General features: G+C 42.0%; 5 protein-coding genes across 6 annotated transcripts in view; 1 reads left to right on the forward strand and 4 right to left on the reverse strand.

Annotated features, from left to right (window-relative positions):
- The window catches only part of cacna1ia (calcium voltage-gated channel subunit alpha1 Ia), a 218,964-nt gene extending 204,991 nt beyond the window's left edge, over window positions 1-13,973 (reverse strand). The window contains exon 1 of the mRNA XM_037791658.1: window positions 13,796-13,973. The gene's annotated coding sequence lies outside the window, so the exon portion shown is untranslated. The remainder of the gene's footprint in view (window positions 1-13,795) is intronic.
- Window positions 13,974-19,614: 5,641 nt separating this feature from the next.
- Window positions 19,615-24,602, reverse strand: LOC119501080 (beta-galactoside-binding lectin-like). Its single transcript, XM_037791167.1, has 4 exons — window positions 24,522-24,602; window positions 22,780-22,859; window positions 21,253-21,424; window positions 19,615-20,106 (listed from the first exon to the last, which is right to left on the reverse strand). Exons 1-4 carry the CDS (start codon window positions 24,528-24,530, stop codon window positions 19,960-19,962), a joined length of 408 nt encoding a protein of 135 aa, XP_037647095.1. The 5' UTR covers window positions 24,531-24,602; the 3' UTR covers window positions 19,615-19,959.
- Window positions 24,603-37,686: 13,084 nt separating this feature from the next.
- LOC119502431 (beta-galactoside-binding lectin-like) lies at window positions 37,687-44,368 on the reverse strand. The gene is made up of 4 exons (XM_037793412.1): window positions 44,235-44,368; window positions 41,346-41,425; window positions 39,831-40,002; window positions 37,687-38,306 (listed from the first exon to the last, which is right to left on the reverse strand). The coding sequence occupies exons 1-4, from the start codon at window positions 44,241-44,243 to the stop codon at window positions 38,160-38,162; spliced, it is 408 nt and encodes a 135-aa protein (XP_037649340.1). The 5' UTR covers window positions 44,244-44,368; the 3' UTR covers window positions 37,687-38,159.
- Window positions 44,369-49,138: 4,770 nt separating this feature from the next.
- Window positions 49,139-62,263, forward strand: gtpbp1 (GTP binding protein 1). 2 transcript variants are annotated; one of them, XM_037792077.1, is made up of 14 exons: window positions 49,141-49,615; window positions 53,801-53,912; window positions 54,051-54,231; window positions 54,399-54,582; window positions 55,396-55,560; window positions 55,662-55,785; window positions 56,023-56,137; window positions 56,604-56,748; window positions 56,863-57,045; window positions 57,212-57,347; window positions 57,513-57,691; window positions 59,965-60,126; window positions 60,413-60,463; window positions 61,160-62,263. In XM_037792077.1, the coding sequence occupies exons 1-14, from the start codon at window positions 49,373-49,375 to the stop codon at window positions 61,277-61,279; spliced, it is 2,100 nt and encodes a 699-aa protein (XP_037648005.1). In that variant the 5' UTR covers window positions 49,141-49,372; the 3' UTR covers window positions 61,280-62,263. The 2 variants fall into 2 exon arrangements, with proteins under 2 accessions (XP_037648006.1, XP_037648005.1); XM_037792078.1 differs by lacking the exon at window positions 60,413-60,463 and having other exon boundaries at window positions 49,139-49,615.
- Window positions 62,264-63,459: 1,196 nt separating this feature from the next.
- On the reverse strand, window positions 63,460-80,264 carry sgsm3 (small G protein signaling modulator 3). The gene is made up of 21 exons (XM_037792076.1): window positions 80,081-80,264; window positions 73,845-73,934; window positions 72,514-72,599; window positions 72,157-72,220; window positions 70,738-70,949; window positions 70,428-70,535; window positions 69,402-69,545; window positions 69,046-69,241; window positions 68,739-68,884; window positions 68,005-68,238; window positions 67,726-67,908; window positions 67,469-67,624; window positions 67,153-67,207; window positions 66,990-67,039; window positions 66,741-66,893; window positions 66,583-66,653; window positions 66,282-66,330; window positions 65,991-66,076; window positions 65,787-65,909; window positions 65,428-65,488; window positions 63,460-64,382 (listed from the first exon to the last, which is right to left on the reverse strand). Exons 2-21 carry the CDS (start codon window positions 73,849-73,851, stop codon window positions 64,299-64,301), a joined length of 2,268 nt encoding a protein of 755 aa, XP_037648004.1. The 5' UTR covers window positions 73,852-73,934; window positions 80,081-80,264; the 3' UTR covers window positions 63,460-64,298.
- Between the last annotated feature and the right edge of the window lie 33,566 nt (window positions 80,265-113,830).

The raw sequence follows: 113,830 nt of genomic DNA on the forward strand, positions 1-113,830 counted from the left end.
TCCAGGCTTTATAGCTCTACAGGGCTGTACCGAGTACCGTCGTTTGGGCTTCGAAGCCTCGGTGAGAAATATTCTAAGCTTCAGGATAGGGATGTTATTAATTAACCGTTTCACCGACATTCAGCATTTTAACCGATTAACGCTATCGTTTAAAAGGTTAAAAGAAATGTTAATAACTAATTAAAAAGCTGAGAAAGACTCGTCACTTTAAGGAGAAAAGCTGGTCCACTTTACGAGAGTCTGAGTCGAAGTCAGCTCGGGTCTTGAGGAGTTGTAGCCTTGTAGCATTTATTCACCGACAAATAAAGTGCACACACACCGTCTGCTACACCTTCAGTACGTTCACAGCTAGAACGCCACACACACACACACGGTCTGTTGGAAACCCGCTGAAGGAACGCCGCTCTGACTGACCGGATGTGTGTGACTACAGGGAGCACGAAGCCACCAGCAGAGCTACAGATGCTAACGTATGTGGTGTATGCAATGGAGACTTTTACTGGGAGAGTGTCTGCATGTCCGCGACACTACACGCAGAATATAAGTTATCTATCTGTTAACGCTCCCGGACGGTGAACTGGAGACAGTGAACGCAGCATCATTTATCCCTGATTCCCTTACAAGAAAATGGTCAATTACCATGGCAACGGCTTCAAAGCATCGAAGCATTCGGGTCAGCCCTATTTAGCACCATCTTTAACTTTAACCTTTTAGGGCTGGTCGATATGGAGAAAATCAAATATCATAATATTTCTGACATATACCTCGATATCGATATTGCGGTGGTATTGTAAGGTTGACTATTGGTGCTTTCAAAAAATATTTACACAATGAGATTTTGAATAATAATCATCAGTAATGTGGATATAATGACTAAAGCAAATATATAGAAGAGCTAGAACAGTCTGGTAAGATCAGAAAGTGACATTTTACTGTAACAGCCTTTAAAACCAGGAAAAAACAGCACCAACATCTAACATGATATCAGTCTAAAATCACAATATCGATATAATATAGATATATTGCCCTACTTTGAGAACTTTTTCCCAAATAGTGCGATTAATCCTCCTTAGTGAACATCAGAAGACCAATGTCTTCCTCCTCACGTACCATCACAGGAGGGACAAATCTCACTTCTATTTTATGTCACCCATCAAATCAGGCTTAAAATGATATGTACAATAATTAAAAAAAAGAAGCAGTTGAAGCAGCTTATTTGATGGTTATTAATTTTTCTAACTGTAGTTCATAGCAGACGGAGGTGCAACGCCGTGTTTCCACCGTGTTCACAGAATGCTTTAAGTGCTCTAAGAGCTAAAAAATCGGTCATTAGGAATAACGCTGAACCACGCAACATGAAGAGTGAGGCTGCAGAGATTTCAGATCAATTAAACATGAACTACATTCCTTCACATGCCAGGTCAGTCACACGGAGAGTAGCCTATAAGCATACGGTGGGTTCCTTTTAGACGCTCTCTGCATGTATTGACGGCAAAATACTTATTATGGCACTTTTTTTTATTACCCAGTTCAAGAGAAAAGGGGCTGCAGGCATGAAAATTGTATGTTTTTGCCATTGTGTGGTTATGACTAATTCAAGGCGCCATGTGCAAAAATACCCCCACTTGCCAGCTTGAGGTAAAGTGCGTTATTCATAAGTTGTGAATAATTGAGGTTTAGGGAGCACAGTTGGAACCGAGGGGGGATATTTGCTGACTGTGTGCTTTGTCTGGGTTGGCACTTATGAGGAAACACAATGCTTGGGTCAGGCAATTAGCAGGCAGAACAAAGAAACACAGCTAGGTACCCTTTGTGTTCTAACGGCCAAGAAGCTTCCAGACTAGTCGTTTTTTTTTTTATCTAGTTTGGAGGTTATCAACAATGGATCTGTGATACTGCTGCTAAAATGCTTGGGTGGTACTGCAGCACTCATTCGGTACCAAACAGTGTGGGAATGTCTGGAAAAAGATGTGCGAATGAAAAGTTTAACATCATGTTGTATTGCATGACATCATGGCACACCATGTCACCGAGTGTCACACCGCATCTCGTCACATCGAGTAACTCGTGTCACAACAAAGCAAAGCAATAAGACAGTAACAAGAAAGAGGGAAGTAACACGACATGTGGGAGGATCTTTAGTAAGGACTATAACATTAGTGCATGATGTTTACTGCAACCTGCCAAAGTGAACATCAGATGCTTTCAGCAGTATTGCAGATCATCATTTTCCCACAGTCTATATGTGATGTTTATTCTCACCCAGGACAAAATACTCCCAACAGTTAACACATAGCAAACTGTCAATAAACTAAGATTCAACAAATGTCCCAAAAGGAGTAGGAAGACGTACAGTTATACACATATATGGTCCTACCCCTTCTCCAGAACTCCAACAACTAACTCAATATTTATCATATAGTCCCCTTTTATTTCAGTTCCAACCTTGGTAATGAAGTGATATTTGTCTTTATTATATGTTGATGTAAAGTGTTCCAGCGGCAGAAGGAGCGGTGGTATCTCTCTTTAACACAACGCAGCAGGGGAAGCAGTCTGTCACTGAAAGAGCTATGTATAAACATACAGGGTGGAAGCAGCGCCTTTTGTAGTCCGTCTTCAGAACATTGTAGTTTCACCGCGGTTAAACCAGAGTCACTAACACCCGCCGCCGTCGCATCATAATGACGGAGCCTAGTGTAAGTACAGTCGGCTTCTCTGAAACACCACGGTTGTCTTTCTGAATTCTCCTTCACATCTTTCCTTGACCTCATGACGTTTTCCATCGAGGTCCATCGCAGCCCAGGTCAGTCCTCTCCCACTCAACCTGTCGCTTACCTGTGTCCATCTCAACAAATGCCCAAACAGGCAGCCTGCGCTTTGGTTCGCTTGGAAACACCAGAGTACGATTACGGCGTCACAACATGCTCGAATGAACCGCACCAGAGTTCCATTAAAACGGACCGAATGTTGGCTTATAAAAAAAAACTCCGCAGCTTCTTCCGGCTCATTGGCATCGGATCCAAAAGGCCTCCAGTAGAGTACATATACAGAGCAGGTGGTTTGCTTTGTGGTAAAATGTGTTTTTAGAGTCTGGTGGGAGAAATCAAACATGCCTGAAAAAGTAAAAAGTTTAAATCAGTTCTGTGAGTCTGGATGACCACGTCGATGGAGGACGCTTTCCACAGAGATGCCAGTTTTACTCAGCCTCCAGGGCTGCTGGGATGAGATAGGCTACATCCCAAGGTGTGCATGTGTGTGTGTGTGTGTGTGTGTGTGTGTGTGTGTGTGTGTGTGTGTGTGTGTGAAACTATGTGTCCTCCCTCTCTGGGCAGAGATAAGGGGGGAGTCCTGGAGGTCCCTGACGCATGGAGGGATGTGGAGGAAAGTGATTAGTGCCACAGGCTCAAACCACTGAACTCACTAAACTCTGTTAAAGACAAACACCGTCACCGTGCAGGGACAGCACACTTACACAACAACACACACACTGAGTGTCAAACAGACAGATGCATATACAAAGGTTGAAATTGTGAAAAGTGAAAAAGGAATAACCTACAAGCTACCACAAAAGTTGATATGATAAATATTGAGTTGGAGCAGAACCATTAAATGTAGATTTCTTCCTACTCCTTTCTGGACGTATTATTTATTTATGTAGATTATTAGTTTGCTATATGTTTATGTTTATGTTTTGTCACTGTCCACTCATATTTATCAATATTAATCCCAGTTATTATATCGTTTGTTTTCATGAGCAGCAGAATGGTGCCTCGCTTTAGAAGTTGCAGCCACAAGGAATTATGGGACGGCATTATCTCCTTCTAGGCATTTCTCCTTCGATGTAAAGCACTCGCCAGTCGTTGCCTCTCTGCATACACACAAACCTTCTCTCTCTTTTACACACACACACATCTGAAACCTAAACCTGTGTTCTTATGAAACATTCAGAGTCCCAGTTGACTGGACATGTGTTCACCTTTGAGTGGAGAAGCCCTTGAATGTGTGTGTGTGTGTATGTGTATGTGTGTGCGTGTTTCACATCAGTCATGTCGAGGCCACGCCGGGGCTTCCTCACAAAAGGGTCAAGTTACTCGTTCAAGGCCACCGGAGAGAGTGACTGGCAGAGAGGAGAGGAGGTTAAAGGAGAGAAGAAGAAGAAGAAGGAGGAGGAGGAGGAGGAGGAGGAGGAGAAGAAGAAGAAGAAGAAGAAGAAGAAGAAGAAGAAGAAGAAGAAGAAGAAGAAGAAGAAGAAGAAGAAGAAGAAGAAGAAGAAGAAGAAGAAGAAGAAGAAGAAGAAGAAGAAGAAGAAGAAGAAGAAGAAGAAGAAGAAGAAGAAGTTTAGAAAAGGAAAAGGTAACAATAAAGTCAAAGAAAACTAATTTCAAAAAGTCATGAAGTCATTTCATTATCTGGAAAAGTTCATATTTAACGGCCTCGCGTTGTCAAATCCAAACAACCGCCACAACAAAAGCAATTCACTCAACAACGCCGCTTCCATTAAACCCCGACTGTGACGTTTTGCCCAGCGGACTGATGGATTGTTTGTTTAGCTGTGTGTGTGTGTGTGTGTGTGTGTGTGTGTGTGTGTGTGTGTGTGTGAGCTTTGGCAGCGAGCGCTTTTGTTGTTTCAAACAAAAAAAAAAAAATCATACAAAGTAAACAGTATTTCTAAATGCATCATTTTAATTGTTTCCTCTCAGGTTCCAGCTGAATATAACGTCATAATAAACTCTGAGTGTTAAAGTGGTTTGTAAAAAATGTGTTTCGTTAATATTTCATTGCAATATTAAACCAACATTATGTAGTTTTATATCTTTATTTAAACACACTGTTGATCTGTTAATGCAGATAATTTATTTTAGTACACATCAGCTTGTTGCTTCCAGAGTGTTTTTTTACTAGAAAGTCCCTGATGTCTTTATAGTTATATGAATATATGAATATTTCCTCACATATTTGAGGTGTTTGCTCACAAAAACAGATAGAAAAGCACAAACAGAGAACTCTCTCTCTCCTGCTGTCCTCAGCCACACTCATCACTGGTGGAAAAATCCATGAACCTGACGTTGAGACAGCAGCTGAACAACTTAAAGCAATTTAACTTGATTTTCAGTCTATTTACAGTATCTCCCTTCCCCGCACAGACAAACACGACCACGACCGCGACCGCGACCGCACACACACAACCATTACGCACGAAAAGCCGTGCACATACGTCTTCGACTGCAGTCTCATTTCACAGTCTGCTCTTTACCTACCCAGAAGCCCCCCTGGAGGGATTTAGTAAATAGAAAGCTAGTTTGTACTTTCCATTAGAGCCTAATTCTATTACGCAGCCGGCTCTTATCGATCCCAAACGTTCAGAGAGAGACATGCAAGAAAAGTAGCAAGTGGAGCACAGCGGAGGCCGCTGTGGTTTGAGGGTGGAGGCGGGAAAAGGTGGGAGAGTGAGGGGGATGAAAAACAAGAAAAAAGAAATGAAGGGATGAGGACAGGGGGAGATAGAAAGAAGGATGGAGAGAGCTCGATCTGCACCCTCCTGTAAAACACGAACCAGTGTCAATGGATTCACCTACTGTATGTATTGCAATGTTTTTTATTACGATTTTAAAATAGATGTTTTAATGTCAGAATCAATATATCTGCTTCATCTGAGTCTATGTGGAGGAAGAAGGAAGTTACCGCTTTTATTGTGGTAGTCTGAGTAAGGTGACGTCATATCCGTTCCGTATCCGTCAACCAAAACAAACCGCGGAAAGCAGAAAACATTGGAGGGTCAGCGTGGATACGACCTGCACCCTCACATGTTAAATCCAGCGTGGTAAGCACTACACATCCAGTAAAGGATGGAAACACTCGGCGTATGGTGATAGTATCTAATCAGGAGACAGGTGTATCGTCCCAGCCTTAATACACAATATCATTTTGTTTCCATGTAATACTGTGCACGTGACAAGATGTGTGCACGTGTGTGTCCTGATGCCCCGACATAATGCATACACACACACTCACTGTGTGGGCGTGTGGAGCTCCACGACACGCTGATCCAAACTGACAGCACGCATATCATTTCAACAGTGCAGCAGAGACATGAAAATGCCACACACACACACACACACGCACACAGAGGACTGTGATAGTGAGGTGACCACAGTGCGGCTGGTGTGGGAGCAAGAGCCAGGCGAGATATGAAAACCCCTATCTGAATGGTAAACCTGGGGAATGTGTGCTGCACGCAGCAGAGATTGGATTTGTTGTTGTGTGCGTGTGATGTTTAACCCATACAGGCTCCTCTTGACCAGAGACGGTCACACCTGACTCGCCCTGCTCGAGGGGAGGGGACGAGTGTGCGTAAAAACCTGAAGGAAAAAAGAAGGAGATTATGGGGCACATTTCTTCAGGGACGCCGGTAGATGGAGGGTGAGAGAGAGAGAAAGGTGGTGGCAGGAGGCAGCAGAGCGGATAAAGGAAGAGATGAGTTCAGAGGAGAGGTGTGAAGGAGCTGGAGAGACGGGGAGGGGAGGGAGGGAGGAGAGGGAGGGGAGGGGAGGGAGCAGGTAAGGCAACGCAGGAGGGACACATACAGAAAACACGACACATTCATCACCGCTACCTGGACTTAAAAAAATATGATCACTTAGCCGTGTATGTGGATTCTGTCAGAGATAACACACAAAGACCAAATATAGGCTCAGTGACGACACACTATTGAAAGAGGAGGATATAACGAAGCACATGGGGACGAGGTTGCACGATTTTGACTGATATTATGATATGATTTGCAATATAAGCGATATTTTTAACATCATAATTCTCATTTTCATGACATATTAAAATGATGATTTTTGCGAGGATCTGTACAAAACAAGGATGTTTTCTTAAAGGGACCGTATGTCAGTTTTCTGCTGCAGAGAAATGCTCTACTGCTTGTTTATGGGTTTGTTCTTTTTAATAATATGTGAATTTGTGATATACATTATGCCTCTTTTGAATGATTACTGTGCACATTGCGTAGTTTTTGGATTTAGTAGGTGGATGTAATTGCTCTGTTTTAGCTTTTAGCTCATGTGTGTCACCGCTCTGTTTTGACCGATGTTCGTTCACGTCAGGACGCTGACTTTCGTTGACTTAACTGCCATAGGTGTCACTGTTAACAAGCTATTTCTGATTCTTACATACAGCCCCTTTAAGCATGTAGAATATGATATATCTCTTGAGCACCACGATATGTAATTTAACATTTCACCTTTAACAAATATTGCGATTTGAAAATTGCAGTAGGCCATATTGTGATTTCAATCCCCTAAAGGGGGCCCAGAGAGAGGACTATACATGTGATCAGAGTATGAAGAACACACTGATTAATTTAGAGGATCATTCTTTGATAAAGTAGTCAGAGTAAAACCTCAATTTCACAAATCTTTTCACAGCATGTTTCACAGGAGGCGCATGCACTTAAATACACACAGGACTGCAGCTCGCTGTAATACAAGAGGACGAAAGTGACTTGAACGACTGAAAGCAACTGGGAGACAATAAGGACGACGTGTTTGTGCAAGCTGCTAGACAAAGCGAGCCAACGTCGGACTAAACAGACAGATGGGGGAGAGGATGTCAGAGAACATTTCAGTTTGAAACTCCGTTTACAGGCGACAGCTAACGAGGGTGCTATCTGGATTAGCACCAGCGCCGAGCTTATGACTCCTTATGCTTATTTTATCACTGACGCACACCCACAGTCACAACGCGGTTCTCTTGTCAGCTCCGTCAGCGTAGTTTTGTCACTTAGAACAATGTTTGGTTTGACAGCTCGGCTCTCGCAGCGTCTGAAGACAACAAAAAACAGAGTTTATGGAGGCATCTTCTTCTTTTATTCCTGAACTGGTAGAATGAGGAGAACCTGTTTTATATTGTTTCTTCTTACAGATGCTTTTCAAATATGAATCATCGAACTCCCACAATTTAGCCCTCAATTTACTTGTGGGCTAAACTCCCAGAATGTTTGGTGACTGTGAGTACGAGCAGGAAAGTAATAATCTCTAAATTTCTCAAGTCTGTTAAATCAGAGTGCAGTATCGCAGTCTTTCCCGATGTGTTTATCATGCAAGCTGACATCACAATGACACTATGTATATAATAAGTAAGGGATAATGTACAGCAAGCCGGTCATTGTTGTGAAATAAACCCTGACAGGGTCTTGCATCGCCCTGTCGAGGTTTATTTCACAACAATGACCCGCTAGCTGTACATTATCCCGTACTTATTACACGGCTACTTACTGAAGAAATCAATAATTTGATGCAAAAAAACGGTCCACCAGTATACAACATCAGAGCTGCGGCCATAGCAACGGTCTGTTATACATGGCAACGGTCTGTTATACGTAGCAACGGTCTGTTATACATAGCAACGGTCTGTTATACATAGTAACGGTCTGTTATACATAGCAACGGCCTGTTATACATAGCAACGGCCTGTTAATCATAGCAACGGTCTGTTATATGTAGCAACTGTCTGTTATACATAGCAACGGTCTGTTATACGTAGCAACGGTCTGTTATACGTAGCAACGGTCTGTTATACGTAGCAACGGTCTGTTATACATAGCAACGGTCTGTTATACGTATCAACAGTCTGTTATACATAGCAACAGTCTGTTATACATAGCAACGGTCTGTTATACATAGCAACGATCTGTTATACATAGCAACGGTCTGTTACACATAGCAACGGTCTGTTAATCATAGCAACGGTCTGTTATGAAGAAATAACAGACCGTAGAAAGTCAAGTATAAATCCCCAAATAGCCCATGAAATAAGGATTAATCCCACAACATTATTCATGATTCATATTCAACATTGATTATCATTAGTTGTTCTCAGACAGAAATCGCTGTTTGTTGTGTGTAGAGGTGTGTGTGTGTGTGTGTGTGTGTGTGTGTGTACAATAGTGCGGCAGCGGCACTTAAACGGGGAAGATGGAGACAGACGGATAGAAGAACATGTCAGCCTGCTGCGTTGCACCGTGCTGCGTTGCACCGTGCTGGTTGCACCGTGCTGCGTTGCACCGTGCTGGTTGCACCGTGCTGCGTTGCACCGTGCTGGTTGCAACGTGCTGCGTTGCACCGTGCTGCAAAGCTGCGAATACCTTTAAATATTTCTCACCGAAGCTTATAAGCGCAAGAAAGGATATTCAGGACAACACTAAATTTTCTATTCTTTTTATATGCTCATGTATCAACAAAGAAACTCCAGACTGCTAAACTCGAAGAACAATTCAACCAACCAAAGTCAACAAAATCAACCAGGACTGAACTCTTCAGGATTGCCACTTTAAATAATCCCAGATGTAGCCCTCTGCTCAGCATCAACAGCTGCCTGATGGACCTTATAATAGATCAGTGGTTTAATTCCCTGGTATCAAGAGGTGGTCAGATAGAAAACAGAGCACCACCGTGACTGTGCTGTCCAACTTTATGAGGACATTAAATGCAAATTCTGTTTTAGGGTGGGCTTGGCATTTAAATGATGGAGACACGGCCCGACCATGACTCATTACATGCTTTCTAGGAGGTAAATTTATGTTGCACATAAATGAAGATCAATGCATTGTAACGGAGGCTTGACTCACTATTTCTATTCTGCGGACTCTCTGGCCCAAATTCAACTCTGAATTTAGGGATTTAGCCGACACATTTATCCAAAGTGACTTTGTAAAGTGAGTGAATGTGCCTCGGGCGTAAACACTAGCTGATAATTCCAAGTGCTTTGAGAAACTGGTACACTTAACGGAGAAGAGTTAATCATCAGTGGTGAAAGAACAGATGCGAGATGTTGAGTAAGGCGTGCGGGTCTGTAGCTGTATATTTACAGTATGAGCCTGCAGTGATTTGGCTGAGCAGCCAGGTCACTTCTTCCCGTCACACACCCTGAAGGTTTGATTTAAGCAGAACAAGAACAACATTGACCTTCACCCTATACCATATCAAAAGAGTTTGAAACTTTAGAATTCAAACATACGGATCCACCTGAAGCCTCAAACCGGTGCTCCTGATGTTTCTGTGCTTTACGTTGGTATTTAAAAAGTCTCTGAAATCACACCGGCCGGGTCGTCAAACCAAGTCTGTTAGCATCACCACGGCGATGAGCTTCATTCCAGCCCCGGGGTGCGACTCCAGTAAACACAAGGTGACTGACTTTGACACAACGTGTGTGAGCTGCATCGCAAATCTGGTTGGAGGTTATAGGCGATTAACGCTGCCATCATCGGAGCACGGTCCCTCTCTCTGTCTCTGTTACGGAAACAAACACTCCCGCACAAAAATACAGTATGTTCTTATGCAGAGATTGCACATTTATTGCTTTACTTGAATCTTCTAAAATGAGATATCATTACATGTTCAGTGATGTTGTAAAAGCAGCCACCGATTGAACACATCTGCCTCTCCTACCTGTTTCACTCATCTGCTCCGGCAGCAGCTTTGAGAACATTATAGCTTTCAGATATGACCCAGATGTGTGTGGTGCAGCTAAGGTCTGACACTTGATGTTTGAAAGGGCTTTCACTCTGTGTGGAAAAGGTCACCTGGAGCTGTTGCGTCTGCACACACATGCACACGCACACGCACACACACACACACACACACACACACACACACACACACACACACACACACACACACACACACACACACACACACACACACACACACACACACACACACAGTGTTGTTATCATAGGGCAGGTCAATGACAGTGTACTCTCCGAGCTGTCAGGGCTGTTCTGCGGTTTGCCCGGGACAAACCGGAGAGATCCCTCGAGCTTCCACCTTTGCAGATTGTGGTACATTGTCAGAATGGGACGATACACCTATCTCCTGATTAGATATTATCATGATAGTTGGGTGATGATTCGATATGCATTGCGATTCTACAGGTATTCAATATTGTGATTTATTTATTTATTGATTTACTTTTTAACACTAGACCATGGAGGGAACAAGTTGAATCATACACTTCTAGGGACATTTACTTTGAAAAATCTCTAAATTAATCCGGTAAAAATGTTTGATTTTCAGCATGTATGTAGTCAGAGACGTCCTGAAGTCAAATATATCAGTCATTGTCAGGAATTATTTATTATCCAGCAACCCAAAAGTCAAAGAATAAAGACATTTCCCTCACAGATTAGTGGTATTTCCTTTTTAATCTATAAGGGACATGTAATGTTTTATACTTCTGATGAATATAATCCATCAATCTTATTTCCATAGATGTATTTTATATATACAGTTCCCTTTGTTAACACCTTATTTTGAAAAGCGGACGTAGTCCCACGTGTCTACTTCCTCTAACTTCTCCAAGGTGGTCTCTAGCTCTCCCGTCAGCTCTGTTCTCTTTATCCATCCATGGTCAGCTCCATCGGGGCCATTTCAATGCAGAGAACACAAATGTCAGTATCTGGGTGCTCTACAGTCGTAGCGTCGGCCCATTTGACCACGGAGACGAGAGCGACGGCCGGCTCCACCGCAACGCTACGGTTACGTTTCCTGTCCGTGAAAGAGTTATCATGCAGCTTTAGCCGTGATGTCTAGCTCTGCTTTTCCTGTCAATGTGTGAAACCCAAAGTGTTTCCATCCTTTACTGGATGTGTAATGTTTACCACGCTGGATTTAACATGGGAGGGTGAAGGTCGTATCCATGACGACCCTCCAACGTTTTACACTTTCTCGTTTCGGCCCGCTGAGGTTTGTTTTGGTTGACGGATACGGAACGGATGTGACGTCACGTTACTCAGACTACAACAATACAAGCGGTAACTTCCTTCTTCCTCCACATAGACTCAGATGAAGCATATTGATTCTGGCATCTATTTCAAAATCATGATGCATAGGTTAATCAATATTTTTTCCCCACCCCTAATATATGATATTCCTCACAAATACAGAAGCCAATTAAACATAAACAAGCATTTTTTTTTTTTGTATGTTCACATTTGCACAAAACCTCAAAAGGAACCTAATTTTAAAGTAACCTGCAACAGCACTCCACCACTGGGTTCCAGTAAAGCCCTTTAATGGAGATGAGCATACAATAGAGCTCTCTCAGGCCGATAGATTTTTATAGATGGACATTTCATATGGTGGGCTACCACTCTGAGAATCAAGCTGTGTGTCAGGGTCACAGCTGAGCTCAGGTTTTATCAGCCACAGTGCAGCACAACCAAAGAATATCAATGTCAGTCCGTCCGTTCTGAATATCAAGTTTGCAAGGTGAAGGTCTGCAACATCTCCTCTCCGTGAGACACTCAGCGTTGACGGAACAGGAAGATATTTATCAGACACTAATATTAATATTTAGAGCTGTGTATTATTGGCAAGAATCTGGCGATATGATACGTATCATGATACGGGGTTACGATTCAATATATTTAGATTTTTTTAAATCTAATTTTAGGAAAACTGTCACCCTATAATGAACACATCCCCAGATGCATAAAATCTGACTAAAAAATATATTTTTATGCAATCAGAACATCTGCATTTGCATTTATCTCAGTCCCTGTAATATCCATCATCCTAGCACTACTTTGAGAGAACACGTACACTGAGAGGGTGCACCACATTGTAAATTAAATTAAGTATTGACTGAGTTCATCTTTGCATGTTAACTATTAAAGCTTAAGCTTTAAAAAGCTTATAAATATGATTAAAAAAAGTTGTTTTTATAAAACGATCGCTATATCCTTACAGTAATACATGAAACAGGTAACCTGAATTCAATCATGTTCCTCTGGTGCTCCTAACGGCATCTGCAAGATTTCACATGCCAGAGGAAAGCGAGCAGTAACAGCTGATCTGAGGTCTGTTGTCCAGCTGCCGTCCATCCGTCCATCGGCCGTTGTCCATGAGAGCCAGCTGTCAATTACTCGCGAACTCCTACCAAGCGGTCAAACTAGGCAGTGCTGATCAAATATGAATCAATATTCTGTTACTGTAATGTCTATTTCTCTCCTCAGATGTTTTCAGAATCTTCTTGTAGTGCACGGTTTAGCTGTTAAATGAGAAAATTTGTGACGCCGCCGCCGGTGTAAAATCTGTTGAAGGAAGTTCCGGTCACATTACCGGAGCACAGCCAATAGGAACGCTCTCTCTCTCTGAAATGACCTGTGATTGGTCAAAGTCTCCCATCACAGGCTAGATGTTCTAAAAGCCTGAAAACAGAGCCATGAGGAGGTGCAGAAGTCTAGTTTCCTCTCAGAACACTTGAATTACAATATGCTGAAAGATTATTATGGGATTTCTGTCCAATGATGACAAAAATATACTGACTACTGCAGCTTTAATTAATATATTCTGATCATGAAAACAACTCATCTCACAGTAAAGTGTTGCAATGAAAGAGACATTATAAAAAGACCTGTATGTGCAAACCAACACTCCTCAGACAGACATCTGCAACCTGAGCATCAACTGATTATCAGTCAGGAAGAAACAACAACTCTCTCAGTACTAGAATTAACCCGAATAAAGGAGAAAAAAATACAAGAATGACCAACAATCAACAGAAACAGCTGGACACCTCAGTGGATGCAACATTAATATTATTATTATTATTATTAGGCTCCATAAATTAAAAGCCCTGCAGGATAGAGCTCCAGCAGGGAGGCAACACAGCAGGAGGATAAAGACATAAAGTCGACTTTAAAGCAGAAAGAGAGAAACACACACAGTTGATGCTGTTGACGTCCGACAGTCAGAAACAATCATCCATATTAACTGTTAGTTTCACTCACTTGTCTGGACTCATTCTGAGAGGTTTGAGTCCTCCTCCTCTTCCTCCTCCTCCTCCTCCTCCTCCTCCTCGTCCTCCTCAGTGTGCTCCAGGTTCAAACATATTTAGCTGAAAAAAGCGTCTCAAAAGTCTCCTCAGGTCGAAGTTCCTCAGGGGAGGCAGAAGGAAACATGTTATCTCTCTAGTCCCAGCATGCACCATCATAGGTGTGTTTGATTCGTGTCACCTGGCGTGCAGGCAGGCCGGGTGGTGCAAAGGCCTCAGCAGACACTTGACACACTGTTAGTAGGAGGAGGACCTCTTTAACCCTCTGAGACCCACAATAGACCTGTTTCTGTCTTTTTTTAGGGGGGTCCAGAGGGTCTTTAGGGGGAGATAGCAGGTCAACAGTAAATGCCACATAGAAGTGGTGTACATCATCTGAAAGCTGGAAACCTGAAGATTAATTTGAGATGCTGCTCAGCACTGTGTGTCAAGTTGTTCTATAAGGATTTAGAACATGATGATAGAAGTATATGATGGTCATTCCCATGCTCTATTATGTCTCATAAGTTGTTGCAGCAATTTTTGGGTTGATACCATTTGTTACACAGATTTAGTGTTAAATTTAACCATTTTTTTACCACTGGAGAATTGATCAAAATGATCAATAATCCCTCCAAAATACCACATTAAGACACCAAGAGCTTGAGGAACACCATAGAAAAAGCCATGCTGTGATTTGGGACCATCAGTGCCTTGGTATAATAAAAGTTGCCCGGCAAAGGTTGTGCAATCTTTCAGCTAATTTGACAAAAAATGTTTGAGATGATCCACAAAATGTCTGTTTGTTCTATAAAGTTGTTTGGCATCTGCATTTACAACCTCTCTTCAATCAATTTGATGTTGCACAATTTAAATAATCTACCAGACTACTCAATTTAATCTTTATTAACCAACATCTCTACAGACAACTGTGTCCCTCCTTATCATACACATCTTATCCTCTGTTTCCATCCACACACTGTAGTTGTTGTTTTTATTGTTGTGTTTGGGACTTGATTTCCAGTGCTCTTTGGGGGACGACTCTCACAAGCCCACCCACGTTTCTGTCTTCTTCTGCACAGCTGTTATGTCTTCTGTATCTTTTGTTTTCATTTTATGCTTTCTGGTACAAATAAATAAAACTCCAATCTTTATCTAAACTCCCAGAGGTGACACTATCATGGCGGCTGCGTGAACCCAACAGGTTCTCCTGAGTTTACGTATTACCATGTTGCTGAGATAAAAAAGCAAGCCTGAGGTGAGGCAGGCACGCAGAACATGAATCCAGGACCGCAGTCGGCTCAGGGGCGGGCCCACGCACATCTCAACGTGTGGCTGATAGCTCTGGTGCAGAAATCTGGAGTCATGCTGGCGCTAAATATAGACAAAGGTTTTATGTAAGCTGAGGTGAATCATTCCATTCCACACGTTTCAGCACATTTTATCCACACACACACACTGAATCAGTGACATGGCACAGGTGAAGGAAACAGGGATGTGTTAAACATCCGCAGTGCTTGTCACATGAGATAGATTTAGGGAACTGACAACACAGCATATGCCCTGCTGTCTGCCTGCTGAACACACACATCCATACATATGAGAGTGTGCGTGTGTTTCTCCAGGGCCTACTACGAGGAGGTGATTTGAACGTGTTAATCAAAGCCCTGACGTGATTGATTGGATGTGTGTGGAAGAAGGGCTGCAGGGTTGTCCTTCACACACAAACACACACACACTTATACTCACTGTAGGACAGAGGAACATGTCTGTGGTGCACATGCAGGTTTATACTGTTTGTTTCACCATCAGTATGAGGACAATGAACATAAGGAGTCAGGTGTAGAGGTGAGTCTCGAGCTTTGCTCAGAATATCTCAGTGCATGCAGAACAAGCACAAACACAGTAGTACCCTAACAACACAGCCCTGGATATTGATCTGTGTCTGCCACAAAATAACGAAGAGGGGATGTGTTACAATGAGTTATTTCCAATTAAGAGTGCAGGAAGAGCGACGGGTTTACAGCCGAGGAGAGGGAGGGGGAGAATAAGAGAGACGAGTCGTCAGAGAAAGGGAAGAGAGGAAAAGGGAAAGATGTGGGAAACAGAGGGAAAGAAGAGCAGATATTTTGAGGTGCGAAGAATTGAGGAATTGAGGGGAAGAGAAGGAGGGGGGGTAGCAGACAGAGAGAGATACAGGGAGTGGAGAGTAAAGGAGGAACCATAGAATCCATTGGTACCAACCATGTTATGCTAGTTTATCGGGAAGGAGGTTAAATAATGCTCCAAAGCTGGGCTGAATTTTGATGAGGAAAAACTGGCATGGTCATTTTCAAAGGGGTCCCTTGACCTCTGACCTCAAGATATGTGAATGTATATGTATACTAACTGATGTTAGTCCCCATAGGAGACATTAAATTGACCTCTCTGTATAAAATGACCTGTGGTGACCTCTAGGATAATCACAGCCTCATGAAACTTTACAGCCACAAACTAGAGACCTAGAGCATTCAGAGGATGGATGGATCAAACTAGAGACCTAGAGCATTCAGAGGATGGATGGATCAGACTAGAGACCTAGAGCATTCAGAGGATGGATGGATCAAACTAGAGACCTAGAGCATTCAGAGGATGGATGGATCAAACTAGAGACCTAGAGCATTCAGAGGATGGATGGCTTTCCTAGCTAGATTGACAATAAGGGGGTTTCTGAGCAGTTTACACAACACAAGTGCTCGCCATCCAATCGCCAAAAAATGCAATTCTTGCAGAAATCTCCAAAATGGCAAAACGTTTTTGATCCCAAATCACAGCATGGCTTTTTCTATGGTGTTCCTCAAGGTCTTGGTGTCTTAATGTGGCATTTTGGAGGGATTATTGATCATTTTTATCAATTCTCCAGTGGTAAAAAATAGTTAAATTTAGCACCAAATATGTGTAACAAATGGTATCAACTCAAAAATTGCTGCAACGACTTATGAGACATAATAGAGCATGGTGTCACCATCATATACTTCTATCATAATGTTCGAAGCCCTTATAGAATAACTTGACACACAGTGCTGAGCTGCATCTCAAATTTATCTTCAGGTTCCCAGCTTTCAGATGATGTGCACCACTTCTATGTGACATCTACTGTTGACCTGCTATCTCCCCCTAAAGACCCCGTGGACTCCCCTAAAAGAAAGACAAAACGGGCTCTATTGTGGGTCTCAGAGGGGTAAGAGGGCAGGAAGAAGGATGAGTTTACAGCTGAGGAATGACCGAGAGAGAGGGAGAATAAGAGAGACGAGTCGTTAGGGAAAGGAAGAGAGAAAACAGGAAAGATGTGAGAGACAGGTACGAAGAATTGAGAGGAAGAGAAGAAAGGGGGAAAGAAGCAAGCAGAAAGAGATGCAGGGAGTGGAGAGTAGAAACAGGAGGAGAGGGAGTGAACTGTGGTCATCATGGCAACCAAATCTCCCCCTCCTCCTCCTCAGCACCTTTGACACTGCCAGGTAGCTTCAGGGCACTGATAAGAGTCGAATCACACACACACCTTAGAGAAACCGTGTCAGACCGATCGGCATGCATCAAAGCCACATCACTGCCATCAATGAGTCCTGACAAACCAAAGAAAGGGAAAGGTCATCCAGCGTGATTCCATCAGCCTTTTGTCTTGAAGGATCGGAGCATGGGAACCTCTTCTTCTCTATCCATCTCTCCTCAAATCAGCCTCACACACATTGCCTTCTGTTACATCAGATCAGATTATAATAATACTCACGAGTCTCTCCAACACACACACGCAGAAAATAAAAAAGGTGTCTGGTTGAAACTACTGCAGAGATTTAAGCCCTTCTGGTTCTGATTTGTTATTCCTGTGCATGTATAGGACACATTACGCTGGTCAGCAAGAGATCAATGGAGCTGTCAGATTATTGGATTTTTGTTTTCATTATCTTCTTCACGGTCTTGAGTCGGACCATGTTTTACACACATCACAGGAAGTCTCTCTTCCAGTCACTCAAATTTTGCAACCAATGTGTGACCTGAAACATCCTCAAGTGGATTGCATTAATATAGCAATGGCGACATCTACTGGCTAACATGGTTAATTATGTGTGGTTTATTTTTTTAATATTTGACATGAACAGAAACTATTTACAGAACGAGGAAGGGAAGATTACGCCTTGCTGAATCATTGAGGTGTTCCAGCCAAACTGTGATGAGAATGGGGTTAATTGCTTGAGGATTCATGCCTTGTTCACTGGGAGCACCTGCTGGTCACAAGAATTCATAGCAGGAAAGTCATGAGCTCGCGTAGATGGGATGTGGTCAATGTTGATACCCCTTTCCAAAATAACCTTCATTCAAGTGTGCTATTAGTATACTTCTTTTTGATTTAAAATATGAGTATACTTTCAGTTTACTTTTTATATACTTATCAGATATATACTTAACAAAAGTATACATAAGTATACCTAGTTCATACTGACAAGTATACTTAAAAGTCAAAGTATACTTAGTTTATACTGACAAGTATACAGAAAAGTCTACTTGGCTCATATGGACAAGTATACTTAAAAGTCTAAGTACCGAAAAGTCAAAGTATACTTAGTTTATACTGACAAGTATACAAAAAAGTCGAAGTATACTTGACTTATACTGACAAGTATACAGCAAAGTCGAAGTATACTTGGTTTATACTGACAAGTATACAGAAAAGACTAAGTATACTTTGTTTATACTGGCAAGTATTCAGAAAAGTCTAAGTATACTTGGTTTATACTGACAAGCATTCAGAAAAGTGTACTTGGCTCATATGGACAAGTATACTTAAAAGTCTAAGTACCGAAAAGTCAAAGTATACTTGGTTTATACTGACAAGTATACAGAAAAGTCTACTTGGCTCATATGGACAAGTATACTTAAAAGTCTAAGTACCGAAAAGTGAAAGTATACTTAGTTTATACTGACAAGTATACAGAAAAGTCGAAGTATACTTGACTTATACTGACAAGTATACAGTAAAGTCGAAGTATACTTGGTTTATACTGACAAGTATACAGAAAAGACTAAGTATACTTTGTTTATACTGGCAAGTATTCAGAAAAGTCTAAGTATACTTGGTTTATACTGACAAGCATTCAGAAAAGTGTACTTGGCTCATATGGACAAGTATACTTAAAAGTCTAAGTACCGAAAAGTCAAAGTATACTTGGTTTATACTGACAAGCATTCAGAAAAGTGTATTTGGCTCATATGGACAAGTATACTTAAAAGTCTAAGTACCGAAAAGTCAAAGTATACTTGGTTTATACTGACAAGTATTCAGAAAAGTCTAAGTATACTTGGTTTATACTGACAAGTATTCAGAAAAGTCTAAGTATACTTGGTTTATACTGACAAGTATTCAGAAAAGTCTAATTATACTTGGTTTATACTGACAAGTATTCAGAAAAGTCTAAGTATGCTTGGTTTATACTGACAAGTATTCAGAAAAGTCTAAGTATGCTTGGTTTATACTGACAAGTATTCAGAAAAGTCTAAGTATGCTTGGTTTATACTGACAAGTATTCAGAAAAGTCTAAGTATACTTGGCTCATACTTTCAAGTCTTACAGGACTAATTATTCATGTAAAACATTATATTTTCTTATGAATGATGAGTAGTTTTCATGTGTCAGTTCATAACCAGTTGGTGTGAATGTTTTTAATGTCTGTGTTTCACAACTATAGTATTTTGCAGGGCGAGGAACGGGGCTTTTTGATAGATAATATGCTTGTTTAACAAGTTGAAGGAGTCACAAAAGTCCACGTTTATCAAGGACGTGCTTTAATACATGTTGCAAAGGCAAAAGCATTATACTCAGTTATAAATCTGGAATGTCTGGGAGGGAAAACAAGAGAGCATGTAGCGTTTAAAGGCACCTTAAAGAACAATTTCTTTGCACTTTTCAACGAAACACTGCAAAGCAAATGTCGCCTGCATCTGCACATGTCAACAAGCTAACTTATTACATTATAGATTGTGTGATATATATGTAAGGCACTAACTGACACCACGTGGTATTCAGGAGCTTAAAAGCTGGGGCTAAATGTGACCTGATGCTAGACAAATAGAAATTTCAATCCAACGATTCCAGGGAGGGTGGAGGTTTTATTTGATCTGAAAGCTCGTGATGCGAACATCCCCTTCCAAGCTGATGACCGTGCACTTCTTCTCATCCATGCGGTTGGGGAAGTGAATCTCAGAGCCGTCTGTTAAAGTCACCAGGAACTCTGTCGGGGTGAATTGAACGACGATCTGGATGGTAGGATGTGTGCGAGAGACAGAGAGAAAAAGAGGGAGAAATATTTTATTAAATTAAAATTAGCTGTAGAAAGAAAAACATATAGATATATAGCTCTCATAGATCTCTGTAAGTCCATACATTGGTGCTCAAATGGTTAAAGATATCAGAGGTACAGTGACGCACTTTTTCCAACAGAGGTCACTAAAGCTGGACATACACTCTATGATTTTAGAAATGTTGTTGTGTACTTCCTGCTCCTACTGTACAAATTTACAATGTAAAGCCAAAGCTCATGATTTACGTGGTCACACTGTACGGTCCGATTGTCAGCCACAACCTGACATGGTTGCTCGCACTGTACGTGTTAAATAGAAAAAGAAACATGGATAGTCGGCTCCTGAGGGTCGTTCTGTCCGCTGATAGTTGTCAATAAAGATTGGTTTGAAAGCTCCGAGGCAGGTAAAGTTCGTTAGCTAGCAGAGGTCTGTACCAAGCCCCCAGGAAGAGCGCCGGTCGTCAATCCCAACTTTCATGGTGGCTAAACGGCGGTACTACAACTTCCGTATCCATCATGTGATGCCATTGGACCCAAAAAGACTTTTTCCCATAGACTTACATTGGGAAAGATACATCTGTAACTCAGCGGATAATTTTTTTTTAAGGTGAATCAACTTTCCAGTACGAACACTCTAACAGCCCTTATTTAAAAAAATTTAAAACGTTTTTAAAGTTGTAAAACGCACTAATAACTGAATCCAGAGTTATTTCCCTTCCTCCGTTCATGTGAATGAGACCCAGACTGAGGCTGGAGCGCTAAGCCGTGACGACGGCGTGACGTTGGGACCCCGTGACCGAGTCCTGTGACCGAGTGGACGTTACTGCGCATGTTCCATGTGCCCAAATCTGGGTACTTTTCCAGACGGAAGTCGAGCCATTTAGGCTTCATGCTCCACTGAGACACTTTCATAGGAATGAACGAGGCCCCGCCTCCAACGCTGTATCCTGTTCCCGGAGGAGTCATGCGGCTCAAAATTCGGGACAGAAACAGGCTATAACCGTGCAGTGTATGCCCGACTCTACAGACAGAAAGAGGCATGGGACGTATACCTGCACACACACACACACACACACACACACACACAAACAAGACCTCTCACCTTGAACTCCTTTCCATGGTGGAAAGGAAAGCCTCCCTCGCGGCGCTCCAATCCCCACTCTCCATTGTGGAAAGAGTTGTACACCACCTCATTATTGACTCCGTGGGCGCCAAAACGAGAGCTGATGTGCATGGTGATGTCCTTCTCATCGGGGCCGATGTTCATTGTGAAACTGTGGCACAAAGTAGCAAAAAGATGTATTTCTGCATACTGCATAATGCATACTTGTATTTTGGGTTTACTAGAACATGTTAACATGTTTTAATGTTCAAAAAAACGCTTTATTTGTCACTCTGTTGTGATTGGTCAACCGAACCAAACTCTTCAGACTCCGTTCCAGCTCCGCTTTAACTAACTTTGTTTTGCGTGCCAAACTAGCTGCTAGGCAGGTATAGAGTGCTCCAGGGATGACGTATTTTTGTAGGCCAAACAGGAAGTTAGCATCGCCCTGGTTCCCTTGACAACCAGCGCGACCATTGGCTTTTGAATTATTGCAGAAAATAAGCTCTGTGGCAAACAAACGTTTATGATATTTACACGGTTTGTGCAGCAAGATAATCTTAACAAATGAGCACCACTTTTATGATTTTTGAAGAGTAAATGCAATCACCAGAAGTAAAAAGCTGACGTTAGGCTATAAACTACACCACGGTCACATGAGCGCGGGTACACACAACGAGGCTGTAATGGTGGATGAGTCGACGTGATGACGTTTAGTAGTCTCATTTAGCCACTCTTTGGCAACCGCCCTGTGTCGGGTATTTATTTATATATTTTATGTCGGAGAACAAGACGTTAAAATCTCTTCAGCTTGTTTGAACCACAGACTTTATTTCAGGCATCTAACTAAAGACCCGTTGACTTCCAGACGAGGGAACAGGAAGTGCTAAGATACTAACTCATTCCAGGGTTTTTAGGACTCATTCCTGTAGCACTCTATGTGAGAAATGTGTTACTTGGTGACATCACCACGTTACAGAAGAAAAGGCGGGACTTCAATCAAGGCGTTTCAGACAGTTCAGGAGCAGTGTGTCTGTGGGGGAGAGTAACTCCCTTTGGCCTGGACTTTAGGATCTGTAACTTTGCAGACCTTTTACATGCACAAAAAACACTAACGGAAAGGGGGGAAAAAAACACTAAATAGGTGTAATAATATGCCTGCTTATATTTAAAATGGGTAAGAGGACACCAAGTGCACAAAATATGGAGACAACCTCAGCAGTTGCGTGGTTTCTCTTTTCATCTGCTAACCATCATATCTTCATCACCCACCACATTACTGAGGGGAAGTTAATAGGTAGTCACTGACTGTAACTGATTACAGATTCCACCTCCAGCTCTGTGTTGGTAGTAGAGTATACACAGTAAATAACGGACCTCGTGTTGAGTTCAGTCACAGCATTCAACAGTAAGTACAGTAGAAAGTAGAAGAGGAAGAAGAAGAAGATTAGGAAGGAAACCCAGAAGAGGCTCAGTTTCATTACCCTCAGCCACCTCCGCTCTGTTACTTCTGTGTTTAGTACTCACTTTGTAGCATCAGAATTGGGGACTCCAACAACAGTCAGAGTCTGTCCGGACTCGAAGGACGTGTTATTTACGTTGATACCCTGTGCAGAGAAACAAGGGGGTAGGAAAGGGATACAGTACATTATTGTGTGCAAATACTACTGGATTTTTTACTAGATCCAATTATTATTACAGCTTCAGGCAAAAAGCAGCGCCAGCAGCAGCAGCCAGCTCTCAAATCAAAATAACAGTAATCCCATTAGTCCAAATACTAGATATAGTATGATAAGAAAATGTCCGTATCTCAGAAGCTACAAGGAGCACAATCAAGTATTTGGTATCTATGAACTCATAACAAGTTGAATATCAAAGATATGCACACATATGCAGTGCAAAAAGACATTTAATAAACACAATGATTGCGTTTTTCCTCATTGTGATTTTTCAAGTTGTTCTGTTAGATACTTGCCCAAATATTTTTGACCAATCAGAACAAATGTTGTGACGTTTTTCCTCATCACATTAAACATAGTCTTTGGGCACACTGTGTTTTATCATTTGCATCTACATGTGAGGAAACATTTCTTATTATGCAAAAAGCTTAAGATTTTTTTTCTTGATAGCAAATTGCATTTCATCGGAGGTTTCAGAGGTTGATCTGAGACAACTTTTCAGGGGACAGTAGCAAGAATTTCAACAACTGGTGTGAGTTTTATGCTCTGCAGCTGCTCCTTGCTAATCCTAACAATGTTAGATACAGTACAGTCAACAAGAGACCAAACTTTCCCCACTGAAAATAACTTTTAAAGGCAGTTTATTTAGTTGATAAAGTTCAGAATGATTAACATGGCTGACCATGGCAGACAAACTTGAGCACAGGAATTGGAGGGGGAATGACATAGTTTCCCAATGACTTCATTGTCCACCTGAACTCCTCTTTAAATAGTCTGTAGTCTGAAATAGGCAGATATAGTGCCATGTTGCTGGCGGTTTGTTAATTCTGGCAGAACTTGAGAGGATACGTCTGTAGTAACCTCCTCCCTTTAACCCCTCTAACCCCCCGCCAAAAATGATCTGGAAGATCAACTAAAGCATGAAATGAAAGGGAGGGTATAGGAGGGATAGGATGACATGGGTACGACATTCTTGTATGATGGACTTTATTTAATTTTATCCTTTAATGTGATTTAAACCCGCTTGCCCCCCACCTCGCTGTGCCCTCTCCAAACACATGTTTACCCCCCGTAGCTAACAAAAAGCCAGAATGATACAGGGCCTTTATTGTAATCTACTCACTTTATGACCCCAAGGAGACCAGAATGCATTGCTGGCTGCATGCGTTCAGCTCTGGGTATTGAGACTTGAGATGATTAGAATTAAATGGACTATAGTGTTTCTGTTCCAGTGTAATGAAATGATTAAACAGCTGACTTATTGTTTTACGGATTTGCAGCAGTTGAGAAAACTTGTATAATGTGACTAATGTGCATGCACGTGTGCTCAGTGGTGAATAGTTTGACCATTAAAGGCAATCTAAGAAGCCCAGACCTCTCGAACACAAAATACAGTTAAATGAATGAGCTGGTTTAGTTCAGTTCAGCTGCAGTTTATAAGCATGTCATGAGGTGCAGCTGACACCGACCAGCTGTCACTGTGCCACTTTTAAAATATATGACCTGACACTGCTCGTCCATCTGAGTCACAGAGTAAAATGAATGCAGGAGCACAACAGTGTTATAATATACAAAAAGAATAATACTTACTTTCACCATCTTTGCAGTAGATGTCGTCAGTGAAGTGGAGCTGAGAAGAAGTGCACCTGTGAGGGTGCACCCTCACAGGATATATCCAATGTGGGAGGATCCTTCAACCTGAGTGACATTTCAAGCAGCGAATTGCAATCAGGCCACCAGAGAACATCCACTAATGATGTCAAAGTGTTCTTACAGACTGTAAAATAACTATTTTAGTGCTTAACAAGTGATTGCAGACCTTAGTGGAGGGAGGATAATTAGTGATTTGTTGACATCAGGCTGTTAGATTGTAACCTGGTGGTGTGGAGACTGACTGCGAGAGAGGGGCGGACACTGGAGTGCCAGACAAAAATAGAAATGTATTTGTTGCCATGGAGACAATTAAATATTTGGCACAGCCGGTATAGCCTTAATGTGCACTTAATGCATATAGCTTACAGTCGGAAACTTGAGTTTGGAGAGCAAAGGGCCAGAGTGAAGTGTTGAAACTGAGTCAAAATCCTCAAAATGATCTGAATCTCTGACTCACAGTCAGCCAGCAAGACTTTCATCTGCTGACACACACAAGTGACACAGCTGCAGTGATTCGATGAGGGGATGCACTTACACTGCAGTGTAATACAACACAATGTCATTTAGATTCAAATCACAAGCTGTCAAGGATTATTTCTTTTTCTACACTATTTTCCCCATCTGTGTGTGTGACCTGAGTAAACGGTTGGGTTAGATCTCTTACAATCATTCTGTGCTAATAATAGCCTTTATATTTTAAGGGGATGTTCATCTGATATGCACAGTGTAATCGTGTTAACTTCCCTTGTGTTTGATCATGCTGTATTCTGCACAATGTGACCTTTGGCCTAAACTAAGGCTCTGTTGTCATCAGAAGACGATCAGAAGGAGAATGATCCCTTTGTCTTTTTCAACAAAAGACATGCAAGATGCTGATAACTGAAAGAAGCAACCAGAGGGGGACAAAAAGAGAGAGCAGCTTCCCATCAGGGTGCATTTTACAGTAACCTAACCCTTGCCCTGTTTGCCACACTCTGACACACTTTGCCGAGCTACTAGTCCCGCAGCGTTGCCAGCACATGTACAAAACGTACATCAAAACATGCGGAATGATCGGGAATCGTGTGCTATGACCTGACTAAGAGATTCGCGCAGCGGATTTTTGCGCCATTAGAATGCATTGAAAATCGACGTGAAGACAGCTCAAAAGCACTCATCTTTGGCGCCATACAGAGTCGCCATACTTTAACATAGAAAAATTATTAAAAGTTTAAACCAGTCACGAGACTTGGGACTTTATTTGTCCAAATGGAAATTTTTTGATAGCTGGTACGGTTTTCACGAAATCGCAGTTTACGTTTTGTGAAATATTCAGACTGTTTCAGATTTTATAATGGGTGTGTATTGCGTGGGTCGTTAAGGGCTAGAGTGTGTGACATCAGAGCTAGAGTGTGGGAAAGCTTTGAAATCTTTTGAAAATTTTCCGAAATCAAATTGCTCTGTGGCCCACAATTGTCACTCCTCATAGATAATTTGTTCATCAAATTGTAGGTATTTTTTGTGCCGGTCGCAGTCATGTAGCCATGGAATCAGTCGGACTTAGACATTTGGCGACACATGCCTGAACGTGAGAGCAACTCCAGGCTTACTCCCATAGGGGCCCATATTAAATTTCACAGAATTTTATGGATCAGAGAAAAAAGTTACTACTTTTCGAAACTGCCGCCGAGGTCACATTTTTGACACTACAGACCCAAATGTTTCACCATTTGTTCATCAGAGACTCCTAACTGGTCTCATGAACAATCTAAGTGATAGGAGTCACGGTTTCTGTCGTAGAAGCACTTTTATGACATGTACGTCTCTGGTTAACTCCTATTATAAACTGCCTCATTGAGGGTGCATAGCACAGCAAAGTTTGATTGCTGCTATACAGCTGAATCACATTAGCCAATCAGAGCAGGCTGACTCACACACACGCATTTTAACTTTGTAACTCTTATCAGCGAATAGGCCTACAGTTATAGGAGGAGCGGAGCTCTCTTTCCACTGTTCCAACAATCACAAACTCTGGTTTTGGTCAAAATAAACCCTTAATTCACAGCATCAAAAGATAGATATTCAGTTTGTTCAGTTCAGTTCAGTTCAGTTTTTTACCCCAGGAGTGACTCATCTCATCAAACAAATCGATAGAGGATCTCTGTTCACTTTGTTCAGTTCACTTATTTCGAGAGGAGTGAGTGATTATATAAAGGGCGCCTGTCTGTCCCCAGAGGGAAAAATAAGTCCAAAAGCCCTTGTCCTATCATCCCCCTTCTTATAACCTCACTATGGTCCTCAGACACCCCCCAGGACCAGGCACACTGGTCAAACTTTCTTGCGAAACTTTCTAGTATTAATGATTGTACTTACAGACTACATCATTTAGTGCCTTTTCTGCTGAACAATAGATTGTATGAAGCTGACTTTTACCACTTGTATGATGACAGTCACCCTTGCCGTCGGACCATGGAGTCGATGGAGTGTTCTCTGCTGCTGCACGGTTAAGATCTTCAGATCAATCTTCATCACTCATTCCCTTGACGAATGAGAAAATATACATTTTCAGGTGTGAAGAATCAACTCATAATCCCATAAACATTAGTTGGTAGGATTCTAGTATTTCCATTTTATTTTTTATTGTTGGAGACAGTTAAACTGGCTGTTTACGTCCATTGTGGACACCGTCTCAGTCACCCACACTTGGTCGAGATTATTCAAACAGCTTCTCACTGAAAGTAATAAGAGACAAGTCTATAAGACTTTCTTCCCCAAGTGCTATAATAATATCTTGTAAAGTTCAAAATACCTTGAAAAACATGAACCCCAACCAGGTCCATAGCCTATGTGGGCATATTTAAGGCTGTGGATCATTTCTACACTTCTAAACCTCAAAAAAAAAATGTGTGTACTGTTTAGCTGTAAAATGAGAGCTTGCTACGGCCCGTGGGCAGTGCTTGGTTTTGGCTCAATTGTTTTTAACATGGCAAACTTTCTCATTTTACAGCTAAACAGTACACTAAAATATGTTTCTGAAAACATTTAAGGTGAGAGAAAGGCATTACAGTAACAGCAGTACAGCTCTGACTGTTTTTTTTTTCTTCGGCACTGTTAAATCTTGCCATTAGAAGCACAGGAGGACACAGAGGAACATGATTTTTTTCACAGATTATCTGTCTCGTGTACTACTGTCAGGAGATAAGGACAGTTTTATAAAAATAACTTATCATATTTGCTCAAATTTACCAACTGCAGCTTTAAAAGGTGCTATTGATAACATTCAGCCACTAGATGTTGCATTCTCCCTCCCCCGTTTCATTGCATTCACATCACAACAAGTCGTTGCCAGGCCATTAATCCGTTTTTTTTCCACACTTACTGACGACCCCGCGATATCACGTGATACCAACGTCGTCTTGCTATTGGTTGGAACCAGACATCGGCTCTGCAGATGTTTGTTTTTGTTTTTTTTAATATTCGTTGGCATAAAAAAGTTATCAATAAGACCTTTTAATGGTTTCTTGAGAAGAGTCTTCATTACATTTACACGACCAACCATACATTTGCTTGGTGGATTACATTAGTGAAAACATAAAATGTCCTAATTCCAACAAATACATGAGAGGTAAAACAAAGTGTATTTTCGTCTAAAATGCAGCCTGCATCCCTCTGCTGAACTAGTATTTTTTTTTCATACTTTATTTTGAAAGTTCAATACTGTAGTTACATAAACATGTTCAGATGTTGCTTTCGTGCGATTTTTTCAGACCTCAATGTCCACTATGGGAGTATAATACTCTCCGGACCTTCTGAAGTACCAAAGGTAGACACAGTCCCCTTTTGCTCCAGCATTGAGATTTTTATCGATCTTTTTGTACCCTGCATCGATCAATCCAGCAGCCATGTCATTGTTGAATGTAACTTGGAGCTTGGTGATTGGTACTGACCCACGTTTGTACTAAATGTAGATGTCCTTTCCCCCTACACCCTTGTTCAGATCAACATCGATTCTCGTGAAGCCTTGGTGTTGGAGCTTTTGCTCATCAGCTTCATCAAGGGACACATCAACTTGTGAGATGTATTTGGCCATAGTGGGTAACTGCATTAACTCTCTGAGACCCACACAATCCTGACCAACTTTACTGTCTTTCAGACACTGTAGCAGGTTCCGTTATCTTTGGGTTAAATTTTGCAGAGGAAAAACTGGCATGGCCATTTTCAAAGCGGCCCCTTAACCTCTGACCTCAAGATATGCGACTGAACATGCGTTCTATGGGTACCCACAGGTCTCCCCTTTACAGACTTGCCCACTTTATGACAGCTATTTGCAGTTTTGGGCAAAGACCATGCAGTTGTGTTAATGCAGTATAAATGTGTTATTTTGACCTGTTCTAAAAATGGTGTATTGGAATAATTCCGCATACTGGGGTCCCTAAACAGTTTTAGAATTATATAAATTGGGTATCACTGTAAAGCTGAGACTCTTGTGGATCCAATGAGCCCAACTGTATTCATGTGTGATGATGTTAGTCCCCATTTTCAAACTTGGCCTCACTGTATAAAATGACCTGTGGTGACCTCTAGGATAATCACAGCCTCATGAAACTTTACAGCCACAAACTAGAGACCTAGAGCATTCAGAGGATGGATGGATCAAACTAGAGACCTAGAGCATTCAGAGGATGGATGGATCAGACTAGAGACCTAGAGCATTCAGAGGATGGATGGATCAAACTAGAGACCTAGAGCATTCAGAGGATGGATGGATCAAACTAGAGACCTAGAGCATTCAGAGGATGGCTGGATCAAACTAGAGACCTGGAGCATTCAGAGCATGGATGGCTTTCCTAGCTAGGTTTACAATAAGGAGGTTTCTGCAGGATTGGTAGGTCATCCAAGATGGGATAAGTATTCTAATAGGCAGCCTTGGCACTCAGGAAAGGAGGCAGTTCAGGGTAATCTGTCTGTAGAATATAGAATAGTTCTTGTTTCTTCACCTGAGGGGCTGTAATCTAGAAATAGATCAAGGATTTACAGGATAGTTGGAGTAGGTAAGAACCAGTGTGTGTGTTGGTGAGTGTGATTGAAGACAGAGCTCCGGCTTTGGTGAGGAGGAGTTGCACACCTGTCCTGGACCGTCACCTAAACGTGACCTGGTAGAGAAGACGCATTTCCTCTTGCACTGAGGGTGTGTGTGTGTGAGTGTATTCTGATCACTGGCAAGAAGGTCGTACTCTATATCCTATACCGGATTGGCACTCAGTGTGATCTGGTGGACGGGGTACGATCGTCTGTGGACCACTGAAAGGAATAAATGAGTTCTGAAACAATAGTTGCTTAAATAAGTATACTATTGTGTACGAAACAGCGTGATGGAGTGAGGTGATAAAAAGCATTGGAATAAGACACTCTTGAGATAAAGGAGAGTCAGGAAGAAATTACTAAATTAGCAATTGGGCAGGTGAGAAGAGGGAGAAAAGAACTACAACTAGAATTAGATTTAGGATTAGATTTCTATGATACAGACACACTTATAATATACTTACACAATCAGTGCACACACACACACACTTACACAATCAGTTCACACAAAGACACACACACACGCCCACACATTTGTTCCCATGAGAAAGAATTATTAAGAAAAACGTTGTTTTCTTGAGACACACCTCCTTAAAGTCCTGCCAAGCACAATTATCTATTTTACTCAAGGCAGGTGTGACTTACACAGAACTGTCAAAACACTAAATGGGAACCCCTGTGGGCATGTGCATGTGTGTTAAAGTTTATGATTTCACCTTCATGACAACACGTATTTTTTGCAGTAGGTGAAGTTCTATGCAGACATTCAGCTACAAACTGATTATTTTGGTGCTATATATTTATTATAATTCTATCTTGTCTAAAAGTGTTTAGAATTAAAACAATATAACCATCCAGATAAAGAGACAATAACTGTTGTCATGAACATCATAGCAAAGTAAAGACAACTTTATTTATATTAGGGATGTACCCGAATCCGAATTGGTTATTCAGGAAAGCACAAATGATGCGATGAAAACAGATTAAACAAGCGTACAACAACACAACGCAAGTGTGGGAAAAAAACGCGTGAACGAGCCCCCAAATATGTTACGGCCTCTCAGACAAACAAAGGCTATATAACAATCGATTTATTTTAAATCAGGACAAAAGTAACTATAAAAAATCTCTCTCTCTCTCCCTCTCTCTCTGAGTGCATGCTGGAGTGGAAGACGGTGAGAGCGTGTCTGAGCTCCGTTGAGGATTGCAGTTTAGCAATCGGAGAAATGGTCGGTTATGGCAGTGTTAAGTCCGCATCCAGAATGAATAATGGAGTCGTGATTTTTCTGGACAGTGTTGATAAAGTGAACGTGATTGTTGAACGAGGTGTGGTGATTAAAGACACCTTTGTTCAGGTAGTGCCGCTGGTTAATCCGGCCAAAAAGATCATTTTGTCAAAAGTCCCTCCATTCATTAGTAATGAAATGTTGCAGAGGGAACTGGTGAGACATGGACATTTAATGTCTCCAATTAAACTGATTCCTCTGGGCTGTAAATCTCCACACCTGAAACACGTCGTTTCCTTCAGAAGGCAGGTTTACATGATTCTAAAGAACAACACTGAGGAGTTAAACTTGATGTTGAAGTTCAGGGTGGAGGAGTTTGACTACATTGTTCATGTGTCTTCAGAGAGAATGAAATGTTTTGGCTGTGGAATGGAGGGTCACCTCATCCGGACCTGTCCACAGAAACAAAACGCTGGGACACATAATGGTGAGCCTGCAGCACCAAGTCCAGAACAAGACAATACTCAGAGTACACACAGTACACAGAAAGACAATACTCAGAGTACACACAGTACACAGCAGGAAAATACTCAGAGTACACACAATACACAGCAGATTGAAGCTGAGCAGCAAGGGGCTGCTGGTTCAGAGGCTGCTGGTTCAAGTTCTGATGGTCCGGATGCGGCTGGGCCGGTCTCTGCTGGTTCAGGTGCGGTTGGTCCAGTCTCTACTGGTCCGGTCTCTGCTGGTTCAGGTGCGGTTGGTCCAGTCTCTACTGGTCCGGTCTCTGCTGGTTCAGGTGCGGTTGGTCCAGTCTCTACTGGTCCAGTCTCTGCTGGTTCAGGTGCGGTTGGTCCAGTCTCTACTGGTCCGGTCTCTGATGGGTCACAGGCTGCTGGATCAAGTTCTGTTGGTTCGTGTGCGGCTGGTCCAGTCTCTGCTTGTCCAGTCTTTGCTGGTTCGGGTGCGGCTGGTCCAGTCTCTGCTGGTCCGGTCTCTGCTGGTCCAGTCTCTGCTGGTCCAGTCTTTGCTGGTTCGGGTGCGGCTGGTCTAGTCTCTGCTGATCCGGTCTCTGCTGGTCCAGTCTCTGCTGGTTCAGGTGCGGCTGGTCCAGTCTCTGCTGGTCCGGTCTCTGCTTGTCCAGTCTCTGCTGGTCCAGTCTCTGCTGGTTCTGGTGGGGCTGGTCCGGTCTCTGCTGGTTCTGGTGGGGCTGGTCCAGTCTCTGCTGGTTCTGGTGGGGCTGGTCCAGTTTCTGCTGGTTCGGGTGCGGCTGGTTCAGTCTCTACTGGTCCAGTCTCTGCTGGTTCAGGTGCGGCTGGTCCAGTCTCTGCTGGTCCGGTCTCTGCTTGTCCAGTCTCTGCTGGTCCAGTCTCTGCTGGTTCTGGTGGGGCTGGTCCGGTCTCTGCTGGTTCTGGTGGGGCTGGTCCAGTTTCTGCTGGTTCGGGTGTGGCTGGTTCAGTCTCTGCTGGTCCAGTCTCTGCTGGTTCAGTCTCTGCTGGTCCAATCTCTGCTGGTTCAGTCTCTGCTGGTTCAGTCTCTGCTGGTCCAATCTCTGCTGGTTCAGTCTCTGCTGGTCCAGTCTCTGCTGGTTCAGTCTCTGCTGGTCCAGTCTCTGCTGGTTCAGTCTCTGCTGGTCCAGTCTCTGCTGGTTCAGTCTCTGCTGGTCCAGTCTCTGCTGGTCCAGTCTCTGCTAGTCCAGTCTCTGCTGGTTCAGGTGCTGTTGTGGAGGTTACTGATCAGTCACATGCTGACAGTATTAATAGTGACACAGTCGACACACAGACTGAAACAAAGGAGGCAGAATGTTCTCTGGAAGAGGAAAGTGAGATGTTGGTGGATGAAGACTCTTCTAAAGAGAAGAAGAAGAGGAAGGTGACTAGTGACGAGGGTCAGTCGTCTGGTAAAGTGAAGAAGAAGAGGAAGGTGACTAGTGACGAGTGTCAGTCGTCTGGTAAAGTGAAGAAGAGGAAGGTGACTAGTGACGAGTGTCAGTCGTCTGGTAAAGTGAAGAAGAGGAAGGTGACTAGTGACGAGGGTCAGTCGTCTGGTAAAGAGAAGAAGACCTCTCCTCAGAGTGAGCTCAGCCTGCAGTCAGGTGAGAGTGAAGGTGATGAGGAGAGTGATGTGGAGTCTCTAGCTTCCTCACAGACGTGGGCTCACAAGAGGAGTGTCTACTCTTTAACCAGTATTAAGACGTTCCTGCAGGACACTAAGGGACTCAGGAATGTTAGAGTTGAAAGTGTGTTCTCTGATTTACAGCTCTTTGTTGATTCAGTGAGGGTTTCTCTAAGAAGTCCTAGAATTTTTGGGGAGAAAGCTTTCACTGACCAGGAGACTTACCGTATAAAGAAAATAGTTCAAAAGATCAAAAAACAGTTCAAAGATGATGAATAAGTCTGATAGATATTCCTTTTTTTTCTTGTTTTGTTCACTTGCTTTTGTTTTACAACTTGTTTTCTATGCCATGGGAGACATTAGAATAGGAAGCCTGAACTTAAATGGAGCAAGGGATGATGGGAAAAGGGCTTCTCTTTTCAAGCTGTGTTCTCTTAAAAAGTTGGATGTTATTTTGATAAAGAGACACACAGTACTGCTGATAACGAGACTGACTGGAGGACAGAATGGACTGGTGATGATACAAGAGACACACAGTACTGCTGATAACGAGGCTGACTGGAGGACAGAATGGACTGGTGATGATAAAGAGACACAGTACTGAGGATAACGAGGCTGACTGGAGGACAGAATGGACTGGTGATGATAAAGAGACACAGTACTGAGGATAACGAGGCTGACTGGAGGACAGAATGGACTGGTGATGATAAAGAGACACAGTACTGAGGATAACGAGGCTGACTGGAGGACAGAATGGACTGGTGATGATACAAGAGACACACAGTACTGCTGATAACGAGGCTGACTGGAGGACAGAATGGACTGGTGAAACGTTTTTAACTCATAAAACCAGTAACAGTTGTGGTGTTGGATTTCTTTTTTCCAAAAACTTTATTCCTCAGTCAGTAGAATGTGAAGAAGTTATTAAAGGTCGTCTGTTAAAAGTAAGAGCAGTGTATGAAAATGGAAGTGTAAAGATGGTGTTCATTAATATGTATGCTCCAGTTGTGGGAGCAGAGAGAGTCGTGTTTCTAGATGTTTTAAATGAGGTGATTGAGAAATGTAACAGTGAAGAATATGTCTTCATCGGTGGAGACTTTAACTTTACTGAGGACAGCAGGTTAGACAGGAACCATGCAGAGCCTCAAGCCGTGGGCACACTGCCCGCTTCAGGCTCGCCTGACGCAGCGTCGCGTCGTGGCCGCATGATGCACACCTAGGGTGTTCACACTAGACGCGAGTTAGCTGCCTGTCGGAGCGTGCCAGCTACCTGTCAGCTGTGTTTCTGATGCTGCTGACAGCTCTTTCTTTCTACATAGAGTTTGCCTTTTAATGGCCATTTAACTTAATGATAAATATAATTTATATTTATTTTAGACAGAGAAAGGTTCAGAAACGTGTGGTAATTAGTAAATAATAGTAATAATCCACAATTAAAACTCCGTACTGTATTCATTTATGATGCTTTCCAACTCTCTGCTTGTTCCACATCACTGTCCGGAACATATTTCAGAATAAAAGCCTCGTGTTAACAAATGAAGGAATTCTGTGCAAAGAAAACCCACTTTAGGGCTTTTATTTCGAAATGAAAGCAGGAAGTGTTGATTTAAACCCCAAACGTTATACATTTTTGGAGCCCCCAAAGTGACTGCGTGTTCCACAGCACTGACTGCTCATATTTCAGAATAAAAGCCTCGTGTTAACAAATGAAGGGATTCTGTCTATAGAAAAACGCCTGAGGGCTTTTATTTTGAAATGAAAGCAGGAAGTGTTGATTTAAAAACAAGTTTACTTAACTTAACTTTTTTTTCATCTCCGTAACATATTCTACAGATAAACCTCGAAACTGTAGTAAAGTCTTGCTGGTATGAAGTTAATATACAGTCAATAGATAACTCACTGTCTGTGACATATTCTACAGATGTCTAGACATGTAAACTGTATTATGTAGCTGATATGATGTCCATATACTGTCAATAGATCACCTTCACTGTCTGTTGCTGCTGGAACATGCAGCCGAGAGGCGAGCGGCTCGCGTGTAAAATAGGCGAGCCTTCTATTCTATAAAATAGACGCACGTCTCATGCGGGCAGTGTGTCCACTCTAACCTGTTAACATGGACGCCGAAATAAAAAACAACACGCCACGCTGCTGTCACGCGAGCATGAAGCGGGCAGTGTGTTCCAGGCTTCACGCTGCCTCTCGCACTCACCAAAAATCCCCAAAATATGAAGCATGATTTTGTGTCTTTACAACAGTGGTGGGATTTTGGAAAGGTCCAAATCAAACAGTTATGTCAACAGTAAACTCAGAATGTCACAAAAACCTTGACGAGTTCAGTGAAAGCTCTGGAGTCTGAAGTGGAGGAACTCAGAGACTTAGCTGAGACCACAGGAGACCAACGACATACTGAGACACTTGAAATCAAAAAGTGTGTGTTAGCCAACCTGCTGGGTGTCTCAGCTCAGGGGGCTCTGGTTAGGTCCCGCTTTCAGAATGTAGCCCAAATGGATGTCCCATCACATTTTTTCTTTGGTCTGGAGCGTAAGAATGGACAGAAAAGGTTCATTCATAGTTTAAGGTCTGACACTGGGCAGGTTCTGTCTGATCACACTGCAATCCGAAAACATGCTGTCAGCTTCTACAGTAACCTGTTCAAATGTGAGCACAGAGAGGAGCAGGCTGTGTTTCAGAGCTTCTGTACCGGTCTTCCTCAGGTTGAGCAGCAGAGTAACATGGAGTTGGAAGCAGCTCTCTCATCTGATGAACTTTATGCTGCTCTGCAGAGCATGCAAAGTGGGAAAGCTCCCGGAATCAATGGTATACCTGTTGACTTCTATAAGTCTATGTGGTCGGTGGTGGGGGGGGGATCTGCTGGCAGTACTGAGTGACAGTCTTGCCGGAGGGTATCTGCCGCTTAGCTGCAGGAGGGCGGTCCTTACTTTACTGCCTAAGAAAGGTGACCTGCAGTTCATTAAAAACTGGAGGCCCGTGTCTCTGCTGTGCTCTGACTATAAGCTCCTCTCCAAGGTGTTGGCAACGCGGCTGAGCAGAGTGATGGAACAGGTGATTCAGTGTGATCAGACCTACTGTGTACCAGGCAGGTGTTGTGCCCTTAAACAGGGGAAATAGTGAGAGAGAAGGATGAATGAATCACACACGCAGCTCTTCCCTTCACTCTGTATTGAGTGAGGAAGAGGAGCGCGATCCCCCTACTGGAACCCTGAGGCATTACCAACAGATCAACGCAAAATCAACCCACACACACAAGGATCTGCATCACCTATCTGCATTATTCCTCTTTCTGTTTCACTGCATATGTGCTGCATAGTCTCTACAGTGACCAGTTTTTATGCATATTTATATCCAAAAATTAAATGACATGTCCTGAAAATGATACAGTAATAACTGAGACAACAAAGAAATTAGCTTTTCTCTAAATAAATGAATTATGCCTGAAAAATTAATTATTCTTGCATTATTCTTGCCTGTCACATTACGCTGATCAGCAAGAGATCAATGGAGCTGTCAGATTACTGGATTTTTGTTTTCATTATCTTCTTCATGGTCTTGAGTTTTACACACATCACAGGAAGTCTCTCTTCCAGTCACTCAAATGTTGCAACCAATGTGTGACCTGAAACATCCTCAAGTGGATTGCATTAATATAGCAATGGCGACATCTACTGGCTAACATGGTTAATTATGTGGGGTTTATTTTTTAATATTTGACATGAACAGAAACTATTTACAGAACGAGGAAGGGAAGATTACGCCTTGCTGAATCATTGAGGTGTTCCAGCCAAACTGTGATGAGAATGGGGTTAATTGCTTGAGGATTCATGCCTTGTTCACTGGGAGCACCTGCTGGTCACAAGAACTCATAGCAGGAAAATCATGAGCTCGTGTAGATGGGATGTGGTCAATGTTGATACCCCTTACCAAAATAACCTTCATTCAAGTGTGCTATTAGTATACTTCTTTTTGATTTAAAATATGAGTATACTTTCAGTTTACCTTTTATGTATTTATCAGAGATATACTTAACAAAAGTAAACATAAGTATACCTAGTTCATACTGACAAGTATACTTAAAAGTCTAAGTATGCTTGGTTTATACTGACAAGTATACTTAAAAGTCTAAGTATACTTGGTTTATACTGACAAGTATATTTAAAAGTTTAAGTATGCTTGGTTTATACTGACAAGTATTCAGAAAAGTCTAAGTATACTTGGTTTATACTGACAAGTATTCAGAAAAGTCTAAGTATACTTGGTTTATACTGACAAGTATACAGAAAAGTCTACTTGGCTCATATGGACAAGTAAGTCTAAGTACCGAAAAGTCTAAGTATCCTTGGTTTATACTGACAAGTATACAGAAAAGTCAAAGTATACTTGGCTCATACTAACAAATATACTAAGTACCATAAGTTTAAGTATACAAAGTATACTTTGATGAACTAAAGCAGAGATACTCACAATGTTTTGCAAGTCCAAGTCAAGTTTCAAGTCTTACAGGACTAATTATTCATCTAAAACATTATATTTTCTTATGAATGATGAGTAGTTTTCATGTGTCAGTTCATAACCAGTTGGTGTGAATGTTTTTAATGTTTGTGTTTCACAAATATAGTATTTTGCAGGGCGAGGAAGGGGGCTTTTTGATTGTTTAACAAGTTGAAGGAGTCACAAAAGTCCACGTTTATCAAGGACGTGCTTTAATACATGTTGCAAAGGCAAAAGCATTATACTCAGTTATAAATCTGGAATGTCTGGGAGGGAAAACGAGAGAGCATGCAGCGTTTAAAGGCACCTTACAGAACATTTTTTTGCACTTTTCAACTAAACACTGCAAAGCAAATACCAGTCAGATGACATGGGCTTGGGACGACTTTATGTTTGGGTTTGCTCTTCAGTCGGTAGCTCCGTCAGGTGTGCAGGAAGGACATGCAGTTACAATATCTACTGCATGTGTTTCTGTGTGTATCATGGTCGCTTGCATCTGCACATGTCAACAAGCTAACTTATTGCATAATAAATTGTGTGATATATATGTAAGGCACTAACTGACACCACGTGGTATTCAGGAGCTTAAAAGCTGGGGCTAAATGTGACCTGATGCTAGACAAATAGAAATTTCAATCCAACGATTCCAGGGAGGGTGGAGGTTTTATTTGATCTGAAAGCTCGTGATGCGAACATCCCCATCGAAGCTGATGCACGAGTACTTCTCCGCACCCATGCGGTTGGGGAAGTGGATCGCAGAGCCGTCTGTTAAAGTCACCAGGAACTCTGTCGGGGTGAATTGAACGACGATCTGGATGGTAGGATGTGTGCGAGAGACAGAGAGAAAAAGAGGGAGAAATATTTTATTAAATTAAAATTAGCTGTAGAAAGAAAAACATATAGATATATAGCTCTCATAGATCTCTGTAAGTCCATAAACTGTGCTCAAATGGTTAAAGATATCAGAGGTACAGTGACGCACTTTTTCCAACAGAGGTCACTAAAGCTGGACATACACTCTATGATTTTAGAAATGTTGTTGTGTACTTCCTGCTCCTACTGTACGAGTTTACAATGTAAAGCCAAAGCTCATGATTTACGTGGTCACACTGTACGGTCCGATTGTCAGCCACAACCTGACATGGTTGCTCGCACTGTACGTGTTAAATAGAAAAAGAAACATGGATAGTCGGCTCCTGAGGGCCGTTCTGTCTGTTGACAGTTGTCAATAAAGATTGGTTTGAAAGCTCCGAGGCAGGTAAAGTTCGTTAGCTAGCAGAGGTCTGTACCAAGCCCCCAGGAAGAGTGCTGGTTGGGTCAATCCCAACTTTCATAGTGGCCAAACGGCGGTACTACAACTTCCGTTGTCCGTCACGTGATGCCATTGGACCCAAAAGGACTTTTTCCCATAGACTTACATTGGGAAAGATACATCTGTAACTCAGAGGATCATTTTTTTTTAAGGTGAATCAACTTTCCAGTACGAACACTCTAACAGCCCTTATTTAAAAAATAGATTTTTTAAAGTTGTAAAATGAACTAACAGCTGAATTCAGAGTTATTTCCCTTCCTCCCTTCATGTGAGTGAGACCCAGACCGAGACTGGAACGCAAGCAGTGACGACGGCGTGATGTTGGGACCCCGTGACCGAGTCATGTGACCGAGCGGATGCTGCGGCGCATGTTCCATGTGCCGAAGATCTGGGTAGTTTCCATGTGGAATTCGAGCCATTTAGGCTTCATGCTCCACTGAGACACTTTCATAGGAATGAACAACGCCTGGCCTCCAACGCTGGATCCAGTTCTCTTTATACATCCATGAGTCTGTACGGGTCACAATGCTAACAAGGCAGAAACGTGCTGCCTTGATCATCTGTGCCATCCTGTCTGCTGAAATGTCTAAAAAAAAATGAAGGCATTGGTGTAACATTATATGGCCTCTCAGGTGGACAGTATGTCTTGTCCATTTTGCAGAGAGAATTGGAGGTAAGCTAGCTACGTTTTATTAGCTATATCTATTGTAGCCTACATTGTTATATCGATAGCTTCACTCTGATTACTGTAAGAAAAGTAGAAAAAAGGCGCTGACGTTGGGGAATCGGCTCGTGGCTCTGCTTCAACTGTGTGAGAGCCTGTGGATGGACGATCAAAATTTCTGACATGTCAGAAATTCATCATGCCGGAGGAGTCATGCGACTCAAAATTCGGGCCAGAAACAGGCTATAACCGTGCAGTGTATGCCCGGCTCTACAGACAGAAAGAGGCATGGGACGTATACCTGCACACACACACACACACACACACACACACACACACACACAAACAGGACCTCTCACCTTGAACTCCTCTCCCTGGCGGAAAGGAAAGCCTCCCTCGCGGTGCTCATCGCACCACTTGCCACTCTGGTAAGAGTTGCACACCACCGCATTCTCGTCTCCGTGGGCGTTAAAACGAGGGTTGATGTGCATGGTGACGTCCTTCTCATCAGGGCCGATGTTCATTGCGAAACTGTGGCACAAAGTAGTAAAAAGATGTATTTCTGCATACTGCATACTGCATACTTGTATTTTGGGTTTACTAGAACATGTTAACATGTTTTAATGTTAAAAAAAAAAACGCTTTACTTTTCACTCTGTTGTGATTGGTCAACCGAACCAAACTCTTCAGACTCCGTTCCAGCTCTGCTTTAACTAACTTTGTTTTGCGTGCCAAACTAGCTGCTAGGCAGGTATAGAGTGCTCCAGGGATGATGTATTTTTGTAGGCCAAACAGGAAGTTAGCATCGCCCTGGTTCCCTTGACAACCAGGGCGACCATTGGCTTTTGGATTATTGCAGAAAATAAGCTCTGTGGCAAACAAACGTTTATGATATTTACACGGTTTGTGAGATAGAAGATAATCTTAACAAATGAGCACCACTTTTATGATTTTTGAAGAGTAAATGCAATCACCAGAAGTAAAAAGCTGACGTTAGGCTATAAACTACACCACGGTCATATGAGCGCGGGTACACACAACGAGGCTGTAATGGTGGATGAGTCGACGTGATGACGTTTAGTAGTCTCATTTAGCCACTTGTTAGCAACCGCCCTGTGTGGGATAACAAGATGTTAAAATCTCTTCAGCTTGTTTGAACCACAGACTTTATTTCAGGCATCTAACTAAAGACCCGTTGACTTCCAGACGAGGGAACAGGAAGTGCTAAAATACTAACTCATTCCAGGGTTTTTTAGGACTCATTCCTGTAGCACTCTATTATGCAAATGTGTTACTTGGTGACATCACCGCGTTACGGAAGAAAAGGCGGGACTTCAATCAAGGCATTTCAGACAGTTCAGGAGCAGTGTTTCTGTGGGGGAGAGTAACTCCCTTTGGCCGGGGTTAGGGTTAGGGTTACTTTGGGCTTTGTAACTTTGCAGACCTTTTACATGCACAAAAAACACTAACGGAAAGGGGAAAAAAATACTAAATTGATGCCCTTTAATATGCCTGCTTATATTTAAAATGGGTAAGAGGACACCAAGTGCACAAAATATGGAGACAACCTCAGCAGTTGCGTGGTTTCTCTTTTCATCTGCTAACCATCATATCTTCATCACCCACACTTTACTGAGGGGAAGTTAATAGGTAGTCACTGACTGTAACTGATTACAGATTCCACCTCCAGCTCTGTGTTGGTAGTAGATTATATGCAGTAAAGAACGGCCCTTGTGTTGAGTTCAGTCACAGCATTCAACAGTAAGTACAGTAGAGAGTAGAAGAGGAAGAAGATTAGGAAGGAAACCCAGAAGAGGCTCAGTTTCATTACCCTCAGCCACCTCCGCTCTGTTACTTCTGTGTTTAGTACTCACTTTGTAGCATCAGAATTAGGGACTCCAACAACAGTCAGAGTCTGTCCGGACTTGAAGGACATGTTCTTTACGATCATACCCTGTGCAGAGAAACAAGGGGGTAGGAAAGGGATACAGTACGTTATTGTGTGCAAATACTACTGGATTTTTTACTAGATCCAATTATTATTACAGCTTCAGGCAAAAAGCAGCGCCAGCAGCAGCAGCCAACTCTCAAATCCTCACTTCATCCTCTAAAATTACACCATCATGTGTTTTCAATTATTCTCCCATCGGCCCGACTGGTCAGAGATTCCAGCTCTCTCCTGTCCCGTTGCCATGATCCCTTTTTCTCTCCACACAGCTTTTTGGCAGAAGCTAAAGATGTTGAAAAATGATGAGGGACTACCGTTAAACTGAGTAATATTTTCCTAAGTGAAATACTGGATGACAAGCCGTACACGGTGGGAAAGAAAAAGGCTGAGCACAGCAGAAGTCCTCAGTTCGGTGTACATGTGGCAGCCAGGGGAATACTGAGCCCAGCCACTATTAGGAAATGGTACTACTAGAGCAATCTATTATTTGGTTGTGAAACACAAATCAGCGCTGTTTAACATTTTGTCACTTTGTCAAATGATGTGTCTGGGGAACTGTTAGCCGTCGCCGGGGCAACAAGTACAAATATAGTTTATAGTTAAACACGTGTGCTAAAGTAGAAGGTTATTGGAAAAATCTGATTCAGACACAGTAGAAACACGCTCTTTCACAATCTTCTGGTCAGAAACACATTGACAAGTGAACAGGAAATGATTTGACACAGATGTTTTAACCCTTTTGTGCAACCGAATTCTTTTTTTTCCTTTGGTGGAAGTGTTGTCTGGTCATGCCGAAGCACAAATGTGATGAAATTTTGAAAATCAGTCAAATCATTTGGCTGAGAAGTGAGTTTTTCTAATCATACTATATCTGATATTCAGTCAGATACTGTTTGTGCAATAGACTCCGTTATATTTGAGGAAACAACAGCAGTCCCATTAGTCCAAATACTAGATATAGTATGATGGCCGTATCTCAGAAGCTACAAGGAGCACAATCAAGTATTTGGTATCTATGAACTCATAACAAGTTGAATATCAAAGATATGCACACATATGCAGTGCAAAAAGACATTTAATAAACACAATGATTGCGTTTTTCCTCATTGTGATTTTTCAAGTTGTTCTGTTAGATACTTGCCCAAATATTTTTGACCAATCAGAACAAATGTTGTGACGTTTTTCCTCATCACATTAAACATAGTCTTTGGGCACACTGTGTTTTATCATTTGCATCTACATGTGAGGAAACATTTCTTATTATGCAAAAAGCTTAAGATTTTTTTTCTTGATAGCAAATTGCATTTCATTGGAGGTTTCAGAGGTTGATCTGAGACAACTTTTCAGGGGACAGTAGCAAGAATTTCAACAACTGGTGTGAGTTTTATGCTCTGCAGCTGCTCCTTGCTAATCCTAACAATGTTAGATACAGTACAGTCAACAAGAGACCAAACTTTCCCCACTGAAAATAACTTTTAAAGGCAGTTTATTTAGTTGATAAAGTTCAGAATGATTAACATGGCTGACCATGGCAGACAAACTTGAGCACAGGAATTGGAGGGGGAATGACATAGTTTCCCAATGACTTCATTGTCCACCTGAACTCCTCTTTAAATAGTCTGTAGTCTGAAATAGGCAGATATAGTGCCATGTTGCTGGCGGTTTGTTAATTCTGGCAGAACTTGAGAGGATACGTCTGTAGTAACCTCCAACCCTATAACCCCCTAACCCCCCGCCAAAAATGATCTGGAAGATCAACTAAAGCATGAAATGAAAGGGAGGGTATAGGAGGGATAGGATGACATGGGTACGACATTCTTTCCATGTTAGAGTCCATCTGTAAAGTGTGTGGATATCACACGGAACCGGGGATGGGCTGGAGGCCGGAGCTGGCAGTCGCCCTGCATCTCTCTCTAAAAGCAATCTGCATACTGCATTGTGTTAACAGATGCCAATTCATTACACTCCTCACTGACAGAGTGACTGACTAAAAGCACTATGTGAAAGCAAATCTATTTAGAATTATGAATTACTCTAAAATATCTGTCATCCTGCTGGAAGTTCTACAAATATAAATACAGAATTAACCCTTTTTCAGTGCAGGAGACACTCCCTGATAGAATTACATAGAAATCCACCATCTAACCACTGCTCTTCGCTCCAAGAGGTAAACTTGAGAATTACAGCATGGCAGCATCTATTCCAGCCTCCGTATGAAGGACTTTATTTCATTTTATCCTTTAATGTGATTTAAACCTGCTTGCCCCCCACCTCGCTGTGCCCTCTGTTTACCCCCGTAGCCAACAAAAAGCCAGAATGATACAGGGCCTTTATTGTAATCTACTCACTTTATGACCCCAAGGAGACCAGAATGCATTGCTGGCTGCATGCGTTCAGCTCTGGGTATTGAGACTTGAGATGATTGGAATTAAATGGACTATAGCGTTTCTGTTCCAGTGTAATGAAATGATTAAACAGCTGACTTATTGTTTTATGGATTCGCAGCAGTTGAGAAAACTTGTATAATGTGACTAATGTGCATGCACGTGTGCTCAGTGGTGAATAGTTTGACCATAAAAGGCAATCTAAGAAGCCCAGACCTCTCAAACACAAAATACAGTTAAATGAATGAGCTGGTTTAGTTCAGTTCAGCTGCAGTTTATAAGCATGTCATGAGGTGCAGCTGACACCGACCAGCTGTCACTGTGCCACTTTTAAAACATATGACCTGACACTGCTCGTCCATCTGAGTCACAGAGTAAAATGAATGCAGGAGCACAACAGTGTTATAATATACAAAAAGAATAATACTTACTTTCATCATCTTTGCAGTAGATGTAGTCAGTGAAGTGGAGCTGAGAAGAAGTGAGGGTGGTGCAGCAGGGCCTCGCTCACTGCACCCTCACAGCATATATCCAGTGTGGGAGGATCCTTCAACCTGAGTGACATTTCAAGCAGCGAATTGCAATCAGGCCACCAGAGAACATCCACCAATGATGTCAAAGTGTTCTTACAGACTGTAAAATAACTATTTCAGTGCTTAACAAGTGATTGCAGACCTTAGTGGAGGGAGGATAATTAGTGATTTGTTGACATCAGGCTGTTAGATTGTAACCTGGTGGTGTGGAGACTGACTGCGAGAGAGGGGCGGACACTGGAGTGCCAGACAAAAATAGAAATGTATTTGTTGCCATGGGAGACAACTAAATATTTGGCACAGCCGGTATAGCCTTAATGTGCACTTACTGCATATAGCTTACAGTCGGAAACTTGAGTTTGGAGAGCAAAGGGCCAGAGTGAAGTGTTGAAACTGAGTCAAAATCCACAAAATGATCTGAATCTCTGACTCACAGTCAGACAGCAAGACTTTCATCTGCTGACACACACAAGTGACACAGCTGCAGTGACTCGATGAGGGGATGCACTTACACTGCAGTGTAATACAACATCATGTCATTTCTTTTTCTACACTATTTTCCCCATCTGTGTGTGTGACCTGAGTAAACGGTTGGGTTAGATCTCTTGCAATCATTCTGTGCTAATAATAGCCTTTATATTTTAAGGGGATGTTCATCTGATATGCACAGTGTAATCGTGTTAACTTCCCTTGTGTTTGATCATGCTGTATTCTGCACAATGTGACCTTTGGCCCAAACTAAGGCTCTGTTGTCATCAGAAGTTGATCAGAAGGAGAATGATCCCTTTGTCTTTTTCAACAAAGACATGCAAGATGCTGATAACTGAAAGAAGCAACCAGAGGGGGACAAAAAGGAAGAGCAGCTTCCCATCAGGGTGCATTATTTTACTGTAACCTAACCCTTGTCCTGTTTGCTACACTCTGAGCGTTAAATTAGAGATTTTTTGTCTCGTTCCTCGTCATCAGATTGGGATTACAAAATTGCCATGACACGCCCACATGCAAAGGTCTGCATACGTGGCTTCTTTTTTTGGCGGGCGGGAATTAATATCTGATCCATTAAGTTTTGGGTAAAAAAAAAAATACAATATGTTTACTGTCAAAGTTTGACTTCAGTTTGGAGGAAACATATTTGTATATTCAAAGCGTTACATGGGTTACATAAAAAATGTTTAGTCAACAGGGTGTGATAATGCAGAGGGGATTTAGATGGGGATCTTACAGCTTTATGAAGGGTCAAATGTTCCCAAATCACAGCATGGCTTTTTCTCTGGTGTTCCTCAAGGCCTTGGTGTCTTAATGTGGTATTTTGGAGGGAACATTGATCATTTTTATCAATTCTGGAGTGGAAAAAAATGGTTAAATTTAGCACCAAATCTGTGTAACAAATGGTATCAACCCAAAAATTGCTGAAACAATTTATGAGACACAGTAGAGCATGGGGGTGGACATCGATAATCAGAATGTTCTAAGACCTTATACACAACTTGACACACAGTGCTGAGCTGTATCTCAAATTAATCCTCAGGTTCCCAGCTTTCAGATGATGTACACCACTTCTATGTGACATCTACTGTTGACCTGCTATCTCCCCCTAAAGACCCCCTGGACCCCCCATAAAAAGACTAAAACGGGTCTATGCCCAACCTTCTTTTTCCTAAACCTAACTACAGTGGTTTTATTGCCTGAAGCACATGTTTCAGTTCACTTCACAACATTAAACACGTGTTTACTGTGACCGACAAGTGGGTCTGACAAAGCGTCAGTATGTCAGCTGATTACTAACAACACGTCTGCTTTTACATTATGTGCACTGACAGTCACACACTCACAAGTGCACATCCATCCGTGGAACTTGGTTCAGCTGTTCTTTCTGAATACTCGCTGACAAACAGTGTGTGGTTTGTTCTTATCTTGAACAACTGGCATCTATAAAGGAATTGGCATTGTCCAAGCCACAGCTTAAACTACATTGACCTCCTCATCCTCAGCAAACTAGCTTCATTTAATGTTTGATCTCTTTAGGCACACGATGTATATGAGCTGTATTAAAGAGATGCAGACGTGCAATGTGGCACAAAGATCTCATCTCTCCTCTAACCCCAAGACTCAGTCTCAAGACAGTCAGCAGTTCTAATGACACAGAGACCTTTCACATAATCAGAGGAAGAACACACACACACACACACACACACACACACACACACACACACACACAGAGTTATTACTGGCCTAAAAGAGTATTCGTTGTCATGCTGTACTAATGTTAATTTGCATTAATAGTAGTACCCTTTTTTAAACAATATGAACCTAATATTATATGTTATATATATATAACATATAATATTGTCAATACTGTATATATTGTTCCTATTTTTATATTCCTTCTATTTAAATTGTTCATATTTTATCTGTCTGTCTGTATCTTCATTTTGCAAATGTCCCCACTGTGGGACTAATAAAGGAATATCTGATCTCTTATCTTAATGCACGCCCTGCAAGAAGTACTACTTTTGCGTCCTCCATCTACACACATGGCAGTGCACAGACACACAGCTATCTCTGTTGATTGTTATATTTTGAGAGTTTTGATGGGATATAAATGTATTAGTCTGGTATTGTATCTGCTTCGACCCTATTAGTCCATGAGCCAGACCCCCAACATGTGTCAGTCGTGCCACTTTGGAGGGACCGAGTCTCATAGTGATTTTTTTAAAGGTCTATGTCCCTAGTGTTGGAAAATGGAAACATTTGAATGATGGAGGGATGAAAAAAGGAGTGATAGCAAATAGAAAGCCACCATCGCTGCAATGCTATCAGGCATTTTCCAACACTAGGGACATAGACCTTTAAAAAAATCACTATGAGACTTGGTCCCTCCAAAGTGGCACGACCAACCCCCTGGCTCATGGACTATATAGATGAAGTTGAAAGATGACATGTTATTTAGAAACAGGAGTGTTCACTTCCATCCAGTGGTCACAGTGAGGAACTGCAGCACCACATGATGGCTGACTGATGGCTGGATTTCTGCAATTTTACCTGACAGTTTTTCTCATTTGCTGTGGCTCAATTCTTGAATGAGAATTTTTTTTAAAAACAACGAGCTCAAATCTCTGAACAATTACTTTGTTGTTCACAACAGATTTTAATTTCTCATTCATTAAAGCAAATTGTACATGTTTTGGCACATGTGCAAAAGACTAAACATAATAACCACCTGCACGTCTTGCTGATCAGAACTACTAAACATTCTCTCATCGTTTGAGCCGTCACATGCAAAATGATCCATTCAATTATCAAAATCTGTCAGACATACATGTATATTCCATAAATATCTATGACGAGGATATACAATTTGTTGTTTTTAAACTGAGCTACATCAGGCTTTTTCATTGTTGCAGATGTGTTGTTGAGTTTTTGGCATAGATGTCATTTTGTGGCAACATTTCTGTTCCCTGTATATCACTTTACATGAAAGATTAAAAGAGAATTTTCCGTTTACACGTTGCTACATGAATAAATTAACTGTACACAAATGTGCATATCCTGTTTCTGTATAGCTACAGTATTGACTTATATAAACTATGACCTACTGTTGAAATGTGAATCTAAACAGCTCAGTGTGATTTCACGACAGCATTCAGCTGGACAATGTTATTCTTATATATTACAGCACACAGTCAGTGTCAACCAAACAGAGATTTGTATATTAGAAACATTTCCAGGGTTGAGTGCTGAAGTGAAAAAAACACCTAATAATTTAGACCAGTACGGCTCACATGACGACAAAACAACTTTTCTAGATGCAATGCAATGTTGATGATGAAGGATGATGTAATTACATTGACTGAACAGTAAAAAGCCAAAGGTGAACAAGGGAGTGCCTCCCTGATGCAACCCTGTGTAACCCTCTAACGGGAAAAGAAAAGGTAATACCATTGTAATGTGTCATTGACCCTCAGACACAAACTTGTCACTGTTTTGGATAAAAAAACATTACTTGTTTTAATTATCAACTTATCTCAAACTATTCTTTTTTTTACTTTTATGTCCTATACGAAACTTGGCTGGCCAGTTTGTCTGAACAAATTTCTAGTGATTATTTCACAGATAATATATATATATATATATATATATATATATATACATATAGACAAAGATGTTAATTGAAATTTTTCAAATATAAAGGCACTTAGAATATAATGTGAGTAAGGCACTGCTGTCATACTTGCTGATAAGGTACTAAGATCACATCTTGGTGGAAAAGAAGAAAGAAAAAAAACTCCTATTAATAACAAAACCTCTCAAAAAATACATGAAAATTAAAATAGAATAAAGATTAAAATATATATATATATATATGTATATATATATATATATATATATACATATATATATATATATAAATAAAAAATAAATAAATAATAGATCACTACAAGTTCTTTGAAATCTTCCCCTTCAAATATGTCATGAATGAGTCCCAAATCTTATATCTATCTATATCTTATATTATTATTATATTATGTAAGTTTCTCCTTAGCCAGATGATGCAACAATTTTCAATTTAAAATTTAAAATTATTATTATCATTACATAAGTAGTGGAGGAGTATTACACTGTGATTACACCATTTACACACACATTACCAGGTCCACCTTGTAATCATATGAACAGCCCCCTCACTGCTATTGGTCCACTGATCATACATTCACATTGACTTTCATACTATTGGTGAATATGAAGGTTTAAACACACTCCTTCCTGGTTAATATTGATGAGGTGGAGTCTATTTGTTTTTAAATGGCTCGACTGTAAACTGACAGCAGATAGAGAAGCAGCACGTTGCTGTGTTGTGATGATAAACTGATACATTGTTGCAGTTTGACTCACAGCTGATCAGCTGATCACTAACAGCAGAGCGGTGGATCTGATCGGATCGGATCTGATGTGATCTGGTCTGAGGTCTCCTGGTTGCCATCCGTCACCACAACAACCGATATTTATCTCTGCCAGGCTGGCAAAGACGTAGAACCATGGCATCACTAGCAGCAGCAGCAGAGCCGGGTCTAAAGCCTCATGAACCGGGTATAAGGCATCAGATACCGGGTCTAAAGCCGGTCTCCATCCCGCTGGCCGACGCTTTAGTCCCGGCCAGTATCTTCGCTCCGGACCGCGGAGGCTGCGGATGCGGAGAGGACGCCGGAGATGAGTGCTCTGATGACGGGGAGCTGTTCAACGGAGAGCCCGAGGACCGAGGGGTCGACTTCACCAACAAGGTAAACACAGCTAGGCCGCTGCTAAGCTAACGTTAGCTGCTCTGTGGATGAATGAATGAAAACAAGGTGTTGTTGTATTGTGTTATATATATGTAATTACACAACATCATATGCTGCTCCATGCTGTAACTAATGAGTAACGTTACCATAAAGTATACACTTTGTGGACTCTAGTGAAGCTAAAAGAGCTAGCTGTGGCTAATGCTAACCCAGCTGATCCTAACCTAAACCTAACTTTAAAACAAAAAAAAAGCTAACCCAACCTAACCTAAAGCTAACCTAACCTAACTAACCCAACCCAACTGAACCTAGCCTAACTAACCCAACCCAACCTAACCCAACCTAACCCAAAGCTAACCCAAAGCTAACCTAACCTAACTAACCCAACCTAACCCAAAGCTAACCTAACCCAACCTAACCTAACTAACCCAACCTAACCCAAAGCTAACCCAACCCAACCCAACTGAACCTAGCCTAACTAACCTAACCCAAAGCTAACCTAACCTAACCCAACCCAACCCAACCTAACCTAACCTTACCTAAAGCTAACCTAACCCAACCCAACTGAACCTAGCCTAACTAACCTAACCCAACCTAACCCAACCTAAAGCTAACCTAACCTTGCCTAAAGCTAACCTAACCCAACCCAACCCAACCCAACCCAACCCAACCTAAAGCTAACCTAACCCAACCCAACCTAACCTAACCCAACCTAAAGCTAACTTAAAGCTAACCTAACCTAACCTAACCTAACCTAACCTAACCTAAAGCTAACCTAAAGCTAACCTAACCTAACCTAACCTAACCTAACCTAACCTAAACCTAAACCTAACCTAACCTAACCTAACCTAAATCTAACCTAACCTAACCTAACCTAAACCTAACCTAAACCTAAATCTAACCTAACCTAACCTAAATCTAACCTAACCTAACCTAACCTAACCTAAAGCTAACCTAACCTAACCTAACCTAACCTAAAGCTAACCTAACCTAACCTAACCTAAACCTAACCTAACCTAACCTAAATCTAACCTAACCTAACCTAACCTAAACCTAACCTAAACCTAACCTAACCTAACCTAAATCTAACACCAGTTGCTTATCAAGCACCATATGCTACCACAACATGTCTCTATTGAACCATATCAGTGATACTGCTGCTGTGTAAAGCTGCAACATAATAGACTATGTTATCAAACAAACCATAACATTGACTTGACATGTTGACATGGTGTGTTAACCAAACACACATACGCACGCACGCACATGCACACATGCACACACACGCACGCACAGGCTGATGAAACAAGATAAGGTTCAGGTTAACCTGCTAAACTACATTACTATCAGTCTATACGAGCACTAAACAAGAAGGCTGCAGACCTATTTTGAATTACTAAAAGTAGCTATTATCTATTTATTATTATATTATTACTATTATTTTAAGCTAAATCCAGTATTTGATTTCATATATTTTTTTTTTCTTTTCTTTTCTATTTATTTACTTTTTAAAATTCATTATTTTATTACTATTTTTCTATTTTATTTATTTATTTATTAATTTATTTTTTGTTTCCCTGTTGTGTGACCAACATGGGGTGGGTTGGGTCCTTTTTCTGTTTTTATTTCATGTCACGGACACTGAGTTATATTCTATATTTGATAAAACAACTTTCGCCATGTCTGCAAAAAAATCCAATAAAAAAAGATTTGGATGCAAAGTAGCTATTAAGTATTCAGTCCTGTCAAATGAGTGAGACTTTTACAAAGATGTAAACATGTATGAGCTTGAAGCAGTCAGGCTTGGGTCAAATTACACATAACAATGGTGTTACATTCCTCAAAGGAAGATGACACACGGTTGCATCAGGGAGGCAGTCCACCTTTGGCTGCTGTCAATTTCATCGGTTTGTGTCCGTCTCTGATAAGCTGCTGTGTCGTATATACGTTGATTTACTTCTGCAGATTATTTATCTAGTATCACAGTTTTGGCCGAACCATGATATATGCTTCAGTAACACCATCAATTTACTTTCAAATGTAGATGTTTAGCATTAATAACACCATCATAACCCGGTTTTCCAGGGACACCTCTCTGCCCATTTTATCTTAACAGTGAAATAAAACAGTCACAGCATTAGGGCTGTCCTTCCTGAATACTATGTTTTTGGGCTTCGCATTTCGGTGAAAGATATTTGAATGCATTTAAAGCTTCGGGACAGTTTCGCTGCCCCAATACTGTACACACATGCACCTCTACACATAACAACCAATTTAAATCTTTTGTAACGCAGTGTAGCGAAGAGAGTGGTGACAGCAAGACGTTTATAGACAAGAATTTAAAACCAGAAAGTTCAGATGGGAGTGGTCGGAGGTTCACACCATGACACCTGACCTCTGATCAGAAGTCAGTAAAACTACCCAACCCACAGATCGCTCTTCTTGCTCTTCTTGCTCGTCCTGATCTTCTTGCCTCTGTTCAGGGCGGCCCAGCAGGATGCCTAAACTAGCATCTCCCCTAAAATTAGGTTGAGTTGCTTCACAATCTTCCCTGGTGTTTCTTAAACTCTCAACTGCCAAACAGAGCATTAATCTATTCAAACAAAGATTTAATTGGTAATCAAGGATATCAGTCACCGATCCCACTTGGTCACACATCGTCCACTTTCATTCAGAAAAGCTTCATTCATTATCCTCATTTTATTCATCATTTATTCATTTGTTTTTCTGTTTAGTAGTTCAATAAACATTTAATTTATAAAGAACTTCATCCTGTAATTTGTGTGTTTATTAAAGCCATTGTAAACCATGGCCAAGAACTGCATAGCAGCCCTGAGATTATGAGGCTCAATTGATTAATTTTGATTAAATTAAATTAAATTAAATTAAATTAAATTAAATTAAATCAAATCAAATCAAATTAAATTAAATTAAATTAAATTAAATTAAATCTTATTTAATCTTATTTAATTTTATTCTATTTAATTTTATTCTATTTAATTTTTCCCTGTATTTCTAAAATTGGGTGGCATCATATATGGAATTTAATGTTAAATTTCAGTTATTTAAAATAAACTAATTGCGTCTGATAGCCGAAGTAGAGTGCCATCACTCTCCTTCACCTTTTGTACCAATTTATGGGTTTATGATGTATCATTTTGAGTTATTAATTATCATTACATATTTATTAATATTATTATTATTATTATTATTATTATTATTATTTATAATAATAATAATAATAATAATAATAATAATAATAATAATAATAATATTAATAAATTATAAATTAAATCTTATTTATATAGCGCTAAAATGATCATAAACAAGGACATAATAATATATTAAACACAACATTAATCACACATTAAAAGCAGTTGGTGTGTTTTGATTAGTGATTTGAATGGTTGACAGGTTGGTGCAGTCTCTGATGTGTTTTAATTGACTATTAATTATTAAATCTGCTACAAGCATTACCACCACAGCATGGTAAAATGCCCTCACAGCGCTACTGAATTAAACTGGCGTGAGCAGTACTGTTGGCTGTATTTGCTCATTCAATCATACTGCGTTCACGTGTAACCTTGAGGAGTTTCATGGGAAGAGAGACAGCTGCGTTTGTGTTTGGAGAGCAGCTTTTGAACTTGCTGTTCCCTCTAGGTTTACTTTCTACCGTGGCTTACATTTTGAATATAAGAATATGAATATTGTCTGAACTGAGGGAAAAAATGCCCCTAGTGATGCTTACTTTGAAGTCCAGTCACTTGTCTCTCATGAAAGCAACCACGCCTGTTGCAATTATCACCAACTTTTGAATAGTTAATACCCTGCTTTATGGTCTGTCTGACTCTTAATTGGACCATCATTTACTAAATGAACATCATGCTGTATTGAAGAAGACTTGGAACTAGCGATTGAGACCATAAACATGTTTACAATGTTTACTGAGGTAATAAATCAAGAGAGAAGTAGGCTCATCTTCTCATAGACTTCTATACAACCAGAGGAGTCGCCCCCTGCTGGCTGTGAGAGAGAATGCAGGTTTAAGGCACTGGCATTGGCTTTATTTTTCAGATCCCAGAGTTGATCACTGATTGTAGAACAACCATCAAGCTAGGGTCATAATAACTCCAACAATTTTCTCTCTGTTTCCTTCTTCTCCCCCCCACATGCTCAAACCAATAGCTGGCACTTGTCAGCCCAAATGGAGAGCAGTATGACTCGTTACTTCGCCAGCTACGGGACAGGATGGAAGAGGGATGTGGAGAGACCATCTATGTGGTTGGGATGGGCTCAGGTGAGAAAAACACAGACAATTTCCCCCCCTATTTTTTCAGTGAATCTGTGCCACAGCTGTTCATCAGACCTGGACCAATCGTAGGGTTGTTAAATGTTAAATTGTGTACTTACCTCTTGTTCTTCTCCCTCGTCGTAGATGGCGGTGACTGGGGTCTGGATGAGAAGGACATGGAGGCCTCAGCAGCCACGGTGCGCTCTATGTGTGAGCAAGTGGACGCTGACCTTATAACACTCCGAGAGCGTAATGAGGCTGCCGGTTTGGTCCGCGACTATCTGATCCGCCGGCGTGTGGGTGAGCTGGACTTCCTGGAGGTCAGGTGAGCGGTCAGATATCTGAATGAAAAGGGCTCATGGTTACAATCCAGTAATATATCCCACTAGAATGATAGTTCCTTTCTTTTTCACAGCATTATATGTTCTTTAATGAGACAGAAAGTTATACCTTCCTTGTTAGGTGATATTTTGATGCTCCTCTCTCCCTCAGGGTTGCGGTTGTGGGTAACGTGGATGCTGGTAAAAGTACTCTGCTGGGCGTGTTGACGCACGGAGAGCTGGACAACGGCAGGGGCTTTGCCCGCCAGAAGCTCTTCAGACACAAACACGAGATGGAGAGTGGCAGGACCAGCAGCGTGGGCAACGACATCCTGGGGTTTGACCAGGAGGGACAGGTGAGGATCTAGAGAGGCGGCAGAGCACACAAAGAAGCTTCTGGAAGAATAGTTGTATTATTTACAGAAACTGGCAACGACCAGGAGAGAGATGGGAAACAACAACTTGCTTAATGTGTGTGTGGAGCATATGGAGGTGGATACAGTGTGAATGATGAGGCCCCATCACACCAATCCTACATCAAAGAACTAGCGGCGACGAAGGCCGACTGTTGAGTCGCATCACGTCGCCTTTTTCTCGGCCAAAAAGTTGCACTTGAACACACCGCCAACTACCATCAACCACGTACGTTCTGCGTCTGCGTGAGAGGAAATAACTCTCCACACCAGCAGGCGGCGGTAGTCTGTATTCCTTATTCAAAAAGGGAAACCGGAAGACAGTGGATCGGCAGATATACAAGCCGTTGTTATGATACGTACATGAAACAAAGCAGCATCTGCCGACCATTTTTACAGCACTCTCACCCACCGCTTAGCTTCATTCCAGATGTTCATGTCGCTGTGAAAATATCCGTGTGTTGGAATGATCAGATGAGATGAAGATGAAAAATGTTGACTTTACTCGGCTTGCTTTCTTCACTTCCGTTTCTCTTCTCGTGCACTGATTCGTTTGAGCTGAACAGACAATCAGACGATTTCTCTCACCGACGAGTGCTGCGGCCGATTCAACATAATCAGACAAAAGCCTCCGACGTGGGCAGACTAGAGACGACGATGCGGGACACAGCGCAAAAACTATGCCCACGGCCCCAAACTGTCCGACTGTGGGCTCGGTGTGTCAGGGCCCCTGTCTGTCTGTCTGTCTGGCCCTAGGTGGTGAACAAACCAGACAGTCACGGAGGAAGCCTGGACTGGACCAAAATCTGTGAGAAGTCCTCCAAGGTCATTACCTTCATAGACCTGGCTGGCCATGAGAAATACCTCAAGACCACGGTGTTTGGGATGACCGGACACCTGCCTGACTTCTGCATGCTCATGGTGAGAAGGGGAGTGTGTGGGGGGCAATAGGAAAAACTTTGTTCCTGTTTCTTTTATTAAAATATAGACAAAGGTTTCTGTCTCTCTCTCTGCGTCGCCAGGTGGGCAGTAATGCAGGTATCGTAGGGATGACCAAAGAGCACCTGGGCCTGGCCTTAGCCCTGAATGTGCCTGTGTTTGTGGTGGTAACCAAGATAGACATGTGTCCAGCCAACATCCTGCAAGGTCAGTCCTGCGGAGACACGTTTAGAACTCAAACTAGATTTCTTTTTAAAACACAATGCAACAATAAGAAGTATGCGTCAATATGCGGTTAGATTTTCCTGAAAAGTTGCGCCATGTGTTGGTGTGTTGTACTGTAGTTTGTAATTTTATACGCTGTCTGACTGCACATGTATAGTCTGTGTTTATTTTTTCAGGCTATGTGCCATCATTCTTGTGGTTTTGCTTTGCTCATAACAGAGACCCTGAAACTACTCCAGAGGTTACTGAAGTCCCCCGGCTGTAGGAAGATCCCCGTACTGGTCCAGAACACAGACGACGTCATCGTCACGGCTTCAAACTTCAGTTCGGAGAGGTACCAAGTCTTTTCTCTCGATGTTTTTTTCGTGCGATTAATTTGTACATCAAACTTTAGGCAAACGTTATTATTCCTTTCAACCTTGACAAAGGTAGCGCAGACCAGAGCCACTCCTTCCGTTCTTACCTTTCACAATAAAAGCTTTACACATATAATGTTCGCAGGTGAGTATTTGGCATTTTCGTGTCATTTACGTAAAGGCCTTAAGAGTGAAAATGATCCTTTGTAACCTGTGTGTGTGTGTGTGTGTGTGTGTGTGTGTGTGTGTGTGTGTGTGTGTGTGTGTGTGTGTGTGTGTGTGTGTGTGTGTGTGTGTGTGTGTGTGTGTGTGTGTGTGTGTGCGTGCGTGCGTGCGTGCGTGCGTGCGTGCGTGCGTGCGTGCGTGCGTGCGTGCGTGCGTGCGTGCGTGCGTGCGTGCGTGCGTGCGTGCGTGCGTGCGTGCGTGCGTGTTGTGTGTCCCCAGGATGTGTCCCATCTTTCAGATCTCCAATGTAAGCGGAGAGAACATGGAACTGCTCAAGATGTTTCTCAACCTGCTCTCCTCCAGGACCTCGTACCGGGACGACCAGCCTGCTGAGTTTCAGATAGACGACACCTACTCCGTACCGGTACGCTCACCTGTGACAAATCCCTAATTCACTAAATGCATTTTACTGTGTGAACTGCCTGAGTGAGGAACATCATGCTGAATGCCCACCGGTTGTGTTCTGCTCATGTCTCAGGGAGTGGGAACAGTGGTATCGGGGACTACTTTACGTGGACTCATACGTCTGAATGATACGATGCTACTAGGGCCGGACCCGTTGGGCAGCTTCATCCCCATCGCCGTCAAATCAATCCACCGCAAGAGAATGCCCGTGAAGGAGGTCCGAGGAGGTCAGACCGCCTCATTTGCTCTCAAAAAGGTAGGAAGGGGATAAATCTCCCCCAGCTTCCCTCGTTTCTTCCATCTCTCTTATCACGCTCAACTGATCTAATACAGATAATCCTGACAATTTATAGCACCGTGTTGAAGAATGATCATTTCTTTGTTCCTGTATCCTCCCTCCTGTCGCACTGCTCTTTGTACAGATCAAGCGTTCGTCCATAAGGAAAGGAATGGTGATGGTTTCCCCGAGGCTGTGCCCACAGGCTACCTGGGAGTTTGAGGCTGAGATCCTGGTACTGCATCACCCCACTACGATATCCCCCAGATACCAGGCCATGGGTGGGTAACCATGACACGGAGAAGGTCAAGGAGTTGGGGGGACATGCATGTTCTGCAAAATGATTTTCTTAAGACTCACTCCCAGTGCATATTTTAGTGATTCACTGTTGCCTTTGCATAAACTAATTTCTCCTGTTTCTGTTTCCTCCCCCTTCACTCTCACAGTCCACTGCGGCAGCATAAGGCAGACAGCCACCATCCTGTCCATGAACAGAGACTGCTTACGGACAGGGGACAAGGCTTCAGTCCACTTCCGCTTCATCAAAACCCCCGAGTACCTGCACTGCGACCAGAGGCTGGTGTTCAGGGAGGGACGCACCAAGGCTGTGGGAACCATCACCAAGGTAACGCAGCCTCCTGGAACATCAAGGACTTCTGCTAAAGATATATATATATATACATATATATATTCCTCCATTACAATGATGTGCCAGTGCCTAAAGCCCTAATTATTATTAAAAGGAATCATTTTCAGGACAAAATCTGTAATGTTTAAAATAGTGGAAAAGGCTCCATTCCATTTCCATTTGCAACGACTACTATATTAACCATACATTTTTTTCATTAGGCATTTAAGAGTAGGTTAAAGACCAGAAGAAACATTTCCTTGTGTAAAAGCAAAGCGTTTGTGGAAATTACTGACTAATAATTGCATGAAAGGATTTAAATTAGAGGTAGACTGATTAATCGGCGCCGATAGGACGTTTTACTAACTATCGTTATTGTCGGAACTGGGCTCTGATAGAGACCGATGGATGCACAGCCGCCACCAGTCATGTGGTCACTTACATCACATGACCGGACCAATAGGAACGCTAGAGTTTTTAAAGCCTGAAAACAGAGCCATGAGGAGGAGCAGAAGTCTCGTTATCTCTCAGAACACTTGAATTACAATATGATGAAAGGTTATTATGGAATTTTTGCCCAATGATGCCAAAAACATTCTGCCTACTGTGGCTTTAAGGATCCTCCTTAACCCGGGAATATGCACCAACATTTAATGGTTTGTAAAAGGGGCATTTAACAATGTACGAGCAACAGAAGTAATCCTGGTCGGTCATACTGTAAGCCACAGAACAATGCATCGTTCATTGCAAATAAATACAAAAAAATTCCAATGATGTAATCCTCCAAATCACACTTCTGGATATTCTCTTACAAATTATTAGGGCCCGAGCACCGACAAAGTCGGTCCGAGGACCTATTGTATTTCAAATGATTATTATTCTTCTTATTATTATTATTATTATTCTTCCTTGTCTTTGCGCGTGAAAACGAGGTGCTTGGGATAATGAACGCGTTTTGAAATTTTGCACACGTGTCAGACGTGCGTGAAATAAATATCTGATATGGGTTTCGTGCTCGGGTGTGGCAAATTGGCTCGCTAGCGCCCCCTATTGAGTAGCCCCGACGACACGTTTCCCCTAAATTTACGAAATTTGGTAGGTATATGTACCATGACGAGACGTAAATAAAACCCTCTTGGAGGTATACCGTAAACCCAACCGGAAGTCGGCCATATTGGATTTTATGGCGTTTTTTTACCATATCCAGGCGCTGTACTCTAACGAACTCCTCCTAGAGATTTAACCCGATCAACTTAAAATTTGGTCAGTAGTATCTTAAGACCTTTGGGATGAAAAGTTACTCAAAGATCAAAAAGTTATCGAACTATGTTGCCGTGGCGTGGCGGCGAAAAAGCGCCTTTCGCCAAGAAACAGGAAGTTGTTGTAACTTTGACGTACATTAACCTATATGCTCCAAATTTCTCATGCCTGATAAAGGTCCCTGTCTGACGACATCCATATGCAAATTTTGACTCACAGTCATAGCGCCACCTAGTGGTAACAGGAAATATCATGTTTTACACATTGATGTACTCTGCCTCAGAAATTAATCACATCTACCTCAAACTTGGTCAGTAGCATCTTAAGACCTTTGGGATGAAAACTTATCAAAAGATCAGAAAGTTATCGAACCATGTTGCCGTGGCGTGGCGGCGAAAAAGCTTCTTCGCCAAAAAACAGGAGGCTGTTGTTACTTGACTTTACGTAGTCCAATCTGCTCCAAACTTCACAAGCTGGATAATGGACCAGGCCTGAAGACATATATGTGGTATTATGCGTGATAGTCATAGCGCCCCCTACAGGAAACAGGAAGTTGTTGTAAATTGGCTATACATTGTCCAATCTTCCCCAAATTTGACATGTTTTATAAGAGTCTTGCCCTGAAGACATGTACGTGTCCCGACGTGCGCATTCCCCCGACGTGCGCGCTTGGGCGAGGGCCCGATCATCGCTGCTTGCAGCTTTAATTATTATTTGGAGTTGCAAAAAACGGATTTATTAAAAACGGCGTATGCAAAAGTAGCCGACTAAGCTTCTGCAGAAGTAAAGAAGATATGGACCTTATATCAGTCTTTAAAAATCCACTATCGATCTACCTCTAATATAAATGAAGGACATGTGTTGGTAGTTATTACTCTACTTCCTCCCCTGTGAAACATATCCGATCCAGATCAGGACGAAGGCTGAGATATGCAGAGTTTTCTTAATGAGCTTTTTTTTTATCATCATGAGTAGCTGATTTCTTTTTATTTATATCTTTATCTTTTCAGCTGTTGCAATCCACCAATAATTTACCATCAAATTCCAAACCTCCACAAATCAAAATGCAGTCCACAAAGAAGGCACCGCTGAGAAAAGAGGACGGCAGCGCGGCAGCCAGCGACGATGCAGCCTCGATAGCACAGTCGGGGGGGCCGAACGCAACACAACCGGTGAGACACAAGTCAATAAGAACATGTGACTTCATGAGGTTTTATTTAGTGTGGTAGAGATGTCGTTGTGTGTCTCTGGAGCCTCTGACTGTATACTTGCTGACTTAACATTGCTGCTCTTTTCTAACTTGTTAACTTGCTCTGTGTTTCTTTTCCGCCACTCAATAACATCCTGCGTTGATTTGTCTCATCTCAACCTAAACTGTAACTGTGTCACGCCACATCACTCCTTCACCCTCTCTCTCGCCCTCCTCCACTCCTGTGCTTGCATGGCTGGCTTCCTAAGGGAGAGGGAGATGAAGACCCTCAGATAAAGGAGGGCAACAAAGAGAACAAGGTAAAGTAGGTCAAGACTAAATGAGCAAGAACAGTGGAAAAGGGGAGATTACGTTTTACTAAGCAAGATGTTTTTTTTTTAGTCAATGCTGTTTCCAGAGGCCTGTACTATGAAGTGAGTTCAACATGTTCAGGGTATCGTCTCGTTGTCTGGTTTAACTAACCCTAACAATGTGGTCTTACGACATTAAATTGAATCAACTCGGTAAATCAACACAGGGCTTCTCAGTCTGGCTGTGAGCGTGTTCACATGAAAGGGGGCGGGTTTTACAGCATCTGACCAATCACAGACATGAACTCGGCACATTTTACAAACTATAATATTAGACAAATACAAAGAAGTTAAACTCATAATCCAATTAAAATGAACATCGTTGAAGCTGCCAAATGCAGGAAGGACAGCAGTGTTGTTTTTAGTCTGGATTATGACTTCAATGTCTTCATATTTGTGTAATATTATCATACGATCCGCTCACCGAGCTCTGATTGGTCAGTAGGTGGTGGTTTTATACGCAGGTCAGGTGTTCAGCATCAGTTACCATGGCGATCTACCCCGCTAAGAAGTGATCCAACCTAAACCCTGAAGGGTTAAACCCTGAAGTTACCTCGCCGACCCTAAATCCTGCTTCGTAGAACAGACCTCTGGTCATGGCGGTGTCTTATCAAGTGTTTTCTCGTTATCTCTCTCCGTTTGCAGCCAAAGTCTGGAGGAGGTGGAAGGAGACGAGGCGGCCAGAGGCACAAAGGAAAAGGCCAGAACAGCAGCAGCAGCAACCCCACAGCAGCTCCCTCCTCGTCAGGAACAGGAGGCTCCTGAACCTCCTCTCCTCTCATAAAACCTCCCTCTCTGCTATCACTCCACCAAGTGTCTTCATTCCACAAACCATGAAGGATACAGATGTTTGGAGCCAAGACACTCCTCAGTCTTCTCACTCCTTGCCTTCTTACACTTTTATTATTTAAAAAGGGAACACAAAGAGGTACAGTACATCCCCAAACCAAAACACACCCTCATGAAGCATTTGAACGTCAGCTGCCTTTTACTATTTATAGAGTGGTTTGGGGTGATGGAAAGCAGTGAGTTTTTTTTTGAGGTTAGCCTCACTCAGGATGATGATTTATTTAATTTTATCCATATTTTATGTGTCTATGAAATCTACCATTCAGTCCTGTCAGCGGCAGGGAGGGCGGCTAAACCGAAAACAAGGGTCCAGCACCAATACGAGCAGCTATACGTTAAACCCCCACCCCTCCATGCATTCCCTGTGTATTTGCAATGAAAAACAATTCATGTACTATTTATACTGTAAATTAGCTGTTAGTTGTGCTCCGATTGGAAAGATGCCATTGTACAAAAAAACATGTATGCAAATCATAAATGAATGTAGCAGAGGGCACCGTAGTGATTTTAAAAACTCTACATATATGGAACATAATATATAAGCTGTTTGCGTTTTTATAGTTGTCACTTATTTATTTGGCATACATGCAGAAAGGTTCACTCTTTTGATGGTCTTTCAACCTGCTGTCACTTTGCACACATTCAGTAGTGTCTGCCATGCTTCCACTGTCAGTCAGCCACGTTACAAACCTTATACAAACAGATACAGCACATCATCTCCCATAGTTGCTCATGATTATTAAAGGACATGCAGTACTCAGCAGTGCTACTTGTAACTCTAGTACCCCCCCCATGCGTTATGGATGGCCTGTTTGCTGTTGACATGTTGTGACATTTTAAAAAAAACGAGTTTGACGCTAAAAAAACAAACTGAGCATTAATAAACCGGCTTTACTCAACTTTAACTGTGTTCTTTTTCTATATCTGCATTCTTCTCAAATGACATTAAAAATATAAATACTATGGATTTTATTTTGTTAAGAGTGAAAAAAAAATGTTTTAACAGGAGAACGGAATATTTTTCTCTAATATACTGAAACTCAGGAGTGTTGTTGTGTAGTCTTATCAGTTCCACATGTTACAGATTGTCTGGATCGTCTTTGAGGAGACGGCAGAATATTCGGTAACGCTTCATTTTTACAGGTCTGCAAATTTCATGGTAATTAGGTGATAATTTAGCAATTTTTACCTATTTGAAATTTCTTTGGAATTACTGCCAAATGACCCCAATATCTACCTCAATTTATCCTAAATTACTTTATTATAAACATTATTTAAAGGGACTGTTTGTAACTTCTCACACGTATAAATCATTGCGAGTCGGTGTCCCATGCCGCTGTATTGTGGTTTTAGCTGACGTGTGTCGCCTCACTGTGTTGAGCGATGCTCGGTCATGTCTATGTAGAGCGAGCACAAGCAGGACGCTGACTTTCTTTGACTTAACGGCCACAGGTGTCGCTGTTAACAAGCAATTTGTGATTCTTTCATAGAGTCCCTTTAATAACTGTATGCTACAATAGCATCTAATGGTTAAAATAGGGCCCTGAGGCTTGAGGAGCGGCTGTGCGCTGCACAAACTAATAGAAGACACTTCTGATCAGACACAAATCCCACCATTGTGTGACTTATTGTCTACAGTAATGTAACCTGGTAGCTGATTTTTTTAAGACATTTACATTTTTTGATAAATTTGGAGGTAAATATTGGGCTAATTTGACAGAAATTCCAAACCGATTACTTACTAATTATCACCTAATTACCATGAAAGTTGCAGACCTGTAAAATGAAATGTTACCGAATATACTTGTGTATTTTGATTGTACATTTTTGATGATCAATATAATGCGATTTACACCGGCCACAGTAGCTAGGATCAAATAAAAAAAAAACATTGCGTTTTCTGCACACGGGGAAGTGTGCAAATCCACAAGTCCACAAATAATAAAGTGAAATTAGAGGACAGTTTCAAGCGTAACACCTGCGGGATCTAATTAGCTCGGCAGGAAATAACAACCAAAACATCTTCTCAAGTCTCCGCTTACAGGCTACCATTATCAAGACAATCAACAATCTGAATGAATAAACAGACAATGCCCTGTTTTCTGATGCATGTGCAGCTTTAAGTCAGAACTAAAAGGTAGCGTTACAGTAAGAATGATAATGTTGGATTTCTTTAACCTGCACATTTAGACACAACTTTACTTTATATACAAAAACATTCTATATTCTATGTAACATTTATTTACTATAGATTGTAACACAAACAAAAGTATTTATCTGCTTCATTTACATGATGTCATACAAGTGTTCACTACCACTGTTAAGGTAGCGCACACACACACACACACACACCCATAGTGTTGTATTACAATTAGAAAAGGCTTTACTCGGCATGTGCAACATTAGTATTCAATGAGATATTCTGTGGAGTTCATGATATTGAGGTAAGCTGCATTCCTCTCAAAAATAATAGTAATCTGTAACTTTACAGCTCCGTGTTTAGGAATGTTGTGTTTTGGTCTTAACATTTGGGGATTAAGGACCGTGTTAATAAAAGGCCCAGTGTTTGTCGTGCTGCGTTTTACAGACACACGGCCGATGCACGAGTCACAAAACGGGCACTCGGTTAGCTATGAACTATGAGCAGTGAGTACTGAAGGAATACTTACTGTTAGGGACACGCTGAGCGCTCCAGAGTACAGACTATTCTGTACTTTTAGATATAGTTTTCACCGTGTAGTGCAACCTCCTACACTGGGATTTAAATAAAGTGTGCACCTTAATGCACACGTACTTCAGCAGTAGTCACTTACTGTAGCAGACAACGCTCGTCTAATTTACAATCTGTGAGAAACAGGTGAAGAGAGACATCAAATATACACAGACAACGTAGGACAGAGTGGGATTCAGCCGTGTGTGTTGCTGCTGCGTCCGTCTAGCCGTCGATGTCCCAGCTGAAGAGATGATGTTTCACCAACATGTCTTGTACTCCCTCTTTCAGAGGTCTCTGCTCCTTCTCCTGGAAAACAAAGGGAAGGTTGGAGAGATGATTTAAATGTAAATACAGCAGAGAGGGCAGTTCCAGTATATCACACTACTAACCAAACACCACTTTTTAAAAGATCCTCTTTAACAGATGATGTAAAAAAAAAACCTGCTGACATCAGTGACTGAAGTGGTTTACAGTCTGAACTGATAATGGAGGATTTAGGGTGCTTTCACATCAGGGACACGGGGCCAGATCAGAGTACACTTGACCCCAAAGTCCAGTTTGATTGATAAGTGTGAGCGCTCCGTACCGTACTCCACAGGCACGGTTCATCAATCCGTACTCCAGTCCACTTGAAAAGGTGCTCTGGCGTACGGTTCATGTGGACTCGGGTACGGTGCTCATCAGGTGTGAAAGCCGACCGTACCGAAACATGAAAGTGGACCGCTGGTTAACGTGAGAAACTAGTTGTGAAAGGTCACGCTGTTTTCAACGCCGCTGGTCTCCGAAATCTCTACATGCATGCACCGATCTCATCCTGAACTGCACGGCCGTTGGTGATGAAGCAGGAAGGCAAACGAGAGGTTCATTAAAATATAAACAATAGTAGGCGCTGTTTGTTATTTGATTCAACTGGTTTAATGGTCTACCGCTGAAGAACGAGAGACGCTCAGCGGGCAGAGAGAGAGACAGCGGAGGGAGCATAAGACACTTGAAGCCAGGCTTTATTTAACATTTTACCTCACTATCTCAAAAGATCAAATATAAAAAAGGTGCAGATGTTTGGGTGAAGAAGACAAATGTCAAAAGTTGTTTTGTGTGACAGTCTTCCATCAGCAGATAAGTGAAACTAGTAACTACTGAGTTCACTAAAGCATCTACAGTGTCATCAGTGACATGTTACCTAGAGGTCCCAACTAAAGAGCTGATGCTGAAGCAGCACATCCACAACGCCGGCTATCAGAAGAGAGGTTTTTTGAACGTTGTTCTCCCTCTGAATACTGAAGTCTTCTAACAGTCAGACTTTCTTACTACAGCTCTGTATGAGGACGGTGTGGTAATCTCCTCGGCTCACCTCTTTCTTTTCCGGTAGCTCACAATCTTGGGAGAGGCTGAAGGCAAACTTTGACAGGACTCTGAGGAGACAACAACAGTAGACTGGTCTTTATTATGTGTTTTAGTGGTCAGATTATGTGTCCATATTGAAGCAGAAATTCATTTTTGTGTTGTTCTTAAAGCCCCTTTTTAGTTATTCTCAAACTACCTTTATTAGGTGAGGTAAAGGTGGAACATAGTGGAGATAAAGTGCACTGGAAAGGAATTCAGTGCCAAGTTCAGCAGCTCCCACTTGACCCATTCCTGCTCAAAGTTTCCAAAGTCGACCACCTTTAATGCTCTAGCTGAAACAGGCTGTAGCTGTAAAGTGTTTCTCACCTGAGCTCACACTTGATCTGTACCCATCCAGGACTGCGAAGGAACGACCACGGGTGATACCATTTTTCTACAGCCGGCATGCTGGAGCACAACACCTCCAACCACAGGTGCAGCACCTGCTCACTGGTGAGGGGAGACACAGAGTTAAGAACCAAACAGCCAGAGGGTGTGCGTGCACAGTGACCGTCAGTCTTGAGAACTCACTTGAGGCCGACGCAGGCGAGAGACCTAAACTTGACGTCCATCTGAGCGTGTGCGGTGTCGTGGCTCATGTTGACTGACTGCACCGCCTAAGGAGAGCAGACAGAGGGCGCTCATGCACTTCCTGCTAACGTTCATTCCTACAGGCTGAGCTTACAGACATGGCTCGGCCTCACTAGACAAACACTACGTTAAAGCAACATACTTCTTCTTAGAAGCTGGGACAAACTACGTATTTGACTTTAATCCTCACTCTGCACATAAAGCTAAATCAAACAAACATGTTGTACTCACTCTGTAGAGCAGCTCCTCTGGTGTTAGGACTTTCCCATCTTCATCTAACCTGGGAAATATCAGAAAAGAACCAGTTGAAAGCAGATTCCTCTTTTTCCACCGCCAAAACACATTTCAGTTCTTACTGACGGTAAACATCTCATTTGTTTCTGATCCCACGTTTGTTTGTTGTTAAACCAGGTGTGTTACCACCCAAGCCTCCTGACAGCTTCTTGTAAGTGAAAGTGCCTCCAGGACCTCATGTGGAGAGGTTTGGATGATCCATGTGAATATAGTCCCTTGACAAAACGCCGGTATTTACCTGTAGGTTTTACACAGCACCAGTCTGGAGTAGACGGAGTTGAAGTCCCTCTCTACCTCTCGACTGGCCGCCTGAGAGACAACAAGAACGATTAAGTCCTGTGGTGAATTTCATACAACAACTCTGTGCAATATGGTGCCATTTAAAAAAACCTCTACCTCTTCTATGAACAACCAAGGATGACAAGGCCCTCCCAGTATAGATGGCTTCTTGAGACCGTGCTGGAAAATGGCCTTGAGTGCCGGACACAGAGTGCCTCTGGCCAGGTCGGTCACTGCCTCCGTCACAGAGTCATCACCTGCTAACGAGTACTGGGGACGGACACAGAAATCAGGACACTAATAATCAGGATACTGGAGGAGGAATGTGAGGAAACAAAGAGATATTATTATTAACTGCTCCCATACCTCTTTGCTTCTTTCATCTAGGATCTCCACAAACTTTGCTGGAAACCAACCTGTTACAGAGAGCCACAGAAAATATACGTCAAACAAGCTGTAAAACAGATTATAGAAAAATCTATTATGCAAATGGAAACAGTTGGTGTGGATACTTAAGAAAAGCACACACCTCTAAGGCCATTTAGCTCTCCAACCCAACAGTGTTCATCCTTCTGTGAGATGATCTGATATAGAAAGGAAAACACAGATTCAGAGGTGAGGTTGCAGTATGTACAGTATGTACAGTATATACAGTGTGTGTACAGTATGTACAGTGAGGGTACATGGCTGCAAACAACAAGAAGCAACAGGCCTCGTGCAACAACATTTTCATTTGTCAAAAGTTTCTTAACCGGTGTGAATTTGTCCTCACTGTCACATCCCTAGTGGGGTTCTTGCATGAGGCTCATTCATTGTTTGGTTTGTGTGTGCAAATTCTAACTCACAGTGATGATGTCATTCTTCCTGAAGCCCAGTTCGTCGTCATCATGACGCTCAAAGTCCAGCAAAGCCTTTGCCCGTCTCCGTCGGTTGCGAGACACCACGAGAAAGTTTTCATGATCTCGCTGGTGGCTCTCCATGGAGTAGTCAGGGGTCAGGTCCTGGAGAGACCAGATGGGAGAGGTCAGAGCTACCTCTACTGAATGCTGTTACATTTAGGACATGAACTACACCGTTCCTGTGCTGCAGTGTGTGAACTCACAGTGCTGGAGTGACGTGGGTCCAGACAGTGGAAGTGCTCTGCAGTGCGAGCTATGGCCTCTCTCAAGGCTGCCACCAGCTCTGTCTGCTTAATGTTCTTGGATTTCAGGGCCTCTGCCTCGTCCTCCCCAAACAGCAGGGAGCTCAGGGTGGACTTCCTGCGCAGGGACTGTCTCCTCACCACCTGAACACACACAAACGCAACATCAATTACTGATTTCTTTTGACTATTTTTTAAATAAAAACTCAAGATGCATGGACACGTTCCACAACCACTGACCTTGTTGAGATTGGTGTTGAGTGTTGTGTTGTTGCCGTTGTTGAGCTGTGCCTGTTCGTTCAGGATGTAGGCGAGGTGCTTGTGCCGGTGGGCTTCCAGTGTTTCCTGGGACAGTGTCCCCGCTAGTCTCATAGCCTCCCCGAGGACCGCGGGCCCGTCTCTCAGCTGGCTCGGCAAGTCCGACAGAGTGTTAAAGATGGACGCGGAGTTCTCTGATGACACAAGCTCATCCTCCTGGGGTCGGGGAGTACATTTCCAAAAGGGTTAATACTCAACATAAACAGTTATTGTCAATAGTGAACTAGAATAGTTTGTCAGAAGGCAGACGGTCGTCTAGTGATTGGAAGGTTCCTGGTTTGATCCCCGGCTCCTCCAGAGAGAGTGTCAAAGTGTCCATGAGCAAGACACTGAATCTCTAAAGCTTGGTTATGCTGGTGAAGCTGGCGTGAGGGGTCCGCGGCACAAAATGACATCATAACGGCTTTCGCATGGTGCGTGAAGGCTCCGCAAGTTGTCGCGGTGCTCTGTCTTGCACCTCTGAATTTTTCTAACTACATGCCGACTGCGCCTTCCATTTCAACACGGACGTGACGTTGGGAACCTGTGACCGAGTCATGTGACTGAGCGGACGGACGCTACTGGGCATTTTCCATGGACTGGTCGAGCAGGTCAGCCAGTAAAGTAACCTATCAGGGAGTCAAGACTCACGAAATACGGTGATGTAGTGCAAATACCTTGATCTTGAGCATGCCCAGAGTGACCTGGAAGAGCACCAGTGAGCCCTGGTAGAAAAGCAGATCCCAGATCCTAAGGAGAAGACGGATGTCCACCACGCTGGCGAATGATGTCAGGAACCAGTGCAGTGTGATCAGTGACAACTCTGGATGTACAAGAAGGAGGGGGTTACATAATGTATACGATTATTCACAGTTTATAGTCATTCCACACCACAATTGATTTTATTAATGCACAGCAGACAGCTGAAAGGTGGTGGGTAATCTATTGTACCACACTCTCACCATCTTTCCTACCCGTCCTTACCGATGTCGTGCTCCTGCAGAAGACGGTCGAGGGCCGGCAGGTACTGAACGATGAGCTGGCGGAGAACCCTCTGGTCCGTTTGGACGCCCAGCAGAGTGGAGGAGAAGTAGGATGGAGGAAGGAGGTCTTCGATCAGGGCACACATCATCCATAGCACATCCTCCTCCTCAAGAAAGAGCAGTAGACAGGAAACCACCTGTAGGGGGGTGTAGGGAAGACAATGAAAAGAGGAGCAGTGAAGATGATGAAAATATGATGAAGGTGTTACTGCATTTATGGAAGTTGAGGGGCTAGCTGGTGTAATGTAGGCATTTAGTGGTGACAGCAGGTTCTGTGTACTGTACACGTGATCTCACCATGCCAGTGCCCTGACAGTACCCAATGTCTGGGTAGAGCCAGGCCAGGCCTTTCAGTACCCGTCTGAGCCTCGGCACTCCCACACTGGTCATATTGCAGAAACACGCATTGGTTGGCATAGTCCGTAACAGGTCCTTCTCTATCTGAGGGACAGAGGATAACAAGGAACAATCACACCATGATCACAAAGAAACAGCAGGAGAGACTGAAGAAAAACTAAAATACATATAGTGTAATAAAGACCTCACATTTACCTTTGTTAAAAGGGACTGTATGTAAGGTTTTACACGTATAAATATCTTTAAATCGTATTTTATTGCTAATGTGTGAACAGGTTGTAACTTAACCTAAAAAACGAGACCTTCCGTGACTTCCTGGTTTTCCTCTATCGGCCTGTAGACTGCTTTTAATGTGAAGAACCCGGGCCCGTTTTACTGGGAAAAACCCAACAGATGTGACGTCATGCACGCTCGAGTGCCTTAGCCGTAGCTAATGTTTGGTTAAAAATGGAGTCCGCAAACGCCAACAAACGACCAGCCGCCACCACAACTCAGACTCCAACTCAAACTACATAGAAGCACAACAAAAACTAAGTTATATCTAGTGAAGCCCGTCTGTGAAACAGGAATGAGACCGAAGTCGGGAGGGAAAACTAGTGTTGTGGGAAGTGAGTGGTGAAGCAAGAGAGAGAGAGGGCTGCGGCAAAACGAGCGAGCAGCAGAGCAGAAGACAAGAGTTAGTTTAGCTCTGAGAATATCAGTGAATGTTCAGTGGAAGATTCAGTTTGTGCAGAAATAAAAGCTGCTGCTGCTTCAAAACCAACAGAGGTTTCCCGTGTCTTGTTTTCTGCTGCTGAGTGAAGTGATCGGGGTTTTCTCCAGAGCGAGTAACGTCATCTACTCCGGCCCAGGAGACCAAAAACTACTACTTGTCTAATTTCATATGATATCTGTGTCTTCATTCTAGCTCTAAAACTGAACCTACTAAAGCTTCTACTAGCAGTGGGATTGTGTTTGTGATTTTACCTGTTTAGCTGAGCTGGTGTCATCGTTGGAACTGTTCTTAATGATTTCTCTGTAAGAGATCTCAGAGGTCCTCTTCTTCTGCAGCGCTCCAGCCAGACGCATCCATAGCTAACAGACAGAACATCTATAAAGCAGCTGTTTTGTGACTTTGGAGATAACTTAGAAACTGTAGCATTCTAGTCACAATATTTATTCACTTGTTTTTTACATCAAAAATTGACTGGCCATCGTGGGCAGTACTTTAGCCCAATGTGTCCCACTCCTAATCAATGACACAAACAGTTCTCCCATGCTGAGCGAGTCCACTTACCTGTGGCCTCATGCTGTGCGGTATGCCACCGAGCACCAGGGAACGCAGACGCTCGGAGCGCGAGAGGACGGGATCAATGAGCTCCCAGGTCAGGTCGCCCACCGTGTGGTTGTGGGTGAACTCCAGGTGGGCTTGCCAGCGCAATCGCTGCTGGGGGTCTTCACGCTGGGGGGAGCCTTCAGAGCCCAGCCAGGACCTGGGCTTCCCATCGTCTGAGTGACAGGAGAGGAATATATGAGGACTACTAGTTTGTCTTCTTTGTAATCATAATATTACCATGAGTTAACCCCAATCCACCTCTTGATCTGAGGTATGGGGAAAGTGATATCAAGTACAATTGTAATGTAACCAAGCTGATAGATGATAGGGACGTGGAAGGAAAGTGGACGGAAGTGATAAGAGACAAGTGGTTAAATAACAAAGGCAAAAATAGAACTCCCTTAATGGGAGAGATACACCGTCCTCCTAGCAGCTGACCTTTACTATGCATGTTAACTATTAAGCAAAAATAACATGGAATATATCAATAATCAGATGAATAAAGAAAACTAAATATTGGTAAATCTGAAGGGCTGGTTCATCTGTGTTCAACAGGAAACACCGTTCCCACTCAGCCGTTGCAAAAAGCAGTAAGGTAGGTTACCAAAGTAAGCTCATCGAAGCCAAGTTTAGGAATAACTGAAAGGGTTGTGAATGGACTCTGGTGGCTTTGAATAGAGCGATATAACGGTTTAAGTTACCCGTCGTAAAGGCGGTCTGATGGCGAGGTAAAGCGGCTGTGGACGGGAGCAGCAGACTTAAAAAAACAAAACAAAATCAGTTCAAGTGTACGCTATATTTAGAGTATTTTCACAGCTTAACCTCGTCATCAGACAGCCCCCCTTTCCATGGTGAACTGAAGCCGTTATATCGTGGACTTCAAAGCTACGAGACCAGACTTCATTCATAAAAACAATCATTTAACGTCGCAGAACAGAGGAGTTGCCAGTCTACCGCTGCATCCATCGGTTAGTTAGTTTGTGTTATTGTGTGACTTTCGGATCCGAACTAATGTGGCGTCCACATAGCAGTACGTTGCTGAGCTTCCGTACCGTACTCCTGTTTGCTTCGCCAAACAGGGAGCGTGCCGACCGCCATCTAAGTTACTTTATGTAACGTTAATAAGCTGACTATAAGGATGTATATACTGTATGTGTAGCAGCGTCATCATGCAGAAACCTACGTCAGGTCACGTGGGGAAAAGTTTTTAGAAGGGCAAGAAAAGAAAAAGTGCAGTCATAACTGAGATCACATGAGCTCAGTTTGTGTACATAACGGAGCCACTGTGACCAGATATGAACATTCACATTTAGATTTCTTTACAGGGATTGTACTAGTGTGGGACAGAAGAAGTGTCCATGTGAGTGAACAACACTTTACCTTCAGAGTCCACTCTGAAGCCAAACTCATCATACTGGTGTTCAGGCTGTTCTGAGGACTCTTTCTGTAGAGACAAACAAATAACACGCATGTCTTCAGTAGAGGAAAGGTGACTGTTAAAGACACCGTTGAAGCATCTTAAAACACCAGTTAACACAACAGATGTCACATGAAGACAAAGCCCCCGAGGTTGTTGTCTTCATATTCTGTCACGCTGATGCAGATGTGTCATAGCTTGTCATTTTATTTTCTGCTCTCGTTCTAAAACAGTCACACTCTGTTCATTCTCTATTTAATGTCACAGTTACTGAAGAAGGTTTGCACATCAACAACACATGGAGTCACATGAATCCTCACTTGATGGTACTTTGCCAAAATGTCCTGGGGCCACATGCTCGGGGTGAGAGCGGAGAAGGGCCCCCCGGGGGCTGGTGTGTAGGTACCTAGAACAGAGAGATTCACAAATTAGAACAACTGGTACCGGTACTGGTACTGGTCCAGTGTAGTTTGCCATTTCTATTTGACAAATGACTGAATGAAATGAAAAAGAAGGTTGTTGGTAAAATGGGAATATGACGTGTGACTACAGTAAGAACTGCAGGTCAAAGGTCATCCTCCAAGCTGCAGGCGCACTCATGCTCGTTTAAGTCTGAGCAGCAAACTGATAAATCTGTTTATCTGTCTGTAGTTTGTCTTTCTAGTTAGTTAGCTAGTTAGGTGTAGTTAACTAGCCCAACTCATTGCATTAGCTAACTGAGGGTTTTCATTTCACTTTTTAGTTTCCTCCACCTAAGAACAGGTGAAATCAACGTAGTGGATTATTCGTAAAACACACTGACTGTCTCTCTCACTCACTCGCTCTCTTCTTTACCGTCTCCTCCTGCTGGAGATAAATTAACGGAAAGCAGCCGATACTGGAGGTTTGTGGGTGTCTAACAGGTTTGAACGACGGGGAGCGACACAACTTTCAGCCCAAAAGAAAACAAGAAAAACGTCCCGTTGGATAAATAAATGAAATCACAGATCAGCCTGGTGCGGTGTCGGTGCTGGAGCTGAGGCGAGAGCGGCCGGTGCTGGTGGATGGTGCTCCTCCAAAATGTCCCGAAACTGCTTTTTAAAACGTTGCACCCCGGTGCGCTGTGGCCGGTGTGCGGCGGTGCGGCTCCTCGGTGCAGCAACCAGACGGCCGCCTCGCCAGGAGGAGACGGTGAAGAAGAGAGCGAGAGAGAGAGAGTCGGTGTTGTTGCTCTAATTCTTGTCTCATTTGTGGTCCGATAAACAGTAAATTCATCTAAACTGGGTTGAGAAAAACGATGCTATCTGGTTGCCACGGTGATGAATTACATCTGACTATTAACCAAACCCCCATTCTCTGTTTGAGAAAGAACATTAACCAAAAAACAGGAAGTAAAACTGGCTTTAAACAGAAAATATGATAAATATTACGAGGGAATTTTGACAATAACAAAGCAGGTTAAAACCACAAACGAGATATCAAAATATATACAAAGGACGGAGTAAAGGCATTCATTCTTGTGATAGAATTAAATACAATTAATCAAATATTAACGATCCAAGGTCAGTGTGTATTTGTGGACATGAAAGTCTTTCTCATAACCACAAATACATGAACAGAAACCCCTCTTCAAATTGAGAGATTTTTCCACCAAATGTATAGAAATCTTTACCTGACATTCTGTTGGTAATAGAGTGAATAGCTTCTATACACAAATCCTGCAGTCACTCTGGAGAAAGGAGGTCAGCAGATCGCACCCACTCTGTAGAAAAGGACAAACAGAGGAAGAGAAAAGGTTGGTGGTACTTTTTCCGTCATTGATTACAAGTTATTACAGTGCATCGTCTCAAACCTGCCTCTTTTGCCATAAAACATCGTTGCTGTTCTTCAAAAATTACACAAGTACCTCTACATGAGTCCAATCTCGAGTCCAACTATCCTGTAACAAAGCAACGTTCCTTCTTCAAACATTGAGCATATTAAATGAGAGAGGAAGAGATACGGAGAGAGAAAGAGAGACATTGTGGTCTCTCTTCTCACGGCCATATGACTGACGTACTTACTGGAGGCTTCACTTAACTTTTGTGTGTGTTCATTCTCTATTTTTAAAAAGTCCTGGGGCAAAATGAACAAACACACATCGTGTGAGAATACTCAGACAGAGAGAGAGACATCCGTCTCACTATTTACTTTTTTCATTTAGTGAATAGCTTTTTCTCCATGACAAATGCATCACACAAGTCTGGTAACTCACTCTGAATATGACTCTAAAAGATAACATGCTTCTATTCTCTTAGTATGTTTTTACATCTTCTTTAAAAACCAGTTTCCCCGCATGACAAACCCAATGGAAAAGAGTCTCATTACAATTCCAATGAATCATTTAAGAAAATACGTTGCAATTAATTAGAACAGTAATGAAGTAAATAATGAAGCACCCTAGCAGAAAGCATAACTGCTGAGCCGATCACCATCATCTCTTCCTTCTCACGGTGGCAACAAAGCTCTGGTTATTGTACAGCCATCCAGGGCCCTGGCAAATGTTTGGCTCTGGTTATGCCACATATTAAAAAAAGGACTCTCTCAAGTGCATCAGTCAGCCAACAAAAATAAAACACACAGTCAAGTCAATGCGCTCTTCTGTCAGTATTCTCCATCCATCCATCCATCTTCAACCTCTTATCCGGGGTCGGGTCGCGGGGGCAACAGCTCCAGCAGGGGACCCCAAACTTCCCTTTCCCGGGCCACATTAATCAGCTCTGACTGGGGGATCCCGAGGCATTCCCAGGCCAGTGTGGAGATATAATCTCTCCACCTAGTCCTGGGTCTTCCCCGTGGCCTCCTCCCAGCTGGTCGTGCCTGGAACACCTCCCAAGGGAGGCGTCCAGGGGGCATCCGTGCTAGATGCCCGAACCACCTCAACTGGCTCCTTTCAACGCAAAGGAGCAGCGTCTCTACTCCGAGTCCCTCACGGATGACTGAGCTTCTCACCGTATCTCTAAGGGAGACGCCAGCCACCCTCCTGAGAAAACACATTTCAACCGCTTGTACCCGCGATCTCGTTCTTTCGGTCATGACCCAGCCCTCATGACCAGAGGTGAGAGTAGGAACGAAGATTGACCGGTAGATCGAGAGCTTTGTCTTCCGGCTCAGCTCTCTTTTCGTCACAACGGTGCGGTAAGGTGAATGTAATACCGCCCCCCCGCTGCTCCGATTCTCCGGCCAATCTCACGTTCCATTGTCTCCTCACTCGCGAACAAGACCCCGAGGTACTCAAACTCCTTCACTTGGGGTAAGGACTCATTCCCTACCCGGACTAGGCAATCCATCGGTTTCCAGTCAGTATTCTTCTGTCTGCAAAAGTTCAGCAAGGCTGACCACCTATAGAGTTTTTCCAACATATCAATAAAATGGAAAACTCAACATGTGCTGCATATAAACACACATTAAAACTGGAAGTCAGCCAAAGAATGTAGATCCAAAATACCCACAACGAATGTGCTGCTGTCCAAATATACGTTTTGAGCACACAGAATAATCACAATCCCCCGATTACTGGATAGTCAACACCAATTATTTGTAAAGAGCCAGAGTTTCTACACAATTAAGCCATTGAGTAAGGGGATAGGGGGTTGAAGGCTAATAACCAAAAGGTCATGGCATCTTGCTTCCACGTTCCTATTAAGTATCCTGATAGGGGACACTATTTAAGCACTGATAAGCCGCACACAAACACACGCTGGCAGACACGACAACCGTAACCTGCTAAAAAAGAGGCTCACACCAGCATGCAAGCACCCTGCCAAAATGATTCATTCCAGCAGCAGGCTTGCAGCATCTGAAGAGGGATTTAGGACTTAAGAGAGATGAGAAATCAATTTGGAGGTTTGGAGGATGGCCAAGTGCTTTCAGGCTAGCTCTGTGTGGAGCTCAGGGGAGTGCTGGGATTTTGGAGCGACTCCCTTTACAAGAACACAAACAGTTCAATCACCTGCCAGGAAAAAACCAACACGACTGACTCGAGCCCCTCCTGCAAACTTGTTGCACACACTGACAATCTAACCGCGAAAAAACTGCTGCAGATGGAAGCAAAAGTTAAACCTGAAACGATTAGCTCATTGATCAGTTAGTTAATCTACATAAATATAATCCTGATGGTCACCTCTTAAGCCCTAGGGGTGCTGGAAGGTGTGGTACGCCTAGACAGACAGACCCAAAATAGACCAAGAATAGCTCCACAACTACCAGGTCTATATGCATGATCTTGGTCTCTATGGATAGGTAAGACCTGAGAGAATTCACCCCCAGCGTCAGTAACATTGTCCAATATTGCCATAAAGCAGTCCTGCTCATTGATTTACAACATTTCCCACAATGACCAAATACAACCAGAGATAGTGAACAGACAGTAACGACGATACAGACTGCAAAATCTGATGTGTTACAAATGTATATATAATCTCACAGACCCAATACAGATCATATTAAACTCCCAGAGACACTATGATGAAACCAAAACCATCACTGTTGGTGATTTAGCAGAGAGGACCTGACTGGGTCTCAAATAGGTTTCTATTTTACTCTGAACACAAGAAGATCTTTTCCATTGTTGAGGTGCGGCTATGCTCACCTGTGTTTGCACACACTGGTCAACACCCTGCTGCAAGAAAAGCAAAGAGTAACATCCTGCTGTGCTGACAGGGCAAGTGTGTGCACGGCAAAACCCTTCCTTTTACACCAGTAGCGTTTACCTTGATAACCGAGTTGCCCTGTTGGGCTGCCCTATAGACACCCCCTCCCCTACTCAAACACTTCCTCCAGTTGTTCCTCACAGTGACAACAACAACAGTGACTCATGCTCCCCTCTCATCAATACGCCCACCCAAGCAGCCACGTATGGCAGAGAATTACCGGCTCGTGCCTCGCCAAGTTAGCTCTGGCTGAATAATGACAGATTGTGTGTTTCCGTCTCTCTCTCTCTCTTTCACACAGCCACACGTCACATCTATCCGTTCACACTCTCAGTGCACACACAGACAGAGGCATGTGCTACTGTGGTGAACAGGAATGTCACTTCCTCAAGAAGCAGGGAAATGAGACGATACTGGGAAAACCCCTCCAAATGCACCGCGTTTATACACCAGGGTGTTTAGAGGTCGGGGGAAAACAATCTGCAGGTGAAAGGAGCTTTAAAACAACTTATAACAGCTCTTGGTCATTCTAGTTTAAAGCTGATCTGTCTACAGAACCACAGCTTTATTAGTAACCGGCCTTAAGACATTAGATTACATATTCTGTAGCAGCAACAAGTGACTCATCTGGATTTGGTATTCCTGGTTACACACACAGCCTAGCAATACATGTTAGGGTGTAACATAGGGCTGTGTATCAGCGAGAACCCGGCGATACGATACGTATCATGACACAGGGGTTCCGATTCAATATATCGGCGATATATTTGGGCTGCACAATTAAGCGAATATTAATCGCTATCACGATTTTGGCTTCCCACAATTAAATGAACATGATCAACTGCGATAGTGACGTTTAAAACGCTCCGCTCATAGAAAACTCTGCTGCATAAATCAAGTGCTTGCTGAACTAACAGCTTGAGATGCACCGTCAACCAGCAGCCACTGCCATTGAGTTATATTATGGTGTGTTCAAGCTCTACTCAGTACAAATGAGTATTGGGCAAAGGAAAATTATAACGCTATCATGATGCGTTCAAATGTAATCTTGTAAGATGTAGTTTTTGGCGAGAAATTTATATCCTAACTAATAACTTAAATCCACTTGTTTGAAGGAGATGTTTCACAGCAATATAACATAGATATTAGAGGGAAATATGACCTGTTTAACTTCCTAACACTAGCTATAAGCAGCTCTTATAAAGCAAATATTTAAATAGAAATACAATAACTTATTTTCTTATCATTTTAATTGTGTGTTTTTATGCAACAAAAAAAAACACTGTAGATGAGAATAACACTAAGTAAAAGGATAACATTTAGAGTTTTTGATGGTTTAATGTAGCACAACATGGAATGTGAAAGCAGCGCTCTGTTTATTTAAATGTGAAATTGCAGTAAAAATATTTTGTCCCTATCATCTATAAATAATCGAGATTTCAATATTGATCAAAAATAATTGTGATTAGCATTCTGGCCATAATTGTGCAGCGCTACAATATATTTCAATTACTTTTTAATCTAATTAAAAAACAAAAAACTGTGATAGAATAAAGAACACGCCACCATTTGCATAAAATCTGAGTTAAAAATAACTACTACTACTATTACTTTTTTATGCAATTTACATTTATCACGGTCCCTGTACCATCCAACATTGTATTCCAAGTATTTACTCAAAGATTAACTATCGATTGAAAAGTGGTTTTGAGAATCGATAAAGTATCACAACACAAAATCGCAATACTTGATATTTTCTATATTTTCTGACAGTGTATGACTGATTTGAGTGTTCATCAGAGTCACGATCTGCAGGGAAAAGCTCTACAAAGATGAGCATTACAAAGATTTTAACACAAATGAATACACATTAATATACAACCACAAAATAAAAATGAATTGAAAAAAAAACACCCATTCCAGATACTAAATAGAATTTGTCATTTCTTTAGTGCACATTCAGTTTGTTTAACTGATGAGAGGAAATGAAAAGAATGGTGTTAACTCTGTATATATTATGCATTTAGTTGGTGTCTTTTATAAAGTATTTAACATGTACACATGTTTTCAATTACACATGCATTAAATTAAGCATGTAAACTGTCAAATAAAAATCAAAAGTGTACATAATCCTAGCCATCATTTGTATGTGGGGCCCATGTGGGTAGTAAATGGGCTGAAAAATGGGCCCTATATGGGATTGTCCGCGGGTTCCATAATGACCCAATGTCAATTGCCCGGATGGATTCCATGCAGGATTACAATGGGTGTTATGTTGGCCCCAACTGGGCAACATACCCAAGACCCATCTTGGTCCCAGCTTTAGGTACTATGTGGGTACTACATGGGGACTCCATGGGCTGAAATATGGGTTGTAAGTGGGTTTGTCCACAGTTTCTATGTTGGCCCCATGCACTAATTTCCCAGTAGTGACCCAACTAGGACCCACACAGGTAGCCCACATGGGGAGCCCATGTGGGACCAACTTAGTTGATCCAAGTGGGCCCCATTTGTGTTGCCCATTCTGAGCACAACTAGGACCCACATGGGTAACCCACCAACTTAGTTGATCCAAGTGGGCCCCAGATAAGATGCCCATTTTGGGCCCATACCCACTTGGTACCCAGGTACCCCCAGCATAACCCATGTGGGGCCCACATAACCATGTTGGCTGGGATATCGCGATACTTCATATTTTCCTACACCCTTAATGTAACATAAAGATGGTTTTAATGTGAACTGCAGCATCTTTTAAACCAGACCAGCTAAAAACAGATGAAAAGCTAACGTTGTGCACGGTAGTTCATTAAACCAACACGTAATAAAGCATCATATCACTCCAAATGCTATGAAAGTATTCTGATTACTTGCATGTTAAGTGTGTGTGAAAACTAAATGTTCATTAATCAGCTGAAATGACGTTGACGTTACGTCAAACCCCCCAGGTGACGTCAGGTGACGTCAGATGACGTCAAACGAGAATAAAATGAGCTTTAAACGGTTCAACTGCAACACATTTAACCGACTACATTCACGTTTATTTACAGATATCTACTACACAGTGCAGTAGTATAATAAGTCCTGATAAAACTCCTAATATTAACCAACATAACGTGACGTTTAATCACTCCCTAGCTGTCAGCTGTTAGCCAGACATTATCTTCTCTTCTAGCTAACAGTTCAACATGATCAGCCTGCTACTGCAGCTTTAACTCACCGTGGCATTATTCTAGAGAAAGCTCAAGGTTAACGTTTGCTTCTGTCGTTGTTAAAGCAGGTAAAGCACCATATGTTATGCCATCATCCTCATCCTCCTCTTCTTCAGGCTCCTGTTAGTGGTTTCTCTGCGTTGTGCACCTGCTAACCTGCTAGCGACGTGTTCCTCCGCTGTATCCCTCCACCGCTCTACTGGGTTATCCTACTGATGTGTCGATACCGGACGAGTCGACTCTTTGAGCTGGCTCTTTTAAGTGAACGATGGGAGCCGGCTCTTTTTTTTTTTTTTTTTTTTTATTAATTCAAGGTAGTATGACAGGATGATCCTCTCCGCGCCAAAGGCACTCAATGCACTGACTGTGACTGAATGTTGTGTTAATGACGTCCGTACGACCGATCAGGTGATGACAGACAAGGATCATATAATAGAATAGAAAGCTTTATTGTCATTGTATTAAATTCAACGAGATTCACAGCTGCCACTTCTGGTCGGTGCTTTAAAACAAATACTTGACAAGACTAAACGAGGCAGATAAAACATATAACAGGTAAAACACACACAGTTATAAAGCAAATAAAACAGGTAAAGTAGATGTAATAAATAAATATAAACAGAAGTGTTACACTAGAAGTATAAAATATAAAAAATAGATGTAATGTAAACAGAGGTAATTGCACTTGTAAAACAGGTAGGGTAGATGTAATAAATAAATAAATGTAAACAAAGGTAGTTGCACTTGAGGTGTGTACTGCATCAACGATATTGCCTATACCATCAAGCGGGGAGGGGCGGGGTTGCAAGGCGCACTGACGGTCTACAGGTACAGAACAGGAGGGAGAGGAGGAGAGAAAGAGAGAGAGGAGTGCGATGCGGTGTGGTGCGGTGCACGAATAGCAGACAAGATGAGTGACAGTCGGAAACGAAGCAGCATATAAATTATGGTATTCAGGAAATTATAGGGTTTAGTATAATTATATTGAATAATTTAAGTGATATATGCGCAAATATACTAATAAAAAAAACAGCACTAAATTTGGCTGAATTATAAAAGGCAGAAGTGAAGTAAAACGAAGAGCCGTTTGGGAGCCGAAAGAGCCGGCTCTGCTTGGTGAGCTGAGCCAAATGATCTGGATCACTAAAAAGAGCCGGAATTCCCATCACTAGTTTTTCCCTGTGCATCCTGGGAAGTAGTTCCAGATCCCGGAACTACACGTCTCACTGGAGATATCCCTCCGCGGGAGGAATACATGACGTAGATACACGACTTTATTGTTGTTCCATTCATTCATTAGTTTCCTTCATTCATTCACTACAGCACTAAACACACACACCAGTCACGATGCACTACAGCAGATCACCAATCGTAATGTGAGATACCATCAGGAGCACTAAATAATAAACTGGCAATAAGAGGAAAAAAGCTGTAGACCTATATTTAATTTTATTTTATGATCTTAAATTAATTAAAGTAATCTTCAAAGGTCCCATATTGTAAAAAGGGAAATTTTTCATGTCTTTTATTTATTTATTATTTAAGCAGATTTAAGTGTTATATAAATACTGATAAATACCGTTAAAGTATCAAAACGCTCAATCCATGCAGAAATACACACAGCCCGTATTCAGAAACTGTGGCTTTAAAGGTCCCATATTGTAAAAAGTGAGATTTTCATGTTTTTTATATTATAAAGCAGGTTTAAGCGCTTTATAAATACTGTTAAACTATCAAAACGCTCAATATACGGAGAAATACACACAGCCCCGTATTCAGAAATTGTGCGTTTAAAACAAGCTGTTAGGATTTCTGTCCATTTGTGATGTCACAAATATACAATATTTAGACCATTACACGGTTTTAAACGTAAACATTCTAAATGTGTCCCAGTTTATTTCCTGGTTACAGTGTATGTAAATAACATCAGCTGACAGGAAGTAAACATGGACCCAAACTGTTGCCTAGCAACGCAATTCCGTTGCAATTCCATTGAAATGTGCTAAAACGGATATGGGACCTTTAAATGACGCCTCAAAACCTACCTTTACAGGAAGGCTTTTTTTTTATAGCAATCCCTCATTTAAATGTCATTATTGCTGACTTTTTGTACACACTCTTTCATTAAGTCGTTGGTACCAATGGATTCATTAGGTTTTCTAATTTCATGATATCTTCACTTCACTTTAGCTCTAAAACTGAACCTGCTAGAGCCTCTAAAAGACAGTAAAGTTGGTCGGGATCGCGGGTCTCAAAGGGTTAATAAGTAGGGTTAGTTCAACTCAAACTGTTTGAGGAAACTGAAACTATTTAAGTTTATTAACTCAAACAATTTAAGCATGAAAAAATGTCCGAGGAACTCAAGTATTTATTGTTAAGGTAACTTAATTAATAGTACGAATTCCATTCAGTTAATTGAACTTAAATCTATGAAGTGTTTTGCACTCAAATGTTGCATTTCTCTAAGCTTTATTAAAAATGTCTTAACATAATGTTTCTGATGAAGTAAGACTATATCCATCTTCTTTACACAAATATTACCACTTCATTTTCATTTACTGGAAATAAATTTGGTCGTGGCATCATTCAATTTTTAGTCACGACAATGAAGATCAGTCGTCATCCCTTTAATTATTTAGAGACAAACCTTGAATTTCCTCTAAAACGGTTTCACATATAATGCTTTTACACGATTGCTCCACAAGATGTCTCTAGTGCAATGAAGCTCTTTTCACATTGGCACATTCGTCATGGCTCAACGCATTGAAAGTAAAACTGTATGTTCCCATAATTACATCCCCCACAAGCCTCCATCTCCCACCTCCACACACCCACACACACCTAAGATAAAGTATTATAATTGAACTCTGGTGTGCTCCTGTATAGCCCGAACTGGCCTTAGGGCGACGGTATAGCCCATGTGTTATCTCACTTTAGTTAGTAGAAGTCAGGCTAAATGGGCATTAGAACCACATGATCAGCTATTCTCCTATCTATGAGATGATTCATGCGTGACAGGAGCTGGCACTTTGATGCTGGAGCTGCACATTTTGCACAGCGAGAGACTGCATTTTAATTTCTTCTTTTTTTACAACTGTGCATGAAAACACACGTTGCCTCCTGACTGAGGAGTCGATAATCCTTAAAAATGCAAATGTCTCACTCTGTTTTTTTTACCTATTACACTTACACAACAGTTAGTTCCTGCACTCTGCAGCCTTCTTCTGCCTCCTGCCACTGACACAAAAGTTAGTATGTCCTTTTCTCTACAATCTCTTTCACCTTACATACCCTTCCCTCAGTCTCTCTCTCCCTTCTGCCTCTGCCCTGTGACACATCAGTATGACCACTCTTCTCTCGCACTGCTTGCATGCTCAGTTTGCTGCACCATGCCAGAGTGAGTCACTATCATTAAAAATGCTGCAGCCTAAAGCCGACCTTGCCCACAGCTTGCTGGCCAAAAAGCCCCCAATGGAGCGTTCACCCTACATGCCACAGTGATGTGGGCGTGGTCCAGTCCCTTTCTGCCACCTCTGTCCCCCCCTATGCCACCTCCTCCAGTGCTCATCTGTCTGGCTGTCTTCGTCATTTTTGATAGCATGATGGACACTGTCAAGCAAGCCCTGGATCTTACACTGCGGTTGCTATGACGTCAGACGGAGGCAGGGAGAGGAGGAGGGAGATGCCAAGGGAGGGATGAGGAGACAGACAGAAACAGAGGGGGGTGGGAGAGAAATAAAGATGCGATAAGGGAAATGGGAGTGAAAAAATATAGGAGAATGGTGTGTGTGTGTTTGTGTGGCTGAAGCACAAGCAAATTAAGGCCAAGCGTAAGGTGAGGGATAAAGAGAAAGCAGAGTGGAAAAGTAGAGGGAGGAAAGAGAAGACGTGGGCTGAATGAGGCATTTTTCTGACATATTGTTAGAGAAACCTCAGGCTCGCAGCCTTGGTGCGTACGTGTGGGTGGCTGTTTTTTAGTCGGCTCAAAAGACTGCACGCACACAGATGCAATCACACCAGTGTTGTTGACATGTTCATTGGATCAGATGAAAGAGATTATCGATCCAGATGAATCAGCAGTTTACCACTAGATAAACGAGAGAGAGAAGAGAAGAAACAGAGAGGACCACTTGTTCACACTGAGTCAATTTGCTGCAGTCCTGCAGTTTTATCCTCTGGACAGAAGATAGCGCTGTTGCATTACGTCAGTATATGATTAACCCCTGTCCGTGGGCCACATTTCAGTAGATTACATTGTAAATGTAAATGCCCACATACATGTGCGCATGCGTGCAAGCATGCATTGATGCGTATGAACACAGGCTTGTGTGCCCACATTAATCAGAGCTGCTCATGCGTATTCCTTTATGTGTACGCATGTTTGCCTTTACTATGTCATAAGTATGTGCTGTGTTTTTCCAGCATGCATAATAAAATCAGTCCTCATTCTCATATTATCATATGGACACAACTTGAGCTAAATTGAAATCACTGAGCCGAGCATGATTAAGTCGGCATGTCTCCACTGTCACGCAGAAATGCAGAGGGGGGGCCCCCGGAGCAACGCAGGTTTATGCAACCTGCATGATGTGATGTGGCCTCGGCCTATTGGGATCATTTATGCATATGAGGGCCAGGATAGACTAAGCCAGGCTGGGTCTCCTGGGCTGGATCACGCAGCTGTTCCCCCCCCCTAACCCCTCGTCTCAGAGGATCTCTCCTGTGATGAGGAGGATTGAAGGTAAAGGGCAGGGGCTCTGAGGCTACGCATCGCAATGGCAAGTGATTTCTCTTGGGTGTCGTGATGGGAGTGGCTGCTCTTTGTATTTATGATTCTGTGTTGTAAAAACCTGTGGGGTGGAGCACGTGGGGGGGAAAGGAAAAAGGAGGGCAAACATGTTTTCTACCTGACAAAAAAATACATCTACATGGGATGAAGGAAAATACATTTTAATATCATGTTTCTTACTTCTGGGTCATTGGAAGGGTGAGGAAGGAAAGGGAAAGTGAAAGAGAATGACAGGAGTCTCACGAGTATCATGACATCTTTAATGCACTTAAATCCCTCATTCTCTCTGTCAGAGCTCGTTTTATCATTTACTGAGGTCAAGTCATTCGGGAATGATGATGCACCGAGCATCCCAAACACACTCACACACTCTGGGGGGGTTGATGTGGTGTAAAGGAGGTGAGTGTGATGATGATGAGAGCGAAGGTCGAGAGGGACCGACGTAGTGAACGTTGGAATGAAGGAGAGGGAAGCTTTACGATGTGAGATATAAAAAGCAGAGCTAAATAGGGAGAGATAGTAATCAGAAAGCCACAGCACAATTTGTAGATGCTATTTTCACTGCAGCTTATTCATGCATCACTGAGAGGAAACATTTGTATTTCTAACTTTAAACCTGCAGTAGGCAGAATGTTTTTAGAATCATTGGGCAAAATTTAATAATCTTTCAGCATATTGTAATTCAAGTGTTCTGAGAGAAAACTAGACTTCTGTTCCTCCTCATGGCTCTGTTTTTTTGACGGGAGACTTTGACCAATCACAGGTCATTTCAGAAAGAGAGAGAGAGAGCGTTCCTATTGGCTGTTCATTCAACAGAGGCAGCTGTCAATCACTTGCAAATGCCGATCAAACAGTCAAACTAGGCAGCGCTGATCAAATATGAATCAATATTCTGGTACTGTAATGCCTATTTCTCTCCTCAGATGTTCTCAAAATCATCTTGTAGTGTACTGTTTAGCTGTAAAATGAGAAAGTTTGCTCCGGCTGGTGGGTGCTGTTTGGTATTTCGTCAACTGATCTCAACATGGCTGCCGGGTCACAAACTTTCTGATTTTACAGCTCGGCTCTGATTGGTTGTTTCCCTCCGGTCTGTGAAATCTTGCAGATGCCACCGGAGGCATAATCATATTTGCTCCATTTCTCCCCACTGCTGCTTTAACAAAGTGCAACAAACGCCAGGCTATTGCCATCACAGGAAATCTGTATTCAGCAATAAAACAACAGAACTAGAATGGCAGTCGGAGAGCGCAGACCTCCGCCAACGCGTGACTTTAAAAACAGATCACAGATCACAGCTGGCGGTACCGTGAGGTGGTCGGCTTATTATTAACACGGTGTGTTTCCGTGTATTGTATTGGCGGATGCAAATACCAAAAACCTTCATTCAAATCCATCACAAACTTTTGGAGTAATCCTGCTAACAGCCAGACAGACAGACAGACAGACAGACAGACAGACAGACAGACAGACAGACAGACAGATCAACGCCAGTGAAAACAATACCTCCTTCAAGGCCAACAACAGTAGTATCCTCTGTATTTAAATATGTCTTTAGTGTATAGAGATATGCTGCTTGCACAGCAATTATGTCTCTTCATTCTGTCCATCTGCTGTGGCCATTTGTTGGGCCGGAGTCCAGCCATTATTTGTATTAGTGATAGACAGAGACGGATGGATGTTACAGTATGGCTACATAAATCCCTCCAGCCTCGTCCCTCCCATCTCGTACTGTATTTATGACCCGTGAATGTAATGCTTGTTAACCCTTGAACCCCCCCAACTCCCGTGTGTTACAGTGTCTGTGTGTACACTATGTGTTTGTGTTTGTGTTTGTGTCTGTTCAGATTAAGTCACAGCTGACAGAGATGTCTAAAAATAGTGTGGATCACAATCCATTATAAACTAGCAGATTAATATACACGCTTCTCAATCCGTGTCATGTATACAGTACAGTACTATACTCCTAGATCAGAGGTCAGCAACCTGCGGCTCTTTAGCCCCTCTCCAGTGGCTCCCTGTGGCTTTGACAAAAACATTATATAGAAATGAATAATGGTTATTTTTTTAACATTTTAACTTTAATTAATCATTGTTGTAGGCCTAGAGGGATTCTTACATTCTCCAATTGCAAAAATGTGTAGCCTATATCAGGGATGCACTGATACCAATGGGCCGATACCCAAAACCCAGGTATCGCTATCGGGACTGAAGAAGTGGGATCGGTGCATCCCTATAGCCTTCACACTGAATAATAAAATACGTTTTAACATTTCAGTTGACTAAACCATGTGTCACTGCCTACGTACGTCTACGGCCCGACACTTATCCTCTAATTTTGCCGATCCTCAGCAGCGTTCGCTCGTCTTGAGTTCCCTCTAGCTACAGTAGGTTTCCAAATCCACAAATAAAGAAAAGTCTAAGAGGAAAATGGAGAATTAAATAGTGCGTGGACAGATTTGTTTGCTTTCTGTGGTGAAAAATTAGCAAACAACAAAAAAAGTAATTGAAAGACATTTTCCAGAACAAACACACTGGAAGCTTCAAATCTCCTCAAGACGATTCTGCAACGTCCCGCCTCTCGTTTATACACCTTAGTCCTCTCTGCATTAGACTTAATAGGCGGTATTATCTTCATTATGAGGCTCAAATACGTTTTGCGGCTCCAGACAGATTTTTTTTTACCAAAAATGTCTCTTTTGATAGTAAAGGTTGCTGACCCCTGGACTAGATGAGTGAGGACTGTCCTCCGGTGCTCCTAACAGCATCTGCAAGATTTCACCGACCGGAGGAAAACAACCGATCAAACGGTCAAACTAGGCAGCACTGATCAAAAATGAATCAATATTCTGTTACTGTAATGCCTATTTCTCTCCTGAAATGTTCTCAGAAACATCTTGTAGTGTTCTGTTTAGCTGTAAATAGAGGAAGTTTGCTCCGGCTGGTGGGCAGTGCTTGGTATTTCCTCAACTGATCTCAACATGGCTGCAGGTGTGATGGAATTTTCTATCTATTCCTCTCTCCTTGGTCGGGAGTGCCTCTCAGAGTGTCTCTCGGGTTGACATCACCGGGGTGGATTCTTTCTAACTACTTCTCTTGCCTTGTTCGGAGCGTCAAGGTGTCCCTTATGATGACATCACTGGGTTGGATTCCTGCCTAGCGGGCGCCACCGTTATCTGTACATCTGTGTCTGTAGCAGGGGCCACACATAGAGCCGGTCGCTGGGGCAACAAGGGTCAAAGAGATGCCAGAGGAACCTCGTCAAGTCAAAACACGATGAGGATAAAACACCGAGCACCATGAGGGAGAAAGGGGAGAGTTGTGAGGCCTTCATGCAGAGAGAACACACCAATGTGGAGGCTCCTTGATCAAGTGTCAATCAACTTTCTGTATAAGACATCAACAGCTCCGGGGGAATAAATGCAAAACAATACATACTTTGGGAATATTTTTGTTGGAAAACCTTGATCGAACTGAAACAACAAGAAGCAGAAAAAGATGTGAACGCTAATTACGTAATTTATTGAGATGGATTGACATGCCCCCCCCCCCCTATATCTCCCCTATTAGTCTCTGTTAAAGAAAGAGAAGAAGAAGAGAGAGGAACCGACTCAACGGGACAGTAAAGGCCTCTGGGAAAAAAAAATAATGATGGAATAGAGATCATGACTTATGTCTACATATCTGTGTGTGTGTGTGTGTGTGTGTGTGTGCGTGTGTGTGTGTGTGTGTGCATCTATGTGGTTTATATTTGTCACTAAGTGCTGTCTAAGAGGATAAAAAAGCCGCGTGCCCTTGATCCATATGCTGACTTGTATCACAGTTATAATAATAATGAATTCACATGGGCTCCTCTGGCCTCGACAATAATGGATGTAATCATACGAGCAGGTTGTGTAAAGGCGAGCTCGGTGTGGAGGCCTAATGGGTAAAAAGCTGGACGATCATTGTAATGTAAGAGAAAGACTATCAGTCAATGAAGTGGTTAAATGTTAAATGACTTAATGCACATCTTTGCGTGCGTGTGTGTTAATGCAGCTGTGAACAACAGATGGTGTTTTGTCAGAGTGTTCTCTCAACAACATCTGAATATTATATACCTATCGTACATGCAAACACTTTTTTAATTGAAATCTTCCCATATTTGTTGCTCAACCTTCTTTCTCTTCATCACTCTCTGTCGGGGATAATCACCGTCGGTCTCTGAGATGGCTCTGAATGATGTCTGACGTTGCCAATCGTTGCATCACGCAAAAAAATCATATTTATTGACTTGACACCGGTAGCAACCTTTATAACATTCATGCATAAAAAACCGAGACAGTGCCATGTGCAAACCCCGTCTATTGACTGATTTATGCGATATTGTGAGGTGAATGGAGGGAGCATTTCACTAACAAGCATGACTATCCATCTCATTCGCTGAAAGTAATTCATTTATGATGCTCGGCCAGCAGCTAGCCTTGGATCCCCCTGTCTTTTTGTATTGCATTTATGTATTTTAAACTGTTAAATTAGGGCTGTCAATCTATCAAAATATTTAATCGTGATTAATCGCAAATTAATCACATTTTTTTTATCTGTTCTAAATGTACCTTAAAGGGAGATTTGTAAAGTATTTAATGCTCTTGTCAACATGGGAGTGGATAAATACGCTGCTTTATGCAAATATATGTATATATTTATTATTGGAAATCAATTACCAACACATAACAATGACAGATATTGTCCAGAAACCCAGTGTGCTGACTTGACTATGACTTACCCCAAACTGCATGTGATTATCATAAAGTGGGCATGTCTGTAAAGGGGAGACTCGTGGGTACCCATAGAACCCATTTACATTCACTGATCTGGAGGTCAGAGGTCAAGGGACCCCTTTGAAAATGGCCATGCCAGTTTTTCCTCGCCATAATTTAGCGTATGTTTGGAGCGTTATTTAACCTCCTTTGCGAGGAAGCTAGTATGACATGGCTGGTACCGATTGATTCTTTAGGTTTTATAGTTTCATATGATGCCAGTATCTTCACTCTAGCTTTAAAACCCGCTACAACCTCCGGAAGATCGATTGCGTTAATGCGATAAAGAAATAAGTTGCGTTATAAGGAATTTGCGTTCACACGTTATTTCGTTTTATTACACGGCTTTGTTGAATACTCGATTCTGATTGGTCAGTCATGGCGTTCTGCGGTCTGTAATTTCTCTATAATAGACCGTTGCTATGTATAACAGACCGTCGTTGCTATGTATAGCAGACCGTTGCTATGTATAGCAGACCGTTGCTATGTATAACAGACCGTTGCTATTAAATAACAGACCGTTGCTATGTATAACAGACCGTTGCTATGTATAGCAGACCGTTGCTATGTATAACAGACCGTCGTTGCTATGTATAGCAGACCGTTGCTATGTATAACAGACCGTCGTTGCTATGTATAGCAGACCGTTGCTATGTATAGCAGACCGTTGCTATGTATAACAGACCGTCGTTGCTATGTATAGCAGACCGTTGCTATGGATAGCAGACCGTTGCTATGTATAGCAGACCGTTGCTATGTATAACAGACCGTTGCTATGTATAACAGACCGTCGTTGCTATGTATAACAGATCGTTGCTATGTATAACAGACTGTTGCTATTAAATAACAGACCGTTGCTATGTATAACAGACCGTTGCTATGTATAGCAGACCGTTGCTATTAATAACAGACCGTTGCTATGTATAGCAGACCGTTGCTATGTATAACGGACCGTTGCTATGTATAACAGACCGTTGCTATGGGCGCAGCTCTGATCTCGGACTCTGGCAGACTGTTTTTGTGTCAAAATATTGATTTCTTAAGAAAGTAGCCGTGTAATAAGCGGGATAATGTACAGCTAGCCGGTCATTGTTGTGAAAGAAACCCCTTCAGGGTGATGAGAGACCAGCATCGCCCTGTCGGGGATGCTTTCACAACAATGACCGGCTCGCTGTACATTATCTCTTACTTAACTTTGACGGTCTTATGTAAAATAATACAGATATTAAGGGCAACAACATAAAGGTGCAAAAAGGCAGTCCACAGCTAAATATATTTTTAGGCAAGTTCTATCAGGAACAATCATTTCCAATTTTTATTAACATCATCCCCCCCCCAATCCACCTCATCCTCTTGCTGCGACTAATTGTCTAATTAATAGACAGTGATAAATGCTGGCAATGGGAATGTTCATACAGTTACTGTAGTGTCTGATAGAGATCTTTTGGCCTGCCGGCACAGATAGAAATCAGGAGCAGGAGGAGCGCTCAGTGATGGTAATCACTGATAATAGGAATGAATGGGGTCCCTGTGGCCCTGATACACATCGGCTGATAGAGACAGTGCTGTTTACTTTCTGTCAACACTCTGGCTGCTGATAAATGCTGCTGGGTCTTTGTGTGTGTTTAAAAAAAGAAAAAGAAAGAAAGAGCGAGTGTGCGGTAGGGAGGGAGGATATGTGCATGGAGGGTGTCAGGAGATGAAGATTATGCAAGCGACATCCCCTTGTGTGTTCCTATATAGAGTTTAAGAGGTCATGGTCATTGCAATGTTAGCAGGAGTGAGCGGGAGTATCGGAGCAAGGGTGGCAACCTCCAGTAAAAAGGGCTCAACCTCTCTCCTCTTGCTCCTTGGGTACCAGATCACACACAGTCTGTTGAGCTACAAAGCACGAACAGCAGCTCATACAGACCCCAGCCGTGTCTTATGGAAATTAAAGAATAACAACTGTAACATCATCAAAAAGAAACAAAGAGCCTCTGCTACCTAAGATTGGGTTAAAGTGCTGGGTGTCATTTAGGATGCAGCTACACCGCCTGCAATGCCACCACTGAGACTTCATTAAAACCTGCTCTGCGTAAACACATCCCCGGTGGGTATCCGAACCAAACGAGCAACACTAATGCCTCCAAGTTTTCAATAACTCCAGCTGTAGGTAAAAAACACACAACTGTGCACAAAACCAGAGACACAATTAAATACCTATTTCCATGTACAGTAGGTGCACAAAGAAACCTTCATGGACAGGTTAGCAGCACAAACATGTGCAAACATAATGCTTGCTTGAGGGCATTTTCATGTGCACATGCAGCCCTCCAATTATCCCCCTCAGTTAGTTCACATGCACACACTTCCTGTATCAGAGAAGTTCCCAAATATGCACAATTTCTCGTCTTTTTAACAAACAATGAGAAATTGTCTCTGTAAATTGTATACCATGATGCATGTTTTTTATTATATTTGCTGAAATTCTCATTACATCCCGACAGCAATCGATAAATCAAATGCTCTGACAAAAAAAAAGGTATCTGTGGTTGTCGCCGGACGGTAATAAACCCGTCCAATCAGCCAGAAAGTAATGATTGGACCTGCCTGTCTACCACGAGTTAGACAGGCTTGACAGCTGTGAGTACTAACAAATAACCATGTTTTTGGTTTACATTCATTATGATTCATTAGGGAATGAGTCTTTACCCCTAGTGAAGGAGTTCAAGTACCTCGGGGTCTTGTTCGCGAGTGAGGGGACTATGGAACGAAAAGAGAGCTGAGGTGGAAGGCAAAGCTCTCGATCTACCGGTCAGTCTTCGGTCATGAGGGTTGGGTCATGACTGAAAGAACGAGATCGCGGGTACAATCGGCCGAAATGGGTTTCCTCAGGAGGGTGGCTGGCGTCTCCCTTAGAGATAGGGTGAGAAGCTCAGTCATCCGTGAGGGACTCGGAGTAGAGCCACTGCTTCTTTGCGTCGAAAGGAGCCAGTTGAGGTGGTTCGGGCATCTAGTAAGGATGCCCCCTGGGCGCCTCCCTTGGGAGGTGTTCCAGGCACGACCAGCTGGGAGGAGATCACGGGGAAGACCCAGGACTAGGTGGAGAGATTATATCTCCCCACTGGCCTGGGAAGGCCTCGGAATCCCCCAGTCAGAGCTGGTTAATGTGGCCCAGGAAAGGTTTGGGGTCTCCTGCTGGAGCTGTTGCCCCCGAGACCCGATCCCGGATAAGCGGTTGGAGATGGATGGATGGATGGATGGAAATGTATTGAAAACCGAATTAGATAACTATTTAACTTCCTGAATCAACATTTTGTTTAGGCACATTTGACAGTGGTGCATTATTGCTGGATATCTCTGTAACAGCTGTGCTCATGAATCTTGGGATTCAGATTTGCCAATTTTTCTTGGTAGATCTGTTCAATTGATCAAAGTGAGTGGGGGGAGAGGATCTGTAAGCTTCAATTCACATGTAAATCACAGGAAGGCAAGGAGGCAGAAGAAGAGGAAGAAGAAGGAGGAGGAGACCAATATAAATACTCAATACTCAAACAGTCATCAGGTATTCATGATGTTATACAATGACTAAAAATCGCGGACATCTCTCCATTTGTTCCACCTCAGTGTTATGCAGGAGAGCCAAGGTCTCAAGTGTCATTGCGAATCAAACATAACATGAGCTTATTTTGTAACCAAGAACCAACTTGTACGCACAGAACCATTTATTTTAAAGCTTTCTCTGTATTGTTTTGTAATTTTAGACTACAGACTGTATATAAGAAGTAGACATAGTCACCGTGACGTCACCCATTGGTTCGTGGACTGCAATTTTGTAGCCTCAAGTTTGGCTTTTTGGCTGTCGCCATCTTGGTGTTTTGCAACCAGAAGTGGCACTAGAGGGCGGAGCTAAGTAAAGCCGAAAGCTGAATAGGAAATTTTTTAGGTGACCAAAAATTTATAATTAACTTTGATGAACTGAAAACACACTGTGAACGGGATAAAGCTCTGAGACAAAAACACGGACAACTCCCACAACGGAAAAAAGTTAACATAACATTTCATTCAGTTTTACATTAGAACGTGTTACTTTTAACTTTCACTTTCACTACGTAGTAGGTGTAGTAGGACTCTAATGACCCGCATGGAGTGTAACCACACATGACCCCAAGGTGCTTATAGTGGCTGATAACACCTATTTGATGGCCTGATAACAGTCAAATCGGGTGCCTGCAGTCACAGACTGTATATAAGAAATGGACGTAGTCACCGTGACGTCACCCATTGGTTTGTGGACTGTCGGGTTGAAGCCTTACCATTTTGGCCATCGCCATCTTGGTTTCTTGCAACCAGAACACGAGAGGGTGGAGCTAAGTACAATCAAAAGCTGAAAAATACATTTTTAGGTGACCAAAATGTTACAATTAATGTTCATGAACAGAAAACACACATGTACAACACCCTGGTAGTGACTGGCAATCACAAGGTAGCCCCGCCCTAAAGCATCCCCTGCTTTATGGTCTATTTGACTCTAAATGGGACCATAATTTACTAAATGAACATCATGCTGTATTGAAGAAGTCTTGAAACTAGAGATTGAGACCATAAACTCATGTTTACAATGTTTACTGAGGTAATAAATCAAGTGAGAAGTAGACACAACAGAAGTTTACATTTGGACTTGTTTTTGCAACCAGAGGAGTCGCCCCCTGCTGGATGTTAGAAAGAATGCAAGTTTAAGGAGCTTCAACATTGGCTTCACTTCTCAGACTTTTCTCTTTCAGCTCAAGTTAAGTCGCTTTTATAGTTTTACACTTTTCATACCAGCAGAGCGACGAGTCAAGAAGAGATTCTCTCTTCATTCATAAAGCGAGCTTTCAGTCGGTGCATGCTAACTAATGAATGCTGAAGGGTTTTATTTATTCATTCTCCAGATGCGACCGGCCTCTTCATGAATATGATTAAGTGCATATTGCGGTGCACATGTCCGTTAGGCCTGTCATGTGTATCATTGAGTAGACTACATGCTGGTCACCAGCTTGATAATGCATGCATGCATGAGCCACATTTAGTTAAAAATCTTTCTCCCTCATCATTTTTTCAGCATCAAAGTTTGATATGAGCTTTAGGGTTTATTTGCTTACTCAGTTTTGGTGAACTTTCTGCTCTCAAATCATTGAGACTGGCTGTATAGCTCTCCATAACCTGCATTACATGGGGTGAATAGAATTAGTTAACCCACTAAAGAGCTTAAACTTACAGTAGTTGCCAGTGCTCATGTAGTGAATATAATAATTTTCTCCTCAGAAAATCACCTCTGAATGTGACTGTATGTTCAATTTAAAGCCTGGCAGGGTGCTGATTATATTTTATAACATAATTTAAAGTGTAGAAAAGAAGCAAGAAGTCAGTCAGTCAGTCAGTGAGGTCATTCCTCTGTTTTCCCAGCAGTGCTTTTTCATGGCGCTTTGTGCTGCTACCTGCAGGTTTGATGAAATATTTAAGATCCTCCTTTCACCTCACTCATCCTTGAAGCTTCAGCACAGGAAATCAAATATTGAAAGTCTGTGTTTTAATAAATAAGGTTAGCATGCTGCACACACATACAGTTACACACATTCAGCCATGCATGCAAAGATACAAAAATACACACACAAACACACACACACCAGATAAAGACAGAATACAATGCTTTGAATACACACTTTTCTTCCTCAGTAGATTCCTCAGTAGGCTAATTCTTTGACTGTGGAGAATTTGATCAAGAAGAGGTCAACTTAAAGTCTTACACGGCTCCCGATTACATTTGTGGCGCAGCATGTTGCCTAGTTATCCCTTTCCTTCTAAGCACTTTACAAACACGGAGCCTGCTGGGATAAGAACATCAGGAGGGACACAAATACTCGTCTTCTTCCTTTTGATATGTGCTGACATGTGCACGTGTGCATTTACGCTGTATGTGGAAGTGTGTAAAAGATAGGGAAAACATTGTATTATGCATCATATGCAGCAGCATGGGATGACACATGCACTCTGAGCACAAAGAAGCAGACATGTGTGACATGACTGCAACTGACATGGGACGGTAAAGATAGGACACATATTCAGTTTTTCGGTGTAGTACACACAGCACACAGTGATACGATTACTGCAGACATTTCAAGTCTAAACTGTTCTGCTTTCCCAGCAGTTCAGCCTCTTGTCTTTTTGCCAGTTCACGGCTGTTGGACATTAATAGCTTGTCCTCTAGATGAACCTCGCTTAAAATCTAATGACTTTGTTTAGTTACTTTGTGAGACATTTGTGCTTCATATTTTAGTGAATTTTTTCCCCTCAAATGTATCCGTTATTTCAGTCGACTAGACTGTTGTCAGGCTATTAAATCGGCGTTATCAGTCGCTATAAGCCCCATAGATGTGGGTCAATAGGGGCCTACTACAACCACTAGTAGGTTTTATCATCTATTCACATTGTAGATCACCGGAAGAAGGAATAAAAGGACACAACAGCGACCTCTAGCGACCGTTGTAATTATGCTAGGAGCAGAAGCGGAAGTCAGGCGCTGTAGTTTTATTGCCTAAACCTAAAGAAGTTGTCGGTTTATTGCCTAAACCTAAAGAAGTTGTAGTTTTATTGCCTAAACCTAAAGAAGTTGTAGTTTTGTTTCCTAAACCTAAATAAGTTGTAGTTTTGTTGTCTAAACCTAAAGAAGTTGTCGGTTTATTGCCTAAACCTAAAGAGGTTGTAGTTTTATTGCCTAAACCTAAAGAAGTTGTCGGCTCATTGCCTAAACCTAAAGAGGTTGTAGTTTTGTTTCCTAAACCTAAAGGAGTTGTAGTTGTATTGCCTAAACCTAAAGAAGTTGTAGTTTTATTGTCTAAACCTGAAGAAGTTGTAGTTTTGTTGCCTAAACCTGAAGAACTTGTAGTTTTATTGCCTAAACCTAAAGAAGTTGTAGTTTTATTGTCTAAACCTGAAGAAGTTGTAGTTTTATTGTCTAAACCTGAAGAAGTTGTAGTTTTATTGTCTAAACCTGAAGAACTTGTAGTTTTATTGTCTAAACCTGAAGAAGTTGTAGTTTTATTGCCTAAACCTAAAGAAGTTGTCGGCTTATTGCCTAAACCTAAAGAGGTTGTAGTTTTGTTTCCTAAACCTAAAGGAGTTGTAGTTGTATTGCCTAAACCTAAAGAAGTTGTAGTTTTATTGTCTAAACCTGAAGAAGTTGTAGTTTTGTTGCCTAAACCTAAATAAGTTGTAGTTTTATTGCCTAAACCTGAAGAAGTTGTAGTTTTATTGCCTAAACCTAAAGAAGTTGTCGGCTTATTGCCTAAACCTAAAGAGGTTGTAGTTTTGTTTCCTAAACCTAAAGGAGTTGTAGTTTTATTGCCTAAACCTAAAGAAGTTGTAGTTGTATTGCCTAAACCTAAAGAAGTTGTAGTTTTGTTTCCTGAACCTAAAGAAGTTGTAGTTTTTTTGCTTAAACCTAAAGAAGTTGTAGTTTTGTTGCCTAAACCTAAAGGAGTCTTTTTGTTTGTGTTCAAAATGTTACGTTTCATTCAGCTTTGCATATTAGAACGTGTTGCATTAAGTTTCACTTTTACAACGTAGTAGGTATAGTAGGCCTTAATTCCCCCCAAATCTATGGTGCTTATAGCGACTTAAACACCTATTTAATGGCCTGATAACAGTCAAATTGGGTGCCTGCAATCACAGACTATATAAAGGAAGTATACTTAGTCACCGTGACCACCCATTGGTTTTTGGACTGCCGTTTTGAGGTCTCAAGTTTGGCTTTTTGGCTGTCGTCATCTTGTTTTTTTGCAACTAGAAGTGACATGAGAGGGTGGTGCTAAGAACAACCGAACACTGAATAAGACATTTTTAGGCGACCAAAATGTTACAGTTAACGTTCACAAGGTAGCCGCGCCCTAAAACTGCTTTATGCTGTTCTGAAGAAGACTTGAAACTAGCAATTGAGATCATAAACTCATGTTTACAATGTTTACTGAGGTAATAAATTAAGTGAGAAGTAGGCTCATTGTCTCACAGACTTCTATACAATCTGACTTCTTTTAGCAACCACAGGAGTTGACCCCTGCTGGCTGTTAGAGAGAATGCAGGTTAAAGGCTCTTCAGCATTGGCTTCACTTACCCACTGACTACAACCCACAGTATTTGTGTTTCCAGAGTATTTGTGCATCTTATATTATTAATACTTTCTGGTGTCTGCTGTTATTTTTACATTCTATGCAAATTTGTGTCTTCATACAACTTGTAATATTTGTATTCACATGGACAAGTACTCACTCACAAATGTACCCGCTGTATCTCATTCCTCTGTCACACCCCCTCCTGTTTGTTGTCGTTAGTCTTAGCATCATGTTATGTTGTAGTCTCTCAGTGATGTGATGCAATGTGATGCAACGCGTCCCGGTGACGTATCTGTTGTGTCAGCTTCCTGCGTAAAAAATGTTCACCTCTTAAATTGTGCATCACCAATAAAAAATGGATGTCTATGCTGTGCAGTTCTGTGTGTGTTTGTGTACCGATATTAATATTTCAGGAAGTTAATAAACATTAAGATATCTCCTGTAACTCATCTAATGCTTTTCCTTCCCTCTTCTTCCTCACATCTCTCTCTCCATCTTCATCGATGTCAATCTTCTCACAGTGTCTCTCATGTGCTCTCGGCACAGACTCGAGTGTCACTCCGTCTGCCTCTCTTCTCTCTCCCAGTCATTTGTCCGTGCCCGCTGCCCCCCATCCTTTCTCTTTCTGTCTCTCCAGTCATCCGAGCCTTTCTCCCTCATTTTTCTCCATCTCTGCTCATCCCCCTCCGTTCACCTCTCTCTCCCCCCCTGCTCACCAGCCCCGTCTGCCCACTTTCTGTCCTCGTTTTCTCCACCTGATAACAAGCCGGGTAGTGCAATGCTACGCTCCGCTGGCTCCCCTCCCTGCTGCACACCAAGAATGTGAATGGTGTACGGCAGGAACCAGCAGGCACACACACATACACACACACACACACACACACACACACACACACACACACACACACGATGTTTGATTTATCTATTTTCACCATGAGTCATCACCCTGGTGAGAGGCTACTACCCGCTATGAAGTAATGAAATTTAAGGCTGTCTTTCACTGGCTACCTTCACTTTCGATAGGAGTGCTGAAGCAGCAAGACATGGATATGAATAATGCCATAATTCATGCCCACAACATTAATTTTTCTGGCTTGTGCAGCTCCAGAGCCCTGTGAAATGTTTTTGCATAGATCAAGCCTGCTTCGTTGCCCTTGTGGTACTCTAATAAAGTTATGGTGAAATATATCTAATTTATAAAGATGCAAGAGGAGTTTGACATAATTTGACGTGTGGTATAAAGGCAAAAGGAATTCTGTTTAATGCTTCTTAATAATCTGGATTACAATATTGGAGAAAAGTTGTCTTTGTATGAAGAATGTGGGTTTAATTTGCATAATACTATCTAAACTTTAGAGAAGGATTCAGACATAATTCATGAGTCAGGCTGGAAACTCTTAAAGAATAATAGTTTTTATTCTCCTTTAAAAAATTAAGTTGCGACACTTACAATACAACGAATACAAATGATTCATTAACCCTTAGAGACCCACATGGACCCATTGTTGTCCTTTATGGGGGGGTACTTAAGGGGGAGATAGCAGGTTAACAGTCTATGTCACATAGAAGTGGTGTACATCATCTGGAAGCTGGGAAACAACTTGTGAAAGTGTATAAGGGCCTAGAACATGATGATGTACACTGATCAGCCATAACATTAAGACCACTGACAGGTGAAGTGAATAACATGGATTATCTCGTTACCATTGCACCTGGCAGTGTGGGGGGGTGGGGAGGGGGATATATTAGACAGCAAGTGAACATTTTGAACTTTGTGTTGGAAGCAGAAAAAATGGGCCAGCATAAAGATGTGAGCGACTTTGGCAACAAGGGCCAGATAGTGCTGGCTAGACGACCGGGTCAGAGCATCTCCAGAACTGCAGCTCTTGTGGGATGTTCCCGGTCGGCAGTGGTCAGGACCTACCAAAAGTGGTCCAAGGAAGGAGAACCGGTGAACCGGTGACAGGGTCAGACCTGAGGCTCATTGATGCACGTGGGGAGCGAAGGCTGGCACGTGTTGTCCGATCCAATAGAAGAGCTACTGGAGCTCAAACTGATGAAAAAGTTAATGCTGGTTCCGATAGAAAGGAGTCAGAACACACAGTGAGGAGCAGTTTGTTGTGTATGGGGTTGCGTAGCCGCAGACCGGTCAGGGTGCCCGTGCTGACCCGTGTCCAGCGCCAAAGCGATTACAATGTCCATCAGAACTGGACCACGGAGCGATGGAAGAAGGTGGCCCGGTCTCATGCGGATGGCAACGAGTTGGAGGTGTTGACTCGGCCTCCAAATTCTCCAGATCTCAATCCAATGGAGCATCTGTGGGATGAGCTGGACGAACAAGTCCGATCCACGGAGGCCCCACCTCGCAACTTACAGGATTTAAAGGATATGCTACTGACGGCTTGGTGCCAGATACCACAGCAGACCTTCAGAGGTCTAGTGGAGTCCATGCCTCGACGGGTCAGGGCTGTTTTGCCGGAAAAAGGGGGACCTACTCAATATTAGGCAGGTGGTCATCATGTTATGGCTGATCGGTGTAAGTATGCATGATTAACACTTGTTAACATAAAGGCACCTACACATTGTTGGTTTCACACAGGATGTAAACCCTGACCTCGTGGGTGAAAGCTCTGTGATTTGTGTCCCATCCATCGTCCTCGACCTCAACCACATTATGGAGTTTCATGCTGTCTATACTACAGTTGTCTTCTTTTAATCATTTTAATCTTTCAGTGATCGACCGTGTGAATAGATGACAAAACCTACTATTGGCTGTAATAGAGCCCTCCTGACCTGCATGAGGCTTACAACCACTGATAACGCAAATTCAATAGGCTTGATGTGATGAATTTTAACATAGCGTTGATAAAAAAAGCCACACAGCTGAAGTGTTTTCTTTTCTTGAAACAGCTGAGTCAACCCCCATAATGAGGACTTTTTAGTATATCAGATCACTGACATATTTTCAATCAACCTAATATCCACATTTGGCACAGTTTACCTAAATTAATTAAGTGTTGTGTAGCCCTCCTCAACCTGTGCGATCTACCCTGTTAAAAAAAAAATCAGTCTCTTAATCCCTGTGGATAGATGAAAGCTACTCATTCCTAAAAAAAAAGCTGTTGCAAAGCTGAGAGTAAGTGGGAAAAAAAGTACAAAGCGTCTGCTCTATCATCACCACATGAAAGACTTACTAATCAAAAAATGTAAAATGCAGGAGCCAAATATTTGTCAGAAGCCATCTTACCGACGGCTCTTCTCCCTGCTGCCTCTGTCTTTTTATACGCCGGCACTTTCCCTTCCCTACAGCAGAGTGTCCTGATACTCTGAGTACTTATCTCTCTTAACAAAATAACAGTTTCTAATGACAATGTTTAATAAACCTCTGTGGTCTTGAATTGATTTTACAGACAGCCCAGAGCCATGAGCAGAGACGCACCGATGTCTGACTGTCTCTCTCACTCAGGGCTGTCCTCGACCAGGACAAGTATTGGTTGACTATAAATCAACTGTGTTGTGTTGCGTGTGTTTTGCGTTTTTGTGCCCTCTCCTGTGTCTCCTCAGGTGTCGCCCTCCCCCCTTGTGCAGCTGCTGTCAATGGAAGCACACGGCTGCACCAAATTGCCAATCAGGGCCGGAAGGATAAGAGGCCGATAAGAGGATACGGTGCCAGTGGGCCAAACGGCAGTATTGAGTTACTGTGTGTTTTGTGGTTGACGTCGAGGTTAGCGTGTGTGTCGGAGTTGGCAGTGTTTTCTCCCATAGTGAATTTAGTGTATTTATTGTTGACGTGCTGGTGGTAGTTTAACGTAATGCTTTCTGTTAGGTCGTAGATTTAAGTTTGGCTTTTGTAAAAAAAAATGATTGTTAATAAATAGTATAATTGTTTTGCACACAACCTGTGGCCAGCTTCTCTCATTCCTGGGTTTAAAATTTGTTGTTACTCCCTCCATTCCCTGGACCCTAAACAGGGGGGAACGTAACAAATGGGGGCTCGTCCGGGATCGGTTAACGGTTTGGCGTGTATTTCTTGTGTTGATTCTCCAGTGGTTATTTCGGTGAGTATTGTGTTTGGATGTCCGTTGTTTAACAGCCATGGTTCAGTGTAAACGGTTCCTCTGGTAGGTAGGTGAGTGTCCAGCTAGGCTGTATCAGTCTTTCCTTCGGGCACTCGTTTATTATTTTGCCTTTTTTATTTTCGGAGATTTATTCTCTGGCGGAGGTAGGCGTTTCAGGGCTCCGGCCGCTAATGTGTGCCTTTGAAGTTGCGTCGAGCCCGGCACGCTCCAGAAGATAGGTCTAATCTCTAATCAATCAGATTGTCAGACAAAAGACACTGGCTGTTAAATATGTTTTTCCATCATCAACTCAAAGTAAAAACATGTCACGGTGACAACTCTACGCAGAATGAATGAAACACCATTTCAAATGATCTGTTCCTTACTCTTTATTCTCTCTCTTTCGGTTTTATTCAATTTCCATACCTCTTCTATCTTTTATACTTTATCTGTGATCTTTCAAGTACATTCCCATGTTCATTTTGTTTTCTGTCATCCTCCCCTTTTTCTTTGTTTACCTTTCTTTTTACTTTGTCTTCCGCTGAGGGACTCTCCCCTTCCCTTGTGTTGTGTTCATTGCATCTGCAGTTGCACATCTCTCCCCTCGTCTCTCTTAAGTTCTAGCGGTCAATGGCGAACAGGATTCAGAGCCTTAATTACACCCCAGAGGAGCCTCCTCCTCCTCCTCCTCCTCCTCTTCTTCTCCTCTTCTTCTCTCCTCTTATCACTGCTGCTCCCTCATTCTCTTTGCTTTGTTCTTCTTCGCTCCCTCCCTCCCTCCTCTGCCTGCACACTTACATATCTTCTCTGGCTTTGCCTGTAGTCTCCATCTCTTGACTCGTTACTGCGTTGTTTGCATTTGCACCTCTCTTTCTCCTACTGTGGCTTTGAGGTCATGATTATAATCTGCTCCCTCTCGCTGTCCATCACAATCTCCCTCATCTCTAACCTTGTTACAAAAAGATACACAATAAATACGCGGTCAGATCTTCATGTCGGGAATAAATAAAAACCAACATATTCTCAAATTCCCTTTCCTCTTCCTCTTATGCATCAACTGGATCATGAAACAAACAACCAACAATAAAAAGACTAGCTGGTATCCAGTGGAGTCTGACAGAACATCTTAAGGACCTTGACTTTGCTGACGACATCACACTATACCCTCACATACCCACCAACAAATGCAAAACAAGTCCCAGCTGCTAGAAACAACTGCAGCTAAGCTTAGACTCAAAATAAATGGACCAAAAACTAAAATCATGCAGAAGCATGAATCCTATAACAGTATGGGACCAGCCACTTGGAAGAGGTCGACAAATTCACATATCTAGGAAGTGTTATAGATGTGGATGGTGGAACAGAGGAGGACATAAAATCAAGAATCAGAAAAGCAAGAACAGCATTCAACATACTGAAGAAAATCTGGAAGAAACTTGGAAGACCACCACTAACATCATCAACAAGCTGCAGACATTCACTAATCACTGTCTTTGGAATCTACTGGCCAAACACCATCAGCAACATCAACCTGTGGGAACGCACCAAACAAGAGACAAAACGGCAGGCACTGACATGGAACCCACAAGGCAAACGGGGGGAGAGGAAGACCCAGAAGGAGAAGGAGAAAGAGCACGGAACAAGAGTTCAAAAAGAAGGGACTGATGTGGAAACAGCTGGAGAAGATGGCCCAAGACAGACAAGGGTGGAGACTATTCACTAATGGCCGATGTTCTCATGCAACGGTTTGTATGATATCTTCAGTTTTGTGCCTTTTCCGGCAAAATTCCAGTGTTAATTTCCGCTCCAGTCATTTCAAAATAAGCTTCTGTCTTCACAGGAAGCAACTTTGTTTGGATTAGGCAACACAACCACTTAGTTAGGTTTAGAAAAAAGACAGTACTTAAGTTACGCCACACCTGAAGTGGTTACGCCGCATAGGAAGTAACGCAACTTAAGTACGTAAACCTTCTTTTCTTGGGTGGTTGTGCACTGACCAGATCTCAGCCTTTATTTTTTTGTTTGTTTCCCAGTGACATTGGTTTGATCCCTTTTCTTTATTGCTCCCCTTCCATAGAGAGGTCAAAGTTCAGACCTTGGGCTCAATAACACTGAAGCGAAGCGAATGTTCACTGTCATGTGGGCATGAAATGACTGAGCAGTTGAAAGCCTGCCCTCTTCATACCACTATCCTGACAAAGGCATCTACCCATTATGATTCACTCCACCAGACTTGTATACATTCACATGTATAGTATAGTCAGAATGGTCGGCCAGTGGTTGGCCAAATACTTTCCAAAGACTTTATGTTTGTTGAAGCAAAATGTGACACAAACTGTTGTCTTTATTAATCACTACACCAAAATATGGTTTGGGTGCAAACCAGGTAACCTATTGCCCAAATAAATGTGAAACATGTAGTCATAAACCAACAATACTGGGCCGTTAAACCCCTTTAATGAGGTCGCATTTGTCAAATGTCATTCTGTTTTCTCCTCTGGTTTTCATCACCGCGATTCCTTTTGAAGGCAGCAGAATAATTAGTCGTTAATTAAGCCAGACTTGTGATTAATATGTTTTTAATTAGTCTTCTGCGGTGCCAATTGCTCTCTTCTTCGCGGGCATATCCACTTCAAGGTAACAGCATGAATGGTGTGTTGAGAATTCATTCTTTTTTAGTTGGTGCTGTGATGAACTGAGGTTTTAGCTTTCATGACACAAGTCACTAAATGAGACACCATCTATATTCCCAGGCTGGATATTACTGACAGGAACTGGAAAAATATGATGTGTCTGATTATAGGCTACTTAAGGTTTAAGTAGTTGAATCAGTGAATCAATGATTTTGCTCATAAAATGAAAGCGGATATTGTTTTTTTCTGCAAGTCGCATCTCTAAGCTTCTTATCTCATCACCTATTCATATGTTTAGTTTATCTCTGACTTTGAATTTTTGGAAACGGGTGTAAATCTGATTTAAAAAATCCAAAACAAATGTTGGTAACTTGAATTAGAAAATACCTACCTATCTATACCATTTACACAGACCTAGGTTAGGGTTAATTGCCCACAGTTTAAGGTATTTTCAGACAGGTGAGACCTGCCAACTAATATTCAGCCTTCGCTGCCCCTGCTGGCCAGCAATCTGTTTTTTTGGCACCGCATGACAGCTAAACAGTGCACTACAAGATGATTCTGAAAACATTTGAGGACAGAAATAGGCATTACAGTAACAGAATATTGATTCATATTTGATCAACGCTGCCTAGTTTCACCGTTTGATCAAAGTTCGCGAGTGATTGACAGCTGCCTCCGTTGAATGAACAGCCAATAAGAACGCTCTCTCTCTCTGAAATGACGTGTGATTGGCCAAAGTCTCCCGTCACGGGCTAGATTTTTTTAAAGCCTGAAAACAGCCATGAGGAGGAGCAGGAGTCTAGTTACAGTATATCTCAGAACACTTGAATTACAATGTGCTGAAAGGTTATTATGCAATATATGATGCCAAAAACATTCTTATACTGCAGGTTTGGTTTTGTTGCCTAAACCTAAAGAAGCGGTTTAGTTTGTGATCAAACTGTAATGTTCAGTTTCACAACGCATTAGAACGTGTTGCTTTCAAGTTTCGCTTTCACTTTTACAACATAATAGGCCCCTACTGATCCATATCTATGATAATCATAGCAAGCAATAACACTCACTTAATGGCCTGATAACAGTTGAATCGGGTGCAGCGTCCCCGTTTAGTGCAAGTATACAAACATGGACATAAAAATACATCTAATGTTTTGAAACCCTGGGAAACTTTCTCGTTTCAAACTTAAATCAATGTGTAAAGGGGGAGAGAGGGGGGGGAGGATCTGCATAGAGACAGATTTACAAAATGCCATTGCCTTTGAAAGTGGCACGCCTTTGAAAGAACTTCTCTTGGGATTCGCCGGCTCCCACAGGACAGAGAAGTAAAAGCCTGGAGAACATCTAACATGCAAAACTGATCGTATTACATTTGACACGTGTGACAAACACACGACTGACGGGATAGGCCCAACAAACACTGTTAATTGTTTCATCTGACACTAGGCCACAGAGGGACGTACATTAAGATACGGATTATTAATGTAAACCCCCTTATTAACTCAATATTCCCACTTTTATTCACTGCCATCAAAGAAACCTGTCTGATTGTGGTGCGCTTTCACTCAAACCCGCGGGACCATAACTGATGATGACAATTCAGCTCCAGTTCAGCAAGATGAATTGAAGCATGAAGATGATTTGAAAAAGTCACCGTAATTGACGCTGACAGTCGTGGGATGACTGCGCGTCGGGTGCCGTTTCCTCTCCGAAAGGAGATTTGGTGCTGTGAGCGGTCGGTTGCATGGGCTCGCCACTGATGCCGAGCTCCCTCGGGTGCGGTGGTGAGTCAGGTTCCCTGTCGCAATGCATTCCCTACAACACAGACATGCTCTGGGGAGTCCATGACTGATCCTTCTGGCCTGCAGTGTGTGTGCATGTGTGTGTGTGTGCGTGTGTGTGTGCGTGAGTGTGTGTGTGTGTGTGTACACATGGCATGTGTCCTGCAAAACTACAAACTACAAGTAAGACTTCAGAGACTCTTGCTGATGTCAAACACCTTGACCCAGTCGGCACATTTGCAGACACTCATCCTACGTTATGTGTGACTTGACCAACAGTTTGACAGTTTGCTTCGGCTTGCATAAGCCCATTATCTGTGTATACATACTGACTAGTACTAGTGTTATTGGGTGCATGTGAGGTAATTCTTATACAACGCACATGCTGGTGTTTGCAGGCTTGCTCATATTCACAATGCAGGTCCATGTCGATGACAACAGACTGACAAAGCACGCCGCCCTCGGATTGCCAAGGACTTCACTTAGTAAGAGACTGATGCAGTTTTGAATCTAAAGCAGAACGCTTTTCTGGTACACAAAAAAAGTATTATAACTAATACATGCACTGAAGTCATTCACCCGATTCGACTGTTATCAGGCCATTAAATAGACGTTATCAGTCGCTATAAGCACCATAGATGTGGATCATTAGGGGCCTACTATGCCTACTATGTTGTAAAAGTGAAAGTGAAACTTAAAAGCAACACGTTCTAACATGTAAAACTGAATGAAATGTCACATTTTGAACACAAACAAAAAGGATTCTTTAGGTTTAAGCAACAAAACTACAACTTCTGTAGGTTTAGGCAACAAAACTACAACTTCTTTAGGTTTAGACAACAAAACTACAACTTCTTCAGGTTTAGGCAATAACACTACAACTTCTTTAGTTAGGTTTAGGCAACAACATTACAACTTCTTTAGGTTTAGGCAACAACACTACAACTTCTTTAGGTTTAGGCAACAAAGAAAACAACAGCTTCTTTATGTTTAGGCAACAAAACTACAACTTCTTTAGGTTTATGCAAAAAAAACTACAACTGCTGTAGGTTAAGGCAATAAAACTACAACTTCTTTAGGTTTAGTCAATAAAACTACAACTTCTTTAGGTTTAGGCAACAAAACAACAACTTCTTTAGGTTTAGGTAACAGGAAAAAAACAGCTTCTTTATGTTTAGGCAATAAAATTACAACTTCTTTAGGTGTAGGCAAAAAAACTACAACTACTGTAGGTTAAGGCAATAAAACTACAACTTCTTTAGGGTTAAGTTTTTTTAACATCTTGTTTTGGGTTGAAATAACTACAGACACAAGGACAGCTACACATTGTTGATTTCACCATGTGAATACATGATAAAACCTACTAGTGGGGGTATTAGGCCCCTATTGAACCACATCTATGGGGCTTATAGCGACTAATAACGCCTGTTTAATGGCCTGATAACAGTCCAATCGGCTGTGTCATTGCTGTAAATGTAAAATACATTGAATTTTAACAGTTGAGGAAGGATAAAAGGAGAAGCATTCCTATAGAGTGCTTCTCAGAGAAGCCACAGATCGCCAAATTAACTGAGGCTGTTTCAATGGGCTTGCATTGCTAGGCAACAGCTTGGGTCCATGCTCAAGACTTTAAAAGCAACACAGACTGACTGAAGTTAACACCAAAACAAAAGGGATTGTGTAATTATGAACGCGCGCACGCGCACACACACACACACTTTTTTTGGTTTGGCATGTTGTAATATCCATATGACATGATGTATGATATCTGGGTCTGTGCTCACCAAACACCATCAGTCTTCATATCTCTCCCAGCGTTTTTCTGCCCTCTGCTGTACCGAGCCATAGAGGTTAAATTAAAACTAACACTCTCTACACAGAGCAGCTCTCCTTCTGCCTCCCCACCTCTCAGGCTCCCCTCCTTTACAGCCCTCAATTTATTCCCATCTCATTTCATTTCTTTCCCTTTATACCGTGATGGCTGACTACCCTCCAATGACTGGTTTCCGGAAAGGATTTTACTATTACATCTGTGTTCTACACAGGCATTCCTCAAAGGGGACATATCATGAAAAATATCAGTGCTTGTGCACATATATTTGGGTATCTGTAGTGCCTACCCACAAACTGTGAAATAAGACGACCCAGTCAGTTTTTTGTGGGCTGCCTATATGACAAAACATGCAATTCAACAAGCCATTTGGATTTTGGCAATAAATCGCCCACAACTTGAGAACTAGTCGGCAACCTCCAGGTCTGAGAAGTGAAGTTTAAGTGCTGAAGTGCCTTAAACTTGCATTCTCTCTAACAGCCAGCAGGGGGCGACTCCTCTGGTTGCAAAAACAAGTCTGATTGTATAGAAGTCTATGAGAAAATGAGCCTACTTCTTACTTGATTTATTACCTCAGTAAACATTGTAAACATGAGTTTATGGTCTCAATCTCTAGTTTCAAGTCTTCTTCAATACAGCATGATGTTCATTTAGTAAATTATGGTCCCATTTAGAGTCAAATAGACCATAAAGCAGGTACCGCTACCACGGCGTTGTCCAGTCTGTGGGTTGTCCGTGTTTTCATATTACAACTTTAACCCTTTCACAGTGTGTTTTCAGTTCATCAAAGTTAAATATAACCTTTTTAGTCACCTAAAAATGTCTTATTCCGCGTTCGGTTGTACTTAGCTCCACCCTCTCGATCACTTCTGGTTGCAAAAAAGCCAAGATGGTGATGGCTAAAATGCCGAGCTGAAGGCCTCCACAAACCAATGGGTGATGTCATGGTGACTACGTCCACTTCTTGTAGACAATCTATGGAACTACCTTTGCAAAGGTGCACCATATGTTTCTCGCAAGCCAAATCAGAGCAGACTGGGCTTTTTCAGGAGGGGGGTTCTTAAAGAGACAGGCGCCAAAATGGAGCGTTTCAAACCGAGGTTGAATACTGATATATTCAGACAGAGAGTATGAGTATGAGTAAGCATAAACCTGAAAATGAGCATAAAACGTCTCCTTTCAAAGAGGTGCTATGACACTAAATATATATGCACTGACACCCGAGGACATATATTTGTGCTTATACTCATGCTTTGTACAAGGACTGTTTACATCAGGGGTAAACAAGTAGCTCGCTGCCTGTGTCTGAGTGGCTCACTAAAGGTTACAAGAATATGGACATAAATTTGATAACACAAAGTCACATTGTAAACTAGTTTAAATATCTATCCAATCAAATTCACAGACTTTGCGCCCCCTTCTGACACAAAATGATTATTTACCAATCGGCAGGCAATTAAACAAGTTGCGCCGCTTTCAAATTTCATGACATCAGCGACGCAGTAACATCAGGCGATGTTAGCAGACAAGCAAGCGTACACCAGATCTGACAATGACCGCAGGAACTAGCCAGGCTGATAAAAAGCAGAAAATACTATATACTATTCACATGTGTGTCTCATTTGCGGTGCAAGAGTGTCAGACGGCACTTCATCAAAGTCCACGGCAACTTTTCATGGGACTTTCTGGCTGGTAGCGGTTTACGAACGGAGAAGGTAAAGGAGCCAAAAACAACACTTAAAAGACGACGGTCTCTTTTTAGAAGGCCAACGCTGCAGCAGAGGCTTCATTTAAAGTGACGCACATCCTAACCAAGCACAAAAATCCCTTTACCGATTGTAATAAAAGCGATGACTGCGGTGGCTGCAATGTTATTAAAGGGCCATGAAAGTAAGACAGAAATGACGTCTGCTATTTGCGATGTACAACTTGGTGCTTTGTGTGTAGCTCTCAGCCACTTTCATTTTGTCAAATTAGCTCTCAGAGGAAGAAAGGTTGGAGACCCCTGCTTTAGACTATACATACCACATGTTTAATACTTTTAATCGCATTCTTTAAATAATTAAATATGTTTTGCTGTATGGAAAAAATGTCTGTATGTTGGAGAAAAGGAGGCCATTATTCAGGCTTAAAGGCTATTGTTATTACTACAGAAGCTTCATTTGAATGTATTGATATTCTGTCAATTCATCTTAAATATTTTAAAATGGGAACAGGTATTTCCATAGTCTGGTTTGTCAGTGCATAGGCAGTCTCTTGCGCTACTATTCTCACAATGTGCAAGAACGAACAAAGGCACTTGGATGGGTGCTCTGCATTGATCCACGTAATGAAGTACTCTGATAGACTAGTTTTGAAAAACAGCATCAGTGCATCTCTAAGTGAACGCATCGCACTCTGACGGGAGTTCATTAATTTCACATGACAGAAATACATCGTTGGATTGTAGATGCAGCTGTTGGATTCATTCTACAGTACCTCTAATGATGTGTGGCTGAACCTCATTCAAAGTAGTAGCTAGAGAACTTTATTCTTCTGCATTTTTTTTTTCAATATTTTTCTCCTACAGTGTTTAATTCCTGACACTTGGATGAACAGGGTGATGTGTGCACTGCACGAGTTTAAATGAGTCCGTTTCATTCTTGTAAGCTGTTTTCATACTTGCTCTCATTAACCGCAAGATTGCATACAGCTACTTTTTTTTTACAAAGTGTTGCCTCTTACTGTCTCTTTAGTGGAAAAAATGCCACTCCTACGTCCTTATATTCATTCCATTCTAGCGTGCACCTGTCATATTGGTGACAGTTTGGGTCCCAAGAGCCTGTTGTCAGCTCCTCTTGTCATATGTAATATAACACTAGCAACAAGCAGCTGGTCTGGTCCACCAGTCAGAAATATTCATTTGAGAATCAATCAGGACTTCGCTGGCATCTTGTACCTTCGACATGGTGGCAGTGGAAATGTGATCTATTCCCATGCCACTGCTCTTTTATATACTGTGACCTGCCTTCCTGGCTGCTCTCAAGCCAACTCCATCCAACCCCTCAGGCCCTTTTAAACTTTCAAAAACCCGGTGGAAGACTTCCATGTGTGAAAGTAAGAAGTTTGCATCAGTGAGTTAGCAGAGCAGTTTACCGGGTCGCTGTTTCAGTTCATTACGTTTCTGCCCTGAATAAACGAAGCATGATGTGCAATCACTGTCTGATCAAAGTAGGTTTGAAGTGATGTTTGTGGAGCTTTATAGGGAGTTTCAGCTCATCGTTTAGCTGTCCGGCCCGCAACTTTGCTGTCTTGGTTCACTCTCACTGCTCTCATAACATTGTTTTTGGCCGCAACAAGCAGCTGTTTTCAACTAAAAGCTCTGATAAACCACCAAACTGCAGACTGACAACGTTGGCGACTAGCTGGTGAACACAGTGGAGCATTTAGCAGCTAGAGAGCCGGATATTTCCCTCAGGAGTTGGTAGAGACCAACAAAAAGAGCTAAAAGAGAGAGAAAGATTCGGCTTTGGTGACCAGAAACACAACCTTAAATGAACTGCTGGATATGTACATCAGCAACTTGTACAAGTGGCCCAAAACAAAAAATGCAGGATAAAACTTAAACTTTTTCTTTTTTTTCCTTGTTTGAAGGGATTTTCATTTGTGACGGGTATGCACCCATATATATAGATTTATTATATTCATAACCACGAGGAGAGAATAAGACACCAACGTTGTTATAATCCCTCCATACTCTCCAACCTCTGCCCTCTTCTTACGCCTGCGTAGAGAAACCACTCAAGTGGTAAATTGTCTCTCAAGAAATGCTTATCTTAAGATAAGTGAAGGAGTGTAGGGGGGGTGAAGGAGATAAGAGGAATAAATTACAAAGAGGAGTTAACGTTCAACAGTTATAGGTAACCTCCGTGTCCCTTTTCTCCTCTATCCCCACAAATCCCATCTTACATTTCCTATTCTTTATCTCCATATTGTATTCCTCCTCCTTGAACCAGCTGATGGATCCGAACAGATGCATCCATAGAGGCAGGACTAAGTGGAAAAAAGGATCATTTTTGGTAGACATGTTTTACAGGGAATTGGTGGGGTAATGTAATTATAACCACAACATCTCAATGATTTAAACCCCATACAAACTGTCCATGTCAGCACTCTTTGTGGACAATTGTCACTGTGTCAGTGACGATTGTGTCATCTTTCACCTCCCTGTGAGTGCATGCTAAAAAATGACCTCAGGTTATGAACAGCCCTGTGAGAATTAAAATCCACAGTGATTTAATGAGTGAATGGAGCATTCCTCGTCTTCGGTCTCAACATGGCCTGTTTCCGACATTTTTTCCAGAATTTTTTCAGACTTTATTTCTTCCGACATTTTTTTCCAGACATTTTTCAGACTTTTTTGTCAAACATTTTTCTTCCGACATTTTTTTCAGAACTTTTTCAGACTTTATTTTTTCCGACATTTCTTTTTGACATCTTTCAGACTTTTTTGTCAGACATTTTTCAGACTTTATTCTCAGACTTTTTTTCTATGGACTTTTTTTCAGACTTTTTTCAGACTTTATTTCTTCCGACATTCTTTTTTGACATTTTTCAGTCTTTCTTTTCCAGACATTTTTCAGACTTTTTAGTAAAACATTTATTTTTCCGAAAAAAAAATTTCAGAATTTTTTACGACTTTATTTCTTCCGACTTTTTCTTTTTGACATTTTTCAGTCTTTCTTTTCCATACATTTTTCAGACTTTTTTTTCAGACTTTTTTCAAAAAAAACTTCAGAATTCTTTTCTTTGGACAATTTTTTCTTTAGACTTTTTTTTTCTATGGACTTTTTTTTCCGGACTTTTTTCAGACTTTATTTCTTCTGACATTTTTTTTCAGAATTTTTTCAAAAACAAATTTTAGAATTTTTTTCTTTGGAGAATTTTTTCTTTGGACTGTTTTTTCTATGGACTTTTTTTCCAGACATTTTTCAGACTTTTTTGTCAAACATTTTTCTTCCGACATTTTCTTTCAGAATTTTTTCAGACTTTATTTCTTCCGACATTTTTTTCAGAATTTTTTCAGACTATTTTTTCCGAAATTTTTTTTTGACATCTTTCAGACTTTTTTGTCAGACATTTTTCAGACTTTTTTTTCAGACATTTTTCAGACTTTTTTGCAAAACATTTATTTTTTTTCAGAATTTTTTACGACTTTATTTCTTCCGACATTTTTTTTTGACATCTTTCAGACTTTTTTGTCAGACATTTTTCAGACTTTTTTTCAGACTTTTTTCAAAAAAAAATTTAGAATTTTTTTCTTTGGACAATTTTTTCTTTGGACTTTTTTTTTTCAATGGATTTTTTTTTTTTTCAGACTTTTTTTCAGACATTATTTCTTCCGACATTTTGTTTGACATCCTTCAGTCTTTCTTTTCCAGACATTTTTCAGACTTTTTTTCAAAAAATTTTCGACTTTATTTTTTCCAACATTTTTTTTTGACATTTTTCAGACTTTTTTCAAAAAAAATTTAGAATTTTTTTCTTTGGACAATTTTTTCTTTGGACTTTTTTTCTATGGATTTTTTTTTTCAGACTTTTTTTTCTATGGACTTTTTTTCAGACTTTTTCAGATTTTATTTCTTCCGAAATTTTTTTTGTCATTTTTTTCCAGAAATTTTTCTGACTTTTGTCAAACATTTTTTCTTCTGACATTTTTTTTCAACATTTTTCAGACTTTATTTGTCAGACATTTTTCA

Source organism: Sebastes umbrosus, chromosome 14 (genome assembly GCF_015220745.1).
Source record: "Sebastes umbrosus isolate fSebUmb1 chromosome 14, fSebUmb1.pri, whole genome shotgun sequence".
Taxonomy (NCBI): domain Eukaryota; kingdom Metazoa; phylum Chordata; class Actinopteri; order Perciformes; family Sebastidae; genus Sebastes; species Sebastes umbrosus.

Bases quoted from the DNA above. Each gene is read 5' to 3' on its own strand.
- LOC119502431 (XM_037793412.1), bottom strand. The intron at 40,003-41,345 runs GTGAGTACTAAA...TTTGTGCCACAG, and splicing joins CCTAATTCTGATGCTACAAA to TTTCGCAATGAACATCGGCC. The intron at 38,307-39,830 runs GTGAGAGGTCCT...CCTACCATCCAG, and splicing joins GCCAGGGAGAGGAGTTCAAG to ATCGTCGTTCAATTCACCCC.
- gtpbp1 (XM_037792077.1), top strand. From the start codon at position 49,373: ATGGCATCACTAGCAGCAGCAGCAGAGCCGGGTCTAAAGCCTCATGAA. The intron at 54,232-54,398 runs GTGAGCGGTCAG...TCTCTCCCTCAG, and splicing joins CTGGACTTCCTGGAGGTCAG to GGTTGCGGTTGTGGGTAACG. The intron at 56,138-56,603 runs GTACCAAGTCTT...GTGTGTCCCCAG, and splicing joins TCAAACTTCAGTTCGGAGAG to GATGTGTCCCATCTTTCAGA.
- LOC119501080 (XM_037791167.1), bottom strand. The intron at 21,425-22,779 runs GTGAGTACTAAA...TTTGTGCCACAG, and splicing joins CCCAATTCTGATGCTACAAA to TTTCACAATGAACATCGGCC. The intron at 20,107-21,252 runs GTGAGAGGTCTT...CCTACCATCCAG, and splicing joins ACCATGGAAAGGAGTTCAAG to ATCGTCGTTCAATTCACCCC.
- sgsm3 (XM_037792076.1), bottom strand. The intron at 72,221-72,513 runs GTGAGGATTCAT...TTGTCTCTACAG, and splicing joins TTTTGGCAAAGTACCATCAA to AAAGAGTCCTCAGAACAGCC. The intron at 67,909-68,004 runs GTCAGTGGTTGT...GTGTGTGTTCAG, and splicing joins TCAACACCAATCTCAACAAG to GTGGTGAGGAGACAGTCCCT.